Source organism: Hypanus sabinus, chromosome 8, assembly GCF_030144855.1.
Source record: "Hypanus sabinus isolate sHypSab1 chromosome 8, sHypSab1.hap1, whole genome shotgun sequence".
Lineage (NCBI taxonomy): Eukaryota > Metazoa > Chordata > Chondrichthyes > Myliobatiformes > Dasyatidae > Hypanus > Hypanus sabinus.
The window spans coordinates 53,542,318-53,643,992 of NC_082713.1; the positions used below are offsets into that span (position 1 = coordinate 53,542,318).

General features: G+C 43.2%; 1 long non-coding RNA gene across 1 annotated transcript; it reads right to left on the reverse strand.

Moving 5' to 3' along the window:
• Nucleotides 1-29,641: 29,641 nt before the first annotated feature.
• Nucleotides 29,642-86,457, reverse strand: LOC132397742 (uncharacterized). The gene is made up of 3 exons (XR_009513434.1): nucleotides 86,182-86,457; nucleotides 54,021-54,049; nucleotides 29,642-29,811 (listed from the first exon to the last, which is right to left on the reverse strand). It is a non-coding gene; the product is annotated as an uncharacterized LOC132397742 (long non-coding RNA).
• Between the last annotated feature and the right edge of the window lie 15,218 nt (nucleotides 86,458-101,675).

Genomic DNA, 101,675 nt, shown 5'->3' on the forward strand with positions numbered 1-101,675 from the left:
TGTAGATGTACATTTTTTTAAGGAAAGCATTTGATGTGCTGAATCAAAGGTTATTGCAAAACAATAAGAGGGGTGTATTGTCTAAATGGTGAGAGAGTGCCTGAGATGCAAAACATTCTTAGAAGGTTTTTTGAATCATCCAATAGAACAATTGCAAATACCATGATGAATTAGAAAAGATAATTCAATGCAGTTGTTTACTATTAAGGGAATTTAGTGCAAAAAATAGGGCTGGTATCCTTCCATTGTATAGGATATTAGTGAGATCACATCTTGAATACCATGTACCATAAGGTACTAATGCACTTGAAGCAGTTCGGGGGATGTTTATTGAGCTATTAGCATGGTGTTTGGTGATGGGCAGAGTGAGAGACACGGGAGTTCACTGAGTTTTAATTAGAACTGTGCAGAGCCAAATGAAATATAATAAATTCCAGGCCAACAGGGCCACTAGCTAAAACTCTCAAACTAAAATGTAATGCAATAACTGTAGCTCGGAAGCAGTAACTAAATACTAAACTAATACCACTCCTTTCCAGCATGAATCTAAATTGTAATCTACTTTCCTGGAACGTGGACTAAGAAAGCAAGGAGTGTTGCTGTCGCTGTGCTTTGGCGAAGTGTCGACAAGACAAATGAAAGGAAAGGAGTTAAATATCAGCAAATGAAACAATAGTTGCCTGGAATGCGCACTCACACGTGTGATTGTTGATACCTTTCAACTGTTCGACTGTGAGGATGCCTAGACTCCGTGGAAGAGTCCATGGTAGTGACAGGCTCCTGTCCCTGGGCACAGGTCCCAAGACACTAGAGATCTGTACCTAATGGAAGTCCTGAATGAGAGACTTGAGATCCCAGCTCAATCCAGGTTTCAGAGCTGAACCAAAACCCAAAACACACTCCTCCCAATCCATGAGATACTGGACCTGGGCAAGATGCCAGAAGACGCTGTATTGAATAGTTCAAAGACCCATCCACCGAGCTGGAAGGCGGGGGAGGGAGGGGTGAATGGAGCAAGTGGGGAGGAAGTTATCGGCTTGAGCTAGGGAACAAGGAATACTGGGTGACTCTTCATCGATGATGGTAGGCTCAATGTACAGGAGGTTCTGTGGATCTCCTTCTCCACTACAAATTGTCCCACATGGTATGGGCCAACTTACAGCCCTCAGCTTTCAAAGGAAGATTTCTATATGCCAACCACACTTTCTCCCCTGGCTTGAGAGGCCTCATCTGTCAGTGGGGCCTATCGGTCTGGCAGGCATATTGCTTCTGTATACACAGCAGAGAAGCCCTGGCCTATCTCCATGTGCACTTGTAGAATTGAACCAACTATTCAGCAGCTGAAACTTCCATGTCGAGCTTCTTGATCAGGGGACAGAGGTGACTGGAATCTCTGCTGGCATTCAAAAGGGACCTGCCAGTGGATAATGACTAGAGGTTATTGTGGACAATTTCTGCCCACACAAGTTGGGAGCTCCAGTTTGTGGAGTTCGATGAGACAAGGCAGTACAGGGCTGCCTCCTGTTCCCGATTCACTCTCTCAGAATGGGGGTGGGACCTGATGAAAGGTAGGCTGTGGCTCCCAAAAAAGAAGAGAAATCCTTCCAAAATTGGTTCATCGGCTCTAGTCCTTGATCAGACACTATGTCCTAATGGAAGCCGTGCAGGCTGAGCACATATTGAACCATGAGGGTAGCAGCTTCACAAGCCAACAGGAGCTCAAGGAGAGCAATGAAGGGCAGCCTTGGAGAACCAGTCCATAACTACCAGATTGGTAGCTTTCCATCTGATGGAGACAGACCAGTGATAAAGTCCTCTGAGATGTGGGACCAGGGGTGGTGAGGCAGCAGGCAGAACAAACCAGCCTGGCACTGGCATGATATCTTACTCTGGCCACAAGTGGGACATGCAGAGGTGAAGTCTTCAACATTTTGTGATATAGACAGCTACCAAAACTGTCTCTTTATAAATTCCAGGATCCATAGAATCCCTGGATGACCAACCAAATGGTTTCAAAAGTTTCAAAGGTGCAGTTAATGTCAGAGAAATATATACAATATACATCCTGAAATACGTTTTCTTCGCAATCATCCATGAAAACAGAGGAGTGTCCCAAAGCATGAATGACAGTTAAATGTTACAACCCCTAAGACCCTCCCCAGTTCCCCCCCCACATGGAAGCAGCAGCAAAGCGACGATCCCCCCACCAGCAAAAAAAAACCATCAGCACCCCCACCGAGAACTCAAGCGAGCAGCAAAGCATCAATAAAGACACAAACCTGCAGTACCCCGAAGACCCGGCATTCATTCATTCATTCATTCTCATTCTCATTCTCATTCTCACTCTCTCTCTCTCTCTCTCCCTCCCTCCCTAATAAGGGAAAAAGAGATGTCTCCATTTCACAGCGAGAGGGGAGACATATCAAACAACTTGCTGACTTACGACGTTAAAAGTCCGTTGTGTCACTGTTTCCGAGCTCTGTGCCCAAAGAACTCGGGTCTCTAGACACACAGCCAGCAGCCAGTTTGCTGCTTTTGATCTTCCATCTCCCATGACACACTGATTTTCTGCAGAGGCACCGACCTCGAGTCCGCCTGTCTCCAGAGCCACGAAATCCCGAACTCCGAAGGTGCGCTAATCTCCTAGGCCACATCACCATTGGAAGAGTGACCCCATTCCAACACTCTGGGGTGCTCCGTGGCAGGGACTAACAGCTGGTTGGGATGTTCCCTAGCTGGGCCTGAAATTGACTGTTAGCTAATCCTCAACACTGCTCGAATTCCATAAATCACTGGGGCAGCTATGCATAAGTGAGGAAGGATGGGCTCTGGAATGGAGTTATGCTCAGAGATGTCAGACTGGTAGGAGAGAGCACTGGCCTTAGTACTCGTACTGCCAGGATGGTAGGTGAGGATCAAATTGAATAGGGTAAAGAAGAGCTCAACGGTCTTGATGGGAGTTGTCTTATGGCATCACAAATGTAGGAGAGGTTCTTCTGATCTGTCTGTACCAGAAAGGGGTGCTCATCCCCCTCCAGCCAGTGTCACCATGCCTCCAAGACCTCCTTGACAGCCAGATGGTCTTGGTTCCCAACATTATAGTTACACTGTGTGGGAATCAAGCAATGGAAAGGAAAAGCACAGAGGTGCAGCCGATTATGTACTGAAGAGTGCTGGGAGAATGCCAACATCTGATGCATTCAAACTTGATGCGATGTTACTGCATCGGGGCAGTGATAAGGTGTTGCTTTAGCTCTGGGAATGCTGCATCTGCTTCACTTGTCCATTGCAATCCTGCAGAGGTCCTCGGTGCATTCACTTATGGGGACCGCAGTGGAACAGAAGTTTCTGATGAAACCGTAACAAAAGATTGCAAACCCTATGAAGCGGCTCATCTGTTTGACTGTAGGTGTTTTGAGCCATGCTGTGACTGCCTGAACTTTACATGGGTTCATTTGAACACTAGAAGGAGTGAGCATGTAGCCCAAGATCAACACCAGCTCTCAGTGGAACTCACACTTCTTTGGCTTGGCATAAAGCCTGTTCTGAAGGAGCTGTCTGAGAAACTTACCAACGTTCTGGGCGTGTTCCTGGCGAGGGCAGGATTAGATAAAAATATCTTCCAAATACAGAAAAACTAACTACTTCTTCGTCCCAGAGCACATCATTGACCAGGGTCCGAGAAACAGCTGGGGCATTGGCCAAACCAAATGGCACCATGAAGTACTCATAGTGGCTCATGGAGGTGTTGAATGCTGTCTTCCACTTGTCCCCTTCTCAGATGTGAACCAAATTATAAGCATTGCACAGATCTATCTTGGAGAATGTTTCTGCTGCTTGATGTTCAAATGCAGAGGCAAGCAGAGGAAGAGAGTAGCAATTCCTTACTTTGAGCGGCTGATAATCAATGCAGGGACAGTTCTTGCCATCATGCTTGCTCACTAAGAAAGAAGCCCACCCCTGCTGGCAAGGTTGACAGACAGATAAATCCGAGGCCAATGCTTCCTTGTTGTATTTTTTCATGCCACCGTTTCAGGATGAGAGAGGGAAAAGAGTTCGCCCGGGGGTACACTTAAACTGGGTAAGATTTCAATGGTTTTCTCATGGCCGGTGAGGAGGCAGGGAGGTGGAAGAATACAGCAGGGAGATTTAGCCCGTCAGAATTTCCCTTCCTGCTGATGTGTATATCATCCTTTAGAGAGTGCTTGGGATATAATACCAGGATGTGTCCTGGATCACAACAGCAGAAGCAGGACAATGTTCTTCAGCGCCAACCTAGATAGGAGCATGTGCCCCACCTGCATAGGCTCCACCACGAACTGTGAACTGGGTGATGAAGGAAAGGGTGAAAACAGTGATCTAAAGAAGAGGAAACAATACAATATTTTTTTGGCTTTTTAGAGCAGTTTGTGGTTGAGTCCACTTGGAGAATGGCAATTCTGGATTGGATGCTGTATAATGAACCAGATTTGATTGGGAAGCTTGTGGTAAAGGAACACTTAGGAGGCAGTGATCATAATATGACAGAATTCACCATACAGTTTGAAAAGGAGAAGGTAAAATTGGATGTATCAGTATTACAGTGGAGTAAGGAAGTTATAGAGGCCCGAGAGAGGAGCTGGCCAAAGTTGTTTGGAAGGGGACACCAACAACGATGACAGCAGAATGGCAATGACTGGTGTTTCTGGAGGAGATTCGGAAGGCACAAGAAAGATACATCCCAAAGATAGAGAAGTATTTTAAAGAGAGGATGAGGCCACCATTGCTATCAAGGGAAGTTAAAGGCAGCATAAAAGCAAAAGAGAGGGGATATAATATAACAAAAATTAGTGGGGAGGAAGAGGATTGGGAAGTTTTTAAAAACCAACAGAAGGCAATTTTAAAAAACCCTGAACAGAGAAAAGATGAAATATGATGGTAAGCTAGCCAATAATGTAGAAGAGGATACAAGCTTTTCAGATATATAAAGAGTAAAAGAGAGACGAGAGTGGATATCAGACCACTGGAAAATGATGCTGGAGTGATAATGAGGGACAAAGAGGAACTTAGCAAGTGTTGTGTGTCAGTCTTCACTGTGAAAGAGTGACTGCAAAGTGCCAGAAGTGAGAAAGTGTCAAGGGGCAGAAGTGAATGTCATTGCTATTACTAAGGAGGAGTGCTTGGGAAGCTGAAAAGTCAGAAGGTAGATAAGTCATTTTGACCAGATGAACTAGACCATAGGGTTCTGAAGGATGTACTGTAACTGAAGAGATTGTGGAGGAATTATTAATGATCTTCCAAGAATCAGTAAATTCTGGATTGGTTCCTGAGCACTGAAAAATTGCAAATGTCACTCCACTCTTTAAGAAGAAAGGAAGTGATAGGCCAGTTAGCCCGACTTCAGTGGTTGGAAGGATATTGAAGTCTATTACTAAGGATCAGGTTTCAGGGTACTTGGAGGCACATGATAAAATTAGCCAAAATCATCATGGTTTTTTAAAGGGAAAACTTGCCTGACAAAGGTATGGGAATTATTTGAGGAAATAACAGACAGTATAGACCAGAGGTTGGCAACCTGCGGCTCCCCGTGGTTTGTTAGCTTTTGAAATGTAATTCGAAATTTGAAGATTATGGTGATCTTGTACAATATGAAAACTTTGCGGAGACACCGTTTCCTGGCACATCCGAACCGGCTCACAATTAGCTACCGTTCCGGCTAAGGGAGATAGCCTACGGGGGTTTGTGAGTACGTGTCTTTTGGAGCATCCGCGCCCACGGGGACGGGTTGAGGGAGGCTTTAAAGCAAGGCTGTTTAGTTCGAATAAAGTTACCTTTGACTGCAGTCTTTATTTTAGCGCTGCGTGTAGCACACCGCTACAACGTGTTTTTTTATCGCTATTAATATACATCACAACTGCCAATGCCTGACACCCGCCAGTGCGCGTATTCTTTTAATTCTTCGATCCAAGTTCTTGGAGTAACCTTCAACCCAACGTCTTTTTTTCGGAGTTCAAAATGTTTTTGTTGCATGCAGAAATGTAATTTCGTTTTCTCTGCAGGAGTTCATCAATTTCATAAATGCAACACATTATAGTTTGTTTATACATAGCATAAAGGCAAAAAAAACCCGTTGTATGCAGTGTTATTTCATTTTGTGGCTCCCAGTGTTTTCTTTTCTGTGGGAAATGGGTCCATATTGGCTCTTTCAGTGGTAAACGTTGCCGACCCCTGGTATAGACAAAGGAGAGTCAGTGTATGTTCATTTCAATTTTCAGAAGACCTTTGACAAGGTGCCGCATATAAGGCTGCTTAATGAAGTAAGAGCCCATGGTATTACGGGAAAAATAGAACAATGGATAGAAGATTGGCTGACTGGCAGGAGTCTAAGAGAGAGAATAAAGGAATCCTTTTCTGGTTGGCTGCCAGTGACTAGTGGTGTGTCACAAGGGTCAATGTTGGGACCGCTTCTTTTCATTTTGTATGTCAGTGATTTGGGATGAAAGAATTGATAGATTTATGGTCAAGTTTACAGACAATATGAAGATAAGTGGAAGAGCAAGTAGAATTGAGGAAGCAGGGTGTCTGCATAGTGGCAGATGGAATATAATGCAGGCAGGTGCATGGTCATATATTTTGGCATGAACCTTTGCCACCTAGTCAGAAGGAATAAAGACGAGGACTGTTTTGTAAATGGGAAGAAAATTCAAAAATCGGAGGTGCAGAAGGGCTTGGCAGTCCTTGTGCAGGATTCCCTACAGGTTAACTTGCAAGTTGAGTCAGTGGTAAGAAAGGCAAATGCACAGTTAGCATTCATTTTGAGCGGAGTAGAGTACAAAATCAAGGATATAATGCTGAAGCTTTATAAGGCATAGGTCAGACCACACTTAGAGTATCGTGAGTAGTTTTGGGCCCCTTATCTAAGAAAGAATGTGCTGGCAATGGAGAGAGTCCAGATGTTCACAAGAATGATCCCAAGAATTAAAAGTGGATATGAGGAGCGTTTGATGGCTTTGGGCCTATACTCACTGGAGTTTAGAAGAATTTCTTTGAAACCTATCAAATATTGAAAGGTCTGTACAGAGTAGACGTGAAGAGGATGTTTTCTATAGTGGGGTAGTCTAGGACCAGAGGGCATAGTTTCAATATTGAGGGATGTCCATTTATTCCATAGATTCATCACCCTTTGACTAATTTTTTTTTTCCTCAACAGAGATAAGGAAAAATTTCTTTTGCCAGAGGGTGGTGAATCTGTGGAATTCTTTGCCACAGGCCAAGTCATTGGCTATATTTAAGGTTCTTGATTAATCAAGGTGTCAAAGATTGTGGGGAGAAGGCAAGAGAATGGGGTTAAGAGGGATAATAAATCAGCCATTATGGAATGGCAGAGCAGACTCGCTGCGCCCATGCTCCTAGTTCTGATGAAAGTTCAGGACTTGTTTTCTCTACGCCACTCCGTTGCCCAGTTGTCAATTCAAATGGCCAGATCTATTAGGTCGTCCAGGCTGTCCTGTTCATCACACACCGCAATCTCATGCCGGACTCCTGCGCTCAGCCCACACTGAAAGCAGTGATGAGGGATCCCTCATTCCACCCTATGTCAATCACAAGTATCCAAAACATTACGGCATTGTCCCTCACTGTCCCTTTCTCTTTGCACTGGTCCAGGAGTCAGAGGGTAGCCTACTGACTCCGCACTGGAAGGTCAATCACTCTTTTGAATCTGACTATAAATTGCTGGAAAGGCTGGGCTGCAGGGGAACCTTGTTCTCATAGGGTGTTGAACAGGGTGAGTGGGGCTCCATCAAAGAGATTCACCATGTAAGCCAGTTTATGCATGTCTTCAGCATATTGACCTGCCCAGGCTTGGAAAGTCAGCTCACACTGGGCAACAAAGCCCCTACAGCAATTGAGATCACCAGAGCATTTGCCTGGTGGAGAAGTACTTGGTTCTGACCTGGAAACTGCTGAACGAGTCAAGGGATTAGCTGAGGCTGATGGGGCTGTTGCAAAGGAAAATGTGGGAGATGCTGGGAGTGGAACTGTCCTGGCTGAAGGCTGCAGCTGCTGAATTGTGACAATGCCTCCTGATTCTGGCTGTCTGTGCTGAGTTGCTGAACTGTCATCGTGAGTGCTGATACCTGTTCTTCCTGTTCGGACTGGACATTCTTCTCTGAAAGGAATTGTGGCACTGAGCGAGCCATTTCCGCCAACCTTGACTGTACTGACTTCAATTTCTCCTCCACCTAACCAACGAGCTTTGGTTTGGAGTGGGCTTGCTGCTCTGAGAGTAATTATCATGCTGCATGACCCACTTCTACCAACCCAGCCTCGACTGAATTTAGCTTCCCTTCTACCTGCCCAACAGGATCAGCTGCTCTTTCTCCACTGGTTCCATGTTAGTGTCCGAAACTTGCTGACACGGTGTCCTGTGATGGTCCAAGTGCAGAGAGAGACACAATGGCAGAGTGAGCAGTTCTTTGACTTTTAGTAAGAACTGCAGAGAAGAAAAGGTATTATAATAGGCACCAGGCCAGCAAGGCCACTAGCTAAAACTCTCAAACTAAAAGTTAACAATGTCACTGAGATTCAGAAGCAATAACTTAATACTAAACTAATACTGTTTCTTTGCAGCATCAATTTAAGTAACAATCTTCTTTCTCAGAAAGTGGACTAAGAAAGCAGGGAGTATTTCCATCACTATTCTTCAATCCTGAAATGAAAGGAAGGGAGTTAAACACAACCACAATGAAACAATACAGACCTACAAAGTACCCAGGACATCTTCAAGGAGCAGTGTCTCAGAAAGGCAGCGTCCATTATTAAGGACCCCCAGCATCCATGGCATGCCCTTTTCTCACTGTTACCATTGGATAGGAGGTGCAGAACTCTGAAGGCACACACTCAACACTCAACGATTCAGGAACAGCTTCTTCCCCTCTGCCATCTAATTCCTAAGTGGACATTGAACCTGAGAACACCACCTCACTTTCTAAATATATATAATTTCTGTTCTGCACAATTTTTTATCTATTCAATATACATATACAGCAATTGATTGATTTTTCTTCAAAATTATGTATTGCATTGAACTGCTGCTGCCAAATTAACAAATTTCACGACACATGCCACTGATAATAAGCCTGATTCTGACTCTAAATAGCTGGAATATGCATACTCACAAGTGTGATTACCGACCCCATTCGATACTCACCTGCAAGGGCACCTAGTTTCCAGGCCAGAGTCCTTGGGTGTGACATCTATATCTGAAATGGACAGGTTGTTTTCCAAGAGGAAACTAGTTAGCCTAGGGTTGTATCTGCTGGAGTTTAGAACGATGAGAGTGAATTTGATGGAAACAAATTTGAGGTCCTGAAGCATTCTTAATTAGATCAAAAAGTATAAAACAAGCCCTTTGATACATTTCATCCATGTCAACTATCAAGCACACATCCATACTAATCCTGTTTTACCTTAAACAAATACATCATGATCTCCCAGCCAATTTTCCAGCTCCTTACACGAGGTTAATTCACTGTAGCTAACAAATACTTTGCAATCAGTAGTTCCTTTGGCACACAGGAGGAAAATGAAGTACTGTGGTTACACACACACACACACACACACACACCAGAATCAAACCCAGATCACTGCATCTCTGAGGCTAAGTGAATATGGCGAAGATATTTCCTCCTGAGGAAGAATCTAGAACCAGGGGCCAATTGTAAAAACAAAATAAGGGTTTTCCAACAGAAATAGGGTGAAAGTTTGCTCTCAGAGGGTAATGACTCTTTGAAGCCCTCCTCCTCAAAGGGCAGTGGAAGGGTTTTGAATATTTTTAAGCCAGAGGTACATGGACACTTGATATGCAAGGACTTGAAAGATATTTTGTCAGGAATGTTCAGTAATATTACAATCAGAACAGCCATGATCTTATTAAGCAGTGAAGCAAATTCAAGGGCCTGAGTAAGCTATATGTGTTCACACAGAATGCTCAGCAAGTCAAATGAAGTGTGCCTGTTCTCATCATTTTCATAAGATTACTACAACCTTAAGAAACTGTGTTACATGGTTACAGATTATAGTCTTGTGTCATGCCTACAGTTTCATTTCAACAAACTATGCTAATAAAAGCCCTGGTTACTTGATTCTCCATATCTTAGTGATCAAGTATTACTCAGCCCCATAAACTAATTCTCTTGAAAGCCAATAAATGCCACCTGTGAAGAGAAAAATGGTGCTCATCAGACAGGTCTTTGATTCCTCACTAGGAATGCTGCAGAAACTTCACTAAATACTTCCAGATTTCTCCACCTTACTCTTGTGAAATGAACTAAGTGATGAAAAGATGTGAGGGATAAATCAGCTGGTTTACTCTTTGTGCTTTCTGTTTCTTCAAAGTCTTTGAAGAGACTCAGACCTGAAAGGCTTTCTAAATCACTGTTATCACAGAGATCTGATTGAGTGGTCGGTGCTTGAGAACAGGTGACTATCTGCTGGATGACAGAGCAGCATAATATCCTCATGCACTTGCTGGTTGGGCCTGTATAAATGATGGAAGTGCAGATTTTGATGGCAGTTGCAGTCTGTTCTGTTGAGGTGACCTTCATTTTCCTGAGTATTTCCTGGATGGATGAAATCACAATTTGCAAGTGACATTTAAGTTGTTAACTGATGATAATTTATATGCACTGGGTAGTTAAGAAAATCGACAAACATAGCTAATAGACAAACACAAAAGCAAGCTAATGATAAAGGGGAATGGGAACATAACCTAAAAGAAACTTTTTTTTGACTAGTTACATAATTCTGATACTCCTGTTGTGAACAGAAGTCTCTCATTTGGCACAATCAGTTTCATTTTTGAACAGGGTTTTCTGCATCATACATGAATATATTTTCTGGAATCCATTTTAATATTTATTATTTGTTAATTCATTTGTGTAATATTATTCTATGGATTGTGTGTTGTGTGCCTTTGTCTGGAGGAACATTGTTTCATTTGATGGTATATATATGCCTGGTTGAATCTCTGCTCCAGGAGGAAAATTGTGGGGATCGTTTACCCTCAAAGAGTCATCTACCCTATTATCCAAATAGATTACACTTTGGGATCATAGTAGACTCCACTTAGATGGCTTTATCATTAAGCATTATATTTAAAATTCATTGTTTAGGTTACAAGAACACATTTCTACATACAGATTCTTAATTGTAGTCTTCATGCAACCTTAACATTTCCTAATATAATTAAACATGCTGCAAATTAAGAACAACTGAAAACCTGAAAATCAATTGCTATGATTTGCAATAAATTTGACTTACTGTTAACAGCTTCATGGGTCATAGAAACCATAGCTAAAGACTAAAGAGAGATACAAGTCAGAAAGTTGAAGGTTCAAGTCTTAATTCAGGATTTAAGTATATAATTTAGTATAACAAGTTATTGAAACAATGAGGGAGGGTTGCTCAGTCAGGGCCATTTCTCAGGTGGACAATAAACTGAGGCCTTTTTCTGATGGATCTAAACTCTTCCATGGAACTATTATCATTGAGTAATACAGCACGGGCCATGCCCATCATCCCAGCTTGTCCATGTCAAACAAGATGCCATTCTAAGCTTTTCCAATGTGCTTTTTCTTACCATGTACCTGCCCTTGTGTCATTTAAATTGTAAGAGAGGAATGGTTCAATCATCCATCTTATGTTACCAAAATAATTTCAGTGGTTATTTATTTTTTTTGTGGGAGCATATGGTTTCTTTTTTCTTTATATCCCACATCTGCTTGTGATAAATTTGGGAACAGTCAATACATTAGGATATGATAAAATAAACTTACTGATTAGCAATTGAGGTAAAGAATTTAATTTCAATGAATTAAATAAATACTGCTTTATTAGATTATGGTTGTGTAACTAACAGTGTGACTATGTTCAGAAAATCAAGTTGAACAGAAATCATGGTCATATGTGAAACTATTAAGAGCCATCAGTAACAGAAAAGCTACAGTATCATCAGTACAGAGTACAATTCCAAAGCCATACTTATCTTCAGAATCAGGTTTAATATCATCGGCATATGTCGTGAAATTTGTTAACTTAGCAGCAGCAATACAATGCAATACATGATAAATATTTTTAAAATCTGCATTATTATATATATATATATATATACACAAAAACCCCATTTCCAGAAGAGTTGGGATATTTTCCAAAATGCAATAAAAACAAAAATCTGTGATATGTTAATTCACATGAACCCTTATTTAACTGACAAAAGTACAAAGAAAAGATTTTCAATAGCTTTACTGACCAACTTAATTGTATTTTGTAAATATACAGAAATGTAGAATTTGATGGCTGCAACACACTCAACAAAAGTTGGGACAGAGTTAAATAAGATTGAAAAGTGCACAAAATATTCAAGTAACACCAGTTTGGAAGACTCCACATTAAGCAGGCTAATTGGTAGCAGGTGAGGTATCATGACTGGGTATGAAAATAGCGTCCATCAAAGGCTCAGTCTTTGCAAGCAAGGATGGGTCGTGGCTCACCCCTTTGTGCCAGAGTTCGTGAGAGCATTGTTAGTCAGTTCAAAAGGAACATTTCCCAACGCAAGATTGCAGAGAATGTAGGTCTTTCAACATCTACAGTACATAATATTGTGAAAAGATTCAGAGAATTTAGAGACATCTCAGTGCGTAAAGGGCAAGGCTGGAAACCACTGTTGAATGCGCGTGATCTTTGAGCCCTCAGGCGGTACTACCTAAGAAACCGTCATGCTACTGTGACAATTATAGCCACCTGGGCTCGGGAGTACTTTGGAAAACCATTGTCACTTAACACAGTCCGTCACTGCATCCAGAAATGCAACTTGAAACTGTATTACGCAACGAGGAAGCCATACATCAACTCTATGCAGAAACACCGGCGAGTTCTCTGGGCCCGAGCTCATCTCAGATGGACCAAAAGACTGTGGAACCATGTGCTGTGGTCAGATAAGTCCACATTTCAGCTAGTTTTCGGAAAAAACGGGCGTCGAGTTCTCCGTGCCAAAGATGAAAATGACCATCCTGATTGTTATCAGCGAAAGGTGCAAAAGCCAGCATCTGTGATGGTATGGGGGTGCATCAGTGCCCACGGCATGGGTGAGTTGCATGTATGCGAAGGTACCATTGACTCTGAGGTGTATATTAGGATTTTAGAGAGACATATGTTGCCATCAAGGCGATGTCTCTTCCCGGGACGTCCATGCTTATTTCAGCAGGACAATGCCAGACCACATTCTGCACAGGCTACAACAGTGTGGCTTTGTAGACACAGAGTGTGTGTGCTTGACTGGCCTGCTGCCAGTCCAGATCTATCTCCTATTGAAAATGTATGGCACGTCATGAAGAGGAGAATCAGACAACGAAGACCACGGACTGTTGAGCAGCTGAAGTCTTATATCAAGCAAGAATGGACAAAATTTCCAATTGCCAATCTACTACAATTAATATCCTCAGTTTCAAAACGATTAACAAGTGTTATTAAAAGGAAAGGTGATGTAACACAATGGTAAACATGCCTCTGTCCCAACTTTTGTTGAGTGTGTTGCAGCCATCAAATTCTAAATTTGTGTATATTTACAAAATACATTTAAGTTGGTCAGTAAAACTATTGAAAATCTTTTCTTTATGCTTTTGTCAGTTAAATAAAGGTTCACGTGAATTAACATATCACAGATTTTTGTTTTTATTGCATTTTGGAAAATATCCCAACTTTTCTGGAAATGGGGTTTGTATATATATATATACACGGTGTAAAAACTGAAATTTTTTTTAAAAGTAGTGAGGTAGTGTCCATTAGTTCAATGTCCATTTAGAAATCCAACAGCAGAAAAGAAACTGTTCCTGAATCGTTGAGTGTGTGCCTTCAGGCTTCTGTACCTTCTCCCTGATAGTAACAAAGAGAAGAGGGCATGTCCTGGGTGGTGGGGGTCCTTGATGATAAAAGCCACTTTTCTGAAGCACCACTCCTTGAAGATGTCTTGGATACTATGGAAGCTAGTACCCATGATGGAGCAGACAAATTTTTTAACTTTCTGCAGCTTACTTCGATCCTGTGCTGTATCCACCCCCCCCCCCACCCCACCCCGTACCAGATGATGATGCAGCCAGTCAGAATACTCTTCAAATCCAATCTGACATCCTTCAAACTAAAAGAGTAGCATTGGACATAAGTAGTGTATTTCCAGTCCTGGTGCAGGGTCTCAGCCTGAAATGTCAGCTCTTTACTGTATTCCTCTGCATAGATGGTGTCTGACCTTGCTGAGACACTCCAGCAGTTTGTGTGTCTTATTCAGTATGCTCAGGATTGTGCTTAACCGTAAACGATATTTAAGTTGTCAATTGTTTCTGGAATATCACCTCCTTCTGTGATGTTACATGAGATTTGACCCAAATATATCACTTATTTTCTATTGTACGTACAACACCCAAGGCTTAATCTGCAGTCCTTGTTAGTTTATTAAAGTTCCAAGACAATGGAAACTTCAGAACAAATACTATGTCATTATGGGCTAAAATGTCAACCTTGCGATGGTGGATGTCACAACAAGTGCTGCCACTGAGGCAGTATCTCATTGACTGAAAGTTCATGGGTTTAGATAACAGCAAATGCTCCCAGGTGTGTCCTTCACCCTCAGACTCAGCTGTTAAAGAAGTAAAGGTGAATGTTGTAGGAGTTACAGTCAGCCTCTTTATTAAATAGTGGCTTTAACCTGAATTTTGTCACACAAGCAGAACAGATATAAACAAATGATGAGAATATCACCCTTCTGTTGGTTAATTCGATGACATGGATTCCATTGTACACATAATATTTACTTCCATACGTCCAAGATGACGGTTTTTCTTAATCACCAATTTTTTGCCAAAACTGGATAGGTTTTATCATCTCCCTGCAACTTATTGCAGGACCACAATAAGCCACATTAGATTGGCAATCAAATAAGGAAGAAGAACATTACCTTTAGGCATGCAAACCCTGCATAAGCTTGCTTTTTTCAAGTAAAATGGTTGTTACAGAATTATGAACTAAAATGTTTACAAGGGCTTTTTTTGACAAAAGTCAAGTTATTCTGAGAATATTTTACAAGTTAATTGTACAAATAAATTTCTCTTAGAGCATATAATTGATTACTGAGATATATATCCCAGCTTAGATACACAAAAGCTTACTATTACATTCCTCTGGACTGGAAAGGTGTTTCAGCTGTGCTATCCTCAAGGTTGTGATCTACGTTCAGTGCATACTTTATTAGCTACCTCCTGTACCTAATAAAGTGGCCACTTTATGTTCATGGTCTTCTGCTGCTGTTGCCCGTCCACTTCAACGTTCAACATGTTGTGCATTTAGAAATGCTCTTCTGCATTCCACTGTTCTAATGCATGATATTTGAGTTACTGTCACTGTCCTTCCTGTCAGCTTGAACCAGTCTGGCCATTTTCTTCAGACCTCTCTCATTAACAAGATAATTACACCCAGAGAACTCCCATTCACTGGATATGTTTTGTTTCTTGCTCCATTTCTGTAAGCTCAAGAGACTGGTGGGTATGAAAATTCCAGGAGGTCAGAAGTTTCTGAGATACTCAAACCACCTCTTCTGGCACCAACAATCACTCCACAGTCCAAGTCACTTAGATCACAATTCTTCACCATTCTGATGTCTGGCTTGAACAACAACTGAACTTCCGGCAAAGCACACAAAATGCTGGAGGAACTCGGCAGGCCAGGCAGCATCTATGGAGAAGAATACAGTCGATGTTTTGGGCCAAGATCTGTTGACTAGCCTGCCGAAGAGTCTTTGGTTGAAATGTTAAATGTACTCTTTTCCATAGGTCCTGCCTGGCCTGCTGAGTTCCTCCAGCATTTTGTGTGTGTTGCTTGGATTTCCAGCATCTGTAGATTTTCTCGTGTTTGTAACTGAACTTCTTGACCATGTCTGCTTGCTTTTGTCCATTGAGCAGCAACCACATGATAAGCTGATGAAATATTTGTATTAATGATCAGGTGTACCCAATAAAGTGGCTACTGAGTGTATTTTTCTCAAAATCTAACGTGAGAATATAATATAAGCTACAAGCCACATGCCCTAAGCTCACCCCTTCCGTGCTCCCAGTCCTCCTTGCTCCTCCCACCCCCTACCAATCCAGCTGTACCATTACAGCATTCAAAGGGATCATGACTAATCGCCACCCTCAGTTCCAGTTTCCATATTACGAAAGAACAGGTGCAAAGCTGTAGTATCCAATCATTCTCTTATTGCTGTGCTCTGTGAAAAGGTATTTCACTGAACAAACAAAACATTTGAGACCTACTGGGTGCATCTCACACCTCTAAATTATTGCTGCTTCCGATATTGTCTGAGGTAGGCTGGGATGACCTAGAAGCACAGAGGAAGAAGCTAGCTGTGACCATGCTTGCTAGTGTACTCCCTGTGGCAAAGATCCAGCTATTGTGGTCTTCCTTGGAAGGTCCTACCCTAGATTCCAAATAGTTGGGCTTTGGTTTCTAAACAATGGATGTGAGTAGACACTTCTGTATTAATGGAACTCTTTGATAACCTTCCACTTGTTCTTCTCCTTTGCAAAGATAAAATAGAAAGGTAAATGCTACCTGTTGTGAGAATGTTTCTATTGTTATCCTTCCTAGGAAGGGAAGAGCACATTAGATGGAAAGGACAATCAATCTTTCACTTAGCAAGTGTTAATACTGCCAATTTATGGCTGTACAATCAATAAATTAATTACAGAAATAAATCACTCAAATGGCCTCTGCTGGATTGTGATGCACATGCATTTAACAACCCTTGGAGATAATATGTCAAAGTTGAAGTCAATTTATTATCAAAGTACGTAGACAGTATGTCACCAGCTGCTACCTTGAGGTTTATTTTCTATCAGGCACTTATTTACAGGGAAGTAAAGAAACACAACAAAACTTGATGAAAAACTGTACATAAATAAAGACTGACAAGCTGCCAATGTGCAAAGGAAGAGAAATTACACAAATAATAACAGAGTCTAGCATGTGTGGAGTGGGGTGGCAAGAATAAGAGCCTCCACACCATTTCCCAGCTATCCATGAGCAAGAGAGATTAATTTTTGTGAAAGGATGGAAATTCATCAGGCTCATTGAGCATGAAGGAGCAATGGAATTCACTTCACTGTTTTACTGAAACCGATGCATTCCATCCGTCTATAAACTAAATGATTTCTGTATTTTCTAAAACTTCATTCCAGTTCAGCAGCCTTGAAGTTGCAAACTTTGTGAAGTATCACACAGACAGCTCATTTACTATAAAACGACTGGCTTATTTCAGCAGATGGTGTTAACCAGAGACAGGTTACTGCAACTGAAACTGAACCTACCTGTCAATAATATTTTGTACAACTGACTGTTGTCCAGGGAAATATTGTGCAGTGGTACGTACATGCAGCAAACAATAATTCATTATAAAAAGCATTTTTCATTGTACCAGGCACACGACACAGCGCCCATTATGTGCCCACTCTAGTCCGAGGTCACAGTAACCAGTGGCATACTAAATATATAGAATGTGAAAAAGAAACCGAGCGCAGGTAGTGCAGAAGTTGGCTGATGCAGATAGTACGTGGTGCACCCCATTCACCATTTATGTCAGCAGTTTATGTGTCCCTGACAAATGGATTCAACTTCAAAGCTCAAATTCATTATCAAAGTATGTGTATATCACCATATTCTACCCTGAGATTCATTTTCTTGTGGGCATCCACAGTAACCACAAAATACGCAGTGGTCCTAACACAGACTCCTTAGAACAGCTCCATCCTCTGCTAAGATAAACAACTATTTAGCGTGAATTTGCAGTTCTCTTTCAGTAAGTCAGTTTTTTATCCATGCTGATGTTGACCTTTCTGCTCGAAGAGCCTCGCTGTTGTTACTTTGCATTTTATGTACTTTGGTGTACACTTTCATAAAGTTCCTTTAGATAACATCCACTCCATTCCCTTCAGCAGCTCTCATTCTGTCACTTCATTAGAAAGGCAAATAAATCTGTCAGACACGATACTTCTTGATTAATCCAAATCTCTCCAAATGTCTGTTAAATTCTTATCTTTTCTAAAACTTTCCTTGCTACTAATAGAAAGTGGACTGGCTTGTAGTTACTAGAAATGTCCTCGCAATTTGCTAGTTTACCCTGAATATGCACTGATATCAATATTATTTAGCCATTATCACAGTGGTATTTATAGGAGCTTGCTGAAGGCAAATTGTCAGCTGTGTTTCCTATATTTTATTCTATTTCAAAATGCTTTATCAGCTGTTACTATCTTAATCCAGTTCTGTAGTTTTAAAAGATGTGGTCAATAAATAAAAGCCTCTTCCCTTTCCCTGTTCCCTTTTTCACATGATCGCATTTCACACCGGCGTACCAGAACATTACTTTGTATTCTCAAGAATTTAACATCAATTTCGACAGACAGTAATTATTACCCAAAGAACAGTCCTCAACACCAAGTGATGCCCATGGCTGGAGAAGAGGTTGTAAGAAAGGTCACATTGGATGAAAATTTACTGAAAGACTAGGCATGTGGGTGCACTGAGGTAACTAACTTCCACTTATCCAGATCCAGCAGCAAATATCCCTCATAATTTTTGCCTATTGTTGACTTAGGAAAATTATAACTGACAAATTTTAAATTTTAATCAGGCTCCTAACTATAAAATGTCTTCAATCCCCAACGTAAGCATCCCTCACTTTGGAGCCATAGAGCGTGAGACACCATGGAAACAAGCCATTTGCTCCACCATGTCCACACCAGCCAGTGAGAAGCTGCCCATTATTTACCCCAGCTCCCAGCACTTGGTCTATAACCTTCTATACCTAGGCAATTCAAGATCTCATCTGCACACTTCATAAATGCTGTCAGTGGATCAGTTTCCACCACCTTTACAGGCTATGTGTTCCAAGTACTCACTACTCTCTGAGTGAAGAAAGCCTCCTCCTACCCAGTCTAGTTCTCTCAGCCATTTACCCTCAATCTATGTGGTCTAGTTCCTGCAGAATACCCTAGCCATATTCTACTTAAATTTATATACTTCAATCATGTCTACTCTTAACCTCCTTCACTCCAAGGAAAACACACATGGCCTCTCCTGTCTCCCCTCATAAATGAAATGCACCACCCCAGCTAAAACCCTGATGCATCTCCTTTACATTCTCTCCAGCCCAGTCACTTCTTTCTGATACTGCCTCATCATTACTCATCAAAGCCTAATGCTCACCAAAATCCCATTTTGATTTCACTTCAACACTGTGACCTCATAACCTGTCCCAGAATGGCCACCTTCATTGTCTTGTTGATGCACCATCAATAACTCTCGGAGACGGGAGGCGAACGATAGGCTTTTATTTGCTGCAAGAGACCACCACACAACATCTTGGAGACTGAGGGAGGAGCAGTGCCTCCAATCGCCTTTATACAGGGGTCTGTGGGAGGAGCCACAGGAGCAGTCAGCAGGGGGGGCATATCCAGACAGGTATATGTAGTTCACCACATTCACCACCTCCCCCCCCCCCTTTGTTCTAAAATGGAGTCCCCATGGGGTGAAGTTTCTTACAAGTATATTTACAGGTTAAGTCTATCAGGCGGTCGAATCTGTCGCTGCGATCTACGCAGCACCGGCTGTGATTGCACAGGGGCCGGTGGTGATTGCACCGGTGACGGTGGTTGTGTTGGCTCCAGCCTGACTTGAGGTGTCAGTAATCCCTCATGTGTGTGTGAGGTGCCCGGTATGGGAGTGTCGTGATGAGTTTGTGTAGGGCTTGGTGTGCGTGGTGTCTCATGGGTATACACCTCGGTGGGTACGGGGTTCATAGTCACCATGGAGTGTTCGGGGTAGGGGTCTGGTGCTCCTGCGGGCGCCAGGTCGCGGACGGAGACCGTGTCCTCACGCCCATCAGGTAAGACCACGTATGCATACTGGGGGTTCGCATGAAGTAGGTGAACCCTCTCGACCATCGGGGAGTATTTATTGCTCCTCGCATGTTTCCGGAGCAGCACTGGCCCTGGGGACGTCAGCCAAGCCGGTAGGGTGGTCCCAGTAGCAGACTTCCTAAGAAAAGAAAAGAGTCGCTCATGAGGGGTGGCATTGGTGGATGAGCATAACAGGGAGCGGATGGAGTGGAGTGCCTCAGGGAGGACCTCCTGCCAGCGAGAGACCGGCAATCCCTTTGACTTAAGGGCTAAAAGTGTGGCCTTCCACACTGTGGCATTCTCCTTCTCCACCTGTCCATTTCCCCGGGGATTATAGCTCGTGGTCCTACTAGTAGCAATGCCCCTAGCCAACAGGTACTGGCGCAGCTCATCACTTATAAAGGAGGCCCTCTATCACTGTGGATATATACAGGGATATCCGAACAGAGTGAAGAGCTGGTGCAGGGCTTTTATGACGGATGTGGCAATGGTATTGGGGCAGGGGATGGCAAAGGGGAACTGCGAGTACTCATCGATTATGTTGAGAAAGTAGACATTGCGGTTGGTGGAGGGAAGGGGGCCCTTGAAGTCGATACTCAGTCGCTCAAAGGGGCAGGTGGCCTTGATAAATTGTGCCTTTTCAGGACGGTAGAAGTGCGGTTTGCACTCAGTGCAGACTTGGCAGTCCCTGGTCATCGTCCTGATTTCCTCAAGGGAGTAAGGCAGGTTCCGGGCTTTCACAAAATGGAAAAGCCGGGTGACCCCTGGGTGGCAAAGATCTGCATGAAGGGCGTATAGCTGGTCGAGCTGTGCACTGGCACACGCTCCCCGGGATAGGGCATCGGGGGCTCATTGAGCCCCAGGCTAGTACAGGATGTCATAGTTGTAGGTGGAGAGTTCTATTCTCCACCACAAAATTTTATCATTTTTGATTTTGCCCCACTGTTGGTTGCTGAACATGAACGCAACCGAGCGCTGGTCGGTCAGTAAGGTGAACCTTTTGCCAGCGAGATAGTGCCTCCAGAGCCTAACAGCCTCCACTATGGCCTGGGCTTCTTTCTCCACCACGGAGTGCCGAATTTCAGGGCCTTGAAGGATACGAGAGAAGAATGCTACTGGCCTTCCTGCCTGATTGAGGGTAGCAGCCAGCGCGAAGCCGGAGGCATCACTCTCTACTTGTCCACCGCATGCATCGCTGCTTTGGCAATGTCCCCTTTAATGCGGCTGAAGGCCGCGCGGGCCTCGGCAGAGAGGGGAAATGCGGTGGACTTGACCGGGGGTGGGCCTTGTCTGCGTAGACGGTGTTCACCGGCCTCAGGTACTGTCTTTTGAGGGCGTCCGGTGCCCCTTGGTAGGTCAGCAGGACTCTGATTAGGGAGTACACCCGCGGACTGACCCTGGAGAGGAGAACTCTGTGCACGATAGCAGGCTCAGTCACGGGAATCTCTTGCAGGTACGATTGGAAGCGTGCAAGCCAGAGTTCAAAGGCAATGGCTGCTTCGGGAGCTTGAGGGTTAATGTCCAATCTGTCCGGTCGTAAAATGCTCTCCATGTTTAAAATTGCAGCTAATAAAATTGATGCACCATCAATAACTCTCGGAGACGGGAGGTGAACGATAGGCTTTATTAACTCCAAGAGACCACCACACAACATCCTGGAGACTGAGGGGGGAGCAGTGCCTCCAACTGCCTTTATACAGGGGTCTGTGGGAGGAGCCACAGGAGCAGTCAGCGGGGGGCATGTCCAGACAGGTATATGTGGTTCCCCATACTTGTCTCCCTCTTTAAAGCTATCACTGACTTTTCTAGGGCTTACCTGGCTCCCCACCCCCCCAAACCTCGCAATCTCCAGAACCTGATGAAAAAAATGCACTGTAAACAAGCAGGGATATAAACATATTAACATCTCGTTCTCCGATGTAAAGTTTCACTTCTCAGTTGCACATTTTACTTGTTAATTATGAGTAAAGTCCCTGAAATTAATCTTTTTCCTTGTGTTTACCTGATGCTCAATTAGTTTCTACAAGGTAATTTCACAATATCCTGAGGACTGAATTCTGATAAGATAGAAGCATGCGTGGGAGGAATAGTATTTGCTTTACAAGTATTAAATGGAACTCTTGCTACTTCACTTATTTCTTGGCTGACTCAGTTCCTAAGAAATTAATGTGCAATGCAGTTAACATGAATTGAACAATACTGGATCAGCTTTTTGCACATTAACCTCATCAATCACCATATATAAATACACCGATGAAAAAACTGCAAAGAGGAAATGATCACGAAGTCCAAGTTGTAGAAAAATGTAGCACATATGAATGACAGACTTCCACTTCCAAATTGAAAAAGTCTTCTAGTAGTTTAAATTATCTAAATCATAATTAACTTCAGCAATCTGTAAACGCCCAAACAAATTCATGAATAGACTTCTTAGCTCTAGGCAAAAGCAAATCTAACTACCGAAAAGAGATTTCTTTCTCCATCAGGGAAGTGATCATGAAGTTTCACTGTGCTCTCAAAGTCACGTATTCCCAGTAGCACTGACCTTACATCATATTCACAAAGTGTGAAAAGTAAATTAATCATACCAATACAAAGAGGATTCCAAACTCTGTAGGCAGAACATGAAATACACTGTAGCCTTAGTTGGGATGTATTCCAAAACTAATTGTATAGTAAAACAATTTTAAATCAATTTTCAAAGATTATCAAACTAAACTTTTTATTCAAGTATCACATGGTAATATCAGATTACTTCCGAGAGACATGAAAGTCAATAATGCTCCAGAGAGAAAATAAGGACAAATCTAGGTTGAGCTAATAGTTTTCAGTATGGAAGGTTACATAGAATTAGATTGGTCCATTCATTTCAGCTCATCCAGAAACTCAGTATGACTATCCTTCATCCCAGAAAATTAATAAGAAATGCAAGCAGGAATAAAGCAGATGGCTCCTCAAGGGTGATCTGCCAATCTGTGTTGCCAGCCATAATTAATCATGTTCCCTCAAATCTGCATTCTCATTTCTCAGTTCCAAAAACTAAATGACTCAATGACTCTAATATTGAGTATCATCAGCCCTCCTGACATAAGTAATTGCAACGATTTGAAAACCAAGATATATGCTGTGAGGAAAACTGCTGGTTTAAATTCTCAAAAGCAATGCACCACTTCATTTAATTTAAAGTTGGGAATCATCTTCACATGGATAAATAAATAATTCAGTTAACTTAGAGCACGTTTTGAAGTTGCGTCAACACACAGCACCAAAACTGAAAGATGCAATCTGATGAAATATCACAGAATCACAGAATGAGGCCCTCGCCAGTTTTTATTGAAGCGCCACAGAGAGCATCCTATTCCATTTCCATCACGATTTGGCATGTCAGCATCTGGCTGACACCACAAGAAAGTACAGAAAGTTGTAGACACAGGTCAGTATGTCACAGAAAACAGCCTCACCTTCATGGACTCTGTCTACACTTTTTGTTGCCCTGGTAGAGCCTACAACATAATCAAGACCTCACACCCAGGACATTTTCTCTTCTTCCCCTTCCCACTGGACAGAAATTGGATCCTGGGGTAGTATGTGGTCACATATATGCTCTTTGATAATAAACTTACTTTGAACTTTGAAGATACACAAGCCTGAAAGCACATACCTTCAGGCTCAAGGACAGCTTCTATCCCGCTGTTGTAAAACTATTGAATTGTCTCTCAGTATGCTAAAAAGAATTCTCAATCTGCCTGCCCTTTCTCTGTGACTGTAAAACCTTATTCTGTACTCTGTTATTCTTTTCCCTTATATTAACCTCAAATCAGTGACATGATGAAATGATCATATGGATAACATGCAAAACAAAGTTGTTCACTGGTACATGCGATAATAATAAAACAATTTACCATTTGCTCCATAACTGCACAAACTAAAAATAATTCATGTACTCCACTTCCCATTCTCTTTCAATAACTCTACCATGTACAAGATAAGAAAGTCCAGTTAGTCAGGGTTGCAGGTGTTCATGTTATTTTTGACCTGTATTGCCTTCACACATTCAGACAGACAAACCCAGAATGCATTGCTATTGTATAATTTCATTGTAAAGGCTTAGCTGGTACCTTACAGGCAGAGCCTCAACTATGTAGAACTTGGTGCTTAAGTAAACAACCTAATCAATGGAACAAATTTCTTTTGTTATTCAAACCTGCCCCATGCACACAACTCAGTTTAGTGCCTTTGTGGCCTTCAAATTATGTTAACTCACACTATTTTGAAATAAGTTCCATAAATCTACATTACCAATGTAACATGCTCTTTAGTTTCATCAGATTTCACATAATTACATGATGTAGGAATGTCTAACAAACAGCCGGGTTGTAAAGATTATGGTGTGGACTTTGGGCACATTAACTTCTTAGTGTTTTAGTTATAGCACTAAAAGCACCATTATATCAGATTAAACGTGAGAGGTCTCCTACTGACATAAAATAGACAAAACATTTCTCTCCGCAACGACTTTGAGGAGCCACTCAAATGGTGAAGTCTAGCCCTCTTTGAAACATAATGGAAAATTAATTACTGGCCACCTCAGCAGCCTAAATAAAATCTGTCTCTTCTACTAGAAAGGATCAGCTGAAACTTGTTTCATGGCTAAAAGTGATGATAGCATTACTTGCTGCCAGAAAGTTATTGCTCAGAAGCATTTCCTATCGTTCTTTTTATGGAATCAGTACACTGCAAAGCTAGAAGGCTCAGCAGCTTGCTGGCTGCCATTATTTAAAACAGGTTCCATTTACAGTCCAAACACACAAGGCCCCTCCCGATTGAAAGCCAGGAATTGGGGGGGATCTCATCAATGACAGAAAGGCAGTCAATGCACACTGGAAGGAATACTACCTTTGAAATGATTACATCCTTTAGAAAGGAATAATTCCCCTGAGTACCTTCCCCACCAGTCTGTTTATGCCAGATATGCTGCCACACTTGACTGACAAAATGTTGAGAAGGTGACATCATCTTGAAACGTCAAGGTCCCTCGAGCAGTGATTATTCCCAACGAAATCCTAAAATCTACCAGTGAAGTAGTTCAATGAAAAATCCGCAGACTCATTGGAAAAAGGCAAATATACCCAAAGATCTCAGAAATGCCACAATCATGGCCTTCTTCCAGAAGGGAGACAAGTCTGATTGTGGTAAATATCAAGGGATTTCCCAGTTGTCTGGCAAAGAGAAAGTCATTACCAATTACCTCGTGCCTTTGAATCCCAGTGTGGATTCCGTCAATCCAGCACCACAACAAATGCTACCTTCACACACACACAACTATATGGCCTCTCCTGATCACACTTTATTAACTCCATTGGTCAGGAGGGACTGTGGAACTCCCTCCTCAAGTTTGACTGCCCACAGAAATTCATTTCTGTTCTATTTTTGCTTCACCACAGCACACAAGCTGTCTTTAACCCACTGTCTACAAGAGAAGCAAGCACAGTGAAGACCAGTGACAAGGAGACATTAGCGAAACATTTCTTTCAATCAGTTAAAGGCATATTCCTTGCTTTCAGCCAACTATTGAGTAAGACTTTTGCAAGGTACCGAGAGATGAGGAAGAGTGATCTACTGTCATTTTGGTGTATGCCCCTGGAAAATTGCACATGCTGTCCTGAAGATCTTTTTTTGCATTTGCACACAGCTAGTGGACATTCCCAGGAGATCTGGCAGCTGCCTTGTTTGCCATTTGTCCAGACACCTGTTAGAGCTCTGGGCCCAGGTGTCCATCTATCCCCACCAACACTGGCACAGAGAATCCTGATATAATTCACAGCTCTGGTAAACAAGCCATCAGTCCACTGCCTAAATCATATATGCCATGTATTCATGATGCTGAGATCCTGCAAATGTCACCAGCAGGGTCCCAAAACCACTCCAAGGCAAAGAAGTTGAAGGCAGCATGACTGGTCATTTTTGCCTGCCGTGTCCTACTGTCCTCATCCAGAAGCCAGTAAATAGTTGTCACCAGGTGATGAGAGATGCGGAACTTACTGTACTTGGCCACTCGTCCAGGGTGAGGAATCTTATCCTCTGACACTACAACCAGCAAGGTGCCATCTGCCTTGCTGTATGGATCCCACCCTATATGTTCAGGTTGGAATGTCCAAACTAAGTCTGAGTAGGTTTTGCGTGTGCTGACATGACCTCTGGGAGCTGAAAAGTGCAGCTTAAGTCTCCTCCAAAGTTTGGAACTTGAAACGCAAAGTTCACAGCTTAGCTCCAACATTTACAAAACCAGCTCTCGTCTCAAATTCTGTAAACAAAACCTTTCTCAAAGTCACTCAAGAAAGCAGCTGTGAGCTGGAGTACTTATTGATGGATTTTTAAAAATCAATTTTCAATCACAAAGCCAATTTGTTCTTGGATTGCTTTTACCAGTAAGTTTCAAGAAACCCATAACACATAGGGAACAACACCAAACTCACATTACTATTACACAAATTAAACAACTGGCATTTGAAATTAGGAACATGCCTCTTCGAAGAATCTGCTCCCTGATGACTCAATGTACAGGGGTTATATACATCTGGATTACCATCACAGCAACAGGTTAAATCCCAGCCTCCTTCTGCTTCTTGTATTTTAATGTGAAAGTCCTGCTTACAGTTCATGAAGTGGAAACACCTGTTGGATTCATACTGTGAGAGAGTTGCAAGTTAATAACAGATGAACTATCTAGATCTGAATGGTTGCTTTTCTGGCATGTTGCTAGGGACATAACAATTTAATTAAGATGCTTTTCTTTCTGAAAGACCCTTAGGACCTGCACTAAATCCCCAATCCAGGTGCAATTAACAGTCACCCAAAGTCACACTCTTTCCCCAGCTACTCTCCAAACCATTTTGTGCACATCTCCCTAGCGTAAAATAACAATCTAGTCTGGAAAATACACATGTGCCATGTAGCGAATAAAGACGAGTATATGAGAAGAAATCTCTTTAGACTCTATGACTTTAAAGAGAAGAAATGACTGAACCATTGAACAGCACAGTTTTAAAAAAAGAATAGTTCTACAAATAAGCATCCTTTATTGAAGAAAGTCAATATACAACAATCAGCAGAGACTGACATGGAATCGTATCACATCATCCACAACATTCCCAAAGGCACAAGATCTAGCAAAAAAAAACCTAATCAACTGCATTAGCATTATCTGACCAGTAGGCTCACCATACATTGATATGACCAGTATCAAAATGGCATCCAAAGACATTGAAGCAATAGAAATTAATTAGAAAGAAGGTTATAGTGGAAGCAACTGATGCTGTCACTGCCCTGAAGATCTCCTGCAGTGAAGAGTTGAGAATTCAACATGATAATCATCTTTCTTTGAGTGTGGTCTGCCTCCAAACATTGGATCACTTTCCCTTTCATGCCCGTTAGGTTCAGTTTTACCAGAGACCTTGATGCCACATTCACTGAAATGCTGCCTTGTTCCCAAGGCAGTCACTCTCTTCTCTTCTCTGCAATGTGATTCTTTGATCCATATTTGCTGATCATGGAGATCAGACTGATCAGATTGTCAGGACAATGTCTGTAATGTAACGGTATTGGAACATCTCAGTTAGAGGTGCAGCTAGTTTTGGAGCACAGATCTACAAAATTCTAAGCAGGATGATGTTTGGTCCTATTGTCTTTGTTGTATCCAATGCTCTTGGCCATTTCTAGATATCATAGGGAAAAGCACTGAATCAACAGTTGAGGGATCTAGGTTGGTAATTAGAAGGAAGCCCATGTATGAATGGATGCATTGAGATTTTATGTGGTCTGGTGACAGCATTGCGGATTCACAAGAATATTCTTTCCCTGCCTCTACACCTGTGTTGCCATCTGTGGTGGGACAAGAGATACCCAGAGGTCATGACGGAGGAGCCTAACATACTGTGTGTTAGGTGTGATTCTGTGAGTGGCACTAGGTCAGACTGTGTTTGATTATTCTATTGGACAGCTCTCCCAATCTAAACTCAAGAGCCCAGATGGTTAGGAGGAAGGTTGTTCAAGATCAACTGTATTGAGAGTAACCTTACGACATCTGAATTGGTGCCTGGATCGACATCAGGTGTTCTTTCTGATTTTATTTTTTTATTCCAATGTAGATGCAATGATAAAACTGGGTGGTTCATTGGACCATTTCATAGTGTTAACCACACAGTCTGGTTTTGAAGTCACGTAGAGGCCAGATTGGGAAAAGATAGCCGGTTTCACCCCCTATAGGATATTATTGAACAAGATGGGATTTTACAACATTATTACATGTGATCATTATTACATAGACTGGTTGTTACTTTTCTTTCTAAGCTCCAGATTACTAACTGAATTTAAATTCCACTGCTGCCACAGTAGGATGTGAGCTGAGGTCTCTGGATCACTAGGCCGGAAATCTTATCTGCTGCACCACCAATGTATCTTTATTAATTATTAATATCACAGAATTTTAAAAGGTCTCTGGTCCATTCTTCTTGGTCCGAAGGTTAACACTTGTAAAAGAATTGAAATTAGTAATTTACAAAAGGTTTATTGAATTTTAAATAGGTCACTAAAATGACAAGGCAGCTGCTAACTTCAGTTAGTATGAAAAGTAAACAGCAAGTGCAATTTCATAACACTAGAGGCTTTGCCATAAATACTGTTTGAAATCCATCCCTGCTAATACAAGGAATGACCTTTCATAATCTTAATCATGTTATCCGGGAAAGTGAAGTAAAACTGTGAGATGGTCTTCCAATCGCTTGGTTTTTGCTGTCTGAGCAAAAGGCAACAGTAACAGGAGCATGTTAACACTGAAATAATCTGAATTGGAACACAGAAGCACAACCCTTGCTAAAGGAGAACACAACAAGAGTTCAATTACAAACAATTGTTAAGTGGCTAATGCATCTGTTTATTATTAAGGCAGCTGTTATAGTTCCCAGTTTTCAAAGGCAGATAGCAATATAGCACAGACTCTAGTCCACAGAAAACATTATATATAGCAGATGCAATTGAAATTGCACTTTGCCAAACAGACATATGCTAGTTGATGAGAATAAGCAGAATATCAGATATCTCATAACACTTAAAACATTTTCTGACCACTTTTACTCCCAATTTCATACTGCCCCTAAATACTCCATATATTGTTAGCCCCAAGGTGTGCAACTGGAGGGGGGCTTTACTGCATCTCAAAGTTACTTCAAAACCTGAAGCTGGAATCCTGAGATCATTTTTGTGGCAGGGGTATTTAAAGCGTGGCTATGCACTATTGCATGCAATGTTCAATGCACCATGCCCTGACTGACAGAAGGCAACCTCGTCCAAGGTCTCTGCACAAGCTTACCTGGTCAGCAATGACCCCTAAGGAGGACTCAGTGGTGTTGGTTGGACTTCTGCATGGCAGGTGGACATTGCCCGACACTGTGTGATCAAAATGCTGCTCGCCATTTGGCAAAGGGGGTCAGGGAGAAACACCTGAACGCTGAGCAGGCCTTGGTGTGTGCAGGTGTGCTCTGCTTTATTTGCTGAAGAGCCTGCAAATAGAATCAAATATTATACAATTACCAGTGAATATTCTCACCTCTCATCTTGTGAAAGTCGTTGATAGATCAGTTGTGACGGGTAGCTCGAGGACACTGTCTAGATGAGCTTCTGCAGTGACGGCCTGCAGACAGGTTGACAGGCCTCCAGCAATTACAACTATTTTCCTTTATGTGAGGCATGACTTCCGTCATGAAGAGTTTTCTCTCTTTGACTTCAGTTTTATGGAGATTTTCCAGGTCATGTATTTTTCCATGTTTTATGAGGTCTAGGGTCAAGCAAAAAGATTGGTGACTAAGTATCATTTGGTAGCACTATTAATGATACCTTCCAACATGTTGCTGATGTTTAGACCTAAATTGATGGAATAGTAATTAACTGCATTTGATCTGCCCTGCCTGTTGTGATATAAACGTACCTGGATAACTTTCTACATTGTTAGGTAGCTGATGCACCATTAATAACCCTCTGAGACGTGAGGCGAGATATAGGCTTTTATTGATTGGAAGAAAGAACAAGCAGCAATTGACCACCACACTGCATCCTGGAGACTGAGGGCAGGGCTCGGGCCCCAATCGCCTTTATACCGGGGTCTGTGGGAGGAGCCACGGTCAGTGAGAGGAGCCACAGGAGCAGTCAGCGGGGGGGGGGGGGGGGGCCTGTCCAGACAGGTAAATGTAGTTCATCACAGTTGCTTCTCATGTGGTCACTGGCCTGGAGCAGTTTGTTGGCTGCATCACTTATCCAGCTGGAACTTTGCAGCAAATGTGGCCACAATAATTCAATCCAAAGTCCTTGACAACAAGCCAATTATACCAAAATGGCCCCTGTGATTTGGATGACCTCAGGAAGGGGCTACAATGAATCATTCCTCGGTGCTCCTGGCTGAAGCTGGTTGCCGAACCTCCAGGTTCACTTATCAGTTAGATTTTGCCATGAATGGGGATGTTCTCAGAGATTCTGGATATCTGAACATTCTCTGGATTGTGGAATTGTGTTAGAGAATTGGAAAACCCCTATTCACTGTATTTTATTTATTTATTTAGAGATACAACCTTTGTCCCCAAACACACCCATGTGACCAATTAACCTATCAACATGCACATATTTGGAGTGTTGGAAGAAACCAAAGGAAAGCCACACAGTCACAGGGAGAATGTACAAGCTCCTTACAGACTGCGGTGGGAATTGAACATGGGTCACTGTCACTGTAATAGTGTTACGCTACAGTGCAGCCCTGGTCTAGCTTATTCAATAAAGCTAGTAAAGAGAGAGCAGGAAACTATTAACCAATTAACCTAGCATCGTTCGTTAAGAAAATGATGGAATAAGTTTTAAGGAGGGAATAGCAGGACACTTAAAATGAAACTGAGAGGCAGTATGTGGTGAGAACAACACTATTACAACTCCAGTCACTCAGTTTCAATCCCACCGCTGTCTGTAAGGTGTTTATACATTTGTCACATGACCACGTAGGTTTCCTCTGGGTGCTCTGGTTTCCTCCCATATTCCAAAGATGTACAGGTTAGTAGGTTAATTGTTCAGTTGGGCAACACAGGCACGTTGGGCCGGAGGCGCCTGGTATCATGCTGTATCGCTAAATGAAGAATAATAAAATAAGACAATCACTCAAAGTCAACATGGTTTTGGGAAATGGCTACTGCATACTTTGACACTGTAACAAATAGACAATGACCCATATTCACTGAAGATATTTGATAAGTTGTTGCATAATGTCCCATTCCACACTCACCATTTTTATTGCTGCACTGTAGAAAGCATCCTTTCTGGATACATCACGGCTTGGTATAGCAACTGCTCTGCCTGTGGCTGAGGTAGAATGCAGAGAGTTGTGGACAGCTCAGTCTGTCACAGAAACCACACACCCCTTCATGGACTTTGTCTATATTTCTCACTGCCTCGGTAAAGCAACCAGAGAAATGAAGGACTCCAGCCACTCTGAACATTCTATTTTCTCCCCCATCCCACTGTATCTTGGTAGAAGAATCAAAAGTCTGAAGGAATGTATCACCAGGTTCAAAGACAGCTTCTATACCACTGTTATAAAACTACTGATTGATCCCCTAGTAGAAAGCGATGGACACTTGACCACACTCACTATCTAAACCTTGCGATGAATTGATCTTTGTGGATGGCATCCAAAACAAAGCTTTTCACTAGACCTCGGTACACTTGACAATAATAAAACAATTTACAAATTTACATCAGAAAGGACTGACATAGGCACGTTTTGTAAGGGAGATAATTTATTGGCATAGAAACTGGATTGATTAACTAACAGAAAACAGAGACTCAGAAAAAATGGGTCAGATGAAACTGGCAGTCAGGAAGTAGTGGGATCCTCATCTATTGACAATGTGTATGAATGAATTGAAAGAATGGACTGAAAGTAGTGAGTCCACTTTTACTATGAAGAACAACTGATTAGCAAGTACCGTAGTGACGGGCTGCAAAGAGCCTGAATGAGGATAAGAAGACAAGGGAGAGCGCAGGAGAATAGTGCTGAGGCCAAGAATGGTTCAGCCATGAGTTCACTGAATGATGGAGCAGGTTCGAGCAGACAAAATATTTCCCTTCCACCTCTTTCCTGTATTTTCATGCCAATTTGTCTTTTGATTTTATTCATCGAGTTTTGTCATAAAGCTTTGTTACATGGACTCCCTTACAAGGCAATGATTAAGAATGAATCACATTGCCAAGTTGGTAATTTGGTTTTTTGTTGTCACATGAGGAAGTGGGCTTGAAATCAGAGACCAGATGAGAATGGCAGATTTTCATCCTTAAAGTATACTAGCCAAAAATAATTTTATAGCAGTTTAGTAGTTTAATAACTACTATGCTCATACTTTACCAGCTCATATTTTATTCAAGATTATTTAATGAGTTAAATTTAAGTTCCCTAGCTTCCTGTGAACTGATAAGTGGGTGCCAAGTGTTGGTCACTTGGATGGTGATCTGGAGTCGGCCAAAGGGATATAAATTAATAATTTTAGATCAATGCTACATTTTTTATAGACAGAAGATTCCTGGGCAGCAGAAAGTTATTATGTATAAAAATGTATAACACCAACATTTTAATCAGATAATATAGCTTTTCATAAAACATACAGACTTCTTTGCCAACCACAGAAACAGCACATGCATTGACAGATTCCCTCATTCATTCGTTTTCAGGATGTGATCATAATTAACAATGACTTCATTAAAAATACCTAGCAAGAAGGTTCATTTGAAGGAGAGGAATCTTCTTTCACTGCTGCAGTATTACTTATGATAACTTAGAGGAAACACCTTACTAGACAACTGGAACCCTAGTCTAAGTTCTGTTGTGATGAAAGATTATTGGGTAGATGAAGGAAATAATTCAAGGATATTCTCAAATCCCTTTTCAAAAAAGTATAGAAGTCCCGTCAGCAGATGCAAATCCCTGACCAATCAGAATGGAAAAGGAGCAGCAAGAACCTTCAGGGTGAGATAGCTGAGATACCTCACAACTTCGGTGACCTGGTTCAACCCTGACCAGTGTGGACTGTGGCAGTGTGACATGTGATGAGGATGTTAGGAGAATTCAGGGTGACTTGGATAGGCTGAGTGAATGGGCAGTTACTTGGCAGATGAAGTTTAATGTGAATAAGTGTGAGGTTATCCACTTTGGGAGTAAGAACAGGAAGGCAGATTATTATCTGAACGGTGTAGAGTTGGGTAAGGGAGAAATACAAAGAGATCTAGGAGTCTTTGTTCATCAGTCACTGAAGGTGAATGAGCAAGTGCAGCAGGCAGTGAAGAAGGCTAATGGAATGTTGGCCTTTATTACAAAGGGAATTGAGTACAAGAGCAAGGAAATCCTTTTGCATTTGTACAGGGCCCTGGTGAGACCACACCTGGAATATTGTGTACAGTTTTGGTCTCCAGGGTTAAGGAAGGACATCCTGGCTGTAGGGGAAGTGCAGTGTAGATTCACAAGGTTAATTCCTGGTATGTCCGGACTGTCTTATGCAGAGAGGTTAGAGAGACTGGGCTTGTAAGCGCTGGAATTAAGGAGATTGAGAGGGGATCTGATTGCAACATATAAGATTATTAAGGGATTGGACAAGTTAGAGGCAGGAAATATGTTCCAGATACTGGGAGAGTCCAGTACCAGAGGGCATGGTTTAAGAATAGGGGGTAGGTCATTTAGGACAGAGTTAAGGAAAAACTTCTTCTCCCAGAGAGTTGTGGGGGTCTGGAATCCACTGCCTCAGAAGGCAGTGGAGGCCAATTCTCTGGATGGTTTCAAGAAGGAACTAGATATGTATCTTATGGATAGGGGAATCAAGGGATATGGGGACAAGGCAGGAACCGGGTATTGATAGTAGATGATCAGCCATGATCTCAGAATGGTGGTGCAGGCTTGAAGGGCCGAATGGTCTACCTCTGCACCTATTGTCTATTGTCTATTGAGTCTGCACGTTTTCCCTGGGAGTGCATGGTTTTCCTTTCCTGTTTCCTCACACATCCCAAAGATGCCCAGGATGGTAGGTTAGATGGCGACAGAAATCCTCCTAGTGAAAGAATGTGGTAGAGTATGGGGAAATTTGACGGAATAGGGGGAGAACAAAAATGAGATCAATGGGTGTTCAGAAGGATGAATTTAACCTTGAATTCATTCATTAGGACCACAAGCAAAAGATAAACATCTCAGGCAGTACATAACCTCCCATAATACCCACATTGCACTCTCCCCCACCCAGCAGCCAAACTGTAGGGCCTACATTGGTCTGATCTGCCACCTCCAAGCCCATAGAAATGGAACAAAAGCAAGTCATCCTCCATGTTAGTCACTGCCTGGAAGGATAGGCGTAGAAACATTCTTTCTCGGTGAACTGATAAGGGTAATAAATTAATGCATTTCATCACTTAGATACCACAGTTTTACAAAAAGTAAATTCAGATGTTAAACAAAAAGTGTGGGCCAAAGTATTCAGGGCTCTCTCTCAGCTGACAGCCAAGTTGAATACAGCTGCTGAAGTGACTTGTAATTTGAGGAGACATTTGGAGATTTGTGACCTTAGCTGCATGTTGACATCGTAAATTTTCAAACTTTTTTAAAGGAGTGTAGTACTTCTGGAAAGTGAGAGGGACTCCCGGTCTCTCTTCACCTGTCAGATTTCTGCACAAGTATATTATTGGGAAAACTTCAAGGCTATGAAATGTTAATATACTAGGTATGTGCAATTAGCTTCTTCGTAATTTTCTGGCTTGTAGTTTTTAATGTTCTGTAAATCATAGAAAACCATGTGAACATATTCAGTCATAGGGGTTTTGAATAGTTCTTTCATTCTAATTGCCAGGATTTACTGACATCTCATGATGTAGTTATTGCTCTGAGATATCCTTGGTAGGTTGTCATTGGTAGTTTTCCTAATGGCTTTCTTTGCAGTTAATAAATTCCCTCACTGTTCAGTCATCAATACGTGCTATGTGAATGTTTAACTGGGGTCAAAAGAAAAGAGATGTTGGCAAGCACAGGTATGGTAGCTGAAGCTTGATGCGGCAGAACAACATTGCACTCCGGAGGAAAAAATTATTTACATGAATGAAAGAATGTGAAACGGATAAATAAAGAGTAGGAAAATGAGATGAAGCATCATCTTGAGTGAGCAGAATGGTTTACTTTCTTGGTATAAGTTTTTATGATTGTATCAGCTTTTGCAAGTCACTGTACATGAGTCATAACCTTTTATCTTAATATTCCAAAAGAATGTAATGTCAACGCAGCCTAAACCACCCTATCAGAATTTAGCAAAGAGAAGGACATGGAGGTTAGAGACTTCAGTGGAAATGGTATTAATATGCTAGGGAATCTCATGGTAAAGGAGCAGGTAGTGTTGGGTCTCTTAAGGAGCTTTAAGATGAATAAGTCCCCAGGGCCTAATGGGATATATCCCAGGTTATTGAGGAAGGCAAGAGAAGAGATTGTTGGGGCCTTGACCAATATCCTTATGTCCTCTCTAGCCACTGGCAAGGTCCCAGACGATAGTCGAGTAGTAAATGTTGTTCCATTATTTAAGAAGGGAACCATAGATAATCCTGGAAACAAGAGACTGCTGAGCATTACATCAATAGTAACGAAGTTATTGAGAGAATTTTTAGGGAAAGGATTTATGAGCATTTGGTATAGCATGGCCTAATCAGGAAGAACCAGCATAGCTTTGTGCAGAGCGAGTTGTGTCTTCGTAACTTGATTGAGTTTTTGACAAGGGTGATCAATGAAGGTAGAGCTGTAGATGTTGTCCACATGGATTATAGAAAGGTATTTAACAAGGTTTCTCATGAGAGGCTGCTCCAGAAGATTAAGATGCATGGGAAGCCATGGTGAATTGGCTATTTGGATTCAGAACTGGCTCACCCATAGAAAACAAAAGGTAGTGATCAAAGAGATTTACAGTATTCCATTGGGAACTCTGCCATTAGTGGTGTTCTGCAGGGATCTCTGATGCTTCTGGAGAATGAAAGTATAAATGGGTGTTAGTTAGTTTGAAGATGATATGAAGACTGTTGGTGTAGTGGATAGTGTGGAACACCAGTAAAGAATACAGCAGGATATAGATCAGCTGCAGATTTGGACAGAAAAATGGCAGATGGAGTTTAAATGGGCCAAATGTGAAGTGTTGCATCTTTGCATTCACATGTAAAGAGACATAACATTGTTAAGGACAAGACCATGAACAGGTTTGATGAGCAGAGGGATATTGGGGTCCTAGTACATTGCTCCCTGAAAATGGCTAACACTGATAAGGCAGTGGTTAAGGTGGCATGTGGCAGTCTTGTTTTTATTAGTCAAGGCATTGAGTTCAAAGGTCAGGAAGTTATGTTGCAACTTTATAGAGCTCTAGCTAGGCCACATCGGGAGTATCGCTCAGATTTCTGGTCACCCCACTATAGTAAAGATGTCGATGCCTTGGAGAGGGTGCAGAAGAGTTTTACCAGGATGTTGCCAGGATTAGAGGGCATGTGCTATCATGAAAGGTTGGACAAACTTGGATTATTTTCTCCAGAGTGGCAGAGACTGAGCAGAGATCTGATAAAGATTCATAAGATTATGAGCGGCATAGATAGACAGGAAGTGTTTTTTCTCATGTTGAAATATCTAATAGCAGAGGGCATGTACTTAAGGTGAGAGGGGATAATTTCAAAGGAGATGTGAGAGGCAAGGGAGTGTTGGGTGCCTGGAACTGGTGCCTGGAACTGGTCTGGGTTGGTGGGAGAAGCAGATACGTCGGGAACTTCTGAGAGACATTTCGATAGGGATATGAATGTGGGGGAAATGGAAGAATATGAATATTGTGTAGGCAAATGAGAATAGCTTAGTTGACCATTTGATTACTAATTTAATTGGTTTGGCAAAACATTGTAGACGAAAGGCCTGTTCCTGTACTTTGCTCTTCTATGCTGTATCGCTGCGATTGCACAAAGATTTTAAAACAATGGCATAGACTGACAAACTTAATTTAGAACTGTTTTATTTGATCCAGTGAGAGCAGCATAAATCATTCACATCATAATTCACTGAAAACAAAAGAATATTGGTGATCATTGCAACATAACTAATTACTGTGAGTCATTACATCAAAGAATCAGCAGGTTTCAATGAATCAATATTGTGATGCAGCCATGAACAAGATAATGCAAATATAGGATCATACAAATTAGCAGTTGGATTAGGCTATGCAGTCCCTCAGGCCTGTTCTGCCATTTTATAAAACTATGTATAATCTGAGAGTCACCTCTAAACTCCATAGCCTATACTCCTAGGATTATCAACAAACTACCCACATCTACCTTATAAACATTCAGAGATTCTGCTTTCTCTATCATTTGTGGAATAAAGTTTTGTAGACTCACAAAGCTCTAAGAGAGTGAATAAAGTCACTTCCTCTATCGTAAAGGGACAGACCTTTATTTTAAACAGTGATCCGTATTTCTAGATTGTTGCATCAAAGGAAACATCTTCTCTACATCTACCATATCAAGACTTCTCAGAATCTATACCTTCAATCAAGCTTCATCACACTTGTCTAAATCCAAAGTTCAAAGTACATAGACGAGGAAATCTGCAGATGCTGAATATTCAAGCAACGCACACAAAATGCTGGTGGAATGCAGCAGGCCAGGCAACATCTATAAGGAGAGATACTAAGAGATTTGAAAGTAGTGGGAAATGCGAAATGATAGGAGAAGACCGGAGGGGGTGGGATGAAGCTGAGCTGGAAGGTGATTGGTGAAAGGGATACAGAGCTGGAGAAGGGAAAGGATCATGGGGCGGGAGGCCTCGGGAGAAAGAAAGGGGGAGGGGGAAGCACCAGAGGGAGATGGAGAACAGACAGAGTGATGGGCAGAGAGAAAGAGGAAAAAAAAACAACTAAATATGTCAGGGATGGGGTAAGAAGGAAAGGAGGGGCATTAACGGAAATTAGAGAAGTCAATGTTCATGCTTTCAAATTTCTTAGTATCTCTCTTTTCAGTTAGTTCTGACGAAGGGTCTCGGCCTGAAACGTCGACAGTGCTTCTCCTTATAGATGCTGCCTGGCCTGTTGTGTTCCACCAGCATTTTCTGTGTGTTGTTCAAAGTACATATGTGTCACCTATACAACTCTGAGATTAATTTTATTTTCTTGTAGGCATCCTCAATAAATCCAATAACTATAGTAGTGTGGTGACCCACTTCCCAGCTCACTCGAACCAGCTCACAAAGTGGCGCACGCCGGCATTGAGGTGAGTCCCAAAAAGGGCACCAGGCTTTCTTCGCCAGCACGGGGAAAAGCCCGCACGCAGGATAGGACTGTGAATATGCGCCCCCTACAGCATTCCGGCCTGGGGAGGGCGGGAACAGGAAGGCTTTAAAGCGAGGCCACAAAGTTTGAATAAACCTTTTTTGCAACTGCAACTCACCAACTGCGTGTCATTATTTCAGTGCTGCGTGTAGCACACCGCTACAATTGGTGACCCCGACGGCCCAAACGATATTTGGACCGGAGATGAACGACACCACATCTGTTCATATAGTTTTGTTAAAACTGCCAAGCTTCTGGACGCTGCAACCTCACCTATGGTTCCAACAAGCAGAAGCCCAATTCCACGTTCGGCAGATAACCTCGGGTGCCACACGTTACTACTACGTGGTGAGCTCCCTCGACCAGGAGACAGCCGCCCAGGTTGAGGAGTTCATACAGTCGCCCCCGGAGGACGGCAAATACACAGAATTCAAAGCCTTGCTCATAAGGACTTTTGGACTCTCATAGAGCGAGCGAACTGCCAGCTTACTACACCTGGATGGTTTGGGAGACAGGCCACTGTCGGCTTTGATGAACGAGATGCTGGCCCTGGCTGGAGGACACAAGCCCTGCCTCAAGTTTGAGCAGGTGTTCCCAGAGCAGCTGCCCGAAGACATACGCTTGCTGCTGTCCAACGCGGATTTCAGCGACCCCCAGAAGGTGGCGGCCCGGGCGGACATGCTGTGGAAAGCCAAGAAGGAGAGTGGGGCGTCCGTCGCACAGATCACCAAGCCACGCGCCCAACAGCAGACCAGACCGGGCCCGGCCGCAGAGCCCACTAACCCCAGAGGCAGGGGTGAGGAGACCAATGAACAATAGTGCTTCTACCGCCAGCGGTGGGGCACAGAAGCCCGCCGCTGTAGCCCGCCCTGCAAGTTCCTGGGAAACGCCAGGGCCAGCTGCCGCTGATGGGTACGGCGGCTGGCCATCGGGATAGCCTCCTGTATGTCTGGGACAAGCAGTCGGGACGCCACTTTTTGGTCAACTCTGGAGCCGAGATCAGTGTCTTACCTCTTACAACACCTGCAACAGAGCACTGGGTCCCTGAGGGCTGCAAATGGCAGCACAGTAAGGACCTACGGCACCAGTACGGTGCGGCTACAGTTCGGCTCCAGCCGGTTCACGTGGGACTTCACACTGGCTGCCATAGCCCAACCGCTCCTGGGAGCGGATTTTTTGCAAGTTTACAGCCTACTGATCGACCTGCAAGGAAAGAGACTGGTCCACGCCGAGACCTTCCCTGGGTGAAGCCCAGTTGCCGGCCCCACACCTAGACTCCATCACGCTGTCCGACAATGACTTCACCAGAGTCCTGGCGGATTTCCCATCGGTTCTGGCACCACAGTTCACGGCAGCCATGCCCAGACATGGGGTACAGCACCACATCCCGACCCAGGGACCACACCTCCACGCCCGTGCTCGAAGGCTTCCCCCCAACAAGCTCTGACTGGCGAAGGAGGAGTTCAAGAGGATGGAGGAATTGGGGATCATACGGCGGTCCGACAGCCCATGGGCCTCCCCCCTGCACATGGTGCCCAAAGCAACAGGAGGCTGGAGACCATGCGGCGACTACCGCAGGCTGAACGAGGCTACAACTCCAGACCGCCACCCCGTGCCGCACATTCAGGACTTTGCAGCAAACCTGCACAGCGCACGGATCTTCTCCAAGGTAGACCTCGTCCGGGTATACCATCAAATTCCGTTGCATCCGGACAACGTCCCCAAGACGGCTCTCATCACCCCGTTTGGCCCTTTTGAGTTCCTCCACATGCCGTTCGGCCTGAAGAATGCCGCACAGACGTTCCAGCGGTTAATGGACGCGGTCGGACGTGACCTGGACTTCGCTTTCATCTATTTGGATGACATCCTCATAGCCAGCAGCAGTCGTCACGCGCATCTGTCCCACCTCCGTCAACTCTTCGCCCGACTGAGTGAATACGGTCTAACAATCAACCCGGCCAAATGTCAGTTCATGCTCAACACCATCGACTTCCTGGGCCACAGGATTACAAAAGATGGGGCAACCCCTCTGCCCACCAAGGTAGACGCGGTCCACCACTTTCCCCAACCCAACACAATCAAAGGCCTGCAGGAATTCGTGGGTATGGTGAATTTCTACCACCGCTTCCTCCCCTCAGCAGCCTGAATCATGTGCCCCCTGTTCGCCCTGATGTCGGGTAAGGGCAAGGACATTACCTGGGACGAGGAGTCCGCCGCCGCTTTCATTCAAACGAAGGAAGCCTTGGCAAATGCCACGATGCTAGTGCACCCCAGAATGGATGTCCCTACCACCCTCACAGTGGATGCATCCAACACGGCAGTCGGTGGAGTGTTGGAGCAGCTCATCGAGGGGCACTGGCAACCCCTGGTGTTCTTCAGCCAACACCTACGACCACCCGAGCTCAAATACAGTGCTTTCGACCGGGGACTGTTGGCTCTATACCTGGCAATTCGGCATTTCAGGTGCTTCTTAGAAGGTAGGCCCTTCACCACATTCATGGACCACAAACCTCTTACCTTTGCATTCACGAAAGCATCCGACCCCTGGTCGTCCTGCCAGCAGCGACATCTGTCCTACATCTCCGAATACATGACGGATGTCCAGCATGTCTCGGGAAAGGACAATGTTGTGGCGGATGCTCTCTCCAGACCTAACATCCTAGCCCTGTCCCAGGGGGTAGACTATGAAGCATTGGCGGAGGTGCAACAGGCAGACGAGGAGATCCCTAGTTACAGAACCGCAGTCTCCGGTTTGCAGCTCCAGGACCTCCCCGTAGGCTCAGGTGAGAGGACCCTACTCTGTGGCGTCACCACCGGCCAACCCTGCCCCATTGTCCCAGCAGCCTGGCAGCTTTTTTCGACTCCATTCACAACTTAGCGCACCCCTCCATCAGGTCAACCGTCCGGATGGTCTCCAACAGGTTCATTTGGCACGAACTCCGCAAGCAGGTCAGTGAATGGGCCAAAACGTGCATGCACTGCCAAACAGCCAAGGTGCAGCGGCACACCAAAGCCCTGTCGCAGCAGTTCCACCCCACTCACCGGTGTTTCGACCACATTCATGTGGATATCGTGGGTCCCCTGCCAGTGTCACGAGGAGCACGGCACCTCCTGACTATCATAGACCAGTTCACAAGATGGCCAGAGGCAGTCCCGCTCACCGACACCACCTCCGAATCCTGCGCCCGAGCACTGACTGCACCTGGGTATCTCACATTGGTGTACCGGCCCACATTACCTCCCACATAGGTGCCCAGTTCACCTCCAGCCTGTGGTCAGCAATGGCCAGCCTTTTGGGGACTCAGCTGCACCACACAACTGCCTACCACCCACAGTCGAAAGGGCTAGTGGAGCGTTTCCACCGTCACCTGAAGTCGGCTCTCATGGCCCGCCTCAAAGGGCCTAACTGTGTGGACGAGCTTCCCTGGGTCCTACTCGGAATCCGCACGGTGACCAAAGAGGATCTGCACACCTCTTCGGCCAAGTTGGTGTACGGCGCACCCCTGGTCGTCCCAGAAGAGTTCATACTAGCCCCAAGGGGGCAAGAGGAAGAACCCGCAGCAGTCCTGGACAGACTACGTGAGCGGCTCGGTAACCTGGCCCCCATACCCACTTCGCAGCATGGGCAGAACCCGACCTGCGTACCCAAAGACCTGCAGAACTGTAAGTTTGTTTTTGTACGACGGGGCAGACTCTGCTACAGCGGCCCTACGAGGGGCCATTTACGGTGATCAGAAACAACAGGTCCACGTTCGTGCTGGACATTGGGGGGAAAGAAGAAGTTTTCACAATGGACCGACTCAAACCCGCCCATGTGGACTTGGCACAGCCGCTCAAGATTCAGGCACCGCGGCGCAGAGGCAGACCTCCCAAACAGAGTCCGACCCAGACTGAGGACATTGGGGGGTGCATCGCCGGTTCTGGGGGGAGGGGTTATGTGCCGACCCACTTCCCAATGAACTCAAACCGGCTCACAAAGTGGCGCGCGCCGGCCTTGAGGCCGGTCCCAAAAAGGGTGCCAGGCTTTCTTCACCAGCAAGGGGAAAAGCCCGCGTGCGGGACGGGACTGTGAATACAGCATTCCCGCCCGGGGAGGGCAGGAACAGGAAGACTTCAAAGCGAGGCCGTGAAGTTTGAATAAATCTCTTTTGCAACTGCAACTCGCTGACTGCGTGTCGTTATTTCAACGCTGTGTGTAGCACACCGCTACAGTAGAATCAATGAAAGACCTCTCTGGGCTTTCAACCAGAGTGCAAAAGACAACAAACTGTGCAAATAAAAAAGAAAGAAATAATAATAATAATAATAATAATAATTAAGTAAGCAATAAAAATTGAGAACATGAAATGAAGAGTCCTTGGAAGTGAATCCACAGGTTGTGGCAAGGTTTCAGTGATGGGACAAGTAAGGTTGAAAGAAGTTGTCCTCTTTGGTTCAAGATGCTGATGGCTGAGGGGTAAGTAACTGTTCCTGAACCTGGTGGAGAGCCCTGAGGCTCCTTTCCCACCTTACTGAAGGCAGCAGGGAGAAGAGAGCATGTCCTGGGCGGTGGGGGTCCTGATGATGGATGCTGCTTTCTTGTGACAAAGCCCTGTGTCGATGTGCTCAATGTTGGGAACGGCTTTACCCGTGATGGATGGGGCCATATCCATTACTATTTGTAGGATTTTTCTGTTCAAGGGCATTGTTGTTTCCATACCAGGCTGCCAAGTAGCCAATCAACACACTCTCCATCTATAGAAGTTTGTCAGAGTTTTGATGTCATGCCAAATCTTCACAAGCTCCTAAGGAAGTAGAGGCTCTGCCGTATTATCTTCATAATTGTATTTAAGTACTAGGTCCAGGACAAGTCCTCCGAAATGATGACTCCTAGGAATTTAATGTCGTCGACCCTCTCCACCTCTGGTGAGGACTGGCTCATGGACCTCTGGCTTCCTTCTCCTGAAGTCGATAATCAGCTCCTTGGTCTTGTTGACAATGAGTAAGAGGTTGTTGTTGTGGAACCACACAGACAAATTTTCAATTACCCTCCTATATGCTGATTCGTCACCACCTTTGATTTGGCCAATGACAGTGGTGTCATCAGCAAACTTGAATATGACATTGGAGTTGTACTAAGCCACAAAGTCATAAATGTAAAACAAGTAGAACACGGGGCTAAGCACACAGTCTTGTGGTGCACCTATGCTGATGGAGACTGTGGAGGCGATGATGTTGCTGATCTAAACTGACAGGTTTACAGTGAGGAAATTGAGGATCCAATTGCACAAGGAGGTATTGAGCCCAAGGTCTTGGAGCTTATTGATTAGTTTTGAGGGGTTGATAGTACTGAATGCCAAGCTGTCATCAAAAATGAACATCCTCATGCATGCATCTTTGCTGTCCAGACGTTCCAGGGTTGATTGAAGAGCCAATGAAGAGGCATCTATTGTTGACCTGTTGTGACAGTAGACAAGTTGGAGTGGATCCGAATCGTTTCTCAGGCAGGAGTTGTTGTGTTTCATCACCAGCCTCTCAAAACTCTTCATCACTGTGGATGTAAATGCTATTGGATGATAGTCATTGAAGAAGGTTATTCTTGGGCAGCAGTATAAGTGAAGTCTGCTTGAAGCAGGTGAGTACGTCAGATTGCTGAAGGGAGAGGTTAAAGATCTCAGTAGACACTCCAGCAAGTCGTTCAGCAAAGGTCTTTAGTACTTGGCCAGGTACCCTGTCTGGGCCGGATGCCTTGCATGGGTTTTCCCTCATGAAGGCTGCTCACATGTCGGCCTCAGAGGCAGGTTCAAGACTAGCCTGATCAACACGTCCTAAAGTAGATGGAGAAGGGGAAGATACTGCATTTTAAAATATCACGAATAATCAAACACATGAAAATGAATTAATTAGTATAGTATATCAGAACAGCAGGACCTGGAGCAGTAGCCATTAATGGCACTGCTTGCAAAAGTGAGGGAGTATCAAGGCTGTGAAGGAATTAGCTGTCATCGTGATACTGTGAATGATTACAACAGAGTCAAGGTTTGTATGGACTGAGGTAATCATGATTTCCGAAGGACAGGAAACAAATCCAACCCAAAACTGGACCAGCTCCAAACAAACACACATAACAAAAAAAATGCAGTAGGTCCACCAGAAAGGAAAGGAGTCCAAAGTGCTCATTTTTTGATGCAAAACTGAAGAAATTGGTTTCAAACATCTGAAAAGAAATGAAAGAATTGAAACAGAGAATGAAGAAATTGAGAGGCTGATCCAGAGTGCCATCTAGAGGCTTGCCCTTGCCACTACACTGTGACGGCAAAAGAGAACAGTAGCTCAAGTTTAATTGTTGTTCAACCATACACATGTACACAGCTAAGTGAAACAACATTCCTCCAGTGCCAAGGTGCAAAACACAGTACATACAGTCACACACAGCACATATGTGGTGGTTACGATAGCACATACAGTCACAAAAAAATACCATTAACACAAGTCCCTGAGTGGTATGGCATGAAGATTGATGTTATATTGACCTGGAGCATATTTCTGCAAGAACAAATATGCTGCCATTCCTCACCTTGCACTGGTTCAGTAGACAAAGGCAAATCAGATTGCCTCGCACTGATTCCAGCTTGTCTTCAGGGGAGCAAACCCTGGGGAGCAGCACCATTGGGAGGGGCCAGCCCTCAACACAGCACGGGTATTTCCAATGTGCCCACCAGGTCTCTGCTCTCCCCCACGCCAGCTCTGGCCCCTCCTCCCCTGGGTGGCTGTAACAGGCAACGCAACGGCATAAGGCCCTGGTCTACAATACAACCGAGGCCACGCAATTCCCCCACCAGCAGTCTCGCCAGTTAACCAAACTTTGGAGTATTTTATATTACCAATATCCAACAGGGTCTTGTCATCACAAGACAAACATTTAAACACACATTTGCATCATTCGTTGAACCCGGAGAGACCACTACAACCATCTTACCAGAAATCCAGTAATCATGGTGATTGTGGTACAGATGAGCACCCGCTTCCTACTTCCCACTCCTTTTGAGGATTTCGGTGTCAGCCAGCAATAAGTGTTGAATGCTTTCACGTTTCAGCAGGAACCAATGCAGCTTTAATTAATGCTCTCCTGTACTAATAAGGCTAGCTTGCAGACCTTTGGAGAGAATTGTTTAGTGGCTGGAGCCTGTGCTGGTGCTTACTTTAAAAGATGCTTACCTTCTGCTCTCATTCAGCCAGAGTTCATAAACATAGAGTACAGAAAAAGGCCCTTCAGCTCAACAACCATCGACCAACACTTGGGCTAATCCCGATTTGCATTACATCTCATTCGCCCCACTTTATCATCAACACTCCCTGGATCCGTCTATTTCATTTGAAGTAGCAAGTGAGGGTGAGACATTCTTGCAAAGTGAGAGCTATTTGAAAAGAACAAGTCTCATCGAGACTGAGTTTTGTTTGAGCCAATGAAAGGAAGGGAGGTGTAGGTGTAGCGATCATTATTGGAGCATCTATTGTTGGAGTGGGAGGCTTTGGCAAGTTCCAATTGTACAAGCATGTATTGTGGCCAAGGTCTTGAACCAATTTGATTTGTCTTGAGAGGATAATGATATTGTAGTCGATAATGAGAATCTGGATATGTGAGTCTTTGCTGTCCAGATGTTCCAAGGTTGAGTGAAGAGCCAAAGAGATGGCATCTGCTGTGGACCTGTTACTCTGGTAGGCACACTGGAGCAGATCTAAGTCACTCCTCAGGCAGGAGTTGATATGTTTCACACCAACTTCTCAGATTACTTCATCACTGTGGATGTAAGTGCCACTTGATAATAGTCATTGAGGCAGGTTCTTCTTAGGAACCAGGATAGAAAGCCTTTCTTAGAAAGCCAAAGCTAGAGACTGAAGATATCAGTAAACACTCCACTACAATCTTCAGCATGTAATTTCCCTTTAAGCAATATACTTTTAAAACAACTTAATGAACTACAGATTTCACAATATTACAAAGGACTTGGTGAACTTAACTCTCAAGCATGCAGGTACGGCACCTTTCAGCAGACAAAGGTTCATTGCCATGGCCAGAGCTGAAGCGGGAGGTGGGGAACCCCAATCCAGGATGAAACACAGAGGAATGAGATCCCTTGACCTAGCGTCTTACATGTGCAGTCGCTGGGGAACAAAATTGAGGACCTGAGGGAAAGATTGCTCTATTGGAGAAAATGAAAGATTGTTGTGTTCTATGTTTGACCAAGATGTGGCTTACTCCCAGCACACCAGATCCGGTGATCAGATCTGAAGGCTTCTCAAATCACAGATTGAAGCAAACTGCTGATACAGAGATGGGAGGAGGAGCGTGCTTTCTGATAAACTCTCAGTGGTGCGATCATGAGGCAGTTTTCTCAAACTCACATTCCTCTGACCTTGAACACCTAATGGTCAAATGCTAACCTTTCTATTTACCTAAGGAGTTCTCCTCCATAATCCTAACTACAGATTACTTGCCACTAGCAGCAGACTAAAATCAAGCACGTGAGATACTGCACGATGCCATCTCCAAACAAGAAACAGCCCAGCCCGACACATTTCAGATCATAGTCAGAGACTTCGATCAGGCTTGTTTGAAGAATCCCTGCCAATTACCATCAGCCTGTAGCACCAGAGATCCCGACACACATGACCACTGTTATACTAAGCCTTCTGTTTCATGCCCAGACTGCACTTCCATAAATCTGACCACTTGGCTGCCCTTCTGCTGCTTGCATTCAGTCAGAGACTAAAGAATGGACTCCTGAGATTAGGACAACAAAGAAGTGCTCTGGGGAAGCAGAGGAGCAGCCATAGGATTGTTTCAAGTTGGTGGACTGGTCCGTGTTCAAGGACACATCTGAATGAATACATCATGGTTGCCATGAACTTCATTGAAACAGTTGTAGACAAGTGTATCCTCACAAAATCAATCAGAGTCTGCCCCAACCAGAAGCCCTGGATGATCCACAAGATCTTCAGTCTTCTGAGGACCAGAACAGAGGCATTCAAGTCTGGTGACAAGAGGTCCACGTACAATCTCCAGACAGCCGTCTCACGGGCAAAGAGGCAATTCCAGACTAAACTTGAATCACTGAAGGATGTTGAACAGCTGTGGCAGGGCTTGAATACTATCAACTCTTAAAAAATTAAATCAAGCTACATAGATGACAACAGGCCTTCACTTCCAGATGAGCTTGATGCCTTCTACGCTCACTTTGACCATCAAAACACGGAAGAACCATCACAAACTTCTACACCCTCCGATGGCCCAGTGATTTCAGTCTCTGAGGATGACGTGTGTACAGGCTTCAAGAGGGTGAACCCACAAAAAGCAAACCTCCCAGATAGGGTAACAGTCAAGTATTAAAGATCTGTGCTGATCAAATGGCCAGAGTGTTCACTGAGATCTCTAACCTCTCGCTGAGTGGAGGTGAGGTGAAGCCTTCAGAAGGCAGCTGATGGGTACACTCAGTGCATTGCCAAGCTTGCCAGGAAGGGTTCTGTGGTAAACTATGTATACCTGTCTGGACACACTCCTCTGCTGACTGCTCCTGTGGCTCCTCCCACAGACCCCTGTATAAAGGCGATTGGGGCACTGCTCCTCCCTCAGTCTTCAAGATGTCGTGCTCCCTTTTTGCTGTTAATAAAAGCCTATCGTTCATTTCCAGTCTCCTAGAGCTATTGATGGTGCATCAACTTTATTAACAGCAATTTTAAAACATGGAGAGCATTTTACGACCCAACAGATTGGATCTCGACCCTCAATCCCATGAAGCCGGCGACGCCTTCGAACTCTGGCTAGCATGCTTCGAATCGTACCTGGAGGAGATTCGAATGACTGAGCCTGCCAAGATGTGCAGAGTTCTCCTCTCCGGGGTCAGTCCACGGATCTACTCCATGATCAGGGACTAACCGCGAGCTACCAGGGCGCGATGGACGCCCTCAAAAGACAATACCTGTGGCCGGTGAACACTGACTACGCAAGACATTGCTTAGCGACACGGCAGCAGTGGGCCGGAGAGTCGAACGCTGAGTTTGTCCGGGCCCTACAGACACTCGTGCGGGCCTGCGACTGCAGGGGACTGACAGCGGAACAGCATGCAGAGCTCCTGGTACGAGACGCCTTTGTTACGGGGATCAGGTTAGTGTACATGCGCCAGCAGCTGCTGGAACACGCCGATCTTACCTTACATTCGGCAATCGAGGGGGCCGACACGCTGGAGGCCGCTCTGCACAACGCTGATGCTCTCCAGGCACGCAATCTCCCGCTGGCCTCATGGATGCTGCAGACCCCGCAACCCGCTGGCAAACCGACCTCAGCTACTGCCAGTCACGAGTCTGTGAAGTCCCTGCAACCCGCCAACGAACCGACCACGGCTGCTGCCAGTTGCAAGTCCGCGAAGTGTTACTTCTGCAGACTCGAGAATCACCCCCGAAAACGCTGCCCGGCCTAAGCGGCTACCTGCTCCAGCTGCAGAAAGAAGGGCCACTTCACCAAGGCCTGTAGGTCCAAACCACAAGCGGGATGGAGCAGCGCCACGTACAAGGCATGGGGGTCACCATCTTGCCTGCTCGCCGTGTGCGAGACATGGGGGCGGCCATCTTGGTCGGCGTCACTTCACACCGCCTCCAACCCACAGGTGCTTACCGGGCACTCCACCGCACCGGACCAAGACGGCGATTCAACACTGGCCTCCGTGACCCTCAACCAAAGCGCCCCACACCAGCTTGCAAGGTCAATGATGGACATCCTGGTGGAGGGGCACAGGACTAGCTGCCTGTTTAACACGGGCAGCACTGAGAGTTTTATTGACCAGGACACAATGCAACGTTGCGGACTCGTGACACGGCCGGTAAGCCAGAGGGTCACCGTGGCTTCCAGGTCACATTCCACAGACATCCGGGGGGTTGTGTAGCAACATTGGTGGTGCAGGGCACAGAATATCGGGACTTTGTCTTACTGGCCATGCCTCAACTGTGTGCCCCTGTGCTATTGGGGCTGGACTTCCAGAGCCACCTGAAAAGTGTGACAATGGAGTATGACAGGCCCCTCCCACCACTCAGGAATCCTCCGTTTTGTGGGACTTCATCATATACCCCACTACTGACCACACACACACACCAACCCGCACATCCCACCCAACACCATGCCAACAGCTGCACTACGGACACCACTTGTGGCCTCTCCACCCTCAAGATCCCTCCCCCACCGCTGTTCGCCAACCTGACCCCCGACTGTAAACCTGTGGCAACTAAAAGCAGGAGGTACAGCGCGGGGGACAGGGCCTTCATTCAGTCAGAGGTGCAGCGACTGCTCAGGGAGGGGATCATTGAGCCAAGCACAAGTCCTTGGAGGGCCCAGGTGGTCATTGTTCGGAATGGGCAGAGCAATAGGATGGTCGTGGACTATAGTTAGACCATCAATAGGTTCACGCAGCTTGACGCGTACCCCCTACCCCGCATCGCAGATATGGTCAATCAGATAGCTCAGTACAACGTGTACTCGACCATAGACCTAAAATCCGCTTACCATCAACTCCTCATCCACCTGGAGGACCACCCCTACACTGCCTTCAAGGCAGGCGACAGGCTCTATCACTTACTGCGCGTCCCCTTTGGTGTCACGAATGGTGTCTCTGTCTTCCAGAGGGAAATGGACCGGATGGTGGACCAGTGCCAACTCAAAGCCACATTCCCATATCTGGATAACATCACCATCTGCAGTCACGACTGGCAGGATCACGACACCAACCTCCAACAATTTTTCCAAGCAGCAAAAGCTTTTAACCTTACCTATAACAGGGACAAGTGTGTGTTCGGAACCACCCGACTTGCTATCCTTGGGTATGTCATGGAGAACAGCGTCATTAGCCCTGACCCCGACCATATGCTCCCCCTGTTGGAACTCCCTCTTCCCACCACCCTCAGAGCCCTCAAACGGTGCCTGGGCTTCTTTTCCTATTATGCCCAATGGGTCCCTCACCACACAGACAAGGCCCACCCCCGGACATGCCCACCGCATTTCCCCTCTCAGCTGAAGCCCGCGTGGCCTTCAGCCGCATTAAAGGGGACATTGCCAAAGCAACAATGCATGCGGTGGACGAGACCATTCCCTTCCAAGTAGAGAGTGACGCCTCCGTCTTTGCGCTGGTTGCTACCCTCAATCAGGCAGGAAGGCCAGTAGCATTCTTCTCTCGTACCCTTCAAGGCTCTGAAATTTGGCACTCCGCGGTGGAGAAAGAAGCCCAGGCCATAGTGGAAGCTTTTAGGCACTGGAGGCACTATCCCACCAGCAAAAGGTTCACCTTGCTGACCGACCAGCACTCAGTTGCGTTCATGTTCAGCAACCAACAGCGGGGCAAAATCAAAAATGATAAAATTTTGCAGTGGAGAATAGAACTCTCCACCTACAACTATGACATCCTGTACCGGCCTGGAAGGCTCAATGAGCCCCCTGATGCCCTATCCCGGGGAGCATGTTCCAGCACGCAACTCAACCGGCTAAACGCCCTCCATGCAGATCTTTGCCACCCGGGGGTCACCCGGCTTTTCCATTTTATGAAAGCCCGGAACCTGCCTTACTCCCTAGAGGAAATCAGGACGATGACCAGGGACTGTCAAGTCTGCACTGACTGCAAACCGCACTTCTACCGTCCTGAAAAGGCACAATTTATCAAGGCCACCCGCCCATTTGAGTGACTGAGTGTCGACTTTAACGGCCCCCTTCCCTCCACCGATCGCAATGTCTACTTTCTCAACATAATCGACGAGTACTCGCGGTTCCCCTTTGCCATCCCCTGCCCCGATACCACTGCCACATCCATCATAAAAGCCCTGCCCCAGCTCTTCACTCTGTTCGGATATCCCTGCTATATCCACAGTGATAGAGGGTCCTCCTTTATGAGTGACGAGCTGCGCCAGTACCTGCTAGCTAGGGGTATTGCTACTAGTAGGACCACGAGCTATAATCCCTGGGGGAATGGACAGGTGGAGAGGGAGAATGCCACACTCTTAGCCCTTAAGTCAAAAGGGTTGCCGGTCTCTCGCTAGCAGGAGGTCCTCCCCGAGGCACTCCACTCTATCCGCTCCTTGTTATGTACGTCCACCAATGCCACCCCTCATGAGCAACTCTTTTCTTTTCCCAGGAAGTTGGCCACTGGGACCACCCTACCAGTTTGGCTGACGTTCCCAGGGCTAGTGCTGCTCCGGAAACATGCGAGGAGCAATACTCCCCGATGGTCGAGAGGGTTCACCTACTACATGCGAACCCCCAGTATGCATACGTGGTCTTACCTGATGGGCGGGAGGACATGGTCTCCATCCACGACCTGACGCCCGCAGGAGCACCAGACCCCTACCCCGAACACTCCACGGTGACTATGAACCCTGTACCCACCTAGGTGTATACTCACGAGACACTGCACACACCAAGCCCTACACAGACTCCTAACGACACTCCCATACCAGGCGCCTCGCACACGCGTGAGAGATTACTGACGCCTAATGGGCTGTCACCTGAAGTCAGGCCAGAGCCAGCACAACCACTGTCTCCGGTGCAATCACCACTGGTGCTACGTAGATCGCAGTGACAGATTCGACCGCCTGATAGACTCGACCTGTAAATATACTTGTAAGAAACTTCGCCACATGGGGACTCTCTTTTGAAACAAAGGGGGGGGGCGGTGAATGTGGTAAACTATGTATGCCTGTCTGGACACGCCCCTCCGCTGACTGCTCCTGTGGCTCCTCCCACAGACCCCTGTATAAAGGCAATTGGGGCACTGCCCCTCCCTCAGTCTTCGAGATGTCTTGCTCCCTTTTTACTGTTAATAAAAGCCTAGTGTTCACTTCCAGTCTCCTAGAGTTATTGATGGTGCATCAGGTTCAATACCAAGGAGTATGGATAGCCTGTCACCAGCTCTCTCCAGGCTTTGCACAGAGGTTCAAGTATATTTTATAGAAAATACAAACAGACCAAAAAGGGCTGCTAGATTGGTCGGACAGTGTTAGCTGCAAGTCAATACAGAGAAAGTGTAAAGCAATAGATTTTGGTAGAAAAATCAAGAATAGATGGATATAGACTAAATAGCATAGATTTATTGAGTATATAGAAGGATTGAAATGCATATGTGTATAACTTATAAAATGATGGGGCATATAAAAAGTGTGTGAGATCTTGAGTTTCATAATTATTGGTGAAGAGCACAAAAACAAGCAGTTTTTATTGAGCCTTTATAAAACATAGTTTACACTCCAGCTGCAGCATTGCATTGAGTTCTGGTTGCCACATTTTAAGAAGAATACAAAAGTCCTGGCAGAAATGATTTGCAAGAATGATTCACAAAAGTGGAATTTCAGGTGTAGGTTTCGACTGGAGAAAGTGAGACTGTTATTCTTGGAGAGGAAACTTTTAACAGAAGGTTTGAAGGGAGACTTAACCTTGAGTCCATGTTTCAAGAAAACACAAAGGCAGCAGGAAGAGGGCAACTACCCTTCGGATGTCTCCTGTCTCAACTACAGAACAGCCTGCAAAAGGGTTTCCTCATTAGCCACCTCAGAATCCATAAACTGGGAGTGGAAGCAAGTCACTCTCAATCAAGAGGGATTGTTACAGAGAAGAACAAGACTGTAATAAACATAAAGAAATTATTGGTTCAGGGACAGGAAGCAGCTCCAAAGTGAGGGGAAAATGTTATGTTGAGGGGCCAATATGGTAGATGGGCAGTGAAAGAAAAATCTTTCTTCATGCAGAGAACGGTGTTGATCTGGGACTCACTGCCTCCGAGACAGGTGAAAGTAGGGTCAAGTCAGAGCTTGAGGTCTTAATAGAAGCTACTTGAAGCTACTTTCCCTAGAGCGTGGGAGGCTCCAGGGAAAGAAGAAAGATGGAACTGAGTACACTGATCTAAACTAAACTGAACCTGTGGCCCGCAATGTTTCTGAGATTCTAATATTCCAGGAAATCAAGTGGATTACTTGATGCATCCTGGATCCAGCCCAGAGTAAACATTAGGTCACTGGGCTCAAGGTTCCTAGAACAGGAACACTTCCTCTTCATGTTACAGTGAAGCCCAAACATGAGCCCCACTCAGATTAACAACCCATCAAAGCTTCCCTGGAGCCTCTAGAATCAAGAACTATGTAAGTGAATACCGAAGGGCCCAAAGAGTGGGTAGGCAAAGACACAGAAGGAAATGCAAGTCAGACAAACTGTGGCAGAGGATGGAGGCAGCAAATCATAAAAACTCCAGGATAATGTCCAAAATGAGCTGGCGGCTCTGGCCTGATCTCATGTGGATGCATGGCAATATCCCTCAAACATCTACGCAGTTTCGGTGGAACTGCTTGGACTGATAAACTTCAGTAAATGCATAGGTTATCTACATCTCACTATTTTCACCAAACCAACGGAGCAGGTTCATCCTCTTTGACATAACCCAGCAAGCAGAATATTTGCATATGTTACTTTGAAATCGGTGGAGGTAACGCTAAAACACACAAAGATTAAGTCATGAGTAAAACTACATCATTGTTGAAAGAAACTCTGTTTAAGCCTCTTGTGATCCTGGAATCAAGATTGTATGCATAACATTGCAAATAAAAGATGATTTCCTGCTATCGAGTTCTAGTGATCACTTACCCTTATTTCCATGCTTTTCATAATGCTCCCTGCGAAGCACAAAGATATTAATTGTTTAAGGCAGCACCAAATCTATAAAACATTTGGCTCTGTGAGCAGCCACAGATATCAATACCATCATTGTTTCACAACAAGATTTAGCAGAGTGAAATAAAACTTATTGCCAAATCCCGAGAAAACAAACATCAAAATGATAGTGAAATTATAACAAATCAGTTTTTATAGTGTAGACAGAACAAAAAGAGTTTAACCAACTTTTACTTTCTGCTTGACAGTGCACATGGGGGTCAAAGATTCACACAGGTGTGAGAGAAAAAGTCAAAATGGAACTCTCAGTAAAAGTTACTACTATGGAGAAGGCACACATCTCAGGCAGCAGAAGCAAAACACTTCACACTCAGTACAGGGTAAGTTAGACAGTATGAACTGGGACCATCAACGTTTTTTTCCTGACAACTTGAACCCAGGTGATTGAAGCAACCTCCTGCAATTTTCTGCAGCGACTGTGGGAATGGAAGGGTTTCCTTCAAAGGCCTCGAGTTCTAATTAAACAATCAGTGAAGTGAAACCCACAGGGCTCAGTGACAACCCTTCCCTCACCTTCCACAACAAGCAACTCCAGCCCACCACCAATTCACACTTGGATCAAAGGTGGAGAGCGGGGTGCTTAATTAGCATATCTCATAATGCATTTGGAGCTCATTCTTGCTGGCCTCCTAGGAGGAGCTAGTAAAAGGAAAACAGGAGACGTCAATCAGAAACACCTGAAGGAAGCATTCAGCCATCCAATTTCTATAGACAATAGACAATAGGTGCAGAAGTAGACCATTCGGCCCTTCGAGCCTGCACCGCCATTCTGAGATCATGGCTGATCAATTCCTATCAATACCCGGTTCCTGCCTTGTCCCCATATCCCTTGATTCCCCTATCCATCAGATATCTATCTAGCTCCTTCTTGAAAGCATCCAGAGAATTGGCCTCCACTACCTTCCGAGGCAGTGCATTCCAGACACCCACAACTCTCTGGAAGAAGTTTTTCCTTAACTCTGTCCTAAATGACCTACCCCTTATTCTCAAACCATGCCCTCTGGTACTGGACTCTCCCAGCATCTGGAACATATTTCCTGCCTCTAGGAACATGGAGCTTAGGATGTACCTCTAAGATAGGTAGATGGAGCTTAGAAAATTAGAGGGCTATGTGGTAGGGAAATTCTAGGTAGTTTCTAGAGTAGGTTACCTGGTTGGCACAACATTGTTGGCTGAAGATAAGGTGCTGTAGATTTCTATGTTCTACAAGGTACTTGATCAATCCAGTGGACGGCTTTATCCCAGATGGTTTCAAAAGGGTTGAGAGTTGTTTGCGTTGGACTCCAGATAAAAATGTTACAATCGACTCCTAATCTTGTGCCTCTTTGAAGTTGGAAATGCCTTGGGGTGTCAGCTTAATCGCTTGCTACCTGGTACCCAATCTCTGACCAACTCTTATAGATGTTGCATTTACAGAGCTGGTGAAATTGGGTTTCAGGTCTGTAGTAAACTTCAGAATGTGAATGGCGAGGCGTGTGGAGTGTTGGGGGTGCTGCCACTGGAAGCTAGATTTTATTTTGCTGGAAATGGTAACATTTTTCACTTTTGTGGCATAAATGTTATTTGTTACTTATCAACTCTGCCTGTATGTTGTCTAGGTCTTAGAGTGTATAAGCACAGACGAATTATCTTGATGAAGGGTTGCAAATAGAATTCGACATTGCATGAAAACAGTCAATGTCCCCCTTTCTAACTTTAACAAAAGGAAGGTCAGTCATGAAGCATCTAAAGATGGTTGGGATACTTCGAGGAACTCCAGCAGTGACATCCTAAGGTTGGAATAAGACCATAAGACAAAGGAGCAGAATTAGGCCATTCAGCTCATCGAGTCTGCTCCACCATTCCACCATGGCTGATCCTGAATCACATTCAACCCTATACACCTGCTCTCTTGCCATATCTTTTGATGCCCTGACCGATCAGAAAATGATCAACTTCCGCCATAAATATACGGATGTACTTGACCTCCACCACAGTCTGTGGCAGAGCACTCCACAGGTTTACTACTCTCCGGCTAAAAATATCAGAATCAGAATCAGACTTTTATCGCCAAGTACCTGTGCACATACAAGGAATTTACTTCCGGCAGATGTTGTCTCTCTGCTCATAACAATAATAATGATAAATATAAATGAAAATATAGATTTTTCATACAAGTAGTGCAATCCAAGTAATAGTTAGCCCACAGTTAACTGGCAGTTAACTGTTCAGCAAAGTGACCGCAGTAGGGAAAAAACTTCTCCAGTGCCTATTAGTCTTAGTCTGGAGGGATCTGAAGCACCTACCAGACGGAAGCAGTTCAAACAGTCCATGCACAGGATGGAAGGAGTCCTTTATGATGTTCCCCACCCTCTTCTTCAACCTGGAAGAGTACAGGTCCACAACAGAGGGCAGGGAGGCTCCAATGATGCGCTCGGCAGTCCTCACTGTGCGCTGTAGTCTGGTTCTATCCTGCTTGGTGGCGGCTCCAAACCACACAGTGATGGAGGTGCACAGGACAGACTCAATGACTGCAGTATAGAACTGCAGCAGCAATTCCTGAGGCAGACCATATTTCCTCAAGAGCCGCAGGAAGTACATCCGCTGCTGGGCCTTCTTCAGGATGGAGCTGATGTTCTGCTCCCACTTCAGATCCTGAGAGATGGTGGTTCCCAGGAACCTGAAGTTCTCCACGGTGGACACAGGGCTGCTGAGGACTGTGAGGGGGGACATAACGGGGGGATGTCTCCTGAAATCCACTATCATTTCCTTTGTCTTGAGCGTGTTCAGCTCCAGATTGTTCCTCCTTAAAATATTAAATATTAAAAATATTCCTCCTTAACTCTGTTCTAAAAGGTCACCCCTCAATTTTGAGGCTGTCTAGTCCTTTCAACGTTCAGCAGGTTTCAATGAGATTCCCCGCATTCTTCTAAATTCCAGTGAGTACAGGCCCAAAGCTGCCAAATGTTCCTCATATGTTAATCACTTCATTCCCAGAATCATCCTCGTGAACCTCCTCTGGACTGTCTCCAATGACAACATATCCTTTCTGAGATATGGGGCCCAAAACTGTACTCCAAGTGAAAGCAAAGGGTAGCAGTGAATGGGTGTTTCTCAGACTGGCTGGAGGTGACTAGTGGGGTACCACAGGGCTCTGTATTGGGACCACAGCTCTTTACGATTTATGTCAATGATTTAGATGAGGACATTGAAAACTATATCAGCAAGTTTGGGTGGCAGTGTGACATGCGAAGAGGACGTTAGGAGAATACAGGGAGACTTGGATAGGCTGAGTGAATGGGCAGATACTTGGCAGATGTCATTCAATGTGAATAAATGTGAAGTTATCCACTTTGGAAGCTGGAACAAGAGGGCAGAGTATTGTCTGAACGGTGTTGAGTTAGGTAAGGGAGAAATGCAAAGAGACCTAGGAGTCCTAGTTCACCAGTCAATGAAGGTGAATGAGCAAGTGCAACAGGCAGTGAAGAGGGCAAATGGAATGTTGGCCTTTGTTACAAGGGGAATTGAATACAAGAGCAAGGATGTCCTTTTGCATTTGTACAGGGCCCTGGTGAGACCACACCTGGAATATTGTGTACAGTTTTGGTCTCCAGGTTTAAGGAAGGACATTCATCCCCACTCTCCCCTATTCCCATTCAACAGTATTCCACAGCCCTAACAATTACAGCTCTACTCTCTCTCTGCACCAGTTATAAATCTTTCCAACCTGTCTACTCAAACCTTCTACACGTTACTCCCTGGGCACCTTGCTGCAGCCTCCCACCACTGGCATTGCCTCTTACCTGCTGGCTGGTCTGTACACCAACCAAATGCCGTGCAGGACATGGTACAACAAAGAGTTAATCATCTCCAGCTGTTAAACCAGGGAGTGGTTTCTGTCTCCCCAGGCTTGTTGGGTTTTTAAATCAGTTTCCATTTCACAAGTAATCTGCCACATCCCAGCAGGACCATTCAGTCTTCAGTCAGAGCATAAAGAGGGGCAATGGCAGGAGGGTGCTAATGTCATGAATTCTCAACACTAGCTGGAAATCAGCAGCCTATGTTATACTGCTGTATTTATTCAATAGAGGACATTAAACAGATGTTCATGTGCTGTTGCCAGAAGTTTTGAATTTTTGAATTGAGTTAAACTGACTTTTTTCTTACATCCTTCACATACATCAGTAAAAATCTTTATATTACTTTTTCATCTATGGGCAATTTATAGTCATTTGTAATAAATAGTGTGTACAACAGGACAACCAATAGCACAGAAATACAACCGTATCCGCGTGAATTAATCAGTCTGATGACCTGGTGGAAGAAGCTGTCCTGGAGCCTCTTGGTCCTGGCTTTAATGCTGTGGTACCGTTTCCCAGAGGGTAGCAGCTGGAACAGTCTGCAGTTGGGCGACTCGGGTCCCCAGTGATCCTACAGGCCCGTTTTACACACCAGTCTTTGTAAATGTCCTGAATAATGGGAAGTTCACAACTACAGATGTGCCGGGCTGTCCGCACCACTCTCTGCAGAGTCCTGCGATTAAGGGAAGTACAGTTCCCATACCAGGCAGAGGTGCAGCCAGTCAGGATGCTCTCAGTTGTGCCCCTGTAGAAAGTCCTTGAGATTTGGGGACTCAGAAAAACTTCTTCAACTGTCCGAGGTGAAAGAGGTGTTGTTCTTTTTTCACCACCCAGCTGGTAGGTACAGACCACAGTGAAATCCCCAGTGAGGTGTATGCCAAGGAACTTGAAACTGTTCACCCTCTCACATGTCAATAAGGGTTAGCCTGCCTCCATTCCTCCTGTAATCTACAACCAGCTCTTTGTTGTTGCAACATTGAGGGAGAGGTTGTTTTTTTGACACCACTGTGTCAGGGTGATGACTCCTCTGTAGGCTGCCTCAGTATTATTTGAGGTAAGGCCAATCAATGTGGTATCATCTGCAAACATAATTAGCAGATTGGAGCTGTGGGTGGTGACACAGTCATGGGTATACTGTGATTAAAGGAGGGGGCTTAGGACACAGCCCTGAGGGACTCCTGTGTTGCGGGGCAGAGGGGCAGAGGAGAGGGAGCCCAATCTTATCAGCTGCCAGCAATCTGACAGAAAGTCCAGGATCCAGATACACAAGGCAGGGCGAAGGCCAAGGTCTCTGAGCTTCTTGTCAAGCTTGGAGGGAATTATGGTGTTAAATGCTGAACTCAGTCCAAGAACAGCATTCTCATGTAAATATCATTCTTCTCCAGATGTATAAGGACCGTGTGCAGAGCTGTGGGAATTGCATTGTCTGCCAACTTTTGATTTCACATTAACTTAATTTCTGAATCAAACTCACAGGGGATCAAAGAGGCAAGTTTCCTGTATGTAGGGACAACCTGCATTCTACTTGGTGCGTTTTTTTGTATAAAGCAACACAGATCTAAATCGATAAGTGAGCTGGGCCTAATTCTGTGTCATTCATCAATAAAGGTACATTTCTTCTTTCCAATTTATGAAAGCAAAATCTATGTTCAATTCTATTATCAAATAAGATCACATAAAATTACACCTGTCATAAAACCCTATGGATATGTTTGTAAATAATATGCATTTTACATGAAATCCATATTGTGCCTGTAATAAGTGTAAATGTACCTTTAAGAAGAAGAAATCTCAGAGATCAGGGTCTGCTAGGATTTACTGCCAATAGCAAAGCATCACCCTTCATTGTTTAACTTGCTGTTATGTACCTGCCTGCTCCTTAATGCCTTGCTTAGCTGGCTGTCAAATTTGTCGAATATAGTGTATATAAATATTTCTGAATTTCACTGACTTTCATTATCAAACAAATATTATTAAAAATTAAACTACTTAGAAAGTTAAAGGTACTGTTTTAACCACACACTAAAACACTTAGACATTTGTAAACATTCAGCAGTTGTAATTTGTCTGTTAGTTACCTTGCACTCCTGCAGCTTATTTCCTATTCTGCTGAATAGAGGTATTGGTCTTGGGCTGGGTCATCCAGCAATTTCCCTGGCATGAGTTGTAGGTGCTGGTGACTTGTCACGTTCTACTGCTGGTTTACATACAGAAGTGCAATCCAAAATTCACCAGTGCAGATCAACCACCACTTTTAGGAATTTGGAACAAAAATGCCAACAATTTTTTGTAAGATCTTCTGTAGCTCAGTCAAAATTAGTCTGAGTGCATGGACTGAGATTTCAGTTCAACCTTTAAGTATCTTATTTGAGCATTTATTCCAAAGCAGTAATGGTACAGTAGATGCTTTGTCAGACTTGCAGCCCCATGTCTGAGTTATGAAATCAATTGAATTTATTCCAACCACTTATTATAGACGTCCCATTATACTCCTTAAAGAACAAATTATCTCCCAATTATAGACAGGTAATCCAGCTTCAAACCACCAGCATCAAATGGAGAATTGTATCATTTGCATTTATAGAATTTGCCAGATTTTCACACATTTCTATGGTGATTACACTTGAGGGCACTTCACTGTCTGTAGAGTGCTTTGGGATGTCCTCAGTTTATGAGCTTTGTTTGTTTAGTTTTAATTACTGGAAGATGGACTTGATTTAACATTTTCCTGTCAACACCCAATCCCCTTCCTAAGTACCTCAACTCCATTTTTGCTCTCTCTTCCTCTGTGTCTGACCCTTCCTGCGTGTGCCTCTCCCGCTCTTTCTGCTCTCTCTCTCTCTCTCTCTCTCTCTCTCTCTCTCTTTTATATATGAATTTTTGATAAAATAAGAAATTCTATTTTCATTGCAGAATCATGGAAGATCTTAAGAAGGGACAATTTTTTCAAACTTTATAAATTTGAGAGAAAAGACAAACCAGTAACTTTGTAAATACAGTTAAACGTGAAACAACAGAACGACGGAGGATCAGAACGGGAGTGCGGCGGGAACCATCTTGAATTTTTCTCATTCCCATCAGAGTTAAGAAAGGCAGGACTGCGCAGGCATGTGACAGCGGGCAGTGAAGCGAGGAAGATTTGAAAAGGTCACAGCCTTATACAGCGGGCAGCGGAGTGAACCGGGAGCAGAGTTAGGGCTTAAGGGCTTGGGCTTAACGGGCTTAGGCGGAAGTGGGCAAGGCAAGGTAGGTTTAGGTTTCAGTTTTTCCTGTTATTTGAGGAAAGGGGAAGTATGAGTGTGAGGGCAGCTTGTGGTTCTCAGTGTCGGATCTGGGAGGTCCTGGAGCCTCCAAACCTCCTGGAAGTCCATATCTGCACCAGGTGCGCCAAGCTGCAGCTCTTAAGGGACCGTGTTAGGGAACTGCAGCTGCAGTTCGATGACCTTCGTCTGGTCAGGGAGAGTGAGGAGTTGTTAGAGAGGAGTTACAGGTAGGTGGTCACACCAGGACCACGGGAGGCAGACAGGTGGGTCACGGATGGGAGGGGGAAGGGGAAGAGGCAGGTACTAGAGAGTACCCCTGTGGCTGTACCCCTTGACAATAAGTACTCCTGTTTGAGTATTGTTGGGGGGGGGGGACAGCCTACCTGGGGGAAGCAACAGTGGCCGTGCATCTGGCACAGAGTCCGGCCCTGTAGCTCAGAAGGGTAGGGAAAGGAAGAGGAAGGCAGTAGTATTAGGGGACTCGATGGTTAAGGGGTCAGATAGGCGATTGTGTGGACGCGATCAGGAGACCCAGATGGTAGTTTGCCTCCCTGGTGCCAGGGTCCGGGATGTTTCTGATTGTGTCCAAGATATCCTGAAGTGGGAGGGCGAGGAGCCAGAAGTCGTGGTACTTATAGGTACCAATGACATAGGTAGGAGAAGGGAAGAGGTCCTGAAAGGAGAATATAGGGAGTTAGGAAGGCAGTTGAGAAGAAGGACTACAAAGGTAGTAATCTCGGGATTACTGCCTGTGCCATGCGACAGTGAGAGTAGGAATGGAATGAGGTGGAGGATAAATGCGTGGCTGAGGGATTGGAGCAGGGAGCAGGGATTCAAGTTTCTGGATCATTGGGACCTCTTTTGGGGCAGGTGTGACCTGTACAAAAAGGACGGGTTACACTTGAATCCTAGGGGCACTAATGTCCTGGCGGGGAGATTTACTAAGGCTACTGGGGAGACTTTAAACTAGAATGGTTGTGGGGTGGGAATCAATTTGAAGAGACTAGGGGAGGGGAGGTTAGTTCACAAATAGAGAAAGCTAGTAGACAGTGTGTGAGGGAGGATAGGCAGGTGATAGAGAAGGGAAGCGCTCAGACCGAAGATGTAGGGGAGAAGGAAGAAAAAGATAATAAAGTTGATCACATCGTTGGGAATAAACAGAGAAGAAGAGGTGGAGAGTTTCTTAAATGCATCTATTTTAGTGCTAGGAGCATTGTAAGAAAGGTGGAAGTAGATGATCTTAGAGCATGGATTGATACTATGATATTGTAGCTATTAGTGAAACATGGTTGCAGGAGGGGTGTGATTGGCAACTAAATATTCCTGGATTTCATTACTTCAGGTGTGATAGAATCGGAGGGGCAAGAGGAGGAGGTGCTGCATTGCTTGTCCAAGAAAATATTACAGCGGTGCTTTGGCAGGATAGATTAAAGGGCTCATCTAGGGAGACTATTTGGATGGAATTGAGGAATGGGAAAGGTGTAGTAACACTTATAGGAGTGTATTATAGACCAATCGGAGGAGCAAATTTGTAAGTAGATAGCAGATATTTGTAGTAGACACAAGGTTGTGATTGTGGGAGATATTAATTTTCCACACATAGACTGGGAAGCCGATTCTGTAAAAGGGCTGGATGGTTTGGAATTTGTAAAATGTGTGCAGGATAGTTTTTTGCAGCAATATTTAGAGGTACCGACTAGAGAAAGGGCAGTGTTGGATCTCCTGTTAGGGAATGAGATAGGTCAGGTGATGGACGTATGTGTTGGGGAGCACTTCGGGTCCAGTGATCACAATACTATTATTTTCAATATAATTATGGAGAAGGATAGGACTGGACCCAGGGTTGAGATTTTTGATTGGAGAAAGGCTAACTTTGAGGAGATGCGAAAGGACTTAGGAGTGGATTGGGACAATTTGTTTTATGGGAAGGATGTAATAGAGAAATGGAGGTCATTTAAAGGTAAAATTTTGAGGGTACAGAATCTTTATGTTCCTGTTAGGTTGAAAGGAAAGGGTAAAAGTTTGAGAGCACCATGGTTTTCAAGGGATATTGGAAACTTGGTTCGGAAAAAGAAGGAGATCTACAATAAATATAGGCAGCATGGAGTAAATGAGGTGCTTGAGGAATATAAAGAATGAAAAAAGAATCTTAAGAAAGAAATTAGAAAAGCTAAAAGTAGATACGAGGTTGCTTTGGCAAGTAAGGTGAAAATAAATCCAAAGGGTTTCTACAGTTATATTAATAGCTAAAGGATAGTGAGGGATAAAATTGGTCCCATAGAGTGGACAGCTATGTGTGGAGCCAAAAGAGATGGGGGAGATTTTGAACAATTTCTTTTCTTCAGAATTCACTAAGGAGAAGGATATTGAATTGTGTAAGGTAAAGGAAACAAGTAGGGAAATTATGGAAACTATGACAATTAAAGAAGAGGAAGTACTAGCACTTTTAAGGAATTTAAAATGGATAAATCTCCAGGTCCTGACAGAATATTCCCTAGGACCTTGAGGGAAGTTAGTGTAGAAATAGCAGGGTCTCTGACAGAAATATATCAAATGTCATTAGAAACAGGGATGGTGCCAGAGGATTGGCATATTGCTCTTGTGGTTCCACTGTTTAAAAAGGGTTCTAAGAGTAAACCTAGCAATTATACGCCTGTCAGTTTGACATCAGTGGTGGGTAAATTAATGGAAAGTATTCTTAGAGATGGTATATATAATTATCTGGATAGACAGGGTCTGATTAGGAATAGTCAGCATGGATTTGTGTGTAGAATGTCATGTTTGACAAATCTTATTGAATTTTTTGAAGAGGTTACGAGGAAAGTTGACAAGGGTAAAGCAGTGGATGTTGTCTATATAGACTTCAGTAAGGCCTTTGACAAGGTTCCACACGGAAGGTTAGTTAGGAAGGTTCAATCGTTAGGTATTAATATTGAAGTAGTAAAATGGATTCAACAGTGGCTAGATGGGAGATGCCAGAGAGTAGTGGTGGAAAACTGTTTGTCAGGTTGGAGGCCGGTGACTAGTGGTGTGCCTCAGGGATCTGTACTGGGTCCAGTGTTGTTTGTCAAATACATTAATGATCTGGATGATGGGGTGGTAAATTGGATTAGTAAGTATGCAGATGATACTAAGGTAGGAGGCGTTGTGGATAATGAAGTAGGTTTTCAAAGCTTGTAGAAAGATTTAGGCCAGTTAGAAGAGTGGGCTGAACGATGGTAGATGGAGTTTAATGCTGATAAGTGTGAGGTGCTACATTTTGGTAGGAATAATCCAAATAGGATATACATGGTAAATGGTAGGGCATTGAAGAATGCAGTAAAACATTGTGATCTAAGAATAATGGTGCATAATTCCCTGAAGGTGGAATCTCATGTGGATAGGGTGGTGAAGAAAGCTTTTGGTATGCTGGCCTTTATAAATCAGAGCATTGAATATAGCAGTTGGGATGTAATGTTAAAATTGTACAAGCCATTGGCAAGGCCGAATTTGGAGTATTGTGTACAGTTCTGGTCACTGAATTATAGGAAAGATATCAACAAAATAGAGAGAGTACAGTGGAGATTTACTAGAATGTTACCTGGGTTTCAGCACCTAAGTTACAGGGAAAGGCTGAACAAGTTAAGTCTTTATTCTTTGGAGCGTAAAAGGTTGAGGGGGAACTTGATAGAGGTATTTAAAATTATGAGGGGGATAGATCGAGTTGACGTGGATAGGCTTTTTCCATTGATAGTAGGGGAGATTCAAACAAGAGGACATGAGTTGAGAGTTAGGGGGCAAAAGTTTAAGGGTAACACAAGGGGTAATTTCTTTACTCAGAGAGTGGTAACTGTGTGGAATGAGCTTCCAATAGAAGTGGTAGAGGCAGGTTCCGTATTGTCATTTAAAGTAAAATTGGATAGGTATATGGACAGGAAAGGAATGGAGGGTTATGGGCTGAGTGTGGGCCAGTGAGACTAGGTGAGTGTAAGCGTCGGCATGGACTAGAAGGGCCGAGATGGCCTGTTTCTGTGCTGTAATTGTTATATGGTTATAACTACATGCTTCATTTAATTCTACATTTGCAATATTATTAGTTACACTAAACATCAATTAAACAAACCAAAAAACAGAAAAGTTAGGAAAGGAGAATGATCTGGTCTCTGAATGTATTTCCATGCATACAGTGCTGGTTAAAGTATTACAACGAGACTGCAGCAGTTGCTGATATAAACGTGCATGAATGGGGCAATTATTGTACAAAGTAGTCTCTGTGAAAACAACTATTCATTAAACTGACAGCTGAGCTCACTGCTTTAAGTTACCCATTATCTCCATAACTGCAAATGAGGTAATAAATCTCAAGCATTTAACAACAAGAGACTCCGCTTAAAGTTCAACAAATGTCACTGTGACATTGATACTCTCTCTTATGCTCTCCTTCAGGTGAAGTGGACAAATATTAGCTGAATTATGAATTTTTCATCAATCTTACTTTATTGTTGGATAAGAGAGCTTATTATTGAATTAGAGAGGAAAAGGATTCTTGAAAAATTTCATGGACTGCCAAGATCAAATCAGTTTCACGAAAGATCAAGTTTATATTACATTTTTATGACTACAGTGGTGTTTACATTCCCACTTTGATATGTTCGCACCTGAAACTTAAATCTGCCTGTCTCCTTCCACTGATACTGTTAGGCCAATTTTATATTAGGTTTTCAGTAAATCAAGATGAAAATACTACAAATGATCAAAATCTGAAGTAAAAGCAGGAATGCTGAAAATAGAAGATCAGACAAAGAGAGTAGAGTAGATATTTCTGATCTATTACCTTCCATCAGATCTAGGAATAATGTAGTTAGCCAGGGACTGGGATTGGAATAAAGAATTGAAGTCCAGGTAGCTCAGTATCACATTTGCAGACTGAAACAAGGTGTTCCTCAAAGCGGCAGACTGGTCATAATTTTGTTTCATCAATTAAAGAAGAAACTCCAATCCGTGGAGCAAATACAAGGTATTAAATTGAACAAATTACAAGTACATCACTATTTCACTCAGAGTAGTTTGGACATTAGGCAGAGGGAAAGGAACAGTTGTAGCTCCAGGTGTGAACCAAGGTGTTGATGGTGGGGTTGGGGAGGTGGTATTTTTGGCTTGTTGAGATGAAGGGAGGGATATGCTTTGAAACATCAATATCGTGGAGATGACAGATACGATGTACATTATCTGCTGAGAATGATGACCAGTGAGATAGACAATGATGAAAAGGAAAAATATGCTATGATTTTAGCATTCAGAGGAAGGATAAGGGCAAGAACATGGGAAATGGAACTAACATAGTCAAGGGTACTATTTTCTGTGGTGGATGATATCATTTGTTAAAAAAAACTGAAGACATATCAAAAGAACTGGTAGTAAAGGCTAGAACATCAATGACTGAGACAGATTAAATGGGAGAATGAAATGAAGTTTTAACAGGGGAGGGGCTAAGCTGTTGTATTGAACTAATCTGGAAATGGAGATGGTGTTTGCATCAAAAATGGACCATGTGATGGTAAGGGAATGGTATAAACTGGGTGCAAATTTTGGAGATTTTCCCATTTGAACTTAAGGCAAGAAGCAGTTGTCATATAGTCATCAATGAAAAAGACGTATGGAGCAGAACTCTTCATATTTTCTACATATCGTAGGAATCATGGGGGTTTTAGAAGCAACACCACTTAATGCGAGAAGTGAAAAGGAGAAAAGATTCAACATTAACTAGATGGAGGAGAGTGGTGACAGTGACAGATTCCATTCAATGAAATACTAGAGATATCTCAGTCTATCCTGGTGATGCATGCTAGCATATGAAACTAGCTAGCCAAGGTTAAAATGAGATCATGCCCTTAATATCAATAGGTATCGACAGTAGAGTGGAAAACAAAGTGTTCTGAGAAGGAAGAAATCCTAATTGGGATACAAAAGGGCTGGGGTGGTGGATGTACTGCCTGTGAACATTAGAAAGGAAATAGAAGCAAGCCATGTGTTAGGAAATTGGAAAGAGTGGAGAGAAAATGTTCAGAGTAAATAAGGTTATTCATACTGCAGAGCATAGTAGATCGATATTTAAGTCATGATCCAGAGCAGGCTTTTAACAAACACAGATACTCTGATGAAGTAAGTGATCACCATAATCATTATGTGTGTGACAACTTGAAATTTCACTTCTCCAAGACATCTCCAGTTACCATCCCAGTCATTAAACTTACACTTAGAATTGCTGACAAAAATATTTCCTCTAGCAAGTCTAACACTGATCATTTGCTGGATTTTGGAGGCTTATTGTTGGGTTCTTCATTCTGAAGGATAAATCATACAATGGGCCAAGTGTGCACCTCACTTCCTGCCCCAAACTGTATCAGATTTAGTCTCTGGATTGTAAGCAGTAACAACATTAAAATACATAGATAGATCATTTAGATGGAGCAGTTCAGAGGTCAGTACAACAAAAGCACATTATCAACTTTTAAAACACATCATAGAAGCTGAAAATTAGAAAAAGGCACCATCTTGGCTTTTAAAAGGCTTTAAAACAGCAGCAGTGGGAGAAAGGCAGTTAGAATTTTTTAAAAACCACTTAATCAAATGACCAAACAATTCCTTAATAGGTGAAGATAAATTATTTAATGTTTTCAAAAATTATAAACAAAAAATACATGAGCTCCACAACTATGTAAATGAGAAAGGCATAAGGAAGGTTCCACAGAGACAATGGAAGCAGAAAATTTAATTGTGCATTGTGAAATATATGGGGAATAAATAATTGAAGACTACTTCGCTGCAGAATAAAGGCAGCAGAATTAGAGAAAAGCAAGTATTGAATGACCATAATTAACTGATAAAGCAAGTGCTGAAGAAACTAGAGGACCAAAACTCTAGGCTGATAGCCTGCATACAGTTCTTAAAGATGTTGCAGAAATGGTGGATGCATTGAAGTGGTCTTTCAACAATTGAAATTAAGCAACATGACATCATTTTATAGGGATGTACAGGCTAGTTTGACTAAATACAAATTTGAATGATTGCTATACTGATATCATTGGGAACTTGTTGCATCTCGCCTGGTTTACACAAAAATGTTGCTCAGATGACTATTAAAACAAGTCATAGCAAAATCTGGCTTTATTTCAAAGTGCACTTTTGGTGTCAGTAAAGAAAGTATCGGGTGGTTTGGTCCTGACTAAATATCAGGAAATGCCAATAGTGATTTTATAGCTTCTCTCACCCAAGACAACTCCACCTTCACGTAGAACTTAGGTCGGGGTGCACCCTGTCTCACTGAAGGAGCTCCATCTATGGCGAGTGTTTGGTGCCAGAAAAATAACCAGACCGATGGTGGTGGTGTCACCTAAAATCACTGAAGTCTCCGGCAGAAGGGAGATGGATTCCAATGGTGGAGGATTGTCTTTGTACAACAGCAAAGGTTGGGGGATGTCCAGTGTATGATTCCCAATTGGGACACCAGTAGAGGTCAAATGCTCAGGTTAGATGAACACTGCAGCAACAGAAGGCAACGGCAAATCACCATTGAAATCTCTGCCTAGTCAATCATGGAAAGAAACAAAAGAAGGAAAGCAGACAACAGCGTGAATGGGGTTGATTCTAATTGTCAGAACAACACCTCGCTCGGGAGGGGTAGTCATGGGCTGCAGGTGAGACCAGACCATCATCCAGAGACCGTAAGCAATAGGGAAAAGCCAAGGGTGGCAACACGGAATGTCCGTACACTTTACCAGAAAGGAAAGTTGGACAACACATTAAATTAAATGAAAAGGTTGGGAGTTGATATCTTAGGCCTGTCAGAAATTGGATGGACCGACAGTGGCAAATTCACTAAAAATAGTTCTCTGATAATGTATTCTGGAGGTCAACAGCATATGTACGGAGTTGTAATTAATTTAAACAAACAAGTTTCAAAATGTCTTAAGGGATATTGGGCGATATCTGACTGGCTGCTTTTAGTTAAATTAAGGGGTAATCCTTTTAACATTAGCATAATCCAAGCCTATGCGCCAACAAATGATGCGGATGAAGCGGATATAAACAAGTTTTATGAAGATCTCGATAGTGCTTATGAGCAGTGTAAATCTCAGGATATAAAACTAGTCATGGGAGATTTTAACTCCAAAGTTGGACAGGAAAGGGTTGATATCATCATAGGACCTTTTGGGTTAGGAGAGAAAAATAAAAATGGAGAAAGGTTTACTGATTGGGGTGTCAGAAACAACCAAGTGATCACCAATACCTGTTATGAAAACCATCCACATAGATTGTGTACTTGGATTAGCACTGGAGATATAACAAGGATCAAATAGATTTCATTACCATCAATGAAACCTTTAGCAATAATAACACAAATTCTAAAGCCTACCCAGGAGCAGACTGTGGTTCAGATCACCATCCAGTAATAACTACCTTCAAAACAAAATTAAAGAAACTGAAATGTGGGAAAAAGAGAAAGAAGCATATGTTGGGAGAACTTAAAAATGATAGCACACTTAAGCAACAGTTCAAAACAGCTGTAGAGGAACACCTTAACAAAAACGAAACAACAGCTATTTGGGAGAGATTTAAATATGCAATCAGCAGAGGAGATAATCCCAGTACAAGAAATCCAATACACCAACAAGGGGTGGATAACCCAAGAAATTCTAGATCTGATGGAACAAAGAAGGTTAGTGAAGAACAATGAAATGCGATTAGAGAGATGGACAGACAGACCAGACAATTGTGCAATATTGCAAAGGAAGAATGGCTGAATCAAAAATGCAACGAAGTAGAAGGCCATATTAACAACAAAGAAATGCACAAGAAAATTAAGGATATTACTGGAATTAAGAAAACTTCTACAGCATGATCAGCAGACGGATCCATACTAACAGACCCAGATAAAGTATGTGAGAGGTGGATTCAGTATATAGAGCAGCTTTTTGAAGATAATAGAGGGGAACCCCCAGATAGTAAACATCCTAATTCTGACCCACCTATTACCAAAGAAGAAATAACTAAAGCAATGAAAAGCATGAAACATGGTAAAGCCACTGGACCTGATGAAATTTCAGTGGAAATGATACAAGCCCAAAAAGATCTGGGCATAGATATTCTTTTTGAACTGTTTAATGGCACATATGAGTCTGGTGTATTGCCTGACAATCTCTTGAAATCAGTATTTATAACTCTGCCAAAAATTCCTGGAACTATTGACTGCGAAAATCATAGAACAATCAGTCTTATGAGTCACATAATAAAGATTTTGTTGAGAACTGCACTGAGTTGAATTAAAAACAAGTTAAGGCCAGAAACTTCTAAACTGCAATACAGGTTTATTGAGGATAGAGGAACTAGGAACACAATTTTCATACTACGAATGCTTTCAGAAAGAGCAATTGAAATCAAAATTATGTCTTTTTATATTTTATTGATTTCATTAAAGCATTCGACAAAGTGCAACATGAAAAATTATTTCAAATTCTCGCTAAACTAAACATTGACGGAAGGGACCAACAACTGCTTCAAACTTTATATAGGATTCAAACGGCAGTGGTAAAAATTGATGATAATATAAGCATTTGGACTAAAATTCAAAGAGGAGTTAGACAGGGATGCGTTGCCTCACTGGAATGATTTAATATCTATAGTGAAATGATCCTTAGAGAAATAGACCTAAGGATAAATATTGGAGGTGTTAACATCATCAATATAAGATACGTAGACGATACCACCCTAATAGCAAGTGCTGCAGAAGTCCTACAAATCCTCCTAGACAAAGTAGTACAAACAGGTGCAGATTTTGATCTAAACATCAACTGCAAAAAAACAAAAGTATGGTAATATCGAAACAACAGGATGCTCCCAACTGACAATTATACATCAGTTTCCAAGAGATTGAACAAAAGACCAGCTTTAATTACCTTGGTAGCTTTATATCACAAGATGCTAGAAGTGAAGTAGAAATAAAAAGAAGAATTGCCATTGCCAAAACCAACTTCCAAAAAATGAAACCCGTTTTTACCAACAGACACATTTCTATGACAACAAGGCTGAGGCGGCTAAAATGTTACATCTGGTCAATCTTGCTGTATGCTTCTGAAACATGGACTATAACACCAGAACTCCGAAGAAACTTATAAACAACAGAAATGTGGTTTCTTAGAAGAATGCTGAAAATATCATATAGAGATAGGGTAATAATGAGATGGTACTCCAACGTGCCCATATAAAAAGATCTTTAATGAGAACATTAAATGAGAGGAAACTTAATTTCCTGGGCCATGTCATCAGAAAGGGAGAAATAGAATGCCTTACATTACAGGGCCATATGCCAGGGAAACGTGGAAGAGGAAGGTAAAGAAGAAAATATATGGACACTGTGAAAGAACTAACAGATCTAAATGTGTGAAATATCATTGACGCTGTGAGGGATCGGTCGATGTGGAGAGCCATGATCGCCCAAGCGTGTAACACGCAAAGCACATGAAGAAGAAGAAAAGAAAGTACTTCTGTATGTCTATATCTGCAAATTATTTTATGGAACTCACTTATCATTCAGTGGGATAATGATGTAATATTCGTTTCTTACTTTCTGGAATACTTTTCTTAATCCATCCTATTTGTTTGGAGTAGAAACATAGAAAACCTGCAGCACAATACAGGCCCTTTGGCACACAAAGTTTTGCCAAACATGTCCCTACCTTAGAAATTACTAGACTTACCTATAACCCTCTATTTTACTAAGCTCCATGTACCTATCTAAAAGCCTCTTATAAGAACCTATCGCATCCGCCTCCACCACCGTCGCTGGCAGCCCATTCCACGCACTCACCACTCTCTGAGTAAAAAACTTACCCCTGATATCTCCTCTGTACCTACCCCCCAGCAACTTAAACCTGTGTCCTCTTGTGGCAGCCATTTCAGCCCTGGGAAAAAGCCTCTGACTATCCACATGATCAATTCCTTGCATCATCCTGTACAACTCCATCAGGTCACCTCTCATCCTCCTTTGCTCCAAGGAGAAAAGGCCTCTCCCGTCCCCATTGATGATGCAAAGACCATCACCAGAGGCTCAGCAATCTCCTCCCTTGCCTCCCACCCTAGCCTGGGGTACATTTCGTCTGGTTCCCGGCGACATATCCAGCTTGATGCTTTCCAAAAGCTCCAGCACATCCTCTTCCTTAATATTGTTACGAACCCCATAACTGTGTCACTTACCAGCAAAGATAGAGAGGTCCGTTGAAGTCTGATGGTACTATTTTTAACAGTATTTATTGATAAAGGGGCACAAAAATAAGATCAAAGCAAACATACAGATAATATACGTCGTCAATACTAAATCTAAAAGCGCGGGTATAATAATAATCAATAAGAAATAGCTCTATCGTTGTCTAGGGGATAATGTATTGTCCGATGGAAATATAAAAGTCACTGTTAGTTCATTCAAGCTGCAGTTTGAGAGAGAGACGGGTTAAACTTGCCCAATTCTTTTATGATGCCAATCCTTCCAGTCTTTTGGGAGTTGGTTTTCCCGTTGTTAGCTAAAAGCCAGTTCTCCCGTGATAAGAGCCACCGGTTCCAGGGCAAATGGAACCAAATGCACGTGGCCTCCTCCCTACTGGCTTCCGCTATTACGGGATCGCTAGCGTTTCTTCTGGTGCATCTGAGGGGCTGTTCCCACAGACCCTCTTTTATCCTGACTCACAGGGTCTCAGATGTCAATCAGGTTGGGGGTGATGCAATCCCTCCCTCAACCAGCCCACTTTGCCTGAGGGCTTCCACGTAGCACAGTATTGTAATACACAAGTTCGTCTTCAAGAGACAATGGCCGTGTCCCATAGCTTTATGTCACCGGGGAACGAGACATTCGGCACGTCTCTCTCTCATTTCCTGGGTCTCCTGACCCAAATCAATAGTGATCTTGCGATTCTCACAAAGGAGGGGGCTACCCCACACCCTTCGGCCCCTCAGAGCTGTGGTACATTCATAACAATATCTACATGCTCAAGCTTTTCAGTCTGCTGCAAGTCATCACTATAATCACTAAGATCCTTTTCCATAGTGAATACTGAAGTAAAGTATTCATTAAGTACTTCTGCTATTTTCTCCGGTTCCATAAACACTTTCCCACTGTCGTACTTGATAGGTCCTATCCTTTCATATCTTATCCCCTTGCTCTTCACATACTTGTAGGATGTCTTGGGGTTTTCCTTAATTCTGCCGGCCAAGGCCTTCTCATGGCCCCTTCTGGCTCTCCTAATTTTCTTCTTAAGCCCCTTCCTAGTAGCCTTATGAACTTCTAGATCTCTAACATTACCCAGCTCTCTGAACCTTCTGTAAGCTTTTCTTTTCTTCTTGACTAGATTTATTACAGCCTTTGTACACCACGGTTCCTGTACCCTACCATAAATTCCCTGTCTCATTGGAACATACCTATACAGAACTCTACACAAATATCAAGATAGAGTTGACTAGATTTACAACCATCTGCAGCTTCTTTCAGTCCTAAGCAGTAGCCCCTCCATACCAGACAGTGATGCAGCCTGTCAGAATACTTTCCACAGTACAACTATAAAAGTTTTTGAGTGTATTTGTTGACATACCAAATCTCTTCAACTCCTAATAAAGTATAGCTGCTGTCTTGCCTTCTTTATAACTATACTGATATTTTGGGTCCAGGTTAGATCCTCAGAGATCTTGACACCCAGGAACTTGAAGCTGGTCACTCTCTCCACTTCTGATCCCTCTATGAGGATCGGTATGTGTTCCTTCATCTTACCCTTCCTGAAGTCCACAATCAGCTCTTTCACCTTACTGACATTGAGTGCAAGTTTGTTGCTGCAACACCACTCCACTAGTTGGCATATCACAATCCTATATGCCTTTCTTTTGTCACCACCAGAGGCTCTACCAACAAGTATTGTCAGCAAACTTGTAGATGGTATTTGAGCTATGCCTACCCACACGGTCATGTGTATACAGAGAGTGGAGCAGTGGGCTAAGCACACACCCCTGAGGTGCACCAGTGTTGATCGTCAGCGAGGAGGAGCTGTTATCACCAATCCACACAGATTGTGTTCTTCTGATTAGGAACTTGAGGATTCAATTACAGAGGGGGATACAGAGGCCCAGGTTCTGCAACTTCTCAATCAGGATTGTGGGAATGATGGTGTTAAATGCTGAGCTATAGTCAATGAAAAGCATCCTGACGTAGGTGTTTGTGTTGTCCAGGTGGTTTAAAGCTGTGTGGAGAGCCATTGAGATTGGGTCTGCTGTTGTGGTGATAGGCTATTGGTAAAGGGTCCAGGTCCTTGCTGAGGCAGGAGTTCAGTCTAGTCATGAACAACCTCACAAAGCGTTTCATCACTGTCAATGTGAGTGCTACCAGGCAATTGTCATTAAGGCAGCCCACATTATTCTTCTTAGGCACCAGTATAATAGTTGCCTTTTTGAAGCAAGTGGGAACTTCTGTCCATAGCAGTGAGAGGTTTTGAAATCTTTGTGCTCATTTCATATTGAAACCCTCCCCCCAAGGGAAAAAAGGCATTTCCTGTAACAAGTTTTAATTGCCTGTCATATTTCCCATTCATTACGTTGTTATCAACACGTACAATTCATATTGATAACTTAACAGGTTGGAAGTAAAAGTTCTAACTTATGACCTTTGTAGATAATTCACCATTAAGCAATGCGTAAATCACACTGAAAATACTGAACAATTTTCTCTTGGGGGGGGAGGGTTTCAATATGAAATGAGCACAAAGATTTCAAAACCTCTCACTGCTATGGACGGAAGTTCCCACTTGCTTCAAACTTTCTTCCATCTTTCAGCTCCCCGAACTTCGACGAATCTTCACTCTCTGACTAGATTTTAACCGGCAGTATTGTAGCAACACTGCCTGCAATAACCTTTGACTTAAGGCAGAAAGTAAAACTCCACTTTAAAACAAAACTGCATCATAACATCGGAATACACAGCAACATGGATTCACTAACAAATTCAGCCACAAACTGCCCCACCTCATAGGGAGGGGTTCTCCTTTTATACGCAGTTGAAAAAAACTATCACCTGTCACTGGCGGGAAAATGACATTACTCCACCATCACAAGACCATTACCTCATGTCCAGCATAGCTTCAATTACATCATGGTCACGTGACAGGTATGAGATACCCACAGGTACATAACAGTATCAGTTCTCTCTATCAATTACAATCATCAAATGTTCATCTCAGGAACCTCTTAGCAAGTTCAAATTTAATAGCTATTCAAACATACACGTGTATACAGCTAAACAAAGCAGCATTCCTCCAGGATCAAGATGCAAAGCACAGTACACAGCACATATAGTTACGATAGCACATACAGTCACAAAGTAATAGCTCTGCAAATCCCGCGGTGGGATGGCCTAAAGACTGATTGTGCCAGGTTTCTGCAGGAAAAGTATGTAGCAGTTCCTCATCCCACGTTGCTCAGCCGCAGAGGGAGGCAATCCAACTTGTCTTCCAAGGAGCAAACACTGGAGGGCAGCACCGATGGGAGAGCCAACTGCAAGGACCAGCACAGATCCCACTGCACCCACCACCTTTCTGTTCTATCCCACATCGTACCTAACACCTCCTCCCCCGGTTGGCTCCAACAGGTGACGCTACGGCATGAGGGCCTGGTCCATACAACAGTCTGAGGACACACCGCTTGTCTGCCTTCAGTCTAGCCAATGAACTAATGAATCAGTTTTGTAATTTCTTGACCAGATTAAGAAAAAACAAATGAGGTGAAATTGTTTCGGTAGGGAAAATAGCTCTATAGAACTTTTACCAATAAGTATTAAATCTAAGTAACAATCATGAAAAACAAAAAACACCATAAATTAAAATTATGTTCTTTTGATATGAGACCAAGTAATTAAGAAGAAAGAGCAAACAAATTGAATAACAATCCTTCAAGTCATGGGATTGCTCTTCAGTTATTACAGAGTACAAGTGAATGATTATGACTGACACCTGCTTTGTAAGGTTTCTCTGTTATCTCATTATTAGCATACAAAGTTATTCTGAGAACAATTAGTGGTGTGTTTGACTGGAAATCGGTTATGTCTTTGCCCAAAGTGAGCTAATCTACATGTACTTTGGCATAAGGAAAGAGTCCACGTTGTACAATGGCTTTCAGCCAACAAACTGTAAGTGTTGTTAATTCATTCTCTCCTAAATTCAAACAAGCCTTAAAATGTTTTGAAGATGTTGACTCATCCAGCTGTTGAATTTCATTGGTCTCTGAGAAAATGTGTTCGCGATTGATAACTTCCAACTCATTTCTCCAACTGTGACCATCTCCATGTTTTTGTCAACACCTTGATCCTGAACTCAAGGATGCACGATCTCCAGGGTGAGATCATCTCTCCACAGCAGATCTCCATATGGACTCCACAGATGCCAATTCCAGGAAGGGTTTTGAGATCAGCACACTAGAGGCCATAGTCTCAATTCACTCTTCCTCAAGATAAGCACAGGATCTCAATATCTTAGCTAAGATCTAAGTAACAATCATGAAAAACAAAAAAACACCATAAATTAAAAGCACGGTTAAATAATTTTTGCAATTATTATTAAGCAATACATCATTTTTATCACCTTTATTTGGATAAATGTTCAGATTTGCAAAATAACATAAGTTCATAAGAGTCAGATCTTTGTAATCAGAAAGAGGGTTGGGAAAACAAAAAGATTTATGTGTTAGTAAGTACTAACAGTAAAAGTTACACATTTTGTGTGAGCATCTCTGCACCTCCTGATCCCGTAAAAGTAAAATAAATGTTTTAAAGTACTTCTTTTGATGTTCCTTCAGTTCCTTCACTAGGTAGGTCAACCATCATTGCTTCCCTCTCAGACTCCCAAATTCTGAAGAGTCTAGTGGTGCCAGAAAGATCCAAACACTCATATGTAAGGAAGAGTTTGGAAGGTTGTCTTTGTTCCTTAATCAGTCTAATGATTTATTCCAGCAGTTTAAAATTCCAATTAGTTCAATCTCAGCTATTTTGAGGAAATACATAATTTGGCTAGTTTTCTTGCCTCCATTGTTGGTCAGATAATGTTTAAATTACACTGCCTCCAGGAGACAATCTGTTCTCAATCTGTTAGATATGATGTGGAGCAAGCCATGGGAACATGAATTGTGAACATGAGATTGCTTTGGAGAAGATAGGTGGAATGCGAAGATCAGTGTGTCAAAATTAGATTGTATTACATTGCATTCACAAAAACAAAATTTTCAAATAGTCCCTAATAGAAAAGTTGGCAAGACCCAAGATTCTTGATGCTAATAAACAAAGAATTATTATGGCTTTCAATAATTGATTGTTCAAAGTGTACATTTGCCATTGAGATAAAATAAAACATTGTGTAAAGGTAAATCATCTATTATGCTATTGCAACAAATCCATTTACAGCAACTGAAAGGTATAATTTAACCTCATGCTGTATCACACCAAAATTACTCTTTTGCAGTACAATTGCTTCTCCTAGTTTGTACTTCAGCCTGGCCCTAACAAAGGGAGGAAATATACAACATAGAACTGTATAGCACAGAAACAAGCCCATTGGTTCACAAAGCTGAGCCAAATAAATACTAACCAAATGCCAAGTAACTAATCCTTTATGCCTACACAAAGCCTATATCCCTCTGCTTTCCTCACATTCATGTACCTATCTAAACAGCTCTTCAAAGTCCCTAATGTATCTTTTTCCACCATGATCACAGGCAGCACATTCTCTGCACTCAAAACGTGGCGTAAAAAATTTGCCTCTCCATCTCCTGTGGTATTAGACACTTCAACGCTGGGGAAAAGATGCTAACTGTCTGTCTATGACTTCCCTCAGTGCTGCTGCTCCTGAGAAAACAACCAAAATTTCTCCAAACTGTCATTATAGCTCATGCCCTCTAATCCAGGCAGCATCCCAGTAAACCTCTTCTGCACCCTCTCCAATGCCTCAATGTCCTTCCTATAATGGGTTGACCTGAACTGTATACAATAATCCAGACGTGGCCTAACTAGCCTTCCAAAAAACTGCAACACAACATCCACTACACTGGATATACATTGATATTCTCCAACAATCACATGGCCAATGTCAGAGGGTGCAGGATTGCTTGCTGAATATGATTCTCAGTAAAAGGTGGCAACAATCTGCACTTGGAATAGTCTGCTAACAAGTGTGGTGGCAACAGCCAGCCATTTTCTGCAGTGAAGTAACTGCTTCAATGCACAACTAGCAGTAACTACAACATGTAGCTTTGTTAGGTTTAATAGAGAAATGATAATATAATTAATCTTACATAGTTCAGCAGCTTCAGCATCCAACCTACTTCTGTCCATTCTTTCAGAAGATGTTAGGCTGCTACACGCCTGGTGGGGTATGACACAGTGAATCCAATTTGCGAAGATTGGTTTTATGTAATTAAGTATAAGCTGCATGCCACAACATGAAGGCTGTAAAATCATCACCATCTGGTGTAGAGAGGTTACTGCACAGGATTGGAAAACTCTTCAGAAAGTTGCAACCTCAGTCAGGTCCATCACGGCTACTGGCCTCCCCAGCATCGAGGACATCTTCAAAGGGTGATGCCTCAGAAAGGCAGCATTCAACATTGAAGACCCCCATTACCCAGGACATGTCCTCTTCTCATTGTTATCATCAAGAAGAGGTACAAAAGCCTGAAGACACATACTGAAAGTTTTAGGAACAGCTTCTTCCTCTCTGTCACTAGATTTTTGAATGAACAATGAATCCATATTCACTAACTCGCTATTTTTATGTTCTTTGTGCACTTTATTTTATTATCTTTTTATTTATACATATATCATTGTAATTTATAATTTTATGTATTGCACTGTACTGCTGTCGTTAAACAACAAATTTCACAACACATCAGTGATATGAAACCTGATACCAATTCATACATAAACTTATTTCAAAGTTGTTATGTATGCCCTGGGCCTGATATTTGCAGTGCTCTTGGCAAGGGAGTGCAAAACGTGAAGAAGGGAAAACCAGGGATGTGGCAGTTCTTCCAGTGTTGTCATTTAACATGACATGCCCCTCTTATCGTTTAATTCTTCATTCATACGTCCGTCTTCCAGTAGGTAAGAGATAATAAGCAACAGGTCATAGATTGGACAATCCTTGGTCAACAAGAGATTTCACAGCATGCAACAGGGTGTTGAGAGCAAGCACTACAATTAGCAATTTATAGTTAAAGTGAGAAGGACTGGGTCAAAAAAGCATACTTGGAGAATGATCCTCAAGGGAGAAAACTGTCACCAATGAGGAGTAGATCAGCAGAAAAGTATTAAGGGAGAAGGTGTAACCATTAGACCATAAGATATAGGAGCTGAATTATGCCATTTGGCCCATTGAGTCTACTCTGCCATTTCATCATGGCTGATCCAATTTTCCTCTCAGCCTCAATCTCCTGCCTTCTTCCCATACCCTCTTCCTTCCTGCCTATCCTTTTGTTAGGAACGTGTATCCTTGGACATTAAGCTCAGCTATAATTTTTCAGCCACGATTCAGTGATGCCTACAATATCATAACTGCCAATCTGCGACTGTACTGCAAGCTCATTGTGGTGAACTACATATACCTGTCTGGACATGCCCCCCGCTGACTGCTCCTGTGGCTCCTCCCACAGACCCCTGTATAAAGGCGATTGAGGCCTGAGCCCGGCCTCTCAGTCTCCAGGATGTAGTATGGTGGTCAACCGCTGCTTGTTCCTTCTTCTAGTCAATAAAAGCCGATATCTCGCCTTTACGTCTCAGAGTGAGTTATTGATGGTGCATCAATTTTATTGACTGGAAGTTTTAAAACATGGAAAGCGTTTTACGTCCGGAAAGATTGGATTTGGACCCCCAAGACCCTGAAGCAGCTCTTGCCTTTGAACTCTGGCTTGCATGCTTCCAATCATACTTGGAGGAGGTTCGTGTAACTGAACCTGCTGTTATGCACCGAATTCTCCTCTCGAGGGTCACCCCAAAAGTTTATTCATTTATCAGGGACCTGCTGACCTACGAAGGGGCACTGGATGCCCTCAAAAGACAGTACCTGCGGCCGGTGAACACTGTCTACGCAAGACATCGCTTAGCTACGCGACGACAGCGGCCTGGAGAATCGGGCGCCCAGTTTCTCCAAGCCCTACAGCCACTCGTCAGGACTTGTAACTGCAAAACGCTCACGGCGGAACAGCATGCGGAGCTGCTAATACGAGACGCCTTTGTTACAGGAATTAGGTCAGCGTATGTGCGCCAACGGCCGCTGGAAAATGCCGATCTTACCTTACGCTCGGCGATTGAGACGGCCGACACACTGGAAGCTGCTCTGCACAATGCTGACGCTGTCCAGCCGCGCGATTCCCCACTGGTTCCGTGGACACCTCAGACCCCACCGCTGCCGGTTCCCGCGAGCGAATTCGCCAAAGCCACTGCCAGTCGTGATTCCGCAAACTCCCTGAACCCAACCACGGCTGCGGCCAGGCGAAAGCCCGAGCTGTGTTACTTCTGCGGACTCGAAAAACACCCCTGAAAATGCTGCCCGGCCCGAGAAGCGACCTGCTCCAGCTGCGGGAAGAAGGGCGATTTTGCCAAGGTCTGTAAGTCTAAACCACGAGCGGGGTCGAGCAGCGCTGCGTGTGAGACATGGGGGCCGCCATCTTGCATGCCCGGATATGGGCGGCCATCTTTGTCGGCATCAACATGCCCCCCCACCCCGACCCACCGGTGTTTACCGGGCACCAAGACGGCAGTTCAACTCTGGCCACCGTAACCCTCGACCAAAGCGCCCCACACCAGCTTGCAAGGTCAATGATGGACATCCTGGTGGAGGGGCACAGGACTAGCTGCCTGTTTAACACGGGCAGCACTGAGAGTTTTATTGACCAGGACACAATGCAACGCTGCGGACTCGTGACACGGCCAGTAAGCCAGAGGGTCACCTTGGCTTCTGGGTCGCATTCCACAGACATCCGGGTGGGTTGTGTAACGACATTGGTGGTGCAGGGCACAGAATATCAGAAATTTGCGCTACTGGTCATGCCTCAACTGTGCGCGCCTATACTATTGGGGCTTCCAGAGCCACCTCGAAAGTGTGACTATGGCATATGACAGGGCCCTCCCACCAGTCACTGTCAGGAATCCTCAGTTTGGTGGGACTTCGCCATATACCCCGCTACTGACCACACACACACACCGACCCACACATCCCATCCAGCACCATGCCGACGGCTGCGCTACCGACTCCACTTGCAGCCTCTCCACCCTCAAGGTCCCTCCCCCCATCGCTATTCGCCAACCTGACCCCCGACTGTAAACCTGTGGCAACTAAAAGCAGGAGGTACAGCGCGGGGGACAGGGCCTTCATTCAGTCGGAGGTGCAGCGGCTGCTCAGGGAGGGGATCATTGTGCCAAGCACAAGTCCTTGGAGGGCCCAGGTGGTTGTTGTTCAGACTGGGGAGAAAGATAGGATGGTCGTCAACTATAGGCAAACCATCAATAGGTTCACGCAGCTTGACGCGTACCCCCTACCCCGCATCGTGGATATGGTCAACCAGATAGCTCAGTACAAGGTGTACTCGACAATAGATCTGAAATCCGCTTACCACCAGCTCCCCATCCGCCCGGAGGACTGCTCCTACACCGCCTTCGAGGCCGGCGGCAGGCTCTATCACTTCCTGCGCATCCCATTTGGTGTCACAAATGGTGTCTCGGTCTTCCAGAGGGAAATGGACCGGATGGTGGACCAGTGCCAACTGAAGGCCACACTTCCCTATCTGGATAACATCACCATCTGTGGTCACGACTGGTCGGATCACAACACCAACCTCCAACGAATTTTCCAAGTGGCCGAAGCCCTGAACCTTACTTATAACAGGGATAAGTGTGTGTTCGGAACCACCCGACTCGCTATCCTTGGGTATGTCATGGAAAACGGGGTCATTGGCCCTGATCCCGACCATATGCGCCCTCTGTTAGAACTCCCTCTTCCCACCACTCTCAAAGCCCTCAGACGGTGCCTGGGTTTTTTTTCCTATTATGCCCAATGGGTCCCCCATTACGTAGACAAGGCCCGCCGCCTAGTCAAGTCCACCACATTTCCCCTCTCTGCTGAGGCCTGCGCGGCCTTCAGCTGCATTAAAGGGGACATTGCCAAAGCAACGATGCATGCAGTGGACGAGACCATTCCCTTCCAAGTAGAGTGTGACGCCTCCGATTTCACTCTGGCTGCTACCCTCAATCAGGAAGGCAGGCCAGTAGCATTCTTTTCTCGTACCCTTCAAGTCTCTGAAATTCAGCATTCCGCGGTGGAGAAAGAAGCCCAGGCCATAGTGGAAGCTATTAGGCACTGGGGGCACTATCTCGCTGGCAAAAGGTTCACCTTGCTGAGGGACCAGCGCTCGGTTGCGTTCATGTTCAGCAACCAACAGCGGGGCAAAATCAAAAATGATAAAATTTTGCGGTGGAGAATAGAACTCTCCACCTACAACTTTGACATCCTGTACCAGCCTGACAGATTCAATGAGCCCCCGATGCCCTATCCCGGGGAGCGTGTGCTAGCGCACAGGTCGACCAGCTATACGCCCTTCATGCACAACTTTGCCATCCGGGGCTCACCTGATTTTACCATTTTGTGAAAGCCCGGAACCTGCTGTACTCCCTTGAGGACATCAGGACGATGACCAGGGACTGCCAAGTCTGTGCTGAGTGCAAACCGCACTTCTACCGTCCTGAGACGGCACAACTTGTCAAGGCCACCCGCCCTTTTGAGCGACTGAATGTAGACTTTAAGGGCCCCCTTCCCTCCACTGACCGCAATGTCTATTTTCTCAATATTATCGACGAGTACTCGCGGTTCCCCTTTGCCATCCCCTGCCCCGATACCACTGCCACGTCCGTCATAAAAGCCCTGCGCCAGCTCTTCACTCTGTTCGGATATCCCTGCTATATCCACAGTGACAGAGGGTCCTCCTTTATGAGTGATGAGCTGCGCCAGTACCTGCTGGCTAGGGGCATTGCTACAAGTCGGACCACGAGTTATAATCCCTGGGGAAATGGACAGGTGGAGAGGGAGAATGCCACAGTGTGGAAGGCCACACTTTTAGCCCTTAAGTCGAAAGGGTTGCCGGTCTCTCGATGGCAGGAGGTCCTCCCCGAGGTCCTCCACTCTATCCGCTCCCTGTTATGTACGTCCACCAATGCCACCCCTCACAAGCACCTATTCTCTTTTCCCAGGAAGTCTGTCACTGGGACCACCCTACCAGTTTGGCTGACATCCCCAGGGCCAGTGCTGCTCCGGAAACATGTGAGGAGTAATAAATACTCCCCGCTGGTCGAGAGGGTTCACCTTCTACATGCGAACCCCCAGTATGCCTATGTGGTCTTACCTGATGGGCGGGAGGACATGGTCTCCGTCTGCGACCTGGCGCCCGCAGGAGAAGCAGACCACTACCCCGAACACTCCACGGTAACTATGAACCCTGCACCCATGAGATACCGCGCACACCAAGCCCTACACAGACTCCTCACGAGACTCATATACCAGGCGCCTCGCACACGCGTGAGGGATCACTGACACCTAGTGGGCTGACACCACCAGTTAGGCCGGAACCAGCACAACCTCCGTCTCCGGTGCAATCACCACCGGCACCTGTGCAATCACAGCCGGTGCTACGTAGATCGCAGTTACAGATTCGACCACCTGATAGACTTAACCTGTAAATATACTTGCAAGAAACTTCGCCACATGGGGACTCTTTTTTTAAAAAACAAAAGGGGGGGGGGTGAATGTGGTGAACTACATATACCTGTCTGGACACACCCCCTGCTGACTGCTCCTGTGGCTCCTCCCACAGACCCCTGTATAAAGGCGATTGAGGTCTGTGCCCGGCCTCTCAGTCTCCAGAATGTAGTATGGTGGTCACTCACTGCTGGTTCCTACTTCCAGTCAATAAAAGCCGATATCTCGCCTTACGTCTCAGAGTGAGTTATTGATGGTGCATCACTCATTTACCTTATTCCATATTCTGTGCACATTCAGATACAACACCTTCAGATAGTTCAGAAACCCACAAAACCCATGGGAGCAATTTGCCATTCATTCCGTGATCCTCAAGGAACGTCTAAGGAGGAATGACATCCTACCACACTCAAGCTGAAAGGCCCAGGCATTTAGCATATGTTGGGTACAGAGTAATCAGCAGATTCCATGCTGAGGGGTTTGTCCGCTGTGTACCTTCATGGCTGCAGGTAGCTGATCCTTGCTTCCAAAACAGCTGTAAGATAGGTTGTGAAAAACACCTGCGTGCTGTGGACAACAGCTTGCGCCTGCACTTTACTATCAAATCTCTTGACCACCCTCAACAACAGCAGTTACACTTCATTCATGCTCTCTCCTGCGCTTTGGGGCAATGTTGATGGTGGCAATGGTCATGGCCCACTACAAGAAGATAGCATGTGTATTACCTTTGCAACCTGCTACTGCAAGATTAGCAACAAGTAGATATGATTGCTTCTGTGCCTTTCTGCTTGCTCTTGAGAAATATATACCTTGTGTTTTGACCTGAGAGCAAATGCCAAGATTTGTGTGGCTTTCACTCAGTACATGCATGCTGATGCGGGAACAGGTCTAACATCTTTGCCCAGTGACTGCCATTTTCTCTGTTGTACCAGCTGCAACAGCAAATCAAGCAGTAGTCAGCACACTCACAGCGCTTTCAGTGAGACAAATGGGGCAAGGCAACCTTCAGACAATAGGCTTTGCACCAGAGAGGCGGTTTTCAACTGCTGCAAAAGTACAGCTTTAGACATCTTGTCCCTGCAGGTAATGGTCTGTGATACAAGATGCTTGAATCTGCTGCAGGCCTTCCAAGAAGAGGCTTGAATGCCTCAGTTGCTTCTGCAGGGGGAAATCCCGAGGCAAAGAATATGCCCGGTGTATGCTAATGGTGCTGGGTTTCATGACCCTCTCCAGATTTGCTAAGAGCGGGAAACAGCATGAAACTGCTTTGAGATCTGGACATGGACATCAACATCACACTTCAGCAGCGAGCCATCATCTTGCCACACTTCAGCTTCACACTCAAAGGAAGTGATGCAGGACACCCCAGTGTGTTTCTTATTGAATGCAACGATACAATTGGTGCAATGAACAACCTTTGTTAGACAAACGTACAAGAGTAAATTTTATGGATAAGGTGTATTTTGGGTTAAAAATGGAAGTAAGCAGCATGTCAAAGGTTGAGAACGCATTGTTTTATTCTGGCTGTACTCTGATGACTGGCATTGAGCAAAGGTTCACATTAACTAAATTTCACCACCTTCCTGGAACAGAAAAAAGAAATTGCCGCTGTGCCTGTATCAATAGCTTAACTTTCCAGAAGTAATGGTGGTGAAACTATTCAGGTTTGATATCATTATTCCATGAGACGTGCAGCAGCTTTGATGCTTCTGTGCCTGCTCATCCACTGGCTGAAATCCAACGAGTGATCTTATTGCTAGTTTGTGCTCAAACATTGAACTGAACAAAGGAAGCAGCAGATGCGTAATTGGCACCACCTGGAGAGGGGAGCCTTGGCCAAAATCTCATGCCAGGTCTGAGTAGGAGCAGTGGAGTGTTTCCTCCGCTAAAATTAATAGAAGGTAACAGTTGGAAGGAACTCAGTTAATGGTTTACTAACATGAGTTTTTTCATGCATTACTAATTTTAAAAGACTTCGAAATATTTGAAAGATTTCTTTTGTAAATCCCCCTAAATGGCATGCTAACTAAGTTGTTAAATATGCTTAAGTTTGTATTTGCTAAGTTAGTGATTGCCAAATATCTCAGAGGCAGTGTTTTTAAAAGCACTTAACCCCAGGGCAAGATTCAGATCACAGTCAAGTTGCTTTTTTAAATTATGTGTGGACTGTGCTTACCTGCCCCAAGCAAAGCCCCTTTTATGCCCACAGAAGAGAAGACACACCAGGCCTCACCAAGGAGAAATTTCCTTTGGTTTTCCCTGCATTCCTATTGGAAGGATCAATGTTCAGCAGCAGGGAGCAATGCCAGCTTCCACTGAAGGCACAATCCAGTTACAAACACAGAACTCCACTCTCTGCAGGGATATCAGGAAAATCCAGCTCTCAAGAAATCCCCAAAATCTCATGGCCTACTAGCACGACAGATACTGGGACTGCTGTTAACTTTGCTACTATTCAGCAAGTGCAGCATTGGAGCATTAAAGAGATTTTTCGGAATCTTCGTAAGAACTGGTCAATGGAAACAAATCTATCACTGTAATAGAGTGCCTAGTCACTGGGAGTTGGTCTTTTGGTGATTACGAAATAGTTCAGGATTTTTTTTTAAACACGTAATCTCTGTTCCTTCCAAGAACTTAAATTCAAAACAACACACATTCAGCAGGTCAGGCAGCATCTATGGAAATGAATAAACAGTCAAAATTTTGGTCCGAGACCTTTCTTCAGGACTGGAAAGAAAGGGGGAAGATGCCAGGATAAGGAGGACAGTGAAGGGAAGGAAGATTAGATAGAAGGTGCGAGATGAAGCCAGGTGCATGGGAAAAGTAAAGGGCTGGAGAAGAAGGAATCCAGCAGAAATTGAGAGAGGAGCATGTGAGAAAGGAAAGAAGGAGGGGCAACAGGAAGAGGCAATAAGTAGGTGAGAGAAGAGGTAAGTGGCCACAGTGGGGAATAGAAGAGGAGGGAAAGGGGAGGAAAAATATTACCAGAAGGAGAAAGTGATGTTCATGCCATCTATTTGGAGGCCACCTCGACAGAATACGAGTTGTACTCCTCCATTCCAAGAGTGGCCTCGTCATGGCAAAAGAGGAGGCCATAGACTGACATGTTGGAATAGGAATATGGATGGGAATTTAATTGGTTGGCAACAGGGAAATTCAACTTTTGGTGAATGGAGTAGAGGTGCTAGACAAAGTGGCCCCCCAGTTTACATCAGGTCTTGACAGTGTAAAGGAGGCTGTATCAGGAGCACCAGGTACAATAGACAACACCAACAGCATTTCTGCCACTTGCAAGTTTATATTCCAGGAGAGAGATTAGTAGAGAGGAAACAAGTTGACAATGAAATCATAGAGAAAGCGAGGAGTGGGGTGGGGGGGTGGTGGAAGGCTGGTGAAAGTAACAATATGAATGGTGGCAGGATCCTGCTGAAGATGGTGGAAGTCATGGAGAATGATATGTTGGATGCAGATGTTCTTGGTGTGGTAGGTGAGGACAAAGGGAACTCTATCACTATTAAGGAAAACGGGGTGAGTGTGAATGTTCAGGAAGTGGAGGAGATGGAGATGATGGCAGCATGAATATCTGAGGAAGGGGAATTCCTTTCTTTGAAGGAGGAGGATATCTCTGATGTCCTGGAAAGAAAAGCCTCATTCTGTGAACAAATGCGGTGGAGACAAAGGAACTCAGTAAAGGAGAATATATTTTTACAGGAAGAAGTATAATCAAGATAGCTATGGGAATCGATATGTTTATAAAAGACGTTGGTACAGAGCTTCTTTCCAGAGATGGAGACAGAGAGTTCAAGAAAAGGGAGAGAGGTGTCAGAATTGGACCAAGTATATTTAAGGGCTTGGTGAAATCTGGGGACAAAGTTGACAAAATTGATGAGCTCAGCATGAGTGCATGAAGCACCACCACTGCAGCTGTCAATATAGTACAGGCTGAATGGTGGAGCATTATCAGGGAAGGCATGGAACATGAACTGTTCTACATAGCCAATGAAAAGGCTCAAGGCGTCTTTCCTTCTTCTTCAAAGAATGGGTTTCCCTTCCTCCACCATTGATGCTGCCCTCATCCATATTTCTTTTATTTCTTAGATACCTGCACTCACACTATCCACCCACTGTCTTAACAGAGATAGAGTTCCTCCAGTCCTTAACTATCACCCCATGAGCCTCCACATCCAGCACATCATTCTCCACAGTGGGATCCTACCACCAAACACGTCTTTACCTCCCCACCATTCTCCATAGGGATTGCTTCTTCCATGATTCCCTTGTCCTCACTAATCTCCCTCCTGGCACATATCCCTGCAAGAGACAAATGATACACCTGCTACTCCTTTACCTCCACTCAGGCCCCCCAAGCAGTTCTACCAACTGAGGCAATATTTCACATGCGAATCTGTTGGTGTCATCTAAATTTTTTCCTCTGTGCATGTTCTGCTGATTTTCAGGATCTTGTGTAAATGTATATTCAAATGTGGCAATTTGTGAACGGATCAACGGTCACCAAACTAACAGTGGATAAAGCCTATTCCAACACACCAAGCTGGAAATATCTAACAAGGAACCCAGCGGCTATTACAAATGAAGCCATAGTTGCAAAACCATTGTATGCTGAATCAAAGATTAGGGTAAAAAAACTCAACAATTCCAATTAAAACCCCATAGTTATCAGAATAGATATGACACCATATACAACACTGAGATTCATTTTCCTGTGGGCATACTCAGCAAATCTATAGAATAGTAACCATATTATGATCAATGAAAGATTACCCAGGTTGCAGAAGACATCCAACTGTGCAAATACAAATATAAAAGAATAGCAATAAATAACAAGACCATGAAGTAACAAGAGTCCTTAAAGTGAGTTCATTGGTTGTGGAAACATCTCAATGGATGGGAAAGTGAGTGTAGTTATCCCCTTTAGCTCAACAGCCTAATGGTTGAAGGGTAGTAACTGTTCTTGAACCTGGCAGTGCAAGTCCTGAGGCTCTTGCATTTTCTACCTGATGGCAGCCACGAGAAAGGAGCATGGCCTTTTTCTGAGGATCTCTAATCATGGTTGTTGCTTTCCTACAACAGAATTTCATATAGATGTGCTCAGTGGTTGGCAGGGTTTTACCCATGATGCACCTGGCTGAAACCACTACCATTTGTAGGATTTTCCATTCAAACGCATTGATGTTTCCATATCAGGCTGTGTGATACAACCAGTCAATACATTCTCCACTACAGATCTGTAGAAGTTTGTAAAAGTTTTTGAGGTTTTCAGAATCTCCGCAGACTCCTAAGGAAGTAAGCATGCCGCCAAGCTTTCTTTGCAATTTCCTTTACATGCTGGGTCCAGGACAGGTCCTCTGAAACAGTAACACTCAGAAATTTAAAGTTGCTAACCCTGTCCAGCTCTAATCTTCCAATGAACACTAGCTCATGGACCTCTGGTTTCCCTCTCCTGCAGTCTACAATCAGTTCCTTGGTCTTGCTGACATTGAGTGAGAGGTTGCTGTTATGACAGATCACTCAGCCATATTATCAATATCCCTCCTGTATGCTGATTCATCACCACCTTTGATAAGGCCTCTGTTATGTACCCGTGGGTATCTTGTACCTGTCACATGACCACGATGTAATTGAAGCTATTCTGGAGATCAGGTAATGGTCTTATGATGGGGGAGTGACGTCATTTCCCACCAGTGAGAGGTCATGTGATAGTTTTTGTCAACTGGGTATAAAAGGAGAACCCCACCCTGTGACGTGGGGAGTCCATGGTTGAATTTGGTAGTGACTCCATGCTGCTGTGTATTCCGATGTTATGACGTAGTTTCATTTAAAAGTAGAGTTTTACTTTCTGCCTTAAGTCAAAGGTTACTGCTGGCAGTTTTGTTACAATACTGCCAGTTAAAATCAAGTTGGAGAGTGAAGGTTAGTCAAGGTTCGGGAAGCTGAAAGATCAAGGAAAGTTGACGTCGACGGTAAAACGAGTTCGACCTTGTCTGATCCTCATTCGGAAGACCCTGCTGTAAGAGCAGAAAGGGCTGGGTGCAAAGTTTCACCAAAGAAAGGTCAGTGCCTTTAAGCCATTTCATTTTTCTTCATCGTAAATCCTTTGATCGAAGCATACTTGAAATGGCCTCAGCAGTAACGCCAGGAAAGAGAATTTATTATCAAGGAAAGCCTCTCCTTTAACAGACTGAAAATCTTTTTGTACTTTCGCATTACTACTTCTGAGAACTGTTTCTGCATTATCGCTTTAAGAACCATTTTTGCATTCTCACTTTAAGAACTGTTCAAGCTTCCGTATCGCAGCTGACTTCCGGTTGTTAAGCGTTTGTTTACTTTTTGGTGTTTTTTCTTAGCAGTGTTTAATGAACGTTTTATTTGTTATAAAAACCCTGTTTCAATCATATATTCATTGTTGCTGGATTGTAACATTTGGGGGCTCGTGCGATCTGAATCCATTTTTGAGTTTAAATGCTTGTTTAATTTTGGATCGGTGTTTTGGAATAAGGGAAGACTCGATTCTTTTGTTTGACTGGCTTGTGAGTGGTATTCGGCAATAATGAGTATTGAAGAATTCCTGGCTTTACCAGACGTGGAGCTATTAGCGAAGGCAAAAAAAAAAAAAATGATGTATTGGAGATTGCTAGCAGGTTGGAATTTAAAGGTATTTCGAAAGATGGAACAAAGCCTGTAATTCAGAGAAAAATCGCGGAACACTATATAGAATCGGGTGTGTTTGATGTATCGGCTTTAGATCGGTTTCCTGTGAGTAAAGCAGCAATTCAGTTACAGTCGGAACAATTAGCGTTGGAAAAGTTAAAAATAGAAGCTGAATTAAAACAGAAGGAATTGCAAGCTAAATTGGAATTAAGTCAATTAGAAGCTGAAAATACAAAGTAACAGTTGGAAGCTAACTTGAAATTACGTAGGTTAGAAGCTGAGGATAAACAGAGGGAATTTGACCTTAAAATAGCGGAATTAAATTCTGAGAATCAGTCTCCTGGTTCTAGAAAAACATTTGTTGTTAGTCAGGAAATTAAATTGGTCCTTCCATTTAGTAAAGCAGAAGTCGAAAACTATTTCCAACATTTTGAAGTGATTGCTCTGATTTCAGAGTGGCCAAAAGAGAAATGGTCAGTGTTGTTACAGAGTGTAATTAAAGGCAAAGCACAACAGGTTTATACAGCTTTAACTGCTAAGCAAGCGCTTGATTATGATATTGTGAAAATGCACATACTGAAGGTGTATGAATTGGTCTCAGAAGCTTATAGAGAAAAATACAGGAATTTGAAGAAATCTGTGGAAAAAACATGTGGAATTTGCCTATGATAAAGCTGTGTGTTTTGAGAGATGGGTTTCCTCTAAAAATGTAAATGGGGACTATAATAAATTGAAAGAGCTGATTTTAATGGAGGAATTTAAAACAAGCATTCCTGTTGAAGTAAAGACATACTTAAATGAGAGAGACACTGATACATTGCAGGACTCTGCTAAATTAGTTGATGAGTAGGCTTTAATCCATAAGAATACATTTCCTCAGGGCAGAACTTTTAAAAGGAAAAATAACACAGAGACTCAAGGTAAACCAGAAATTAAATCAGAAGTTAGTGAGAAAGGTAAGGAGGAAGGAAAACCTGTGAAGGAAAGACAATTTGGTCCGATTTGTAATTATTGTAAGGAACCTGGTCATGTAATAGATAACAGTTTCCAATTGAAAAAGAAAGAGAAGGAAGCAGTCCCAGATGCTTGTGTGCAACATACTGAAATCCACAGGGTTTGATAAACACAAATAAAGTTTTGTTAGAGTCTGACCAAGTTAAAAAGGGATATGATCATTTTATAACTGAAGGGTTTGTATCCTTGGAAGAAGGATCTACTCTGGTGCCAATAAAAATCTTCAGGGATACTGGAGCTTCTCAATCACTGATGTTAGACAGTGTGTTAAAGTTTAATGAAGAGTCTGATACTGGTGAGGTAAATTATATATGAGGTGTTGGGAGTGCCTTCATGCCTGTACATCTGCATAAAGTGAATTTAAAATCAGGGTTAGTTACAGGACTTGTTAAAGTAGGATTACAGCCTAGCTTACCTGTGAAGGATATTTCTTTATTGTTAGGTAATGACTTGGCAGGTGGACAAGTTTTCCCTGAAGGGCATTTGACAATAGAGTCAGAGGAACCACGGATGGATTCTAACAGATTCTCCCTGTGTTGTAACTCGAGCTATGGCTAAAAAGATAGATGTGCAGAATAAGGTTGTTACTCATGACTGTTCAACTCAGGATTCGAGTTTTGAGGATATGTCAGAAACTTTCTTACCTTCTTTGTTTGAACAAGATTCTTGGACTAAGTCTGACTTTGAACATTTGTTTCTGTCCAGGAAGGAGATGATAGCAGAGCAGAGCAGAGTAGAGACCCTGAGATTATAAAAGAACAAGCTCTACTAGATAGTGAAATTGAGAAGGTGCCAGTAGGATATTATTTTGAGAAAGGTGTACTGATGAGGAAGTGGAGACCACCTACAATTCCTGCAGGTGATGAATGGAATGTTGTTTACCAGGTCGTTATTCCTAAAGTTTATCGAAATGAGATTTTAACTTTAGCTCATAGAGTCCCCTTAGGTGGACATCAAGGGGTAAGGAAAACTGGGGACAAGATTTTAAAACATTTTTACTGGCCTGGTTTAAGAAAAGATGTGGCGACGTTTTGTAGAACGTGCCATACTTGTCAAATTGTGGGAAAACCAAATCAAGTTACACCAATGGCTCCATTGCAATCTATTCCAGCATTTGGTGAACCATTTTCTAAAATTATTGTAGATTGTGTAGGTCCATTACCAAAAACAAAAACTGGTTATCAGTACTTGTTGACTATCATGTGCACTGCGTCTAGGTTTCCAGAGGCGGTACCAGTTAGGAATATAACAATTAAAACTGTAACGAAGGCTCTTACAAAATTCTTTACTTATTTTGGGTTGCCTAAGGAAATACAATCTGATCAAGGCAGTAATTTTATGTCTGGATTGTTTCAACAGATAGTTTATAAATTGGGAGCTAAGCAAATCACTTCATCTGCATACCATCTAGAATTGCAGGGAGCCTTAGAGAGGTTTCATTCTACCCTCAAGAATATGATAATATGATTAGGACATATTGTGTGGAAAATGAAAGTGATTGGGATGAGGGTATAAACTTACTTCTATTTGCAGTAAGGGAATCGGTACAAGAATCCTTAGGTTTCAGTCCATTTGAACTTGTATTTGGGCATAGAGTTAGAGGATCATTAGCTTTATTAAAAGAACAATGGATTAATAAAGAGGTATACACTAATTTCTTAGACTGTTTTAAAATTTAAGGACAGATTACATAAAGCTTGTAGCTTAGCCAGGGAAAATTTAAAATTGGCTCAGGAGAAAATGAAAACCTGGTACGATAAAGAAGCTATGATGAGGACATTTAAACCTGGAGATAAGGTGCTGGTTCTTTTCCCAGTGCAAACGAATCCTGTACAAGCTAGATTTCATGGTCCTTATGAAATTGTGTCTAAAATCAATGATGTGGATTACATGATAAAAACTCCAGATTGTAGAAGGCCAACACAACTTTGCCATATAAATATGTTGAAGCCATATTATGAGAAACAGTCTGCTGCTATGACTGTTGTGGTTAATGATAATGAATCTGATCTCACTAGGGTATTAATGGATAATTCATCTGAAACTCATTCTAAACCCAATGTTGTTTCTGTCAGATTACCAAACTCAACCATTCTGGAAAATATTGATGAGAAATTTGCACATTTACAACCAGAGCAGAAACAATGAAACAATTAATTTTTAAATATAAGGATTTGTTTCCAGATGTTCCTAGAACCACTGTAGCTTCACATGATGTAAATGTTGGAGATGCCAAACCCATTAAACAACATCCATATAGGATGAACATGGAAAAATGTGAACTTGCTCCGAAAGAAATTAAATATATGCTAGAGAATAATATTATTTGACCTTCTAACTCAAATTGGAGTTCACCTTGTGTTATGGTGCCAAAATCAGATGGTAGTATTACGTTTTGTACGGACTATAGAAAGGTGAATGCTGTAATGAAAACAGATGCATATCCAATTCCCAGAGTAGATGATTGTGTAGATAAAGTTGGAAAAGCAAAGTTCCTTACAAAGACTGATTTATTGAAAGGGTATTGGTGGGTTCTGTTAACAGATAGAGGTAGAGAGATTTCTGCATTTGTAACTCCATCTGGGTTATATGGATATAATGCTCTTCCATTTGGGATGAAGAATGTCCCAGGTACTTTCCAGCAGATGATTAACTCTGTGATTCAGGGATTAAAGGATACAGATGCTTATATTGATTATTTAGTGAAAGGAAATGATACTTGGTAAGCACACATTATTGCGGTAGAGAAATTGTTTGAAAGGCTTTCCAAAGCTATCTTAACTATTAACTCGACTGAAAGTGAATTTGGAAATGCCACTGTGACTTACCTTAGTTCTGTTGAGAGTCCAGGCTTGGTTAAAGACAATGGTTAAGGATATGCATTAAATTCCAATTTAGTAACAAAGGGTTTAATGTTACAAGAGTACAATATTTTGATAACTCATATTAAAGGTAAAGATAATGTGATTGCTGATTGTACATTCAACATTGAGATAGACAATGTATTTTTTATAGTGATATTTTAACATTTGTAACACTCCTACTGTATAACAAGCTGTAAGATACTGTATGATGATACTATGTATACTGTGTACATTGTAAATTTTGTATGTTTGTATTTTTTTTGTAAATAGTTAATTGTTAAAATTTTGTTCTTGATAGATCAAAATTTTTTTGGAGGGAGATGTTAAGTACCCGTGGGTATCTTGCACCTGTCACATGACCATGATGTAATTGAAGCTATGCTGGCGATGAGGTAATGGTCTTGTGATGGGGGAGTGACGTCATTTTCCCACCAGTGAGAGGTCATGTGATAGTTTTTTTTTAACCGAGTGTAAAAGGAGAACTCCACCCTGTGATGTGGGGAGTCCATGGTTGAATTTGGTAGTGACTCCATGCTGCTGCGTATTCAGATGTTATGACGCAGTTTCATTTAAAAGTATTTTACTTTCTGCCTTAAGTCAAAGGTTATTGCCAGCAGTTTTGCTACAATACTGCCAGTTAACATCAAGTCGGAGAGTGAAGACTCGTCAAGGTTCGGGAAGCTGAAAGATCGAGGACAGTCGATTTCGACGGTGAAACAAGTTCAACCTTGTTTGATCCTCATTCGGAAGGAATGTGTCAGCTGTGCCCATGTTAGACCCAGCTGGAAGAGCAGAAAGGGCTGGGTGCAAAGTTTCACCAAAGGTCAGTGCCTTTAAGCTGTTTCATTTTTCTTCATTGTAAATCCTTTGATCGAAGCATACTTCAACTGGCCTTAGCAGTAACGCCAGGAAAGAAAATTTATTATCAAGGAAAGCCTCTCCTTTAACGAAAACAGCACGGAAAATAATGGACTTCATAGTCAGCCCAACATAATCATTCATTTTCTATTTTTCATTGAAATGCATTTGCAAAGAGCCCATAAATATTGCATTACACATTATTCTTACAGGCATGAGTTTGTTTATTATGTGAATTTAGTCGAGGCTGGCATCCAGCTCAGTGCTAAGGTGAATAGGAAATTGTTCTTTGGAAGGGCTGTGTGTTTCACCATAAACCTTCATTACACACACTTTTGCCTTGCCAACCACAACAACAAATGTCAATGTAATACCAAGAACTGGTTTCAGAGATAATAAATTTAAATAAATACATAGCTAAAGAAACCACACCAATAAATAAAACACTAAAACTGGTACCTATAAAACGAGGCAAACAATCTAATGTTTAATCTAAAAGGGCATAAAGAGATGTTTTAAAATAGAAAATAAGCTACTAGCCCCATATCATAATCAACCTGACACTCAAGTCTGTCTTTTACATGGAACTGGAATCACAGATTTGCATGGAAGTCACTATGTTTAATCATTTATAAGATTCAAAGATTCAAAAGTACATACTGTACAATCTTGAGATTTGTGTGCTTACAGGCAGCGACAAAGCAAAAAACCTGAAAGCATCCAATTTAAATAAAAATGAAAAGCAACACACAATGCGCAGAGAAAGGAAAAAAAAAACACAAATCATGTGAACAATACAACTGAGAAACAATTGACACAAATCTCTGGAGAAGTCTGGAGTAGGCCCAAAGCCTTGGTCTCAATTCATAACCAAATGGCCGCAAAGCTCACAGACACGAAGCACAGTATACATATCTTATGTACGCTTTGGGAACATATCATTCATTATTTTTAACCACCAGCAGATTTTTTCAAAATTACATATTTTAGAATCATTTTTCATATTTATATGAAATATTAAGTTTCCTTCTGCTTGTGGAGGTTGTTAGTAAGGCCTACATGGTATTTGAAAAATTGGACCAGAAGGCAGCTCTTTCCCAGAATGGGCTTCTGATTGCAACTCAGATCACCCTTTTCCACATATTAATTCTGATCCACGAGGCCTAATTTGTCAGTGAGTGCATCCTCAATATGATCATCAAGGTCTTTTGTGTCTCCAGAAACTTGCCTGAAGCAATTAAATTGTATGGGTAAGTTGACTAACACTTATCCATCCGTAAAACTTCAAGCAACCTTTGACAGATGATGAACCATTATGGCTATTTTCCACTTGTCAAAAATTGGCATAAATTAAATAAATACCACAAAATTTAAGATCTTTTTTTGAAATTAAATTAACAAAATCTTTCACTCATTTATTAAACAAAAATGCAGTGCAAACAAAATAATTTAAAAAGATATTCTTTTATACTAACCTTCTTCCCCACAGCTGCAAAATCTCATTGAAAAGTTCCTGCAAGGTGTGGGAACACTTAGCAAGATTGTGCACTATCATGGGAAACTTTGGGACAGAATGTACCATCAGATTCACTGGCACATACACTCAGATCCCAAACTTGCTTGCATTTTTATGCAACAGTTTATGCAACATTTACTAAAAAGATTTAGATCAAGTGAATGCCCAAAATTATTAATAAAACCATAAGACATAGAATCAGCACCAGGCCATTCGGTCCATTGACCCTACTCCACCATTCAATCATAGCTGAACTTTTTTCACAGCCTTATTCTCCCACCTTTTCCTCACTGTGTGTCAGACAGAGTGGTCAGCAGCACTGGGGCTCCACAGGGGACTGTCCTGTCTCCCTTTCTCTTCACCATCTACACCTCGGACTTCAACTACTGCACAGAGTCTTGCCATCTTCAGAAGTTTTCTGATGACTCTGCCATAGCTGGATGCATCAGCAAGGGAGATGAGGCTGAGTACAGGGCTACAGTGGGAAACTTTGTCACATGGTGCGAGCTGGTGGTGGACCTGAGGAGGGCTAAGGCACCGGTGACCATCCAAGGGGTCAGTGTGGACATGGTGGAGGATTACAAATACCTGGGGATACGAATGGACAATAAACTGGACTGGTCAAAGAACACTGAGGCTGTCTACAAGAAGGGTCAGAGCCACCTCTACTTCCTGAGGAGACTGAGGTCCTTTAACATCTGCCGGACAATAATGAGGATGTCCTACGAGGCTGTGGTGGCCAGTGCTATCATGTTTGCTGTTGTGTGCTGGGGCAGCAGGCTGAGGGTAGCAGACACCAACAGAATCAACAAACTCATTCATAAGGCCAGTGATGCTGTGGGGGTGGAACTGGACTCTCTGACGGTGGTGTCTGAAAAGAGGATGCTGTCCAAGTTGCGTGCCATCTTGGACAATGTCTCCCATCCACTCCATAATGTACTGGTTAGGCACAGGAGTACATTCAGCCAGAGACTCATTCCACCGAGATGCAACACTGAGCGTTGTAAGAAGTTATTCCTACCTGTGGCCATCAAACATTACAACTCTTCCCTTGGAAGGTCAGACACCCTGAGCCAATAGGCTGGTCCTGAACTTATTTCCACTTGTCATAATTTACTACTACTTCTTCTTATTATTATTATTTAATTATTTATGGTTTTATATTGCTATATCTCTACACTGTTCTTGGTTGGTGCGATTGTAATGAAACCCAATTTCCCTCGGGATCAATAAAGTATGTCTGTCTGTAATCCTTAAAACCCTTATCAATCGAAAACCTTTCAATATCTTGCTTTTCTTTCTAATCTCATTGCTTTACCAACATTTTAAAAATGAAATGCAGGTCTATCTATTTAACAGTTACTATCATATCACTTACTGATTATAGATTCTATTAAATCCAATGGAATCAAATGCTCCTATAGTTCATTTATCCCAATAATAACCAACTTATTGGAATTCTGGAACAAATACATTCTTATTTAAAATCCATAACTTTGAATTTTCTGGCAGATTGCTATGTTAGAAATATATATGTTTTAACTGATTAGCCATTAATGCCTTATTTATAACATACAGTACCTAGAAATCCAATAAGTACAGTTCAGCATTTAGTGAGGTTCTATGTCAATACAAATAACTTCACCAGAAGTAATCTGAAGGAGAATCACAAACTTGCACAAGTGTAAAATGCTACTGCCAAACTAAGCCACATTTTGTTGCACAGAAACTTCAGAAGAATAGGATGAAAGTGTAATTTATCAATTTTTGGTGGTGTTAATGGAATATAGAACATTTAGAGATTTGCCAATCATTCTGGCAGATTTCATGCTCCAAATGAGCACACTCCCTGTATCAACATGTATTTTCCTGTTTTCTTTTAAATCAGTTTGAATTAATTCCACTACATCCTTGCCATTTACCTGAACTATTCCATGTGATTAAAAATTAAACAATCTTAGCAGGTTGCAGTAAAGCAGGTTATCCTGCATTCTATGTTGAATTCATTTCTGTTCAGCTTGTACCAATAGAGTACAGTTTTGGAATTTGCCACTTTGTCAAAGGAAAACTTATAGAAACAAGAGCCATAATGCCTCTATTCAGTAAAATTGTAGCTAATCCTGTACCTTGTCCACTTCCCTGATCAGATCCTTTGATCTTGAGATCAGTTTTGAACATAATTGATCACTTAGCATCGCCTGATCATTTACAATTTTCCACATGGGGAAAACATATTCTTAATCCAAGTCCTAATTGGCTGACCTGTTACTCTTAGACTGGAACCACTGGTTTTGGACTTTCCAAAAATTATAAGATGTCTCTTAGCATTCCCCTAATAATGTACTTCTTGCTCTACCAAATGAGTATAGATTTCATGACCTGCAGAACCTGTTTTAACTGGTTAACCTCAAATTGCAAGAATGAATCACCATTTTCAATGCGAACTCCATGCGTAATACTCCAAATGAAGCTTCCCAAAGTCCTGTACAATCTCAGCAAATCTTTTAGTTATACATTGGCTCAAATCACTGCAAAAGGTAAAATAACATTACCATTTCCTGAACCAGCAAATCAAGGTCCTTAAGTACTCAAATATTTGCCAGTTCTTCATAATATTAAAACTATTCTAACTTTCTCTTTTAACCGCAGTGGATAACCACAGCACATTTTTCCTCATTATAACCACTACATTGCCTTCTTGCCCAATTATTTAATCATCCTATGTCACTTTTCTCTCCTTGCATTCTTCTCTCAGCTCATTTTCTCACTTCTCATTCTACCTTATCCCAGTAGAAAATTCGGATTTGTTCAGAAAATCCCTGAAACTCAGCAGGTCAGACAAAATTTGTAGAAAGGTAAATAGTTAAAACTTGAGAATTCCTCAATGAGGCACCCCAGATTTGTAACATTACCTATTCCTCCATCCTCAGATGACCTGTGGGGTTTTCTCAGCTCATTCTTTTTACGTTGGATTTCCAGGATACACCTTTTTTTGGTATTCATTTTGGATATTTGGATACATTCAAAGTTACAGGAATTGTGAAGAGATGATGGCCCAGTTTACCCAACAGATAATAACCAGTTAATTTCTATTCTTTATTTTCTGGCATTTAACCAATCCTCCACCCGGTCGAACAACTTATCCTAATTTTATTTAGCAACATTAATCAAAATTTTTTTTTGAAAATTGAGGTTATCTGCATTGTCATACTCGATTCAGGAACAACTGTCAAATTTGACTGTATGCTTGCATCACGTTGTTATTGATCATCTGCATTGAAACTTTTTCACTAATCAATATACTGTACTGCACCCAACTTTATATTGCATTTCTACAAGTAATATCAACAGTGATGACTTTGCAAAAACATTCACTGGATGTCACCCATTTCACCTTTATTAACAACTGGAGTTACAACATACAGACAACTTAAAAACACAAGCCAAAGATTTCCACAGATGGTAAACACAGATTGTGTTTGTTGAGCCAACAGTATGCATATGCTGAAATAAAATATTGGATAAAATATCAATCTGTCATCAGTGGCTTTAATCTTTACAATATTTACCAGGTCATCTAGTCTTACATCAGTTAAGTGGTCTGAAATTTGCATCTGTGGTGAAGTGGTGATGAGTTAGTCAAAAATACAGATTTGCAGTTAATTCGTACGGAGCTTTAACACAAGCACATGGTAAAATTTGGGAACTCTCTCTGCATCCTGGTTGAGGATATACAATAAAACAGAAGATGCTGGAAATACTCCACAGCCCAGGTGAGGAGGAGTGAATTAGGTAGCCAGGAGATAAGCAAGCTTAACCTCATCTGGCATGCTTAAGTAAAGAGCAAGTCACAAGATGCTGAAGGATCTCAGCAGGTCAGGCAGAATGTATGAAGGGAAATGGACGGCCAGCATTTCATATCAATACCTTCCATCTGTTCTGAAATAGAGAGGGGAGATAGTCACTATAAAAATGTGGAGAGAAGTTGTGGAGCAAGAGCTAGAAAGTGATTGGTGGATCCAGGTGAGGAAGGGTGAAAGATAGCGGAGGGAAGAGCAGAACGGGTGCTAGAAGCTGGGAGGTCATGGGAAGAAGTGACAAAGGGCAGAACAGGATGAATCTGATAAAAGAGTAAGATGGAACCATAAAATCGTGAGGTCGGTAGAAAGGGAGAGGGGACCAGAGGGAGGAGTGTGCAGGTGATGTGCAGATTGAGTGAATGGAGAAGCACAAGGAAACTGGATTATGTGAGCTGAAGAGACTGCAGGAAGAACAGAGTAGAACAGGAGAGAGAAAAGGGACAGTCGGGGAGCAGTTCACCGAAGGTTGCAGAATTTAATGTTCATGCTTAAAGCAGAGATCTCAATGACAGCAAAAACTTTATTGTTCATAAGAGATCATGGAGGAAAACCTTAATAGGTTTTTCAAAAGGTTGTTGAAGCCCAGCAGGGAGGTTTAAGCTTACAAAAAAGAGAAGCAAGCCTAGTGTAGTGATGGGGTATCAAGGACAAACAGTACGTAAGGTTTGGTCCAGGGTGCTTCAAACAAGTAACACATTGGCAGGAGGCGGAATTGTGAATGCTTTAAAGAGGGAAAGGTGAGAGATAACAGCAGGAAGTAAAAGTTAAAGGCAAAGACCTTGTACCAAACACAGTAATTGAAGGTCGAATTACACAATTTTCTGTGCTCAGTGATTTGCATCTTTAGCTCTCTCCATAGTTTGGGGTTTGAACATGAAGAGGAGCTTAC